The following is a 144,179-nucleotide window of genomic DNA, read 5'->3' as shown; positions in this document are numbered from 1 at the left end:
TATCCACTACGCAGTTAAAGCTAAATCTACAAAGCGCATAATAACGCTCAACCTGGGTGCAGCTTCCTTCTGCAATTTTTTCCGTAAAATTTAGTGTTTCTGACGTTTTTTGTTAGTCGGTTAACGCACTTTTAGTGATTTTCAACATAACCTTTGTATGGGAGGTGGGCGTGGTTATTATCCGATTTCCTCCATTTTTGAACTGTATATGGAAATGCCTGAAGGAAACGACTCTATGGAATTTGGTTGACATAGCTATAGTAGTTTCCGAGATATTTACAAAAACTTAGTAGGGGGCGGGGCCACGCCCACTTTTCCAAAACATTATGTCCAAATATGCCCCTCTCTAATGCGATCCGTTTATGACACTTTATTGGTTTTCGGTTTCCGCCATTTTGTGGGCGTGGCAGTGGGCCGATTTTGCCCATCTTCGAACTTAACCTTCTTATGGAGCCAAGAAATACGTGTGCCAAGTTTCATCATGATATCTCAATTTTTAATCAAGTTACAGCTTGCACGGACGGACGGACAGACGGACGGACGGACACACAGACATCCGGATTTCAACTCTACTCGTCACCCTGATCACTTTGGTATATATAACCCTATATCTGACTCTTTTAGTTTTAGGACTTACAAACAACCGTTACGTGAACAAAACTATAATACTCTCCTTAGCAACTTTGTTGCGAGAGTATAAAAATAAATATGGTTTAAAAGAACTAAAAAAACACGCTTTTAAAACATATCAAACTAAAAAGTGAAAAATAATTATTTGTGCTTTGTGACATATTTTTCATATATCGAGCATTTCACGCTATTTTCACAGTAATGCAGGAATTTTTCCTTCATTATTATTGTTAGTTTATACAAATAATTATTTTTCACTTTTTAGTTTGAAATTTTTTAAACGCGTGTTTCTTAGTTTTTTTTAAACTATATTTATTTCATTGTGAGCTTAAATTCAACACAGTCAATTACAAGACAGAACTGAATTTGAACATAAGGTCTTTGGAAATTAATAAATACATTTAGTACACTATCAAGGTTTAAACTTCAAATTACAACTTGTTTGGCACTAATTCAAAAATAATAAAATTTAGTTATATGTCCATGTTGTAATTAAAGCATTGCAGATGAACAAGTTATGGAAAGTAAGCATAAAATCAGGCAAACGGGTGGACAAACGAGGTGAGGCTTAGTGAAAAATTAATTGATGAAATTCTGCGTCGTAGACATAAAATGAAACTGTTCGGAGAATTAGGTAAACGCAACATTACGATTATAATGGATAAATTAGTGGTTTTACATGCACATTTACTAACGATCTCTTTCCATTTACTTACTACATTTGTATCTGTAAATGTTACCAGTATAAATATACCCAACAATATCACAGATTCCTGCAGATTCATGGGAAGTGCAACAAGGGACTAGTATCCAAATGCCGTTGAAGTGTTCAAAAGTATAAAGAGATTGTAGAAATAATTAATAAAATAGAAACAATTATAATTAGATAATTTGATGCTTAGATAGATAAATTATCTCAGCTGTTCCCCTGTTTATTACATCTATGTACATATATATTTTATGTCGTGTATTATTAGGAAATTGGTATTAGAATATATACTATATACACTGAGTTCAAAAAGTGTTCACGTAATGCAAATTTTGCTTTTCTCTTCTTGGCAATACTTCAAGAAACATTTTTTGCTGTTATATGGCATCGACATTCGTTTTCAAAGCCCACTTTGGTAGATTTCCATGTTTATTTAAGGTAGTAGTCTGGTAATTTATGCCTATTTTCATGACTTCTTTGGAGGGTGGTTTTTTTTAAGAAAATGAAAATGATTTATCTTGAATATTTAGAGTGCTTTTATTTACATATTGAAAATATAAAAAAAAATTTATTTGAAAAATTTTAATTATTTATTACTATTATTATTGTCACTCGAAGTTGGAGCCTCAAAAAAACTGCACGTGGGTGGCCCGGATGATTTTGGCTCTTGATGTTATCTGAAATCAAATATTCTTGATTATTCTTAATCTATAGACATGTCATTCTGGTTGGAACTACTGAAGTAAAATTTCAAGGATAAATAACAAAATGGCGGACTTTGAAAAAAAAAGTCCTTTTATTTTAGCGAAGAAAGGGTGGTGAAATAAAACGTTTGGAATGAAAAAAATTTACGTTAGTACCGACGCGAACTATAAGTGTGTAGAACAGCCTATTAAAATTTTAATCGGTTCAGTAGAAAAAAAGTTAGGACCCGGGCCGACCGGAAAAACACTGTTTTAAGAAAAACGCGTTTAAAGTTCAATACTCTAGACTACTATATAGAATATATGTACTAGACTCCGAGGCGCTCTGGGAAACTCGTTATAACTCCCGAAATAATTCGAATTTCTGTCTGAAACTCTCACAGTATATTCTCAAGACATTTTACTTTCAAATTCAGTTCCATTTTTTGAACCCAAGTTACCAGAATGAATATATACAGTTGAAAACCGTAAGCGCACGTGAACACTTTCTGAGCTGATGTGACGCAGTATGTAGCAAATTTCGTTGTTACAAAATACTTGTTAGCTTTTTTGTAGGGTTTGTAACAAAAATTAAAGGTCGAAAAATTGGTAATTTATCAAACCTAGTCAATTTTCAGACAGGACTAAAAAATTGAACCTTATTTTGCAAAAAGCTATATGTATGTTCAGACTTGCAGAGAGGGTTTCAGTTAGAGAGATTGCTCAAAAACATAAAATTTCAATTGGTGTCAGGAGCAAAATAAAAAAACAAGACAATATTAACACCCCACGCAAAAATGTAGGCAGGCCTAAAAAGCCACTCCTGAAAAAAGGACTTTATGACTGATGCAGCTAAAAACGCAGTGAAGGCTAAGAAAGTGTTATTTTCGTCTTTAGGCACTAGAGTATGCAACAATATCATACGAAATTCGTTGCACATTTTTTATGTGCGTGCAAGACCAATGATTAAAAACCGTACATGTACAGCGAAGAACAAAGCGGCTAGAATGAAATTTGCGAAAGAACACAAAACTGGACAAGCGAACAGTTCAAATTAGTAATTTGGTCTGACGAATCGAAAATTAATCGTTTTACTTCAGGAATATGCTGCGCACACTTAAATTCGGAGGTGGTTCACTTATGGTGTGGGGTTGTTTCTGTGGCGGAAAGTTAAGAAAACTGCGTCAAATTAACGTGATAATGGGGGCTACGGACTATATTAGTATTCTTAAGGATTCACTTATCCCTAGCTTCGAGATTTTTGGCCTTGAATACCGCCCGTATTACAAAATTTTTGTTGAAAAAAACGGAATTCGGGTGGTGGAGTGGCCAGCTCAGTCACCCGATATGAATCCTATTGAAAATTTATGGGCGGTGGCTGAAAAATAGATGAACTCTGGACTCAAGTTGAACGAGTTTGGAACAGCTTTTCTCCGGAAATTTTAAATAATCTAATTAACTCTATACCTGCCCGTATTAAAGCTATCATAAAAGCTAAAGGTGGCCCCACAAGTTATTAGTTACTGATCTTCAATCACCACTTTACCTCCAAGTTCAAATAATGTTCACATGCATTGTATTACTTTATATCTACTATAGCCACGAGAGATTATTAAATGAAGTGCTTGTTTATGCTAAAAAGTTTTTGATTAAATATACTTTACTTTTCGTAAAACAAAATTTAATCTGAATGTTAATTTTTCTAAATATCAGCTGCAATGCACTATTTTTTACTATACGGGAACAGTTTTTGAACTCACTGTATGTTTGTTTAGGAAGCGAAAATTAATTTAAATTAAAAACCGTATGGGGCATAAACACTTTCTTTCGTCGCAAGAAACGTCACCCCACCAACGGCAACATAAGAACGGAAAAAGGTGAAATGGGGAAGGATCGAGGCATAGAAGAGCTCATGGCCACTCCAGGAGAATGAAGAACGAACTTGGTCGGGAATATAGGGTTCAGAGTTGGGCATAAGGCAGCCTTTTTAGCTGACAAATTACTGTAGTATATTTCAACTCACTGTTTGCTATTGGGAAAGCCGCGGAGTTGATTTCTGCATACGCAGGCAACTTCAGAGTTAACATCCACGTGGGCAATCAAGCAGCAATTATGGCTATAACCTCGTTTGACATAATGTACTTTGGGAAGAAGAGCAGCAATGAAGAGTTTTGCCAGAAATAAACGACTTTACTTCTACTGAACAAAACTCCTAAAGTCATCTCTACAATACAAAAAATTTGTTAAAAGGGACTGCAAGAGCGTGATTGGAATACTCTCAGATCACAGTCTGGTGGCGGCACACGCGTGCAGTATGAGGCTAAAAGATAAAAAACTCTGCAGGAAATGTCAAGAGAAATTCATCAGGAAACAATAGAGCATATCTTTGGTCATTTGTGTATCTGACACTGAAAGAGGTGTTTCTTCGAGAAAAAGACGCAGAAAATTCTTAGGTTTTTTTGAATGTTGACGCAATTGAGATGTGAAGCTAACTATACATCATATCGTCTTATAAAGATAGTTGCATTTTAATGTTATTATACTTTTGCCATACGTTACACATTAAGTAAAATAAAGATATCCTGATGAAACTTAGCATCTGAAGTGTTAAATGGGTGAAATCGAACAATTCGCAAACTTGCTGGAATAACCCTCTTGCACCTTGTGGAGAAAATGGTTAAAAGCGAAAATTAACTGCTCTTACCTCTCATATAAGCAAAGCTATTAGAGTGTTCACTAAAGAAATGTCAAAAATAATTAAATTTTATAGTTCTACATGCGACTCGGTATGAAGTTTGAACAATAGATGCCAACTTTTATGTAAAAGATATCAACATTTCAAAGTTAAGTCAATATACTACAATTTTGAAATGAAAATGTGATTTGGCGCTGCTGAGCAAGTTAACACAATTCCATTATTTTTTCACATACATAGATGGCTTTAGTAATATGTTTCTCGTGTTGTATAAGTGCGACATATGTAATTCAATAGGGCGTATAAAGTTAAGATTTCTTACTAAAAAACCCTTTAAATAGTTTCGTGATTGCTTCATTTAGTATTGTTTGAACACATTATAAAACGGAGAGAAAACCGCGCAATAGCTTTAAAGCTTTCTTCTAAAAACCGATTGATACTATTTAAGTAAGGCTAAATATAAAGAATACTCGATATATGGGTAATAAACAAGTTAACATAAAAAACTTTCCATCTGGGAATCACAGCAAAATTTACCCAATTATGAAACGAATGATTACTGGTAATGGAAAGGTGAACAGGCGCAAACGGTGGTCAAGCCAAGATTGACTGGCAATAATTAATTGAGGAAAGAAACCATAGTTGTTAGTACGACATGATAATGTTAAATTTTTCGATTGATTACCACCGAAAAGGTTAGTAAGAGACTAGTTCTGGTAACTAAACATAGCGGTATCACTAGTTTCCTGAACTGCAGGGTACAAATCCTATAACACAGATATATACATATGTTTATTTGTGTGCAATGAACGGGCTGATACTTATAATGCAATAGTTTGCAAATGATTTTGCCGTCCGATTGGGTATTTCCTAAAGCCTATTTGAAATTATTTGGCAAATCAATGAACATGTCAGATAACCACAAAATGGTTGCAGCATTAAGAGCTAATAATAACATAAATAAATTGCATAGCTGTCGATGAACTTTCAGCAGCTTTATATACATATTTGTATTTTAAATACATTTTATATTTGTATTTTAAAACACAAATAATATTTACCTATTTGCTATGTTGGAAACAAACGTATGTACACTATTAACAGGAATTCGGACTATTAGAATAAAGGTTAATAAGGAAAGTTGTTATATTTCCATAAGAGCGCTACAATTATTTTGGGAAAATGTGTATCTACCGAAAAAATATATGGACAGCAAAACAGTTCAACACACTTACATATTTGAATCCCCAGGTTTCGCAAATAATTTAAATAACTGAAGCCACTTGATGATTACCAAATTTAGCTACTTTTTACGTTTTGCTTTATACGTAGACTGCTTGGGAATATCTAAACGAAATATAACGGTAAATATTAAAGAGGTTATCCCTGCATTCCCTTAAGGATGTATTACTCCAAGGATCATTTAAAAGATTATCTGACTATATTACATAATTTTACGCATCTGTAAATACAGCTTAATAACTCATTTTACATGAAAGGGTTAAATATTGGAATCACTGTTACATTCCATGATCAAACACTTTATACGACACGAATGTATACTATATACTATATAATGAGCTATTGGCTTGGTCGCAAATTACGACATTCAAAATTTAGGGCTGCCAAACATAATTTTCACATGGGCTTAAAATGTTTTTTATCATAGTTTTACATAATGTTACACGTAAATCACTCAACCCACCATCACTATTGTGCACACTAATTCACGGACGAAGGAGTTACTCGGCGTATGAACCAGAGGCCAGAATAACCGCAATGTGATTAGTTGTAATAATTTCAGACGAGGATGAAAGTGTAAAAAAATTCACTTTATAAAAATGGGCAACACAAACACAATGTAGGCATTTGACGCACAAGCCATGACGGCCACAAAGCTCAAGCAAAAGGCATACATTTGAGCATTTCCACTAAGTATGCCCCGTGCATGTGGTTGTATATAAAGACTACACCAATGCGAAATCTGGTGCATCATACTCTTTTCGTCACCATTTTTTCGCTTATTCTGACTTATGTTCAACGCACGAGCAGTAAAATTTTGACGTTTCTCTCCACTCCTTTCGAACGCATTGTTTCACATCTCATACATGTAAGAATCCACATACTATTACGCTATTCTGTCTAGTCAACAGTGGCTCGGATATATGGTCACCAAAAACATCTGCACTAGCCTATGGACCAATGTTCATTCGGACGCATTAGCGGCGCAGTGGGGAACGTAATCTGCAGCGCCGGCGTAACCAAAACGTTGAATGAGTTTGCACTTTTCGTCTATTCGCAATATGGGTTTATTTTATTTCTGCCGCTGTTTATCATTTTTTATTACAGCTGTAAATTTGTTTTTATGCCACGAAGTGCAGTTTTCAGGCCATCTTGGTTTACCCCTCTGTAGGAAAGAAAACAAAAAACTAGGATAAAATTTTGCAGTTGGAAGTTGTACGGATACGAACATGCACATCCACGTACACATCACTAGTTCGGACACGGGTTAATAAATAAGTGACAATTTTTATTTGCAGTCAGCGCTCAAAGGGCAATAAAAATAGCAACACAGAATTCATTGGAGTGCAATAAGTTTGTTTTTCAAAATCAGGTCTGTTCGTGAATGTAACGTGGTTTAGTAAAGATAAATAATATGCTTAAAAGAATTGCTTAATTTAACTCCATTGATTTCAATTGGATGAGTACTTACATACATGGTATATTAGTATTTAAATTTGTAACATTTCCTATCTCGATATTTGTTATTGCATAAAAAAAACTAAGGTAACACCTAAGGTCCTCGGGGAGTCAGACCTTCTATTGATTTCTAAAGTTTCACGCTGATTCTTTTTTTATTTCTTATAAAATATTTCAACAGACTTCTTTGCAACTCAAGCTCTTCCCAATCATTTCTTTAAGTTTCTCCAGTCTCTAGTCTTATTATTTATAAAACAGTACTAAAGGTCTATCGATTGTTCTTTCTGGAATGGAATTTAAATGTCACTCGATTCTGTATATGGAAAAGTACGTGTAAGGGATTTTCTATTGCTCAGATGTGATAGCTTTCAGATAATCGACTATCCGAATTCATTAATTACCATACACTATGTGCTAAGAGTTCTGTGGAATATTTGAGGTATCCTGATTTCAATACAAAATGTTAACTGTTAGGAAATTGTTATTTTACTTTAGGTTTTAGCAACATAAATTAGCAAAAAACAGCCCTACACATCCGCAAAATTACTGTAAACTATTGTTATTTCGATACATATTTTACCGTCATTTTACCAAATAAAGCAAAACTCATCTCAATGAATGTGTATCTCAATTATTGAAACCTTTCAACTTTCTTGGCCTAGCCATTTTCTAAAACATGTTATTTCTTGGAACTCAAAAAAGAAGAAAATTCAATATAAATCGACTTGATATGTCTTTAGATGCTTTTAATATTGAAACACTTGAAAATACTTTGCTGTTTCCACACAGAATACTAAATAAATGAAAAGTCTAAGCATGTAAAACTGAAATTGTTATGGAACTGGTTGTATGCCTTTCAGAACGATATGACTTCCATTTCTATACACCAACAGAGCGCAGTAGCACGAAATTGTTTTTGGCAATTGGCCGCGAGTGTGGTTTACTCGCCTATTTTCCTTTTTTCGTGTATATCCGCAGTGGAAGGTAATAAACTAAAAATGTCAAATAGTCACAACACGGCAGTACACAAAAAAAAATACATGGCAAGACAACACGCCAAACATATTCGGCACGCACGTCGTTCGCTCATGAATGTGTCCGTACTGACTTTTCGACATAGATTTACACACACACGCATATAAATTGTGATGGTCAATTTGACTGACCAGGTGTAGCCACGTGCCTAGGAACGAGCGATGTAACCACCACATTCTGAAAGTGTAGCTGACCAATTTTAATTATGGCTGCATTGGCCATTTGCCGAGACTCGCCGTCATAGCCGTTATTGTGGATTGTGTAACGTTTCTGGAAAAACGATGGCAAATAACCTGTGCATTCACAAGAGTAAATCAGGACCTCGCGTCGTTAAAACACTGCAAAATAGCGCCAGTATGATGCACAAAGAGTCGAAAACTTAACCGACACCAAGTTGGCTGGAAAAATAAATGCGAGCCAATTGTGAATGGCTTTGGTTTACAGCAAATTACATAAATTAACATTTGTAGGAGGTAGGCTGTCCAGTGTAATTGTTCATGCCACAGTTAACATTTGCAGTTGTGACCGGAGGGTGTAGACATATAATGGAGGTAACATAAAATATCAAAGGGGTTGGATAATGACCCCAGAATCACGCATATTCGCTAAGCTTTTAAAAATAGAAAGCTTATGCAACTAATGTTGCCACAAATTTTGTTTTATTGGATTAATAAGTTCGACATTCGGGTCTAACTTCCAATTCAGCTCAGTCCAAATTAACTGAAGAGTCAGTATGCCACATTCCTTCAGTGTACTTAGAAGTTTTCTTAGTAGGTAACAAAACTTTTTTTTCCAACATGTGTTTATTCAATCAGGCGGGAAACATTTCGTCATGTAGTTTGAAATTGATGTTGTTATCAAACGGAGAGCTGCAGATTTTGGTTACTAACCTTTTAAAGCTTTGTCTATTTTACTTTATACCCCCTGAAGACATCGACCACTGTTATCAAAAGAGTGCACTCACAATAGAAATTATATAAAGGTACTTATGCTGATACATACAGACATATGGGAGGGGTCTGAGCTCGTGAAAACGCGAAGGTAGTTTTTAGTCAAGGTTAACTCGGCAAATACTGTTTGGTAATATTGGACGAAGCTTGCGACTCCCTTGTCGCGTTTGTTGATTTTGATTTGTTTTACCAAGGGCAGTTTTGGCAGTACTTTTTTATAGAATTTAATAGCCTTTTTGGTAGAATGAAAGTAGTGAAATTTACACCGGCTTCTTAACGCACTGAGATATACACTATTGTCTATCTACAATATGAAGTGGTAGTATATACATACATATGTATGTGTTTATACCTGGCAGCAACAAATTACTAACATGTGAAAAATGTAGAGTGCAAAGTGATCTTAGATACGCTTCCGACCTTCGCTTTTTTCATGACATTCTTTAATAATTTTAGTAATAATTACAACATTAGGTGGTTGCATAATATTTGTATTATTTTTCAATACATATACAAACCGTAAGCTTTTACATGAACAAAATATTGAAATTATTTAAACAATTCTCCCAGCAATTCTTCGTTAATTTATTGATTGCCCATCTCTTTGATTCGTCATTCATTAGATGGCACTGACGTATACGTATACATTGTTCCAACTAACGAGTTAGCTACAGGTGGACTCCGCCTACAAGGTGCTGATAACTGCTGATAATTCTCCCTATAAATTCACAGATTCGGATCTCAGTAACAGTCGAACTGAAAAGCTCCTAAAGGGTATGTGCCCTTGGGTTGAATTTGGACTTTGTTCTTAAGAAAACTCGGTCTTTGCACTGTCGGTACTGAACGTATTGCCCCATAATGATGTGCGTCAATCCTCGCATTGGTCTCATAACAGATGTAACTTGGGGCGATGCACGGCGGTTCTAAATGGGGACTCTAAAAAAATGTTAATAATGACAATAACTTAAAAACAAGTAAAGAAGGTCTAAGTTCGAGTGCAACCGAACATTTTGTACTCTTGCAACTTGCAAGAATCAAAATCAGAGAAATATTTGAGGGTGTAAAACGAATCATATAGAATAAAGTCAGGCGGATGGTCGAAAATGCTGATATTAGTTATATAGGGGCTAGGCCAAGTTTTCGCTCAAATTTATCTATTTTAGGCTCAAAGATACACTGTTATGAGTAAATAATAGAGCATTATTATTCTCATTGGGATATATCACATATTGGCCGACGCCCTGAAGTTCGAAAATCTTTGTATTAAGTATATGGGGGCTAAAGGAAGTATTGGTTCGATTCATCCCATTTCTGACATACGGACATACTAATATAGAGGAAGGATTATCTCTTAATTTCAGTTACATATATTACACATTTTCGATCAAAAGTCAACTATAGGTACCGGGGTCTAAATATTCGGTATCTAGGGGCTTGAACAGTTTTTATTGGATTTAAACAATATTTGGTCATAAGATGACACACACTAAAGACATTATTGGTGGAAAGTTGTATCTCCTTATATTAATTGCTTCTTGATTTGTGTAATGGAAAGTAAAAGAATCAAGTGGAATTTAAAATTGTGCTATATGGGAAGTGGTAATTTTTGTTCATTTTCACACTGTGACATAATACTATAAAAAGAACGCCGGTTACCAAATTTTATCAAAATCGGTTAGCCGAGTCCCGAGACCAACAAAACCTTTCTCATATCATCTCGGTGATAAAATTTAATGTATGTGGCGAATTTAGTTATTGATTTATCGTGCTTTTAGTAGCCGTTATATTAGTCCTCTGATTTCATCTATTTTCACACTGTCGGTAGAAGTACTTATGAGATTTGTAGTCAGCAAATTTGGTTGTTGTAGCTTAAATGGTTTAGGAGATATGTATATTACACTTGCTAGAGGACGTGGCCACGCCCACTTTTTCATAAAAATTTGTCTACAGGTGCCTCTCACTACAGCTATCCTTTTTACCACATTACAGCCTTTTATCTTATTTTAGTGCTTAGTTATAGCACTTTATATATTTTCGGTTAATGGTGATTTGTGGGCGTGGCAGTGGTCCGATTACGTCCATCTACAAACTCGAACTTTTCATCGAGATATCTCAATTTTTACTTAAGTTACAGTTTGCACGGACGGACGGACGAACAGGACAGACAGACAGTCAACCGGATTTCAACTTTTCTCGTCATCCTTATCATTTATATATGTATATGTATATAATGCTATATGCCTGTCCTCCGCCAAAGATAGTACGGCTACACTCAGCATTGGTAAGCCATTGGGAGTCGGAAAAATCCAGCCGACTGGAATATAGGTAGCGATGATGTGCGTTAGAGGACTTCTAGAAGCAACCGAGGACAAGGATGTAAGCAAGTGATGGCAGCAAAAAAGCTGAAGTATGACAGCCAAGATTGTTGCGCTCGAAATGGCGGTCAAACTGATCAAGATTCTTAGCAGCATGCCAGCAGAATTGAATGGGCTAGATGGGTGATAAGCGGCAGTGTGAATGTCAAAGTTGTGGGAGAATCCTCCTACACTAAAAAGATGCGACAATAACGTGTGTAATCGTAATAGATAAGATGGAGCCATCCATCACGAATAATGGAGTCGGATTGTAGAGGCCATATCTGCGGTCTTTATAAAAGTGTTCAAGGGAAACACCGTGTTCAAGTCAAACCCTCCATCCTTGGAAAAAAGAAGAAATGTTGCCATATTGCTGATGCTCTTAAATAAGGAGTTTATAGGATCCCATTGACGTACTAGCGGCTGTCCCAAAGTCTTTAGGAGTGACGGTGGAGAAAGATCTTGAGAGCCAAGTGGACTTGGAAGTGGACTTGTCACCTTTGAACGTACCGAGCGTTGGGGACGGGTCGTCGATCAGCACATCCGTTTTTCAGGATAATATAAGTCCTACAAAAAAATCTGTAACCTATAGGAGATCAGATCTTCAAGCAGAAATATGTTCAATAAGGTCCATAGATGCGTCTCAAGAGCCGATTGGGCAATGTATTAAGTGGGACATGATAAATATAAATCTGAGATTAGAAATACCAAATGTTATTTGTTTTGAAAACAAAACCGCTATAGCGTGTTTAAAGAGCGACCCTCAATAATATCTGTGGTGCGCTCAGTACGACACAACATCAAATCACACTCAGTGCCATACTACACATAGTACCTATAGACATAGTGGTCAGGTACAACCACTATGAGGCTCAGGGAAGCTGCAGGCTCGCTAACAGTGGGCTCTAAGGGTTTTCAAGGTGTGTTTGACATCTTTATACTCCACTGTCAACTTACCCTCTTCCGTTGGATCTATGGATATCCTGTGCTTGACAAGTGCTGGCAAAACTTTATTCCACTAAAAGATCCACTAATCTAACACTTGATTCCAACAAAGTTCATCTCGCCGCCATTGCAGGTATTTTAACTGAGGTTACATATTTTGGCGGAATTATCTACACACACACATAAACACTATTAATATGAATATTGCGAGTATTTCATTCTATACCTTCTAAATTCTCTGACATGATCTTCCCATGATTACTGCTATACATACTTGAAGCATAAATACCTAAACACAAACTTGGCTTCAAATAAATTCATGTTCAGGTGACATGCATAAGTTTCTTACGAACATTTATTTAACAAGTGAGAAGGCATAGATTCGAATGCAACCGAACATTTTATATTTTACAATATAGGAAAATTAGCTTAAGACGCGAGATTTTCTGAGCTAATTCGGATCTTGTAGCTTAAATAGTTTAGGAGATATTTACATTAAATCAATTAGAGGGCCGGACCACGACCACTTTTCAACATTCTTAACCCGTTGTTACCGCGATTGCTTAGTTATGATACTTTATAGGTTTTTGTTTGATGGCGTTTTGTGGGCCCGGCAGTGGTCCGATTATGCCTTTCTGCATTACGCACCGTTTTACGTTGGCGAGAAACATATACATATACCAAGTTACGATATCTTATCTCTTCAACCTTATCATTTATATATATATAACTCGATTAGTTGTAGGTGATACAAACAACCGTTATATGAACAAAACTATTATACTTAGTAACAGCATGTTGCAAGTGTATAACAATTTAAATTAATTATTTCACACTTTTAATTGAATAAGAAATATTTGAAATGTTTTTTGCAAGCATGTTCCGAAAATATTGTACATATGTATGTGCATGCAAATTCTAGCAGTGTATACTCATATAGGTACAGTTAGTTACAATAACAAGGAAACAAGCCAATGGTTCAGCAATGACATCAACTGATTTCATTAAATATCATTGGCAATGGTACGGACATACACATTAGGTGCAGAACATTTTGAAACCTCAATTTCGGTACTCCACTGCGTATACGTAATAATAATAATAGCAGCAAAAACAACTTTGCAACCACAATAATGCAAAAACATGTTGCTAGAGAAAAAAATATGGGTTACCTTTACATACTGCAAACACATAATGCAGCAATTAGGGAAATGTTTTCTCTATTTGCTTGTGTGCTTATACATTTTAACATACTTTTAGAATTTGACAGTGGAGACTACGTAATGGTCGACTGGGCGATACCATTTCGAATGCTCAAGTGCCAATGCAGTAATGCGTTAGTACGAGCAATGTGTGTAAATTGAATATTTTTCAGCCATTACTGGATAGTAGCTGCTCTATTCGCTAGTCTTCGCAACAACAAATTCACAACAGTTTTCGTACAGTCTTTCCTCTTACAAAGACATACCATAGAAAAATAAAAAAAGTGAGTAAGAAAACATTTCATTGTGTCACTTGAATTACATATTTGTACATACGCACACATGGAGGCCCACGAGTTATACAAGTTAGCATATGTGTATATGCGTGCGAAAAATGTTAAAAAGTATGAAAATGTGACATCACTGAAGGAGATGCGATGCGCCAACGAAGGAGGTAATTTAATTTATGTTGCAGTAAAATTGAAAAGCCCCTTGGGAATGTATCCTGCCAGTTGCGCATGTACACGTATGCATATGTGTGCTCTACATATGTATACGTGCGAGGTTATACGGATTCATTCATTCATTGCGAAATACACGAGGCGGAAAGTGCAGCAATGCAGAGTCAGTGCAGACATTACGCCAATGAAAGAAGCCCAAAAGGCATAAACACAAACAAGGAAAAAGAAAATTTTATATTGGCAATTGTGCTGCAGCCAAAAACCAAAGGGGAACTGTTTCGACATTGGATGTAGCCTATTAGTTGCGGTGTACTTCAAGAGTTTTTCAAGCGGTAGTCTTGGGCTATCATATTAAAGGGCTCGGTTGCACAACTACACCTTATAGTTAAATTTCGACATTTCACCTGTTCTGCGACACTAGAGTAACAAAATAACACCGGAAAATACGGCGCTAGTAGTCCGAATATGTAAGAGTCAAGCAATTGACAACCATTACTGGGCGTGCATCCAATCATTGGAAAATAAATTGTTCAAAATAGAAAAATGCAATGAAATTGACACAGTTGTTGTTGGCGCTACAATACGCCTAAAATGGCATCAACTAACGATCTTTGAACACACAATGAGCTACACCGAAACAATGGCTTCTGACAGTTGACTGTTAGCTGCTGAATGTTCGTGCCGATTGAGAGCCATCTGCGTGGCAGCTTATCTCACAAGTCATCGAAATTAACAGAATACGGCTGCGTATACTATGTGTCGCGATATCTCATGGCGCGCTGCTGAGCAAATAAACAGAACAAATTCTCGTGTTGCATATTCCACACCTGTAGTCTTAATGCAACAAACATGCGTTTTCTATTGTTACTTAATATACATATAGTATGTATTTTACTGTGTTTCCCAAAATACATTATGAGTATGCGTACAGAAGTTATAAAATTATTTGTATAGCAGAAAACGCTACAATGTTTTGTTTCCCAAAAACACAATACGATATCGAATTTTCTGTGGAAATGAAAAATTCATATCACACTAGCTGACCCCGCAGCCGTTGTCCTGCGTGAAATTATGCGTTTTGAAATAAAAAGTATGTTAAATTTATAATTTCATTTTCTTTTTTTTTTTCAATGTAACGCAGCTTGATAAACAACATTTTTTGGTTTCTGTTCCGGTGTACAGAAAAGATGATTTTCCAACTCGTGAGCACTCCACGGCCGTGTGAAAAACATAGCATTTCCAAATTTATGCCTCACACTATGCGACTATCCTTGTGTCCTGTTGATTGTCATCTCAAATGCAATTTTCACTGGAAACGAAATACGTTTGAACTGAAATGGGAAATCGTTAGAACTCAAAGGAATTCGTAGAATCAAGCGTTTTGCCCCTTGTATTAGATAGGTGCATCACAATCAGTCGGGTTCCATTACACAGTTTCGGGGCATGATGATTGCGAAACATAATAACGATTGATCCTACTTTGAGACGCAAATGATGCGGTAGCATACCAAGCCTGTCCAAATAATTTAGAAATACCACTGGATAATTCACGCCGTCGTCTTCATTGTCAAGACGATCGAACGATTTGTATGAGCGCAAGTCTCCCGGAATTTGACTTTGAATCTTCCAGTTTAAGTCAACAACATCGGTATTTTTGGCGGCTAAGATTGCGCATGTACTTAAGGAATCGTAGTTACGATAATTTGGCCAATGTCCGAACATACATGATGAGTTCATCTTTCGTGAATTGATAAAGGGAAGATGTAATTGATATCAAAGCACCTTAAGTATCAACCTGAATTGACCCATTTCCAATTTTTAGCGAATACGATGTAAAATGTCTTCGGCAATGTCATTTTTGTTCGTATCCCATAATTGACGCGGATTTGAAGACTGATATGTTTAACGCGGAAAGTGCGCGAACTTCATTTCCATTCCAGTGATTAACATGTTCCAGCAGTTGCAATGACTCAAATTAAGTTGAACCGCGTAAATTAATCAAAAGCAACCGAAGGTAGAAGCAATCGTTGTTCTCGCAAACGGATCACTGACGAAAGTTGAGAAAAAAACTCGTCAATGTTAATTTTGTTGCTGGCGGTGTTTCCACTGGCTGTACTGTATTCTTTGGGTTGAAATACACTCTTTGGTCATTCTCCAAATTAACTGCGAGACGCACAACAGTCGAAAAACGTTCATGAATTGCAAAAGTAAATATCCCACAAAGCGCTTTATTGCAGTTCACGTATCCACCGTATCGTTCAAGACCAATAATCGACATGTTGCTTCCTTTGGTGACGTACTTACAAACGTATTTTATCGATTTCACCAAACTGCAATACTCAACATTGATATGAGTTTTGAATGTGAATTAGACAATAATGGTGAATTGTCAACTTCGATATTCACTATTCTAAATTGAATGCTGAATGTTCTGCCATTGTGGTCTGGTGAGCGACGCCGATAGGGTGGATATCCATCATTTCTAGTTTGTGTTTCCGAAAGAAAAGCACGTGGATAGGTTTTGGTGCATTTATTGTCAGACATACAAACCAAAGTGGGATTGTGGTGTCCGCAAGGCCCATGAACCATATTGGTTTTCATCACTTCGTATAATACTGGATCTTTCTCTGCATCAGGAATTTCAGCAGAAATGATTTCGTCAATTTGATCTGGTGTAACCACCATCCACCATCCAAAAAGGAATGTGTGCTTGCGGCAAACCTCTCTTTTGCAACTCAACAGAGTACATCCAGCATCTAACAGCATCATATATACCATACGTTGCTTCAAGATAAAGTCCATCAAACATCGTAGCTGTTGTTTGAAAAGTCGTGCTGTGACATCGTGACGATGTTTGGTGATTGACCGCGATCCATAATTCCGCACGTATGTCACCGCATCCTGGGAGTACTTCTTGCCTTGCCTTGCCTTGAGCTACCATACGTTGATGGCAAAAAGAACGCCTTTTCGCAATTGATAAATTTAAGGAAACACACGTAAAGTTTTCACTGAATAATTTTCAATAATTTTTCTTTTGAATAGCCGGAATAAAAAAGCAAGCGACCGAAATTGAACGATTCAAATAATTTACAAATTAAAATATTGAAAAACAAAACAAACAAAAATTGAAAAAAATTTGTACTTTTTGGAATTATCCAATTTTCCGACTTTTCTTCATGAAAAGTATAAGGTATTTTTATTTCTAAACCTTCCTTGATCCACAGCGAACAACCACTGAAAATTTAATCAAGATTGGTTCAGCCGTTCTCTTAGCGTTACTAACAAACAAACATTCATTCGTTTGTATGGGAAAAAGAAAAGGGCTGTTTTTAGGGGTTTTCCGGCAATTATTCAAATTTTTCTCTCCGTAGAAACCATCCTTGAACCTCAACGAACATTAAAAAAAAAATTATAAAATTTGGCTCAGTCGTATGAAAGTTATGAGCGTACATACAGTTTGCCGATTCATTTTTATTACATACATATGTATATAGATTAAAGTAGTTGAAGTAAACTCAATACTCGTAGAATAAAATAAGTACTTCATAATCATCATCGACTGAAAGGCATATTTGGAAATTATATTATATTATTATTATACGAATAAATTCGTTGAATTTGAAATTAAAATTGACAAAAAAATGACAAAAGCGATAAATTAAATATTCCAGACAGTAAATGTAGTAAATTCATCGAGCACCTTTACAGAAGTTGATTGCTCCATGTTTTGAAAGGTATTAATCCGGTTGTCGACGTGCAGTGACAGAGGATTCACATATGCAAAAATGATGGAACATTAATTATTTTTTTATTTATACAAAATTTGCTTTCATATCAAATATTTTGACAAAAAATGTGCAAATATATTTGAATGACGATTGTAAATTAACTAGAATATTTCCTCAGATTGCAATCACTAATCCACACATTTCTAAAAAGCTCTTCTCGCTCTACGCCATAATGTTATTTATGCCTGTAATTTTTATCTGCAGTATTGTAAATTATTCGAGTATTTCAATAAAAAATGTTGCCAGCTCTCTCAAATTTGTCTGATTTTGCATGGTTGCTGACACAATATAAAAGTTCCAGATCATCGTTTTTTCATGAAAAGAAGATAATTTTATATATAATTAAGCCATTTTGGCAATCCTCCACTGATTTCCCTCTGACATCCTGAAGAATAAAGAATATTTGTATTAGGGTATCCGTTATTTCCTTAGACAATTTTTTTAAACGCCCTTTAAATGTTAATTTTTTGTTTTATTTAGATAAATTAGATATTTTAATTTTTCTTACTAAAAACTTCTCCAACAGTGAAAATTATTTTGTCTGAAAAAAGATATTTTCATGACTGCTGATAACGTGCTACTGACGAAGCCGCTTGCACTTGTTGAGCTTAATCGAATGGTTTGACATAATTTTCTGTTTTCTAAGAAAATTTCTGACAATGCGCTTGTGAAGAGCTTTTATGGCTGCATTTGTTCAAAGCAAGTTCCTTTCTGTCGTCAACTGTAAGCGTTTGGGAAATATGATCGGTAGAGTGGTAAACAAACATTCACGAAATATTAAGATTTTTGAGAAGTTCATAAATATTACTCTTATCAGCAACTTCTAACAGTACGCAAAAAGAAAACCCAAACTACATTAGATGCCCTCTTGACAAAACGCAGAAAATTGGGAACAGAAAATAGACTGAATGATCTAACTGACATAGAATTTTATCAGTTTCTATACTCTTGGAACCAGTTGCTACAGAGTAATATTGTTTTGTTCACATAACGATTGTACGTATCTTCTTCTTCTTCTTAATTGGCGTAGACACCGCTTACGCGATTATAGCCGAGTTAACAACAGCGCGCCAGTCGTTTCTCCTTTTCGCTACGTGGCGCCAATTGGATCTCCCAAGCGTAGCCAGGTCCTTCTCCACTTGGTCCTTCCAACGGAGTGGAGGTCTTCCTCTTCCTCTGCTTTCCCCAGCGGGTACAGCGTCGAATACTTTCAGAGCTGGAGTTTTTTCGTCCATTCGGACAACATGACCTAGCCAGCGTAGCCGCTGTCTTTTAATCCGCTGAACTATGTCAATGTCGTCGTATATCTCGTACAGCTCATCGTTCCATCGAATGCGATATTCCCCGTGGCCAACGCGCAAAGGACCATAAATCTTTCGCAGAATTTGTCTCTCGAAAACTCGTAACGTCGACTCATCGGTTGCTGTCATCGCCCAAGCCTCTGCACCATATAGCAGTTCGTCGAGAGAGGACTTTACTTTTCAATTGCCTACTCAGTCCGAAGTATCACCTGTTGGCAAGAGCAATCCTGCGTTGGATTTCCAGGCTGACATTATTCCATCCTTTTACGTATCACCTAAAACTAATCGAGATGGATATATATACATATATACATGATGAGGATCACGAGAAAAGTTGAAATCCGTCCGTGCAAGCTATAACTTGAGTAAAAATCGAGATATCTTGATAAAACTCGTATATGTTCCTTAGTACTGACACGCCCAAAAATCGCCAGAAACGTAAAAATTTGCCGCCGGAATAGTATGAGAAGGCTTTATAGCGGCCAGGGTAAAATTCGACGGTAGGCGTGGCACCGCCCACTTTTTGGAGAAATCCCATATCTCGCGACTCGACTAATTGATTTCGACAAAACTTGGAACCTGGCATTATTTTCATATTCCTATGTCACTCTATGAAAATAAGTGAATCCGGACCACTTCCCATATAGCACAATTTTAAAGTCCACTTGACTTTTTTACTTTCCAGTACGCAAAAACGAAGGTATCTTTTGCATTATTCTTCTTCTTAATTGGCGTAGACACCGCTTACGCGATTATAACCGAGTTAACAACAGCGCGCCAGTCGTTTCTTCTTTTCGCTGCGTGGCGCCAATTGGATATTCCAAGCGAAGGCTGGTCCTTCTCCACTTGGTCCTTCCAACGGAGTGGAGGTCTTCCTCTTCCTCTGCTTCCCCCGGCGGGTACTGCGTCGAATACTTTCAGAGCTGGAGTGTTTTCATCCATCCGGACAACATGACCTAGCCAGCGTAGCCGCTGTCTTTTAATTCGCTGAACTATGTCAATGTCGTCATATATCTCGTACAGCTCATCGTTCCATCGGATGCGATATTCGCCGTGGCCAATGCGCAAAGGACCATAAATCTTTCGCAGAATTTTTCTCTCGAAAACTCGTAACGTCGACTCATCGGTTGCTGTCAACGCCCAAGCCTCTGCACCATATAGCAGGGCTGGAATTATGAGTGACTTATAAAGTTTGGCTTTTGTTCGTCGAGAGAGGACTTTACTTTTCAATTGCATACTCAGTCCGAAGTAGCACCTGTTGGCAAGAGGAATCCTACGTTGGATTTCCAGGCTGACATTATTGGTAGCAGAGATAAAGAGATGTCCAACTCCTCTCTCACTGGAAGTGAATGAACAATTGCTAAACGTCAAAACCTTCTGAACTTTGACAGTTGATCGAGTTCAGGAGGCCGAGCCGTTCGATACCAAACGAGGTTTCAGACAAGGCGACTCCCTATCGTGCGACTTCTTCAACCTGCTCCTGGAGAAAATAGTTCGAGCTGCAGAACTAAACAGAGAAGGTACCATCTTCTATAAGAGTGTACAGTTGCTGGCGTATGCCGACGAAATTGATATCATCGGCCTCAACACCCGCGCCGTTAGTTCTGCTTTCTCTAGGCTGGACAAGGAAGCACAGAAAATGGGTCTGGTAGTGAACGAGGGCAAAACGAAATATCTCCTGTCATCAAACAAACAGTTGTCGCAGTTGCGACTTGGCTCTCACGTCACTGTTGACAGTCATAACTCTGAAGTTGTAGATAGTTTCGTATATTTGGGAACCAGCATAAACACCACCAACCAGGCATAAAGGGATGTCCAACTTATTCCAGTGTGAGAGCCCTTCAAAATTAGCGTTTTTTTGTAACATTTTCCATTACGGCCAGATTAGACAAAATAACACTTTTTGGGCATTTAAATTAAAATACCCAACATTTAGTACGAATAAAAATTACTATGTATTGATTAATTAATATATGTATAGAGAAACTACTTTAATCTTTTTATGGTATGTTAAAACAACTGACTTTTGACATTTCAATACCCAATAAAAGGATTTAAGCTTTTTAGCTCTCAATCAATGAATGTTTTTAATAATTTCCTATTGAAAATAGTACTATGACGCTTGACATTACAAAATGTTTCGTTAAATGCATTTAAATTTCACAACTTCATTTAATTTTCGTTGCTTTACATTTTTTATAAGTGGTCCCGAACAATGCAGCAAATCCCTCCGTTTACATATTTTTTTGGTAAGATTTCAATCGCTCGTTTCCAATTGCAAAACGTCAAAACCTCCTGAACTCGATCAACTGTCAAAGTTCAGAAGGTTTTGACGTTTAGCAATTGTTCATTCACTTACAGTGAGAGAGGAGTTGTACATCTCTTTATCTCTGCTACCAATAATGTCAGCCTGGAAATCCAACGCAGGATTACTCTTGCCAACAGGTGCTACTTCGGACTGAGTATGCAATTGAAAAGTAAAGTCCTCTCTCGACGAACAAAAGCCAAACTTTATAAGTCACTCATAATTCCAGCCCTGCTATATGGTGCAGAGGCTTGGACGATGACAACAACTGATGAGTCGACGTTGCGAGTTTTCGAGAGAAAAGTTCTGCGAAAGATTTATGGTCCTTTGCGCATATCGCACTCGATGGAACGATGAGCTGTACGAGATATATGACGACATTGACATAGTTCAGCGAATTAAAAGACAGCGGCTACGCTGGCTAGGTCATGTTGTCCGAATGGACGAAAACACTCCCGCTCTGAAAGTATTCGACGCAGTACCCGCACGGGGAAGCAGAGGAAGAGGAAAACCTCCACTCCGTTGGAAGGACCAAGTGGAGTAGGACCTGGCTTCGCTTAGAATATCTAATTGGCGCCACGTAGCGAAAAGAAGAAACAACTGGCGCGCTGTTGTTAACTCGGCTATAATCGCGTAAGAAGAAGAAGTACACAAATCAAGAAGCAAATAATAATGGTTGTCAAAAAAGTCTTGCGGTATTTTCGCTAGTTGGCGCTGAAAGCGCGTAGTTCTAGTTTTATTCGTCGCATCGGGTCATGCTTTACCTTTTTGGAAAGCTCATTTCACGCGCTAATACGTGTTTCATGGATTGTCGTTTCGTTTAAGTCGTTCGTGAGTTATAGCGTCGGAAACATGGAGCAAAATAAAGAGAAAATACGGCATATTTTACAGTACTACTACGATAAAGGCAAAAATGCATCTCAAGCCGCCAATAAAATTTGTGCAGTTTATGAACCCCATACAGTTTTCATTTCCACCGCACAACGATGGTTTCAACGTTTTCGTTCTGGTGTAGAGGTGGTCGAAGATGCGCCACGCTCCGGAAGGCCTGTCGTCGAAAATTGCGATAAAATCGCTGAATTGGTCGAAAGAGACCGGCATAGTAGCAGCCGTAGCATCGGTCAAGAGCTGGGCATGAGTCAAAAATTCATTTCAATTCCAATAAAAAAAACCGCAAGACTTTTTTGACAACTCATTATAATGGCATTAAACTTTGCACGAATAATTCTTTTAGTGTATGCCACCTTATGACAAAAAATTGTTCAAATCCAACCAAAACTGTTCAAGACCCCACCCATAATTGTCTTTTGATCGAAAATGTCGGCCAATGTGTGATATATGTAACTAAGAATAAAACGTAATCCTTCCCTTATAATGGTGCATATGTCTGTATGTTAAAAATGGGTTGAATCGGATCAATACTTCCCTGAGACCCCATATACTCAATATAAAAGTTTTCGAACCACGGGCTGACTTTGTACCGCATATATCGGCCAATACGAGTTTGTGAGTTATCCCAATGAAAATAAGAGAGCGTATTTTGCTCAAAACAGTGTATCTCTGTGCATAAAATAGATACATTTGAGCGAAAATTTGGCTCAGTCCCTATATAACTAATATCAGGATTTTCGAACATCCGGCTGACTTTACTCTATTTGATTTGTTTCACACCATAAAGTATTTCCCTGGCTTTGAATCTTGCAATTTGCAAGAGTATAAAATGTTCAGACTTAGCCCTTCCTTACTTGTTTTAAATATAATTATTAAATTTAATGCCCAACCATTATTTACATGTTAAGATAGCTTCGTTTACTGTTTTTCAGTATTACGCTCTACTTTAATGGAACATACCCTAAGCTGAATATGTATATCTGTATGCCCTTTAACGTTTAGATAGATATTAATATAATTTTTACCTTCACCAATTTTTATTAATTTTGTGTACAATTTGAACATGATTTCGAAGTTAAAGGTTACCTTCCGCAATCTTATCACGTTAACATGAGATGTGTTTGTGTGGAGCACTCATATCGTTTTATTTACCATTTAGCACGAATTGAAGCGCGTTAAATATCGATATACACACTTACTATACAAATATACACTATAAAGGGTTGCTTTTGTTGTGAGACGTACGGACAGATGACCGGCATTGTGCAAAGTAAGGCAATTGTCGACGATAAGTACCTTGGACACGCTTCCTATGCTTGACCTTATTGTTCGCAATGCATTTTTAAAACGCTTACCATGCCATATGGTGCATGGCGCATGCATCAGTGCGTTTCTTTAACAGCTCGTTTGGAATTTTTACGTAACAATAACTCAACGTGCTGCAGCGTCAATTCGCCGAATCGTTCTATGCGTGGCTTTGAACCTTTGCGGCCACAAAACTCAAAAGGACACTGGCTAGAGGCTACGTAGGGCTATTATACTCGGTCTGCAAGTTATTCCTTTGCACCAACGAAACCGCAAAAGAAAAATGGAAAACCCATCCACGCAATGTGGCAAGCCACGTAGACAGCAGGGGCTATGACACGCTACTACCTCGTTGAATCGTTGTGGCCATTGCTGCAGATAAATCTCATAAAATAATCACACGTGTAACTGTAAGCGCTGTAAAATTGCAGTGAAAACCATATGACGCACGTCACACATCACGCCTCATTCCGCGCCAAGCCCCACATGATGCCTGCCGAGTTGGGCGTTCATCCTGAACTCTCGGTATTTGTGTTGCTGTTGGTGCTAAAAGGGCAGTGAGATTTTACTTAAGGCGGCCACAAATGCCACGAAAAGCTCCAACTGCCACTGATATTTGAAGCGTTATCGTTATTGTTGGTTTAGTTGGTAGCCGTTACATAGTGCTATTTTATTTCAACTTGAGGGCCTTTTACCGAAACAGTGAGCGCAGCCGAGTAAGCCTTTCTGCCAACTCTTTTTTGACTTTAGTGACCCACCATATTTACCGTGTTTATCTTTCTCCTCTGGTCGTCAGCTTCAACGCTGCATGCTGCAGGTAAATGAAAGGCAATGCGGCAGTGCCTCTGCTACCACTTTGGTGATCGGCTGTTCTGTTTCAATCTTTTGCCACTGAGGAATTGGAATTTGTTTTACACTGCGGCATTTGAGCTGGTGAGGACAACACAAGGAAACCACACGAATCCGAAACACCAAGTACAACGACTTTGTGCTTCTGTATATATATGTATTTAGATGCTGGATTTCATTTAATTGTCCATCTTCACAAGTTGATATACATATGTATGTATATATATTCATATTTAAAAGAACTATTATTAAAATGAATTTAATTACAAGTGACTGTGATAAGATCCTGATTTAACTTTTACACACATATGTATGTATATGTATGTATATATTACACATATTGATTGGTTATAACTGGTCCAGAAATATTAAGCTTGGATAAGGGTTGGGTTTATAGTCGAACATTTTCTTGGCAACCACTTCAAATTTTCGGAGATATTACGCAAAATAGGCTAATAAACTGAGTGACTCAAAGAGCAAATTTTATCATGTTACACTATATCCGTAGTAATTAGGATACATATTCGGATAATTTTGGAAATAGTGTGCAACAAGAAGAGAGGTTCAATTAGGATGTAAAAGTGGGGGAAGAAAGGCATCAATTTTGATGAGATCGTCACATTACTTAAAAAAAGCGTTTAATTAATAAATAGCATATGTTTTCGACATTTGTCTCTCTGTTTACTTCAATGCTTACTTCTTATTTTTCAAAACAAAACTGACATTACAAAGACTTCAGCTATTTTGTTTCATGTTTTTCGATTTATACTCTAGCAACATGTTGATACAGATTATAATTGTTTTGTTCGCCCAACGGTTATATGACTAAGACTAATCGATATAGATATAGGGCTATATATTATATATATTTGCATGACAAGACGAGTTGAAATCTTGAGTAAAAATTGAGATATGTATGTACGAAGTACGAGTTAGTTGATGGGCGTAATCGGACTACTGCCACGCCCACAAAACGCCATTAACCGAAAACGTAAAAAGTACCATAACTAAGCATTAAATTAATATACATATGAAACTCTAACTTGACGATCGCAGTAGGAAGGGGCAGTTGTGGGAAAAAAATTTTGGAAAAGTGGCGTGGCCCCGCCATCTAATAAGTTTACTTTATATATCTCCTAATCCCATAATGCTACAACAACCAAGTTTACCTGTTCAAGTCCGTAGGTACTCAATATGTGGATATATAATTGAAATTTGGAGAGAATAATTTGCTGTTAGTAGTATGTCTGTGCTTTACTGGCCACTGCAAGCTGAATAGGCATTTGTATAACATGGGCCTATCCTTTTGCGCTAACTGCCCACCTGAGCACCTGCTGATCGACTGCACAGCAGTCTGTAGGCGCAGGATTAATGCGCTGGGGCTAAGTGAGCCTATGTGATTTAGGAGAGGGCAGAATAGACCTAAGGTAGCGGTGCATTCCTCAACTATCATTCAATAAATCAATGCCTGTGCTTCAAATAAAGGATCGGAACATATACCTTATATAAAGAACTTCCGGGTGACTTTATAACGCATACATCTGCCAATATGTGAGTTATCTTAATAAAATTATATTTTCTTATTATGGTGCATATTTATGCTTAAAATGAATAAATCGGGTAAAAACTCGCCCTAGGCCCCTTATGTTCGGTTATGCCCAAACCGAGCTGTTCCTTACTTGTTAAAAGTGGAAATAAAAATAAAGATTTAAAAACGAAAGATTGCGAATCTTACAAAACCATTGATAATTTCATGAATCGTGGGCACAAATATGTCTAAAATAGGTATAATATCTAGAGAAACAAAACTACTTGTTCGCAAAAAATTGTCTCGACGTGCTCTAAATTCTTTCAATTTTGCATTCATTATAAATTGCATTTCACTGATCGCGTCAGAAATCGCAAATCCGCAGGAGGTTTTTATATTTCTAACTTCAGCGTCGATGGTAGCATTGACCTATTTTAGAACTAAGTTTCTTTCAACGATTGACTGAATGATTTTAAATCATATGGAGGTCATCAAAAAAAAATATCCCAACGTTGTGTGCTGCCGAATATAGCGAAACGTTTCTAAACGACACCCGAGGACAGCATTCAGTCTAGTCGACTCGAACCAAATTCAGCGTTTTGGTCGTATTTTCGCTATTCTTTTTATAGGATTGTCTGCATTTCACTACACAAATGGCGGCAAATTTAAATCTTGCGATAATTTTGGGACACCCTATATAAAATGTATCTACGTAGCTTAGATTCAACCCCGTTGTTGAAGCTTACCCATACTGGCAGCCATACCAATAAACGAATATTTTGATCTATAGAGACGATATTGTGAAACTGCTTCGCAACATTGGATCACCTTATATTCAACAAATAACAGAAGACAATTACTCTCAAAAAAACATCCAGATCAATACGACTGATTTATGACATTAATGTTATATTCACACAACATATTGTAATGGGGATAAAAGCTTTATTCATCTAGCGCTTTTTTTGTATATATGTATGTACCTATACCTCCTCGATATATTTATATAGAATTTTATGTAAATATAGTATATAGTATTCTTGTCTAGGATTTTGAAAAAATCGATTTTTTTTTTTTGCATATCTTGAAAGTTTAGACTTTCAAAAATATGAGCTTGAAGGATTTTTCAAAATTCGACTTATTTTCGGAGATACAGCCGATTTTTGAACTAGCCTAATCCCCAAATTTTTATTTTTATTATTTTTAAAAAATTCGAAATAGTCAGAAAAAGTCATCCAAAAAAACTTTTTTTCAGGCAATCGCCATTTTGTGAAAAAAAAATTCCCAATTTTCCGTAGTTCCGGCCATTGCGACATTATTCTAGATTAATAATCTTTTTTTTTTGGTTTCAGAGGACTAGGAGGGTTGAAATCATGGGTATGGTCACGTGGAAATTTTTAGAGACCCCCCACTTCGTCAGCTCATAATTTTTTAAATTTTTTACCTTTTTCAGTTTTTATTTTTTTCTGTACTCTTCTAAAATTAACAAATAACTAATAAATAAAATGGATACTAAAAATATTAATTGGCTTTTTTTACGACACTTTAAAAATTACCTGGAATTCATGCATATAAACCAGAATACCCCCTTAACTTTTGAATTAAAAAAATGGTTAATGAAGATTTGAAAGAATCGGATATGTTAATATTTTTAATCTAAACAACGTTATCGTATTTTTAATCAAAAAATATTATTTTTCGTATTATTTACTTATATTGTATATTGGAAACTTTGAATTTTCACAGACACTATTTAAAATTACCCAAAATTTCTAGGGATATTTTTTTCTATACATCATACATCATATAAAGTGGATGAAATCGAATTCGTGACTCCTTTGTATGTATACAGTTGAAAACGAGTGAAATCAGATCACAATCAGTAATAATGCTTTCAAGGAGTGGCCTGTCTCATCTAAAAATTGTCAAAATCGGACCGCAATCATACAAGTGGCTTTTACCGAAAATATAGTATTGTCAATCTTTAAGAGATTTTTTAAGAGAAATTCAATGGTTTATTTTATACTCTCGCAACATGTTGCTACAGAGATAATAATTTTGTTCACCTTTTGCCTAAAAGCAATCAACATCCATAACTAAACCCCACATTAAGGTATACAACTCAAATAGGGAATCGCAGTAGTGAGGGCCACCTATGGACTTAAGAGATTTAAAAATTGGGCGCAGCGCTATATAATCAAATATGGCAAGGACGAATCCTTGAAGCACCATACAGCATTTGGATGTTGAAAAAGGATAGTAACCACGAAATCTCTATATATAGCAGTTATGTTGAAATGGAAATGAGAGTGTAACTACAGTGATCCAAAAAAAACTTTCTCAGGGAGATGTTTTGATTTTAAAGTGACTTATCTTTTAAACTACCAAAACATTTTAGATAGAAAAAGAATCAAAATACATATAATGGAGATTCTAAAATGACTCGTTTTTACAGTTAGCATTAATTGATATTACAGCACTTTTCAAGAAAAATTAATAATTTGTATGTGCACTGACCGACCATCTGTCTTTTCGAGCGATAACTTGAATAGCATTTATGATATCTAGATATAACTTTCAGCATAAGTTCGGCATTCAGAAAAGGAATCGGTCCTCTGTCAAGTCTTCAAAACACAATTAAACGAAACCCGATAAAGTGCCTTAACTAAGACTAAAATAAGACACATAACTGTAATTTGGCGCAGAACATGGCAGTAACAAGGTTCACCTGTTGACGGAATTTTTATTTTTAAGAGGTCGTGGCCCCGCCCTAACTGATTTCATATACCTATCTTTCATGAAGGTAACTTAACTAAACTTGCTGGGACAAAGACTTTTGAACACTTTTTTTATGCTGTGAACATAGGTAAAATCAGATAATAACCATACACCCTGACCTTATAGTTATGTTGAAAACTATTAGAAGTGCGATAACTCACTAAATAAATGCACCAAAAGCATTAAATTTTATAACAAAGACTATTTAGCGTATTTAATGCCCAAAATTTTAGAAATCGGGATATAATTTTTTAAGGACCGGACTCCAAATATTTTACCGAACATATTGTTTAATCTGTGAGATCTAGTACTGATGTTCGGAAGAAAATTTCTTTGATGACAGCATGCCTTCATGCCGAAAATGAGTAAAATTAGGGTTACACTGCCGTCCTTTAGGAATTTTGGAAACTACTGGCTAATTTTAATCATGTGCATAACATTATCCCAATGCTGTAGTGTAAAAATTAGTGAAATGTAACAACAAACACGCTTGTGACTGTGTCTAAGTACTGGATTGCTTTATAGGGGTCACGAATACAAACTCGTTTCTATTTCATTTTATATTTTGACAAACATCTTAGAACATTTCCATGGAATTCAACCCTGATAGCGTGATCAGCCAACAAGGTAAGCCCGTGGCCCGTGTCAGCTGATACGACCTATCTTATGGGAGCGCAATGTAAGTGATCAGCGAAAAACGCTACTCCCTTCCGCTTTGCCGTAGTAATTATAAAAGTTGTCTTCAATATGTTTGAAATTTTCTTAAACTAACTCAAAATCAGAGTCGAATGCTATTATATATAAATATATAAACTATTTTTAATGGTTTGTTTTCAGTTTTGATATTTTATATTATGAAAAACTATAATTGAAAACTTAGATGTGTACAAAACTATATATGTATGCGTATTGAGTAATGGCAACATTGTTCAAATGCAAACAAAAAAGATGGCTGATTTCTGCATTTTTATCACGGGCTCAACTTTTGACACATTTTGCTCGCTAAGGAAGGCAACTGAGGAAGAGAATAGCGTTTTTCGCTGATCACGCTATGAGACTCAACTGGCACGGTTTCGTATAAACCTATAAATGGAATAGATATTGAATTGGAGTTTCAGCGGTAGTATCATCCATTTTCAATTTATCAATATTTTTACTATTATTGGACGGTCATTGCCTATTGTCGGGCATTATTTTTGCTCTCATATATTATGTACGCATAAATACAATAAAGCCCTAGAATTGTTATCAATGGAGTACTTAATCTTCTCTAAACAAAGAACTATTCCATTTCAATATGCCTTGGCGCACTGGTAGCTTGTGGCCAATTCACTCCGACAATGCGTCAGCAATGCTATTTGATTTATGCGATGACTTCATTGCGGTGATTTTCTCCAAATAATCGGCGAATAAGGGTAATAACAAAAACGAACAACGATAAATGTTCAAATATATAAAAAGTATTTATACATATTATATGATATAGTAGTGAACCACTATTATATACACACGTATACATACATATACATTTCAAGTTTCCTTTTATTTTCAGCATATTTATGATATAATTTTAAAAATAACATTTAATTATGGAGAACCTATGTGCATACATATATACAAAATTAAATATAAATAGGATAGAGGATGAAGTCACGTGTAGAAGTTCACGCGAGTGACGAAAGTTCTCTGATCGCCATTCACTTGGGAATGGCCAGAAACGATTTTTTTACATACTTATGACTCGAGCAGCTCACGACTTCCGGTTCTTGACCAAGTATCCTCTGGGTAGCCTAAGAACATCTATTTGAAGTCGAGCTAAAGTGAAAAGGCGAAAACATCCCCTCCGCAGGGTAGTGCGCTGGGTTTGGGACCCGCCACTTAAAAAAACCCCCAATGAAAAGGACCAACAAGCCTCGGATGAGTGACCCCCCCTTTGATGACGACCATGGCAAACGAAATAAGGACTACGCATTGAGGGCATGCACTTGGAATGTCCGGTCGCTTAATTGGGAAGGTGCCGCTACCCAGCTGGTTGATGTCCTCGTGGAAATAAAGGCTGACATCACCGCCGTCCAAGAAATGCAATGGACGGGACAAGAACAGAGATGAGTAGGTCCTTGTGGCATTTACTACAGTGGCCATATAAAGGAGCGCAAGTTTGGTGTGGGATTCGAGGTGGAAGAGAGACTCCGTCGCCGAGTACTATCATTCACTTCGGTGAATGAACGTCTAGCCACAATCCGCATCAAAGCGAGGTTCTTTAACATATCGCAGATTTGCACCCACGCCCCGACGGAAGAGAAGGACGATGTGACCAAAGATGACTTCTATGAGCGCTTGAAGCGCACTTATGAGAGCTGAACCCGCCACGATGTCAAAACCGTGCTTGGAGACTTTAACGCCATGGTGGGAAAAGAAATTCAGCCTCCACGAGGAAGCATCCCCAAATGGGTTGAGGCTGATCGACTTCGCCGAGGCCCGAAATATGGTTATCTGTAGTACTAGATTCAAGCTACCTGGCAGTCTCCGGATCGAAAAGCCACCAACCAGATTCAACCGATCATGTTGTAATAGATGGAAGACACGTCTCCAGTGTTTTAGATGTGCGTGCCTGCTCTCTGAGAGCACTCGTCAACAACTCGGTATCAGGGAACTGTTTGAAGACATTTCAAACTCCTTACGTAACGCTGCACCCGAAATCATTGGTTTTCGGAAAATGCAAAAGAACAGCTGGTACGACGAGAAGTGCCGTGTCGCTGCGGAGAGAAAACAGACTGCCTACCTCGCAACGTTACGATCGACCACAAGACGTGGGGGATGGGATAGATAACGAGAGTCGAAGAGGGAAGCGAGACGCATTCGCAGACAGAAAAAGAAAGAGGCCGAAATGCGTGAATATGAAGAGCTTGATAAGCTGGCCGACAGGGGTAATGCAAGAAAATTTTACGAAAAAATGCGGCGGCTTACAGAAGCTTTCAAGACCGGAGCATACTCTTGTAGAACCCCCAAAGGTGATCTAGTTACCGATGCCCAGAGCCTACTTAAATTATGGAGGGAACACTTATCCAGCCTGCTGAATGGCAGTGAACGTACAACGCCAGGATAAGGCGAACCCGATTCCTCGATTCGATGACGATGGAGCAGACGTTTCATTGCCCGACCATGAATAAGTTCGAATAACAATTACCCGTCTGAAGAACAACAAAGCGGCGGGGGCCAATGTATCAGCTTCTTCGTGAAATATGGTCGGACGGAAGCATGCCCAACGATTGGAATTTAAGTGTGCTATGCCCAATCCATAAAAAGGGAGATCCCACAATCTGCGCCAACTACCATGGGATAAGCCTCCTCAACATCGCGTATAAGGTTCTATCGAGCGTATTGTGTGAAAGATTAAAGCCCACCGTCAACAAACTGATTGGACCTTATCAGTGTGACTTTAGACCTGGCAAATCAACAACCGACCAGATATTCACCATGCGCCAAATCTTGTAAAAGACCCGCGAAAGGAGTATCGACCACACCACCTCTTCGTCGATTTCAAACCTGCTTTCGACAGCATGAAAAGGAGCTGCCTTTATGCCGCGATGTCTCAATTTGTGCGACTTCTTCAATCTGCTGCTGAAGAAAATAATTCGAGCTGCAGAACTTAATCGACCAGCTACAAACTTTTGTAAGAGTGGACAGCAGCTGGCGTATGCCGATGATCTTGATATCATCGGCCTCAACCCCCGCGCCGTTAGTTCTGCTTTCTTCAGACTGGCCAAGGAAGCAAAGAAAATGGATGTGGTAGTGAACGAGGGCAAGACGAAATATCTCCTGTCATCAAAAAATCATTCGTTGCACTCGCGACTTGGCTCTCACGTCACAGTTGACAGTCATAACTTTAAAGTTGTATATAGTTTCGTATATTTGGGAACCAGCATAAACACCACCAACAATGTCAGCCTGGAAATCCAACGCAGGATTGCTCTTGCCAACAGGTGCTACTTCGGACTGAGTAGGCAATTGAAAAGTAAAGTCCTCTCTCGACGAACAAAAGCCAAACTCTATAAGTCGCTCATAATTCCCGTCCTGCTATATGGTGCAGAGGCTTGGACGAGTACATCAACTGATGAGTCGACGTTGCGAGTTTTCGAGAGAAAAGTTCTACGAAAGATTTATGGTCCTTTGCGCATTGACCACGGCGAATATCGCATTCGATGGAACGATGAGCTGTACGAAATATACGACGACATTGAGATAGTTCAGCGAATTAAAAGTCAGCGGCTACTCTGGGTAGGTCATGTTGTCCGAATGGACGAAAACAATCCAGCTCTGAAAGTATTCGACGCTGTACCCGCGGGGGGGAAGCAGAGGAAGAGGAAGACCTGCACTCCGTTGGAAAGGCCAAGTGGAGAAGGACCTGGCTTCGCTTGGAATATCCAGTTGGCGCCACGTAGCGAAAAGAAGAAACGACTGGCGCGCAATTGTTAACTCGACTATAATCGCATAAGCGGTGTCTACGCCAATAAAGAAGAAGAAGAACGATAGTCTTGTCATTATAGAGCTCTATATATGATAAATGTTAGAGGCATGTCCTCGTAAGGAATGTCAACTCCGTGAGTTATCTTTGAACACTGTGCTGCCAAAATTGCAGGCAAAAATACTAACTACTGTAACGATTGTTTCATAAAAATGCTTCGTATTTAAAGTGTAAAATCATTTAACTTAGGATTTATTAAATTCTTATAAAAGTATTTATAAATATTATTGACGGCGATGGGAGTTGTACGGAATGGGGTAGATGATAGTCACAAACCGGATCGCTGAGTCATCGAAGTTTTCACAGTAGAGGGGTTGACCCGGCGCAGTGTATAGTATAAGCGAATGTTAATGTGCGGCTTGTGTAGATCGAATTGTGTGAGCTTTCCCGTTGTCCATTCCTTTTGTTGCTTGGGCGTGGTGAGCTGGGTTGCATACGAGTGTGGTGTGTTATATTGGCGTTCAGCTGTGGTGAATTAAGCTGTTTTATTAGGAGGATGGAGCAATGTGTAGAAGTTCACGCAAGTGAGGAAAGTTCTCTGATCACCATTTACTTGGGATTGGCCAGAAACGATTCTTTTACATTCAGCTCAAACAGCTCACGACTTCCGATCTTTGACCAAGCATTCTCTGGTAACCTAAGAACATCCCTTCGAAGGCGAGCTAAAAGCAGAAAATGAAACATCCCCTCAGCAGGGTTGTTCACTGGGTTTGGGACCCGACACTTAAAAAAAACCCCAATGAAAAGGACCAACAAGCCTCGGATGAGTGACCCCCCCTTTGATGACGACCATGGCAAACGAAATAAGGACTACGCATTGAGGGCATGCACTTGGAATGTCCGGTCGCTTAATTGGGAAGGTGCCGCTACCCAGCTGGTTGATGTCCTCGTGGAAATAAAGGCTGACATCCCCGCCGTCCAAGAAATGCGATGGACGTGACAAGAACTGAGACGAATAGGTCCTTGTGGCATTTACTACAGTGGCCATATAAAGGAGCGCAAGTTTGGTGTGGGATTCGTGGTGGGAGAGAGACTCCGTCGCCGAGTACTATCATTCACCCCGGTGACTGAACGTCTAGCCACAATCCGCATCAAAGCGAAGTTCTTGAACATATCGCTGATCTGCCCCTACGCCCCGACGAAAGAGAAGGTCGATGTGACCAAAGATGTCTTCTATGAGCGCTTGGAGCGCACTTATGAGACCTGCCCCCGCCACGATATCAAAATCGTGATTGACGACTTTAACGCCAGGATGGGCGAAGAAGGTATCTTTGGCACTACGGTCGGTAAATTCAGCCTCCACGATGAAGTATCCACCTCTGTGCAGCAAAAAATGCACGTCAACAAACACAAGGAAGGTTCCATGTCGAGAAGCTGCAATCGCAACAGACAGCCGAACGATTTTCTACTCGGCTTGCACTCTCTGGGAGCAATCGTTAACAACTCGGTATAAGGGAACTGTGGGACGGCGTTTCAAACTCCTTACGTACAGCTGCTACCGAAATCATTGGTTTTCGGAAAATGCAAAAGAACAGATGATACGATGAGGAGTACCGTGTCGCAGTGGAGAGAAAGCAGACTGCCTTTCTCGCAACGTTGCGATCGACCACAACACGTGCGGGATGGGATAGATACTCAGAATTAAGGAGGGAACACATCTTCAACCTGCTCAATGGCAGTGAAAGCATAACACCAGGAGATGTCGAACCCGATTCCCCAATCGATGACGATGGAGCTGACATTCTATTGCCCAACCATGAAGAAGTTCAAATAGCAAGTACTCGCTTGAAGAGAAACAAATCGGCGGAACCGATTGATTGCCGGCCGAGCTATTCAAACACGTCGGGGAAGAACTGATAAGGAGCATGCATCAGCTTCTTTGGAAAATATGGTCTTACGAAAGCATGTCCAACGATTGGAATTAAAGTGGGGTATGCCCAATCCACAATAAGGGAGACCCCACAATCTGCGCCAACTACCGTGGAAAAAGCCTCCTCAACATCGCGTATAAGGTTCTATCGAGCCTATTGTGTGAAAGATTAAAGCCCACCGTCAACAAACTGATTGGACCTTATCAGTGTGGCTTTAGGCCTGGCAAATCTACAACCGACCAGATATTCACCATGCGCCAAATTTTAGAAACGACCCATGAAAGAGAATCGACACACACCACCTCTTCGTCATTTCAAAGCTGCTTTCGACAGCACGAAAGGGAGCTGTCTTTATGCCGCGATGTCTGAATTTGGTATCCCCGCAAAACTAATACGGCTGTGTAAACTGACGTTGAGCAACACCAAAAGCTCCGTCAGGATCGGGAAGGACCTCTCCGAACCGTTCGATACCACACGAGGTTTCAGACAAGGCGAATCCCTATCGTGCAACTTCTTCAAACTGCTGCTGGAGAAAATAATTCGAGCTGCAGAACTTAATCGACGAGGTACAATCTTTTATAAAAGTGTACAGCTGCCGATAATATTGATATCAATCGCAGGATAACTCTTGCCAACAGGTGCTACTTCGGGCTGAGTAGGCAATCGAGAAGTAAAGTCCTCGACGAACAAAAACCAAACTCTATAAGTCGCTCATAATTCCCGTCCTGCTATATGGTGCAGAGGCTTGGACGATGACAACAACTGATGAGTCGACTTTGCGAGTTTTCGAGAGAAAAGTTCTGCGAAAGATTTATGGTCCTTTGCGCATTGGCAATGGCGAATATCGTATTTGATAGAACGATGAGCTGTATGAGCGAATTAGCGGCTGGCTAGATCATGCGGTCCATATAGATGAAAACACTCCAGCTCTAAAAGTATTCGACGCAATATCCACCGGGGGAAGTAAAGGAAAAGGAAGACTTCCACTCCGTTGGAAAAATCAGGTGGAATTTTCTGACCTGACTGGCGCGCTGTTATTAACTCGGGTATAATCGCATAAGCGGTGTCTACGCCAATAAAGAAAAAGATTAGGGTGCGGCAGTTTTCCCGGGAAGAGTGAGGGGAGGCTTTACTCATTTAACCAATATTCAAAGATGGAAATAGAAATAGAACCTAAACAGTAAAAACACCCTTAAGCTTCTCTTTGATGCTTACTTTCGGAGCAAGAGGTTCGCCGAAGAAATTTCTCTTGGAATACTTCAAGAAGATTCACAGTCTTTGCCGACCTTCAGGATAAGTAGCACAAGACTTGGATGGTTTAACAACGTACCAGCCTAGCTACAACATGCTGTCAAATTGCTGCAGCTTACTGTTAGCTATCTATGCGAACTGCTTCAGACTAGAGTTACCAGGTCATGACCAAAGAACCTTTTTTCTTTTGTACTAAAAGCGCTTATGAAGCTGATTGATTGGTACGTAAGGAGGCGCTGTCTCACAGCGCAACACTCTCATAATATGATGGTATGACTAGAGGAAGCCGGTTTGAAACAGGAGGAACCAAAAAATTTTACCTGGAATCTTACAACAAGATAGTTTTCAAAATCACAAACAATAATTGAATTAAAATTTGAAAAATTGCTGAATTCACAGAGAATCAATAAGAATCAAGATAGCAAACCAAATTTCAATGAATAACGACAGCTTTTTCTCCCGATAGTTTCGAGTGAGCCACTTCTAGGCAGTTGGGCCAGCGAAAGTGAAGTTACTTGCTATGACCATTTTGTAAATCGTTCTTAAAATGTTGTTGGAGCCAAAGTGAACCAAGGGAGTCACGTCGTGAGTACCCCTGGTTAAAAAAATTTAAAGCGATTGACAAGTTGACTTTAGTTGAATTTGTTAAATTTTTTTTTTTGTTTTTTTTTACAACATTGTTTTATGTAAAAATCAGTAATGTCAAATAAATGAGGATATTTTTCAGTGACGTCTACTCGAAAATATTTTCTGCAATGTTGTCCATTTTACACAAAAAAGGAAAATATTTATGGAACCTTTATAACCATCATTTTTAAATAAGATAAGGCCAATTAAAATTTGCGTAATTGTTAAATAGTAAGAAACAATCAAAATTGTACGATTTTGAGTGACATTTCATCTATTTAACTCTATAGTTATCGTTTTAGGTTTTACAGACAACCATTAGATGAACAAAACGATTATATTAATGCTTTTGATAAATCTTTTCTCTTAAGTCTCAACTAAACTAGTTTAACTGTTTCAAAATAAGCGGACAATTATTAAGTTAGTTACTGTTATTTCAAAGAACACTGTATCTAAAGAGGTGTAGGTACAATATCATGCTTCCAGAAAAAAGGTTTTTAAAATCTATTAGATTTTCAGTAATTTGAAATTGTCTATACAAAATGCTACTCTTAAAAGGAAAAACAGAAGAAATGATACTCGTATGTCTGCATATTAGAAATATATTATATTCGAACATGGCGAAAACTAAAATAGCTTTAGTAACCGCCTTGGTACCTGAGTGACGGGATAACGACATATCTGTCGTGCGCGAGTTTTGGTTCTTCGAGCGGAGGAGAAAATAAAAATGCCGACGAAGTTATTTCTGTGACATTATATTTTATTCTCTCTGTTTTTTACAAATTATTTTCTGCTTATATAACTACTAAAGTGATTATAATTTTCTTAATCTATTTCTTTGTTTTTCCATTTTCTTATTATTGGAGGAAATACAATATTTGTTAAATATAATCTTATTTTCTATTGAATGCAAACAAACATGATTGTGTGGTTTACCCGATAATGTCTGAGTTTTCCTTACAGTCAATAAGGACCAAAACATGTTTGTATGCATTTGCATTATTTTCTTTTGTTCTAGTCATGTTTACTTGCTTTTCTTTAATCTTTTATTTTGACCAATTTACAATATTTTGTTGTGTGGTGTCTGGTTGGGGTGATAGTGTTCACCAAGTGCTGAACACAATGCTCGCGACACAACATGACAGCACGACAGTGAACTGAAAACGGTGTCGTGAAGCCTACTACATGAACATTTGTAAGAAGCAGCAACAACACAATGGCCGACATGTACACAAAACAACGCAGCTGTCCATTTTGTATGTACACAATTTCGTTGTGGCCATACTAATTCTTTTCACTTCAATGAAATTTTAATATTTTGTTCAAAGTGAAATTTTTTATGCAAAAAATAAGTAAATAGGTAAATATTTTTGCTTTAAATTATCAATTGTTATTACAAATGATATAATAGAGCTATTTTATGCTTTTATTTGTAAAATAACGTCAAGTTTGTTAGAGCTGTGAATAATTTTACATTTTACATATTAGTGGCATCACCACTCTACCTCCTCTTTCTATCTTCCATTCGACTGTCAACTCTACTGTCGTCCCACTGTCGTTGGCAAATATAGGAAAATATTGGAGTTAGCGAGAACGACAACTGTCGGCCTGTCCATAAGAACGTGTGTATCTTAATATTTGACAGATGTAGTTTGCAGTCTGCCGCGAGCATTGTGGTCAGCACTCCAGTGAACTGCAACGAGTAATAAATTTTTGTTTATACTTAAGTACTGATCCGTTACTCTGTCTGATTCTGTCAGTTCAGTTCATGTACACGAAGTGAACTGTTTGTCTTCAAATCAGCGATAGAGAACAACTTTGTGTCACTAGCGATCAGCTTATACCTGATTTGTTTATGAACGTTCGTATCAGCAGAAAATACCCGAAGTGATGTAAACTCATGCTTTAATATTTGAAATGATCGACAGCGTTCGGTTTGTATATAATCCCCTAAACACTGATTTACTTTAGTGCACTTTTGTTCTATTTCAAATACATATGTTTGTTTATACTTGACACGTCGCGACGACAGAGTAAAAATAAAGCAGTGGTCGGCATTTCTTAGCACAATTGTGCAAACTAACTTCACACGTACGCTTAAGCGCTGAACACATAGAGAACGACAACTGCAAACGACATTTGTCAAATATTAAAAATACACACGTTCTTATGGACACAGGTTTTTTGACAGCTCCACGACTACACGACTGCGGGCCGACAGTTGTCGCTCTCGCTAACTTCAATATCCTCCTATTTTTGCCAACGACAGTAGGACGACAGTAGAGTTGACAGTAGAATGGAAGATAGAATGAGGAGGTAGAGTGGTAATGCCACTAATATGTAAAATGTAAAATTATTCACAGCTCTAACAAACTTGACGTTATTTTACAAATAAAAGCATTGAATAGCTCTATTATAGCTCTATTATATCATTTGTAATAACAATTGATAATTTAAAGCAAAAATATTTACCTATTTACTTATTTTTTGCATAAAAAATTTCACTTTTAACAAAATATTAAAATTTCATTGAAGTGAAAGGAATTAGTATGGCCACAACGAAATTGTGTACATGTTTTCAGTTCACTGTCGTGCTGCTGCAGTCTGTCGCGCTGTATGTGTTCAGCACTTTACGCTCTATCGTTCAGTCGTTGACGAGCCAGCAACGAATTAACATCACGTAAGACTATAGCGCAAAACCAAATATGCCCTGCGAGAAATAAAAGTCTTTTAAAGATAATAGGGAATATATCCTTAAAATACATTTTGTTAATTTTCATTAAACTATTAATTATTTAGATTGGATGCTTAATTTTAATTCCAATTTCTCACTGGGATACTTTTTTTTCGTGCTCACCAACACAGTGACAGATCCTCTCATGCCGACCACTGAAATAAAGATACTGTTTTTTTTTGTCACTCCTACGTCGCAATGTGTCGCTCTCACAGTTTGCTCTATGCTTCAACTTTAAATTACAATGATATGATATATGATTTTGCAACGATCAAAGCTAGAAAAGTGCATCTTTAAGTTCTATCACTATTTTTAAGAAAGATATAAGCCAAAAGATATAAGACAAATTCAAAGACTGAAGAGTATTCGAGTAAAAATTTATATTTTTCATTGAGTGTACAACTCTTTATCTTTTATAATAAATTAAAAAAAAAAAAACAAAAAATGTGTTGAAGTATTTTTCTGACTATTAAAAAAGAGCGAAAATCGTTTTGCCGCCCCCAAGACGTTGCGCCCGGGGCGACGGCCTCCTCCTCGAACGATGCATGTCTTCAACGATCTCCCGACCGTCTTTGAAGGCTATGTAACTAACTGAGTTTATAGCAATCAAAATAAGTTAATATAATACCAAATTTGAGTGTAAACCATTCACGATTTCGTCGAACAATGAAGTTGAACACCTTCGCTACATTTTTTTATTATCTTACAACAAGTTGCTACAGAGTAAAATAGTTTGGTTAGTTTTGTTCACCTAACGGTTGCTTGAATCACTTAAAACTAAACAAGATACATATAGGGTTATGTTTAAATGATCCAGATGACAAGACAGGTTGAAATCCGGGTGACTGTCCATCCGTCTATGCAAGCTGAAACTTGAGTAAAAATTTAGATATCTTAATGAAATGTGTAGCAAACATACTATTTCTTTGCCAAAAGGTAAAGACGACTACGTAAATGGCAACGTATAAAGTACCATCAATAAGCCGTAAATTAAGACACAGAACTTAAATTTGGTACAAGGAATCACATATAATGGTTTTGTTAAAAACTTCTAACAGTGTGATAAATCAATAACAAAATGCATCAGGGAAAATAAATGTTACATCCAAGATGACACAAAGAGCGCTTTCATAATTGGACAATGTGCGCAGCATCGCCCACTTTCAAGAGAATTACATTTCTCGTGATCTGCTCGACCGATTTCAACCAAATTCCTTTAACTCCCATGTACTTAATACATTATAAAGACTGTCAAACCTCCTGGTGACTTTATACCTCAAATAAAGGCCAATATGTGAGTTATTTATCTCAATGAAAATGAGAAATCAATTATACCTAATCAATATCCAAAGGATGGAGCCATGTGTAGAAGTTCACGCAAGTGAGGAAAGTTTTCTGAGCGCATATGACTTAAACAACTCACGACTTCCGGTCTTAGAACAAGTATCCTCTGAGAACCAAAAAAAAATCCATTTGAACGCGAGCTAAAGTGAGAAGGCGAACCATTTCTACTCAAGCTTGTGCGCTGATGTCCTCTCTAGTGAAAATGCTGATATCACCGCTGCCTAAGAAATGCGATGGGCGGGATAAGGACTGAGGCGAGTAGGTCCTGGTGGAATTTACTACAGAGGTCATATAAAGAAGTGAAATTTCCGTCAAATTGAAGTTCTTCAACATATCGCTGATATACCAGTAGTGAATTTAATTTGGTCCATCTTCTGAACACCATATTTCTTTAAAACTGTCAATCTTCTTTAAAACCATATCATTAAATATTAGATCTTTTTGATAGTGGAAGGAGAAGGCTCAGAAGTTCCGTTTTACGTGTAGTCCGTCCACATGTCGTCAGTTTTAAATGTTGTCATTTTTTAGAGCACGGATGACGAACTAAGTTGGACGTCTGAACATTGGAGTACTCTAATACCTTTTAGCAAGGGCGGCAATAAACAAAACCTTTCACTACAGATTCATTCGGTTATATGATTTCTAATAAAACACGATCCTTCCAGAGGATTAGATTCAAAGCAATTTTATATATACTTGTATGTAACTCTTACACTGACCGTCATTTTCGGCATATGGTTTGTTAGAAAAACGAAAATCATTATACATATGTAGCATATGGGAGTTATAATATACTATGTAAAACCAAAAATCTTTTGATGACAAAGCTTTTGTTTAAAAACTGGTTTAATGAACAAGTGAAGGTAACGCACTTACATACATACATATATTGCTAGACAATGCAAACTGCTATTCACATTCATTAGTAGATCTTAATAAGGACATATTTGAATTATCGTAAAAGATTCGTCCAATTCAGAAAATAACTTAAAAGAACTTTTCCTTGAAATACGTAAACGGAATTGTCCTTAACTAATGTTTCAACAAAATTCTGTTTGACGAAAAAAAGGACACAGGACTCATATCTCTATCTCTTTCTTGCTATTCTGCGTCCTAAGAACTCAACCGAAATAAAAGTGATTAAAAAGTTACTTCTAACCTTACCCCAAATGGGACTCGAACCCACAATCTTCGGCTTAGGAGGCCGACGCCTTATCCATTAGGCCACTGGGGCGAACCACATATATTGACAATATTCGCGAACTTAACCACGTCAGCGGCGCTTTGAATATTGTTTCTGTTTATGGTTCTTAACCATATTAATTCGCTCTTTTCAAACTACTTACACCAGAGAACGTACTTTACGTTCTCTGCTTACACAGCCGACATTTGTAACTTTTGCAGTAGATGTCGCGTCAATTCAAACACGTTAGGTGCATGTCCATTATATGAAAAATTATGGGAACTAACTCAGACGGGATATTAAAGCTTAGAAAAAAAAACATATTTCTATATATAGTTTAGTAACATTAATTTAATAAGACCAAAATATAAATTTAAGCCCACAGAATAAATTCTATCCCTCGGGACTCGCTGAATTTTTGGCGATATATTAGTTTAAAGCAATATGGCAACCACAAGTGTTTGATTTGACATATTTACCAAGTGTTGTCCCTTTCAAAAATTTTTTAACACAATGTTTATGCAGAATTTGTTACTGTAAATATATTTGAGTTTTATTTTTGAGCAAATTGTAATTGCTAACTAGTTTTGAAATTATTTATTTGTACCATCTTGCCTTAGAATAACATGGGATAACAGGAACAGGTAATAAATTAGAGTGAGAAAAATGTATTGGGGAAAAAATTTTGTATCTTACAGCATTACTTGTTACTTGTGTCATTAAAAGAATGGAGATGTTGTGTATAACGTGCGGTGCTTCTACCAATAAGTACAAGTGTCCAAAATGTTTAGAAGCATAGTAAGAATAAATATTTTACTCACAAATATCTCTATCTACATATGTATAAGTATTTTCTTCCGTTTTTAAATTAAAGTTGCTCGCTTCCCTGTTACAAAGAACACCAAAAAGTACTATGTCAGCGAACTCAAAAAACAGATGATAAATTCGTTGAAGATGTACGGCATAAGGAACCCACTCTGCATGAACCTTTCAGTACTGAAGACACGGTACCACGTAACAAACTGGAACTTTTAAGTAATACATTCGAAGCAACTATAATGTTTGGATTTATTAATACGAATTTTATTTATTACAATAGAGGACTGTAAACCATTAGAGAACTTGCTTTATAATTTACACCTGCGAAAATTACTTTCTGAGATAGATGTTGCTCCTAATGCTTGGAAAGCTATGAAGGCAGCAATGCAAGAACCACTTTTTTTAGAATTCGCTGATGAATGCTTGAAAATTGTTGAACCACAGAATGCACTTGATTAAGAAATATATTACCTATTACTTACATTAAAGACGTACTTAATTTAACTATTTTTTAGATTTATTCGTTATAAGTCATCATAATTCCGAATGAATTGTGGTCTTTCTTGCCAGTGTATAACGTAATCGAATAGTTCCAGAGGCGGCTCGCATTGGTCTAATTCAATAGCCAAACCAAAGTATCGTTGACGAAGTAAATGCGCGGCCGATTTTGGCTGGCGTTGACGTGTAAATATTCCTTTCTTATTACCTCCAACGCGTGTGTATGCTAAAAATGTAAATCCATTTCCACAATATATACATATATATATAATATATAAATTCAATGTTTCTCACATACTTTGTGCAGTTTTGAAATCAGCAAAATTCCATACAAATTCTCCAATAAACCACTTTTGAGATCTTAGGTTGTCGAACGCTTTGAAGTGCTTGCTGAGTAGTGAAAGCTGGTAATCCTCCGACCAAATATATGCTGGAAGCTGATGGCATTTAAAATCGAAAATTACCAAATATATTGTTCTTACTAAATTTAATTAAATTTGAGTTATCTTATTCTTAACTTACAAAATGCAATCCTTCATAAGTATCTGCCCCATACTCTGTCATTATAACAGTTTTATTGTGCATTACATGCCACAGTGTTGCTTCCTCCACTACATGTTTAGTAATCATATCCAATTGTCCAGCGTTTTGGTACCATGCGTTATATCTATTAAAACTTATTATATCCAAATATTGTCCCTATTTTCGAATCATCGTATATTACTTTGGAATCAAGTGATTAATACAAATTTTACCAATTTGTCTTTTTTTGCCTCAATATTTAAAGCGGCCGTGATGGGTCTCGTAGGATCCAATGACTTGGTATAATTTGATAGAATTCTGTAAAAAAATACAATATTATAGTAAACAAATGATGTACAACAGCAATTCAAGAAAGTAATTACTTAAAATATTTATCCGCCTGGGCATTACCGGAACGAGGTTCATTTGCAATAGACCACATAATAACGCTGGCATGATTACGATCTCGATGTATTAGTTGTTCAATCGAGAATTTATGATTTTGTAATAACAATGGTTCAAAAATGCTACAATAATAAGTACATATACATATTTTATGTTGTAGACAAAACATAATTACTGATATGTTAGTATCTTATAAATAGATTAAAATAAATACTCTGTATTAACGCCAGCACATTCATCTATGACCATAATGCCAAACTCATCAGCGAATTGCATTGATTCCTCCGAATAAGGATAATGTGAGGTACGATAAGCATTTGCTCCAATCCATTTTATCAAATTAAAATCCCTCGTCAGTAAGGCATAGTCAAATCCTTTTCCTCGTATCTAAAATCATAAAAATAAAAGAGAGAACATTTCGAATTTAGGTCTTACGTCAGAGTCCTCGTGTCTCCCGAAGCCTCGTAAATAAATCGGAGCATCGTTTAAAAGAAATGTTGAATTATTCCATTTTAATGTGCGAATGCCGACTTTCAGACGATATACATCAAGCAGAGATTCATCAACAGCATGCAAATACAATTCCATAGTATATAAATACCCGGGTTCGGGGTTCATCAAATATGGCCACCAGGGCATAACGTCTTTTATTACAATCGTGCCATTTAACGTTGTTTTAGAAACACTATGAGCCACTATTTCACCTTCTTTATTGCGCATTTGCACATGGATATAAAGAGGTTCTATTGGAGGGTCATAAACAACAGCTTTTCTTTCATTCCCATTTACGATTACTTCATAATGAACAAGCCCTATACAGCATCATTTTATTAATTAAATTGTTTAATAGTAACTACGTATGTTCATTATTTAACGCTTACCTATATGATTCTCAATCAAATCTGTTGACACCTTAATATCTTCAATGTAAACAGCAGGGGTGGTATAAAGATGAACAGTTCGGTGTATACCAGCATAATTGAAGAAATCAAATGTATACCGTTGAATCATAACCTTACCATTATCACTAAAATACTCAAAATGAAATATGTTCCAAAAGATTTAAAATAAACTTCTACTTTATATTACCTTTCTTCCTCAACTATCGTTCCCTGTGGAATTGTTGAATTTACAAGCGTATTGTCGCAAATTAAAGTTAACCTGTTTTCAGCACCAAAATTCACGTAATTAGTTATTTCCGACTCGAACGGTAAATGCCCAATAGAATGTGACATTACTTTTTCCCCATTAATCCACTAAAAACAAGTATACGAAAAATATAATAACAAAATAACAAATACTGCGGCATTTAGTGTTTAAGGTATAAAATAAAATAAAATGTTTCGATAACAAATTATGCTTTTTGGAAAACTACACCCCTATTTTATGGTAGTTAACACATTTCGATTTAATATAATAGCAGGGTATACGGTTAAATTACTTTTATAACTTACAACAATAGCTGCATAATGAACGCTTCCAAAACGTAGCCAAATGCGTTGATCCATGTTCCAGGAATGTGGTATAAAAAATTTTGTTTCGTACCACACTGTTCCAATATGATCGCGTAATTTACTATCGACACTAATATCATTATAACTTGAAGGTACTGGCATAGGGCGGGTGGGTCTCACCTTGATTCATACATGTTAAATACAAAATCAAAATTAATAGTTATCTTGTAAATTGATGTTTACCTTGTCTAAATCAGCTTTGAACCAACAATCGCGCACACCCTTCATGGGATCATTAACGTCTGATGGCAAAAATCGCCATATGCCATCCAGGGTTCGTACTTCACGCGACTCAGATTCCCGTGGATAAAGGAGACCACGAGTTGAAGCAGTATCATGCAACCACATATAATTGAAAGATTTACCTTTGTTGTCTATATTACTGCTTTTGTTTGCTGGTAAATACTGTACTTTCACATCGGTTATTCCGAGAGAATGATCGATACTTCCAAAAATTGCAAATAAAAGGTTCAGAAACCTAATGTACGTTCTCACTATAATCATGCTTACAATATTGTTTTACTAGTCAATGATTCTCAACTAATTTTTTATAAATTTAACTTCGGAGATATTCGACTTGCTTGCATCTGAATAAATCCTTTGTTCTTGCAGAATATTTCTTTTGTAAACAAATATCAGCTGATAAGCACAACATACATACATCCACACATTTAATTCCTTTTTATCATTCACTTTATTGGCAATTACGTTTTCAATTTAACATTATTCTATTCATTCCATTAAAAAATTTCGATATGAACTAGTAAATTAAGTTTATTTTACGAATCAACAAAAGTGTTTACGTTCTTGTTTTCAATTTACATGCTGTTGGCACGATTCCGATTACTTTGGCGGTCGGGTAAAAACACGAATTTCGGTATAAATGGGGTATGTACAGATAGTGGAGCTTCTAGGGAGGGGGAATATGCAAAAATAATGTTGCTGACACTTATATTTTTTAAAATATTACCGGTTAAAAATTCAAAAATTTGTATTAATAACACTTAATATTTCACATTTTTCAGTTTGTATAAGTTAACACATTAGTATGTTAGTCTGCCCACTGTAGCGTTCTTAGACCTACTCCACGCCAGCCAGTAAGCGCGGGAATAGTCCGCGTCCGTATTTTCCCATCAACTGGCAAACATCAGCGCGGTGTCAGCGATTCACCTGTTGTCTAAACAACAACAACAACAGCATCAGGTGCAGTAGTAGCAGTAATGCCAAAATTGTGCCAAGTGTAAGAAAGTCAGGCTGGGCTTTTATTTTTTAGTTTCAGTTGTAATCCAGACTTTAACAACAGCACATAATGCTGAATAAATAATTTACACTATAAAAGTTGTAATTCGGATTTTAACAACAGCACATATTGCTGAATAAATAATTCATATTATAAAAGTTTAACTTGGTTTTAATAATAAACAAACTCTAAACAACGGCACATGGTGCTGAGAAGTAATTTAAACAAAACCTGAACAACAACACATAATGCTGAGGATTAATTGGCGCCCAATACGGATAGGACCAACCCAGACGAAACCATATCAAGGAGAATTATCAGAATGATCTAAAATATTTTCACGTAAGTACTCAGTGATCGATATAATAAAAAAAGAATAAATAAAGTCTTGAATATATAAAAAAAGTATTGTAGCGCTAAATTAGTAAATTTTCTCAAGTGTAGACAAAATTTTTAAGTAGCCCATAGGGCTAAATTGTTTGTGTGTTTAAATCTTCTTCTTCTTTACTGGCGTGAAAACCGCTTACGCGGTTATAGCCGAGTTATGATTTCATCATCAGCATACGCAGGGGCTGTACACTCTTATAGAAGTTTGTACCTTCTCGGTTTAGTTCCGTAGCTCGAATTATTTTCTCCAGAAGAAGGTTGAAGAAGTCATACGAAAGAGAATCGCTTTGTCTGAAACCTCGTTAGGCATCAAACGACTCGGACAGGTCCTTCCCGACCCTGACGGAGCTTTTAGTATTCCTCAACGTCAGTTTACATACCAGTATTAGTTTTGCGTGGATACCAAATTCAAACATCGCGTCATAAAGGCAGCTTCTTTTCGTGCTATCAAATGCAGCTTTGAAATCGACGAAAAGGTGGTGTGTGTCGATTCTCCTTTCACGGGTTTTTCCAAGATTTGGCGCATGGTGAATATCTGGTCAGTTGTTGATTTTCCAGGTCTAAAGCCACACTGATAAAGCCCAATCAGTTTGTCGACGGTGGGCTTTAATATTTCACACAATACGCTCGATAGAACCTTATACGCGATGTTGTGGAGGCTTATCCCACGGTAGTTAACGCAGACTGTGGGATCTCCTTTTTTGTGGATTGGGCAGAACACATATGAATTCTACTAATCGGGAACGCTTTCGTCCGACCATATTCTACAAAGAAGCTGATGCATGCTCCTCTTCAGCTCTTCGCCGCTGTCCTTCGGCCCCCGCCGCTTTGCTGTTCTTCAGACGGGTGATTGCTATTCGAACTTCTTCATGAACGAACTTTTTCGTGCCGGGTCCCAAACCCAGCGCACAAGACTGTGTAGGGGATATTTCGCCTTCTCACCTTAGCTCTCCTTCAAACGGATGTTTTTAGGCTACCCAGAGGATACTTGGTCTAAAACCGGAAGTCGTGAGCTGCTTGAGCTATATGTAAAAGAATCGTTTCTGGCCACTCCCAAGTGAATGGCAATCAGAGAACTATCCTCACTTGCGTGAACTTCTACACATGACTCCATTTTCCATGTGTGTTTAAATAGCTATTAAAAAGAAGTGCGCTAAATAATAAATAAAATCATTGATACAATCAGGTTATAAGTGACGTTAGAATGAATGAGCAAACATTGAGGGTAATAGTGACAGCTTCCGTCACTGCAGCTACGGAAAGGACTAAGACAGAACGGACAAAGTCTCTAAAGACTTTATTAGAAGTGGAAGAATATGAAGTAGTGACTATAGATCCGACTGTTCGGTGTGATGAATCTCTTGAAATAAATGTTAATGCGTCACAGTATGACTTTGTGGAAGAAATACATTTTTTTGACGATGATGGGATTATTGGGTTAGATTTTTTTAAAGACGTTGACACAAAAATAGACTTACAAAAAGAAATCATTCACTATAAGGCTGGTGAAGAGAAAATATCTTATTATGACTGTAAAAATGTCAATAAAATAGTTGGAAATGGGAATTCTCCTAAAGAACCAGAGAATATGGAAAATATATCTTTTATATTGGAAAAACATTCAAAAGTTTTCCTTAATCAAAATGAGGCATTTAATGTGGTAGCAACCATTAGGACAGTTGATAACAAACCGATTTATTCAAAGTCATATCCTTACCCGATAGTCGCTTCAGAATTTATAAATAAGGAAATTAATGATTTACTACGAGATGGAATAATTCGTTTCTTCTTGATCTCCATATAATAATCCTTCCTTCCTTTCGGACTGAAAAATGCGTCCACAATTTTTCAAGGGACAATAGCGGTAAACTTGCGCGAGGTTTTTCAAGCCAGGAGATAAAGTTTATGTTACGACCAGTAAAAGAGTTGGCATTAAATTTACAAAAGTTTTTACGATACAAAAGGATCTAGGATCAACAGTTTTAATAGATAATAGGAAGGTTCACAAGAGTAACCTTAAATAATAATTTGTGTTTTTTTCACCTTTACAGAGTTATTTTACCACTTTTGCGTACTCAGGGATCCGACAGCAAAATTATTAATATTACAAAATCCAACTTCATACCAGTTATTGACGGAAATGTAGCAGTTAGGGATAAATACGACTACCTAACGCATCGAACGAATTTGACGAACTACCTCACCGTCTTGCGGGAAACAGAAAATATATTTCACGTTTTTCCCCAATCACACATGACTAAAGTTCTTCAGGCAGACTTTAATCAAATTTATCGATTGGTTAACTCGGTAAAAATTGCCATAGACAAGCGCGAAGCATTAATATGTTTGACACTGCGCTAAAATACATAGCCGGAACTCCTGATTTCGACGATTTTAATGAACTTAAATTTAAAACACAAGAACTTATAGAATCCAATGACCGTCAATTTTTCATAAATACTCAGTTACAACAGCAAATCGATAAATTGACTGAGACTGCTAATAAAATTATGGCTTATACAAAAAAATCCGACAATGTTGTAAATCCTATAATTTTGGACACAGATGAAATTTCAAAAATCTCAGGGATCAAAATTTTTGAAATTTCACTTTAAATGTAAGCATAAGCGATATTGTAAGTAATTCTAAGTTAATTTTCAAAATAACGATGTAATATACTTTATTGTTAAGTTTCCAAGAATACAAAAAGTATGCAGCTTAGTTAGGATTTTTCCGATGGCACACAACGACAAAATAATTTTTTGGAGACCGATAGTTTTGCGGATTGCGGCAATTCAACAATTCCTGTTAAAAAGGTTCGCTATCTGCAAGGTTCTGTCAAATAAAAACGGATTCTAATATGTGAGACAACTATTCAAAAATTATAAGGCGAAATGCAAAACCACCTACAATAACCTTGATCCAATTATCGAAGTTGACAGTGGCTTAATTATCATAAAGGACCAAACAGTCTAAGTTCGGGAAGAATAAACATAATCGGTTACAATATCCGGCACTTATTTAGTGACATTCGAGGGAAAAGTTTGCATAAATGGTACAACTTTTTCAATGAAAAAGTGAAGTCAACGCTCCGACCAGGTATTCCTTCAACGCAGTTTGTTAAATTGACCGACCATTTGTAAATTTTAAGCCTACCTTATTTAGGCAAAATTAATTTTAGGAATCTTGGACACATTGAAAACCTACAAGGAATAGTCCATAACCACTCTACCCTCTGTATGTTAGTTATACTGGGCGTTGCTATCATTGTAGGTGCAGTATTTGTATTTTGGCTACGCTGGACGAATAAACGCATAAAGTAGACAAATGACAAGAAGAAAGCGGTAGCCAAGATCATGAAAGCGGCCGCGGACGGCCTCGATTTAGAATGGGCAGTTAAAACATTAGTCTGTTGTAGCGTTCTTAGAGCTACTCCACGCCAGCCAGTAAACGCGGGAATAGTCCGTGTTAGCATTTTCCAATCAACTGGCAAACTCTTCGCTACAACATCAAATACAACATGTTCATCTAAACAACAGCATCAACAGCATGTGCAGTTAAACAACAACAACATCAGGTGCTGTAATGCCAAAATTGTGCCAAGTGTAGGGAAATCAGGCAGGGCTTCTATTTTTAAGTTTCAGTTATAATCCAGACTTTAACAACAGCACATAGTGGTGACTAAATAATTTACACTATAAAAGTTGTAATTCGGAGTTTAACAACAGCACATAGTGCTGAGAAGTAATTTAAACAAATCCTGAACAACAGCACATAATGCTAAGGATTAATTTATATTTAAATACACACTCCAAACATTGAAATAAGTTCATAGTTCACTTTTATTTTGTTATATTGAAAAGGTTAGATTGTTTACAATTATGAAGAAAACGAGCGTTGCCACATCTTAAACACCAAATATGTATGATTTTCAGCGAATTTTCTTTTCGCGGGATTCTTTTTTATATATTGACTACCAACAATTTTCAAGCTTTAATTGAGTTGTGAACCCTTTTTCCTAATACATATGTATACATATGTATAATATGTGATTTATATTTAATATACACAAATAAGTAAAACTCTATTATAATATTATAAAATGTATATCACATCGAGCGCGTTTTAAAAAAAATAACCCTGGTCGAGCCAATACCCAGGGTGACTGAATTACTTTCGCTTAGTACTCCTTTCTGCGGTGGCAGCCTTCGGTCACGCTTTAAAAAAATAACCCTGATCGAGCCAATACTCAGGGTGAATTAATTTTTAAAATCAAAACCTCCTGTACTCGATCAGCTGTCAAAGTTCAGGAGGTTTTGACGTTTATCTCTGGTATGGGTCTGTATGGCAGGTGGTGGTATTGGAAGTATATATCATATTCCAGGCACAATGAACAAATTCGTTTATATAAACATTTTACTTCAAAACATTAAACCGAGTGTTGAAAAACTGGGGATCGAAGAAGATTTTTATTTGTATCAGGACAACGATCCTAAACAAAAATCTTTTCTTGCGCAAGAATGGTTATTACATAAGTGTCCACATGTATTAAAAGTGCCACCACAATCTCCGGACTTAAATATTATTGAAAACTCATGGGCCTATCTCGATCAAAATATCCGCAAACATAGGATTTCGTCGAAAAAGGACCATTTGGATGCCTTACAGGCGGAGTGGTGCGAGCTAATTTTTATCAGAAGTAAAAATGAGTCAAAAGAATATATTTTTGAGCTGCACCGAAATGTTCTTTATTAATACTCTTAAGACTAACTTATTACACGGTTCTTAAGTCTATTTATACTAACTAGTATGTTTACTTATTACTAGTTGATAGTTTGTTTAGATACATTTGCTTTGTTTTAAGATAAGGTTGTTCTGATGCTTGCTTGTTTAGGATTGTTTGTTGTAGTGATAGTGCATTTCTATTGTTCCAACTCAAGATTATTTTGATGTTTGTTACTATTATAAAGAATACTTTCCTTAACTCCCTCAATTCCTTCCACATACACATGTAAATTGTTGGAATCGATGACCAAACGTCTAAAATTCGTAATTTCTGCGAAAGGTAGTCTAACAAATATTAACGTCTTATTTATGTTATTTTTGTATACATATGTGGCTCACTTTCATTGTGAGGTAAATTTGTGAATATCTTTAGTTTTAATTAATTTGTTTATACTCAAAATAAGCGCCTTTTGGAATGCACATTGAATTACTACATACGTATATTAATATTCAAACAATAAAATAATATAAACGTTTTTTTAATATCAGTTAGGCTTTAGTGTTAATTGTTAAGTTTCCAATAGCAACATTATGTGGCTCACTTTCACTGCGACTCACTGTATATTTTTCATAAAATGTAATTTGCATTTTTATAACATTACTTTAGGCATGGGTTTAAGACTGGATTTTCATATTTAAGGCAAACATCTTTTCTTATTATTTGATGCATACATCATTTAGTTACATTTAGACCAAGTTCCGTTTTTGCCTACAATTCATATGAATATTGGTTGCTAGCTGCTGAATGCGCCGTTTGCTCCTGTCATCAATGTCACTTATCCGACCACTACATATGGTATACGGCCGCAATTTTAAGCCATCGCTTTTCAAGCATATTTTAGCTTTACTACATTAGAACGGTACTAACAACTATTAATTAATTTAAAAAACTTTTTCAATTACATATGTATGTACAATTATTTGACAGTGGTATGTGATTTCACATAAAGGGGGACGATGCCACGCCAATCGTCCAGTTTTGACACCGGCTCTTATAAAGCTCTCTTGAATCATCCCTGCTATGAAATTCCATGCCTCTGATTTATTTAGTTATTGATTTATCGCACTTTTAGTAGTTTTTAACAAAACCATAATATGAGAGCTATCGAAATGATTTGTCTTGTCAAAATTTGAGTGATATAGCTTAAATAGTTTGTATAGTATGTATGTATGTATACATAAAACCTATTAGGAGGCGGGACCGCGACCACTGTTTAAAAATTTTCAAACCACAAGTATCATTATTGCGATTCGTTGTACCAAATAACTGTTTTGCTCTTAATTTTCGGCCTACTAATGTTTTATAGGTTTGATATTAATGACGGTTTGTGAACGCGTTTACGAACTCGTCCGTACTTTTTCGCCAGGGAACACGAGTATCAAGTTTCGTTACAATATCTCAATTTTTCCTGATCATTTATATATATACATACATATATCTCTATATACATATATGTACATATCTCGATTAGTTTTAGTTGAACAAAATTTTTACATACTATAATCTGCAGCAATACGTTGCTATAATGCTGATCACAGATAAAGAGATTCCCAACTCATCTCTCATTGGAAGTGAGAGAGCAATTGTTAAACGTCAAAACCTCCTGAACTCGGTCAGCTATCAAAGTTTCAGGACGTTTAGCAATTGGAAAAGAGGGATGACCAGATTGAAATCTTACCAAAAACCAAATACAATCAAAATTTAATAAATTTGTGGAATTTAAATGTATTTGATGAAACGTTTTGTAATGTGAAGCATCATAATAATAATTTTCTATGAAAAATGATTCTGAGCCCTTAATCTCATAATTTTCCCTATATATACTTATATATACATATATTATAATTTATTGACAATGTTATGACAAATTTTATGCAAAACAAACCTGGTGAAAAATTAAAAAAAAAAACGTTAATTACTTTTTTATTTATCAAAATTTTTTCATGATTCTAGTAGGGACGATAACCATTTACGTACTTTTTAAGAATAAATTGGGTTTTTGTGTTTCAGATGATCCAAACATGAGAAATCGTGTGCGCCAGTGAAAAAACGCATGTCATTCATCCAGCCATTTCTCCGACAGATGTCATCAAAAAATTCAAAAAATTTGTTTATACACTCCACGATATACCTCATGATATGTGAAAAAAAGTTCTATTGTAGAATAAAAATTTCTTTGAAAGAAATGTTAAAAAACAGGCCAGATTACCCTACTGACCCCTTAAACACATTTATTGATTGAAAGCTAACAAGCTTAAGTCCTTTCCTTGGGTATTGAATGGTCAAAAGTTAGTTGTTTTAACATGCCATCAAAATATTTAAATAGTTTCTCCATATTTTAAACGACCTTTATATCGTTATTTTTAATCGTAGTAAACGTTAATTTAAATCCCCAAAAGTAATTATTTTATCCGATCTGGCCATAATGGAAAATGTTATAAAAAGCGCTAATTTTGAGGCGCTCTCACACTGGAATAAGTTGGACATCCCATTATCCCTGGTATGAGTTCTTCTTTTTGCAAAGGAAATCAATGAAATTAAAATTTAGGTTATTACGCATACTACATTAAAAAATAAATATTGTTATAACTATAATTATTATTTATTTTTGACTATTCCAATAGTTTCCTATACACAAAATTAGCATATTAACATTTTTTGATTTTTAGCCCACTCGCCGGTCTGTAAACAGCCTTCCACACTTGCTAAAAATGAGTTTCGTTTCCATAGATATTGCTGGAATACACAAGTATATAGGCACAATCTTTTATTGCATTAAATTCATCGCCTGCAAACGAAAGTACAATTGGTCAGATCTTAGAATGTTTACCTTCTTAATTATAATTATACCTTCCAAAAAAGAAGTGGATGTACACTGGACTTAATGTTGGCTCTTTTATAATATTGCCTCAGCCTATCTGAACGTGAAAGTTTTACTTTTCCCGTCACGCGAGTTACGTTTTCTGTTGTCGTAACAGAAAACTGTATTTATTGAATAAAAATACCTCGATATATCGTACTAAACGGTTTGTCGTTCGGTTCTTTATTATCTTCTTTCATTCTTAAACTATACTTAGCTTAATTTACTTAGAGCCGTTGTGCTGACTCGACATTTCCCGCTGTCAACGACCCGGCATAACTTAAGTAAGCAATTTAATATTTATGTCAGTTTTTGAAAAGCTACGCCACTCCCATAGCATTTCATTTTGCTATTGCTACCGCTCTCACTTTGAAGGGGGCCGTAGCAGAGCCATAGCAGAACAATGTAAAAGTATGTGCTCTGCTCTGCCCGAAGTTTTGTTAGGTAAAAAACTATAGTTATCCACATAATCTATATACGCTGGGTTTGGGACCCGCCACGTAAAACAAACGCCCCAATGAAAAATTACAAACAGGCTCGGATGAGAGACCCCCATTTTGATAACGACCATGGAAAACGAATTAAGGACTACGATTTGAGGGCATGCACCTGGAATGTCCGGCCCCTTAATTGGGAAGGTGCCGCTGCCCAGCTGGTTGATGTCCTCGTAAATGACATCACCGCTGTCCAAGAAAAACGATGGACGGGACAAGGACTGAGGCAAGTAGGTCCTTGTGGCGTTTACTACAGTGGCCATATAAAAGAGAGACTCTGTCGCCAAGTACTGTCATTCACTCCTGTGAATGAACGTCTAGCCACAATCCACATCAAAGCGAAGTTCTTCAATATATCGCTGATTTGCACCCACGCTTCGACAGAATAGAAATACTATGTGACCAAAGATGCCTCCTATGAACGGTCGGTAAATTCAGTCTCCACGATGAAACATCCTCAAATGAGTTAAGGCTGATCGACTTCGCCGGGCCCGAAATATGGTTATCTGTAGTACTAGCATAAGAAAATTCATCAAGTCACCTGGCTGTCTCCAGATCGGAAAACCACCAACCAGATCGATCATGTTGTGATAGACGAAAATACAGTGATTTAGATGTGCGTACGCTCCGAGGTCCTAACATCGACTCGGACCATTAATTTGTTGCTGCTAAGATTCGCAAAAGAACAGCTAGTACGACGAGGAGTGCCGTGTCGCAGCGGAGAGAAAACAGACTGCCTACCTTGCAACGTTACGGTCGACCACAACACGTGCGGGATGGGATAGATACCGAGAGTTGAAGAGGGAAGCAAGACGCAGGCAAAAAATAGAGATGCCGAAATGTGTGAGTTTTTCATAGCTTAAAAAGCTCGCCGACAGTGGTAATGTTCAGAAATTCTACGAAAAGATGCGGCGACTAACAGAAGGTTTCAAGACCAGAGCATATTCTTGTAGAACCCTCAGAGGTGATCTACTGATTGATGCCCAGAATATACTAAAATTAGGTAGGGAACACTAGCCTGCTAAATAGGAATGAAAATATAACACCAGAAGAAGGCGAACCCGATTCCCCAATCGATGACTATGGAGCAGATGTTCCATTGCCCGACCATGAAGAAGTTCGAATAGCAATTACCCATCTGAAGAACAACAAAGCGGCGGGAGCCGAAGGATTGCCGGCCAAGCTATCCAAATACGCCGACGAAGATATATGATAAGAAGAATGCATCAGCTTCTTTGTAGAATATGGTCGGACGAAAGAGTTCCCGATTAGTAGAATTTATATGTGTTTTGCCCAATCTACAAAAAGGGAGACCCCACAATCGGCGCCAACTACCGTTAGATAAGCCTCGTCAATATCACATATGTATAAGGTTCTATCGAGTGTATTGATTGAAAGATTAAAATCCACCGTCAACAAACTAATTGGACCTTATTAGTGTGGCTTTAGACCTGGAAAAGCAACTACTGACCAGATATTCATCTTGGAAAATACCCGTGAAAAGAGGAGCGACACACACCAGCTCTTCATCGATTTTATACTTTGTTCAGACCGACACTTAATCACAAGATTTCGGCTGTTGAGTTGTTTATCACATTAATCTTATAAATTTAACAAAATTTCGCCGCACAACAATTACAGTTCTTAATCTCGTCTCCGAAGTAATTTGAATCGAATCTACGCGAAAACTCTCTGTGCGATTCTGATTTAGCACCACCTACTTGTCAGCATTGGAAATCTGTTACATTATCACAGTTGATTCAGAAAAGAGAAAAAAATGTAAACAAACAACTGACATAAACGAAATGAATCTGAATTCATTATTTCTATTATATGAAATACTAGCTGACCCCGCAGCCGTTGCCCTGCGTGAAATTATGTGTTTTCAAATGAAAAGAAAGTTAAATTTATCATTTAATTTTTGTTTTTTTTTTCAATGTAACGCAGCTTGATAAATAACATTTTTTGGTTTCTGTTCCGGTGCACAGAAAAGATGGGTTTCCAACTCGTGAGCACGCCACGGCCGTGTGAAAAACATAGAATTTCCAAATTTATGCCTCACACTATGCGACTATTTTTAGGTGATTGTCATCTCACATGCAATTTTCACTGGAAACGAAATACGTTTGAACTGAAATGAGAAATCGATAGAACTCAAAGGAATTCGTAGAATCAAGCATTCTGCCCCTTGTATTCGATAGGTGCGTCACAATCAGTCGGCCTCCATTACACAGTTTCGTGGCATGATGATTGCGAAACATAATAACGACCGATCCTACTTTGAGACGCAAATGATGCCGTGGCATACCAAGCCTGTCCAAATAATTTAGAAATACCACTGGATAATTCACGGCGCCGTCTTCATTGTCAAGACGATCGATCGATTTGTATGAGCGCAAGTCTCCCGGAATTTGAGTTTGAATGTTCGATAACGATAATTTGGCCAATGTCCGAACTTTTCTGATGAGTTCATCTTTCGTGAATTGACAAAGGGAAGATGGAATCGATATCGAACCACCGGAAGTATCAACCGAAATTGTACCATTTCCAATTTTTAGCGAAGGCGATGTAAAATGTCTTCGGCAATGTCATTTTTGTTCGTATCCTATAATTGACGCGGATTTGAAGGCTGATATGCCGAAATGATTACCGCGGAAAGTGTGCGAACTTCATTTTCATTCCAGTGATCAACATGCTCCAGCAATTGTAATTGCTGGCTTACTTCTCCAAAACTTGCACACACCGTACCATTCACAGTATCAATCAATAGCAACCAAAGATAGAAGCAGTCGTCGTTTTTCGGGTGGATTTTGTAAATTCGTCCTAATGCATTAGTTGAGAACACATCTGGATTTCAATCTACTGGTTGGCCTTGCTTTCTGCGCAACTATTTCTTCGACGATGCATTCCATGTATAATATCAGGGTATTTCCGAATAGAGCAACGTTCTCGTAAACGGATCACTGACGAAGGTTGAGAAAAAATCGTCAATGTTAATTTTGTTGCTGGCGGTGTTTCCACTGGCTGTACTGTATTCTTTGGATTGAAATACACATTAATATAAACACATAAATAGCATGGTTTGAATTTGGTTAACATTTTCATTAATGTTTAAAATGAAAAAAGTTGTTGTAGTGACATAACTACAATAGTTGGACATATGCTACATGCTATGGTGTTTTTTGTAGACATTATGATGTTCTTCAATATTGTTGTACATTATTTTGTTCTATCGCTAATAGTTTCGGCAGCGCATTCGACGAAAGACATTTTAAGACTCATTTTTCTACACCTTCGGTGTCATTGTTAAAATTTTACCAAGGATCCCTAATTTTTTTCAAAATGAAATGTAGCCTATGTCAAATTGGAAGAATGTAGCATTCTATTGGTGAAAGAATTTTTTAAATCGGCCCAGTACTTTTTGAGCCTATTCATCACAAACATACAAAAATAGGCACAAATCTTTCCTCTTTATAATATTAGTGTAGATATGTAGTTACAAAAAATACGGCTTTTATAACAAAATACTATATAAAAATGCTTCATTTAATAAATATTATGCGATGTGAATTCTTTAATGGCAAAAACATCTGTTTTATCATCTGTCCAAAGGCAGTGAGAACGGGCTAGATTAGTGAAACGATTAAATGTAATCTAATCACTTAAGAAGTGAGAACATAGTATTAAAGCCGCTTTTGACAGCACGAAAAGGAGATGCCTTTATGCCGTTATGTCTGAATTTGGTATCCCTGCAAAACTAATACGGCTGTGTACACTGACGTTGAGCAATATCAAAAGCTCCGTCAGAATCGGGAAGGACCTCTCTGAGCCGTTCTACTAAACGAAATTTCAGACAAGGCGACTCCCTATCGTGCGAATTCTTCAATCTACTCCTGGAGGAAATAATTCGAGCTTCAAAGCTTAATAGATAAGACACAATTTTCTATAAGAGTGTACAGTTGCCGATGATACTGATATCATTGGTGTCAACAACCGCGCCGTTAGTTCTGCTTTCTCTAGACTGGATAAGGAAGCAAAGCAAATGAGTGAACGAGGGCAAGACGAAATATCTCCCGTCATCAAACAAACAGTCGTCGTACTCACGACTTTGCTAACAGGTGAGTTTTGACAGTCATAACTTCGAAGTTGTCAATAATTTCATCTATGTATATATACAATATATTGAAACCAGTATTAACACCAACACAACGTCAACTTCGAAAGCCAACGATAAATAAATTTTGTGAATTTTGCTATTTCGGAGTGATTAGGCAATTGAAAATGAAAACCTTTGTATCTGTAATTTCCTACTGAGTTTTTAATTAAAGATTTATTATTATTATTTGTTTTTATTGTAGTCCCTGCTAACAAGAATAATATTAAAGTGGTATCTGACCATGAGTTAGAAGAAGAAGCTGATCAGGAACTTAAAACTTTAAACGGGTTTTTCTCACAACTGATTTTTCAAACTTTCCTCTATCATATTTCAAAAACGGGTTGGCCGAATGAATGAATCGCATGGAATGAACTATTATCAGTCCCCCAAATTTCAATTTTTAATAGCAAAAATAAAAAAAAAATGGATAAAAGCGGCTAATTTTTTTGTTTCACATAAGCCAATCAACCGGAATCGTGAAGGATGTGTGAGCCCATTTATTCGAGGCGGGGGTGTTTAGATCGCTGTAACTCATGTTCAAAATTTTTACCTTAAAATTATATTTATGCTGCCGAAATTCATATGTGTTAATAAATGATAAGAAACTTAAAACCTCAAAGCTCTATACATTTACTGGTCGTAGAAAAAAACTCCGAAAGATGTGTTAATAAGTGTTAAGAAACCTAAAAGCTTAAAGCTCTATCTACTGGTCGTAGAAAAAACTCCTTAAAAAACAGGACGTAACAATGAATGATCTCCTTAATGAAAGTTATTGAAAGAATTAAAAAAAAAAATAACTGAAATTGAGATAAGCTAACGTCATATATTGTTTATCACTTTTAATCTCACTGTCATGCAATTTCTTGCATTATCAAACGAGCACAAAAAAGCTTTAATTTTCTACTTGTGTGATGTGATGTCTTTCAAAAATCCATGAATCAAAGTATGCAATGTTCAAAAATAACTAATTTTAGTATTTGCCTTGGTCTTGGAGTGGTAGTGATTACATACCGCATATTTGTTTAAATTTTTTGATAAATCACAAATTAAATGAAACAAATATTATTTAGAGTGTCAAACATATTTCTCTTCAATCCCTTGTAATATAATTTTTATTTTTCTTAATTAGAAGACAGTGAACTGAATATATTAATTATAATTTAAGGCATCTGTGAATAATTTAAGTAAATATGCAAAATATGTGTATACGTATATGTGAATATATTTTTTTTGAGGTGTTCTTTAGACATGGAATTATAGTTTGACTCACTTTGAATAAATACCTTTTAAGTCTTACTGCACTGTTATAAGCTTATCATTTGATTGAAATTTAGGGCACTAATCCAATATAAATATGTGAACCTTCGTTTTCCTAAATATGGGTATTTACAATGTACAATATAAATACATTTTTTATATTTTATTAACCGTTAACATTAAGTATACCAAAGCTTAATAAATGCGTATAAAAATATTTTTTAATACAAAATCATTCATCCTTAATTGTAGTATATGAATATTTAGCCAGTCAAAAGACAAAACTTTAAATGCTTAATTGAACTTGGATTTGGAGCTGTTTTTACTACATTCACTAGCTTTTGTGTTCTTTTATATGGAATCGATTCTATAAATCAGCGGTTTCTCGTTTGCCATGCGACCCTGTAGATGTTGCATCGGTGATGTAAAGAAATAGATCTTCGGGAATTTCGCAACGGTCCAACTCGCGTCCAAGAGCAAAATAGCGCTTTCGGAGTAGATGTGCAGTTGCTTTCGGTTGACGGTTGCGCGTGAAAACACCTTTTTTATTGCCGCCTACACGTGTTATCGCTAAAATAGGATATACAATTAAAAAAACCACTGCCTAAAATAAAGGAGCATACTATACATTGTGCTGTCTTGAAGTCTGCAAAATTCCAAACAAATTCGCCGATAAACCAATCATTTTTTCTAAGTTTATCGAAGGCCTTAAAATGCTTTGAGAACAACTCGTTTTGGTATTCCTCCGACCAAATGTAAGCTGGAAGCAAGTGTAAACCTTCGATTGTATCGGCCCCATATTCTCCGATCATGACTGGTTTATTGTGTTTTTTATTCCAAGTAATCGCTTCTTCGACAACATGCGTTGTAATCATGTCCAATTTTCCAGGATTACTGTACCATCCATTGTAACGATTGAAACATATTATATCTAAATGCTTTGCCTGAAAAACAAACCATTTTACGCAAAGAACTACGATAAAGGAAGATAAGACTTACAGCTCTGTCACTGGCCGAAGGAACAGCAATGGCAGCAGTTACCGGTCTAGTACTATCAAGGGAGCGTGTAAAATTAGCCACGAACCTGTGCGGATATATACATTCATGAATATATCAGAAGCGTAAGGTGTTTACGAGCATGAGATTCTTACTGAAAATGTGAGTCAGCTTGGAATGGGCTTGTACGGGGTTCATTGGCTATAGACCACATTATTACACTCGGATGGTTTCTATCGCGGTGTATTAACTGCTCCATAGAAGATTTATGTTTGTCCAAAAGCGCTTGGTTATAGTTGCTGTAATATATTATATGAATAAAAGTTGGTACAACGAAAATAATGGTCTAGTTATGTACTCTGTATCAACGCTGGGGCATTCATCAATTATCATAAGACCATTTTCATCTGCAAATTGCATGGATTCTTCCGAGTATGGATAGTGGGACGTTCTATAAGCATTTGCTCCAATCCATTTTAACAAGTTCATGTCGCGGGTGAGTAAAGCCAAATCCAATCCTTTGCCACGTATCTAGTGATGAAAAAACAAATTGTATTTAAATTGTATAGATACATATGTACATAAAAGTGGATAGTCCGCAATATATTTAAACTATTAGCATAGCATCATCTTAAAAATTAAAAAAAGCAATCAAGAGTAAAGTTCGCAAGCAAATAAACATTAAATGCTTCTAATATCATAGCAATGTATGTTTTTAAGCTTGTTATGCACACAAACCACTTTTTCTACATATGTATGTTCATTAATTCAAGCTAAAATACAAAATTCCTTCTTTAGTATTTGAGATATGACGGGTACGGTCGAGATGGCTTTCACGACAATAGTGTTGCAAGCACTAAATTTTTTTCCGTATATCAGCAAAGTACAGCAAATTTGCAACACGATTTCTGTACTGCTAATTATTACGTAGCTCCTAACGCCAAGTGCAACATTCCCTAATATAAATGAGATATATTTAAAGAGATATATTTCTAGCTAGCCAACACTCACTTTCGAAAATTCCCAACCACACAGTAAATTTCAAGTAGATCGCTAATCTAGGTTTATAGACATTTTTTTTTTGTTCATATGATAATGATATACAGGAAATGAAACAATCTACCAAACTAAACTATTGCATTTTACTCAAATTAGCATCGACACTTCCGATTTAGCTACTTACATCTGAATCTTCATGCTTCCCGAAGCCCCGGAAATATACTGGGCGTCCATTAATGAGAAATGAAGAATTATTCCATGTAAGTGTTCGAATGCCTACTTTAAGTCGATAAACATCAAGAAGCGTGTTATCGGCAGTATACAAAAGCAATTCCATTTGGTAGAGGTAGCCGGGTTCGGGATGCATTAAATATGGCCACCAGGGCTTCACTTTCTTCACTTCAAGTGCACCATTTAAATCACCATTCGATGTACCATTGGCTACTACGACACCTTCTTTATTATATAATTGCACATGTATTTGTAGAGCACTGTCTGCTTCATTCGAGGCCGTTCCGCTAACTTTGACTTTGTAGTATACATGACCAACTGCAGATATAAACAAAGTAAACATAATAACTTAGTTTTTAGAGTAATTTAAAATATAAACAGAGTATAAAAAATAAACCTGATTTTTCGGCTAAGTTAGAAGTCACTTCAACCTCTTCAATAAAGGTTTTAGGTGTGGTATACAGATGGACGGAGCGATGTATTCCCGCGTAGTTGAAGAAGTCAAAGGTATAAGACTGAACTATAGCAACTCCTCCATCCCTTGAAAAATAAACACAATTATTTCTGGATACGATTTCGTCTGTAAACTTACTTTTTTACTTCACTGATTTTTCCCTGAGGCACTGTAGTTTGTATTAGTGCATTATCACACATAACAGTAATCCGATTTTCTTCGCCGTATTTTACGAAATTTGATACCTCTGCTTCGAATGGTAAGTGACCCATCTCGTGCTTAACAACCATTTCTCCATTAACCCACTAAAAAAATAAACTATTACTGTTCACAAAGTTCATAATTCCATATCTCTTCTGGATACATGAGATAATTACTTACCACAAAGGCTTCGTAGTGTACACTACCGAAACGTAGCCATACCCTTTGATCCTTTGCCCACGATCGGGGAACAAAAAATTTTCGATCATACCACACTGTGCCCACATGATCGCGAATAGCTTTATCTGTAGTTATATCATTGTAGCTGGCTGGCACGGGCATGGGTATAACATCCTTTACCTTACTCAAATCGTCATTAAACCATTTATCTCTCACACCTTGCGTCGGATTAGCTTCGTCAGATGTCACAAAGTTCCAAAGCCCATCTAAGGAACGTACTTCACGAGTTTCAGACTCACGTGGATAAAGCATGCCGTGTGTAGGAATAACTTCTTTATTAACAATAACTAAAGCTATTGCGAAGTGAATAAGATATCCAACGATACCCATGACCAGTAAAGAAAATGCTACAAATATAAAAAATAGTAATGTGATCATGGTTAAAGTATATAACATAATTTTAATTGAGTAATTTTAGGAGATATTGTTAATTATTCCCTTAATTGGCGCTATCACCTTCGCTAAAACCTTAGAATCACATTAAGTTAATCAAAATATTAAGGCTTAAGAATTTTAAAAATTCGCTTTTATTTGGCTTAAAATATACTTTGATATTGTAAAAACATTGTTTAGCTGGAGGCATAGTATTTTTTTTATATACATATGTACATATGTACATATATATGTATGTATATAGATATTTCGCATAATAAATAATATACTAATTATTAGACCATAATTTGATTTCTACTCCGGTTTATAATATTGAGGTGGATATTTATATTTATGTTTAATGGAGGTAAAAACAAAGAGCGTAACAAACAAACATTTTTAAGCATTATACTATCAGCATTTTCTTTATGATTAATGGAGGTATTTAGTGTTCGATTTACAAAAACAAAGAGCGTAATAAACGAACATTTTTAAGTATTATACTATCAGCATTTTCATAATTTCTATATCTGTAGCTATTTTTATCTTATCGATTATTTGAGGCGATAAAAGAGCGAAATTGAATTGATATCATTAATATACAATTTCGGTATTTTGGAAGAATTTTCTTTTGAAGTATTTTTTTAGCATTTCATTATTTTTATTGTCATTTGTCATTGTCAGATTTCAGTACATATGCTTCGAATATAAAATTCCTTATTTTATATTTGATGGAACTGTAAAGATTTGCTTTAGAATATATACATATATATGTATGTCTCTTACGTTAAAAGTATTGATTACTTACTCCATGTTTAATTGAAAATATGTATGTGATGACGAAAAAGTGATAATCATCGCGGCATAGCAGTTAAGGAAATCGGAAATTATAAATTAGAAACGTGGAAATATAAACAGAACCGCCGGTAACGAAATGCAGCAACAATAATAACAACATACATATGTAAGCGACATTTCATATAATGTCGAAGCAAACACGCATGTAAATGAGCAAACGAAAGAAAAATGAGACCAATTTAGAAAGCATTAATTTTGTTTAGAATGTTGTTTTATATCTCAAGAATGTTCACATATTAATATTTAGTGGCCTTAGTAGTACAATCAAAATTTGACGGTGAAAATTTTTTAACCAGTGGTGTATATTTCCACAATAAATGCGAGCCAATGTCATCTAGGAGTGAATGAATGACAATTATCTCATTTTTCCTTTGAGCCCCCGCGAACCAGACGGCACCAGCGCAAGACAGTATGTTTGCTGAGATCATTTCACGTATTGTTTTTAAAAGAAAACTGTCTCAAAACACCAAAAATTAATAAGAATTTAAAAAGAGAGAACTATAAATTCTACACAATTTTCTTGACAAATTTTATGAAATACGTGTCCGTATCCGGTCATTGGATAGTACTCATGTCCGATTATGGGAATTGCTTTTGTACGAAAATAATAATTAAAACGTTGCATTCATGAAATTTGTGCGTTTATGGGAGAGTAATGTCCGGCTTTGAGGACTATCCGTTATGGGGAATTCCACTGTATTTGATTACTCAACGCAGCACATCTTCTCTCATTGCGCTCTGTTCTGAAGTGCTGTACACATAGAGCGCGACAGACTGCATCTGTCAAATATTAAAATACACACGTTTTTAAGGACACTGTTATTTTAATAGCTGCACGACTACACGACAGCAGGCCGGCAGTTGTCGTTCTCGCTAACTTCAATATCCTCCTATATTTGCCAACGACAGTAGGACTCTTCTAATGGAAGATAGAGAGATGAGGTAGTGGTGATGCCACTAATATGTAAAATGTAAAATTATTCACAGCTCTAACAAACTTGAAGTTATTTTACAAATAAAAACATAAAATAGCTCTATTATATCAATTGTAATAACAATTGATAATTTAAAGCAAAAATATTTACCTATTTACTTATTTTTTGCATAAAAAATTTCACTTTGAACAAAATATTCAAATTTCATTGAAGTGAAAGGAATTAGTATGGCCACAACGAAATTGTGTACATACAAAATGGACAACTGCGTTGTTTTGTGTACATGCCGGCCATTGTGTTGTTGCTGCACAACGACTTTTTCAGTTCACTGTCGTGCTGCTGCTGCCTGTCGCGCTCTGTGTGTTCAGCACTTGACACTTTTATTTGACATTCCATTGATGAGCTTTCACAGTTGCGTGCACTCTATAATCCCAAGGGCTAGCGGCTTTTAACAGTTCGGGAACAAACTTATTTACACCCGATTGTTTATATTTATTTATGTATATTTTATAGCAACGGAGAAGACTCTTATCAGCTGTTCCTATATTGAAAGAGAAGAGCGAACGATGACGCCATTCAATGGAGCACACTTTAACTAAGTAAATAAAAACAAATATTTCATACTAAAAAAATGCAACATTTATGGGCGGTAGATCTGTTATGAGTAACGTCATTTTAAGGTAAAGAAATTACTAATTAAAAATCGACTTAACACACCGAGCATTTCATTGGTCGCGGCCAAGTAATATTGTACTATATTTAGATAACTGAAATTGGTAGGTTATAATTGGAAATAATTCCGTTTGCATATATGCATGTTGTTATTATTGTTTTTGTCAAAAAACATCGAACTATTTTAGAACAAACATGTTAATAGACGACGCACTCCCCAGCCCATAATAGGTATACTGGATTTAATCAAAAATAGCCTTTTTTGCTCTATGTAATACTTTATAACATAAAGTTTTCAACTATATGCATATTATATTGCAAATTATTACGAACACTTCACTTCACTACTTTCTGACTTGGCGTAGAAATGTGAACTAATCACATGTGAAGTCGTTTGTTATGTTTAAGATATTACCACTATACAGTTACCCGGGCAGGTGAGGTCGAGGGTGAAAAAAGCGAAACCAAAAGCTCCTCCAAAAGCTTCCGAAATAAGTTTCATTAAAATACTCACCTCAAGTTAAGTTGCTACATACAGAGAACGTATATCAGAGAACGTATATCATAAACAGAGAACGTTTATCCAGAGAACATAAAACCAGAGAACATACATAAAAACGAATGTTTTAGAATACACACGTTCTTAGGGACACAGTTATTGGGCCAGCTGCACAACTACATAACTGTGTCCATAAGAACGTGTGTATTTGACAGATGTCGCTTGCAGTCTGTCGCGCTCAATGTGTTTAGCACTTGACTCTTTGACAAAACGCAAGTTTCGGCCATTGGTTGACCATGAAAACGGAGATGCGAAAGAAGCGTGCGACACTTGTTATTATGAATGTATGTACATATGGCTCACATTTGCTTTCGTAAACATACAGACAAATGTGCCAAAGAAATAATATATGTACATATGCATGTGTCATAGAAATTCTATTGGTACAAATATGGAAATGATAACGAAATAATGCGAATATGCATATTTCATGAAGGTCATTAATTTTTTTTAAGAAATGGAAGGAATGAATGGAAGTGTTTATATGAGCACATTTAAGTTCATTTCATAATAGTCGAAATTAATATCATTTTTGAAATAATAATTTATTGAAAATTATTCTTTATTTAATTTTATAACATAAAATTTTACCATTTTTCGGAAAATAATCACGCATATGTGACAATGGTTCTTATAATACAAAATAAGCATGCATATGTCACTCAGATAATGCTATTTTACATTCTCTGGATTCTCTATGTTTTAAGTTCTCTGTTTCACCAGAGGTTTGCAGCCGGGGACTAGAAAATAGCAGAATTGAGCATTTTCGGTGTTAAATGAGAAATATAAATATGCCTACAGATTCGTTTTTTTTCTATGCGCAACCGAATCGGCATATACATATGTACACAATTTATAAGATGATCGGTATATAGTATGTATTTGGTATCAAAGAATATACTTAGTATATAAATAAATATGTATGTATGTATATTAAAATTTACCTACATACGTATGTATTTCATGATGATTCCATAAAATCATTAAAAATATATAATAGAGTAAAGTTTGTATTATTACCCAAATAATTAATATAAGTTTAAGGTAATTAGTTTTAAATTTATACATTTGCATTAACACCCCTATTCTGTACACTTGACAAATTAATGAAATATTGAAAATTAACTCAAATATTTATCAAGCGAGAAATATTTTGGTATTCTGTGACAATCTTGATAAAAGTAAAAGCTTCAATTCGCAAAGCTTTTCCCCACACGTGTGGTGAAAAAAACAATGTAAATAGAAACAGCTGATTTCTATTCAAATTATATTGTAGGGATTCTCGATTCTAACTATTTTTCTATATTTTGCGATTCTAAGAATCGATTATTCGGGGGCAAGAATCGATTCTTTCGATTCTAATCGATTTTAAATTAAAAGGACAAAAATTTATTTATAAAATCACAAGGCATAAATTGAATGAATAATTCAAATCGATTAAATAAAAAACAAAAATAGTTAAAAACAATTATATTGTTTTGTTTAAAATTAAGGTACCAAGAACATTACATGTAATTTAATTTTTTTTTTAATAATTCAAGTTGTTTAAACACGTTTAATAAAATAAGTTTTTAAATAAATTTAACATAAGTAAAAGAACAATAAGCTAATTGGCAGTTTAAGAAAGCCTTACATTTTCCGTTTATGTGATTTCTCAAGATGTTTGATTAAGCTAGACGTACTATTATTATATTTTAATTGCTTCCACATTGGTGACACTGGACATTCGACCCGTTGTTTAAATCCATTCAGCGCTCGGCGCCATTTCAATAAATTTATCGTCCAGAATTAAGAATCGCGAGTTTTCTTGTGCTCGTATGTAGTATGAATAACTTGAAACTAGTCACTTACGGGGCATCTCGACAGGATAGAATTTATAGAATACTAACTGTGAAACGTATTGCTATTGCCAAATCTGTATGTGGGCATTTGTTATCATAACATAATCTTTTTTTTTTACAAATTAGAAAGATCTTTTTTTACAAATGTAATTCTGGGAAACACTTCTCCAGCCTGCTGAATGGCAGTGAACGCACAACACCAGGAGAAGGAGAACCCGATTCCCCAATCGATGACGATGGAGCAGACGTTCCATTACCCGACCATGACGAAGTTCGAATAGCAATTGCCCGCCTGAAGAACAACGAAGCGACAGGGGCCGACGGATTGCCGGCCGAGCTATTCAAACACGGCGGCGAAGAACTGATAAGGAGCATGCATCAGCTTCTTTGTAAAATATGGTCGGACGGAAGCATGCCCAACGATTGGAATTTAAGTGTGCTATGCCCAATCCATAAAAACGGAGACCCCACAATCTACGCCAACTACCGTGGGATTAGCCTCCTCAACATCGCATATAAGGTTCCATCGAGCGTATTGTGTGAAAGATTAAAGCCCACCGTCAACAAACTGATTGGACCTTATCAGTGTGGCTTCAGACCTGGAAAATCAACAACCGACCAGATATTCACCATGCGCCAAATCTTGGAAAAGACCCGTGAAAGGAGAATCGACACACACCATCTCTTCGTCGATTTCAAAGCTGCTTTCGACAGCACGAAAAGGAGATGCCTTTATGCCGCGATGTCTGAATTTGGTATCCCCGCAAAACTAATACGGCTGTGTAAACTGACGTTGAGCAACACGAAAAGCTCCGTCAGGATCGGGAAGGACCTCTCCGAGCCGTTCAATACCAAACGAGGTTTCAGACAAGGCGACTCCCTATCGTGCGATTTCTTCAACCTGCTTCTGGAGAAAATAGTTCGAGCTGCAGAACTAAACAGAGAAGGTACCATCTTCTATAAGAGTGTACAGCTGCTGGCGTATGCCGACGATATTGATATCATCGGCCTCAACACCCGCGCCGTTAGTTCTGCTTTCTCCAAGGCTGGACAAGGAAGCACAGAAAATGGGTCTGGTAGTGAACGAGGGCAAAACGAAATATCTCCTGTCATCAAACAAACAGTCGTCGCACTCGCGACTTGGCTCTCACTTCACTGTTGACAGTCATAACTTTGAAGTTGTAGATAATTTCGTCTATTTAGGAACCAGCATTAACACCACCAATAATGTCAGCCTGGAAATCCAACGCAGGATTGCTCTTGCCAACAGGTGCTACTTCGGACTGAGTAGGCAATTGAAAAGTAAAGTCCTCTCTCGACGAACAAAAGCTAAACTCTATAAGTCGCTCATAATTCCTGGTCCTGCTATATGGTGCAGAGGAAGCTTAAGGCGATGACAGCAACCGATGAGTCGACGTTACGAGTTTTCGAGAGAAAAATTCTGCGAAAGATTTATGGTCCTTTGCGCATTGGCCACGGCGAATATCGCATTCGATGGAACGATGAGCTGTACGAGATATATGACGACATTGACATAGTTCAGCGAATTAAAAGACAGCGGCTACGCTGGCTAGGTCATGTTGTCCGGATGGATGAAAACACTCCAGCTCTGAAAGTATTCGACGCAGTACCCGCCGGGGGAGCAGAGGAAGAGGAAGACCTCCACTCCGTTGGAAGGACCAAGTGGAGAAGGACCTGGCTTCGCTTGGAATATCCAATTGGCGCCACGTAGCGAAAAGAAGAAACGACTGGCGCGCTGTTGTTAACTCGGCTATAATCGCGTAAGCGGTGTCTACGCCAATTAAGAAGAAGAAGAATTCTGGGAAAAATAAAAATACATATTTTTGGACTACTATATAATAATTGTGGTATAAATTTTATATACCAATTATGTTAATTAATAGTAAAGTCGAATGTCAAGAATTGATTGTTAATCAACTTTGACTAGTGAAGATCGATTCCGAAAACTCGATTATTTTACGAGAAAACTCGATTCTCGAGTAGAAACGGAATCGATTTTGCCATCCCTATTATATTGATAGCAATATGCGTGCAGTCAATTGCTCCTGTGGTGCTTTTTATTCCAAATTTTCTAAAAGATCTGGAATATATTTCAAATAAATTAGCTTAAATTAATGTATTAATAATACTTGCCCCGTTTTTATAAAAGTTTCTTCTTGCACAAAGGTATTCTCGCTCAAAGAAAATGGATTGCTATATTTTAAATGCCGTCCGTGATTCCTATTCTCACAATTTTCATCTTCGTTTAACAATAATAGCAAAAGTAAAATATCTTCCATTTTCACAACAAGATGCACAATAAGATATTTAATTCATAACGAGCACTGTCAAGAACATTTGACTTCTTAACAACTTATAAAGAAAAGAGCTTTTTACTTCAGATACAGATTACGAAATGCTTGATAAATTTAAAATTTTGACAAATAAGAAATATGTTGAATTTGTCACTTGCACAGAACAGGGGTGTAAGATTTTGATATCATCTTAAAAGATCTAGCGGTCGCACATGTGCTCATACAGAGAATATCAAAACATAGAGAAGGTGCAAATTGAATTCTGTATGATGTTCATTTGACGGCTAACAGAGCTGATAGAATTCTGGTAAGGAATTCACCATTTTCGCGGCTAATCAGCAGAAATGAGCACGTTCAATGGCAGAAATATACGTAAAACGACTGAATTCATGCGAGAATGAATAAAGAGAAATGCTTTGAAAAAAAATCTACAAAGTCACAAAGAGAATGTTTTTTTACATACTCTGTGTCACATATGCGTGATTATTTTGTATTATATGAACCATTGTTTTCTGAAAAATGGTAAACATTTTAATTTTTTTAAAAAATCCGGAAAAATTAAATAAAAAATAATTTTAAATAAATTATTATTTCAAAAATTATATTAATTTCGACTATTATATTATATTAATTTCGAAATATATGTACTTATCGCATTATTTCGTTATAATTTCCATGTTTGTAGCAATAGATTTCCTATGGCATATGCTTATGTATATTATTTCTTTGGCACATTTGTCTGTATGTTTACGAAAGCAAATACGAGCCACATATGTACATATGTACAAACATTCATAAGGGAATAACGAGAGCCGCACGCATGTTTTCGCATCTCCGTTGTCACGGGCAACCAAGGCCAAAGCTCACGTTTTGTCAAAGAGTCAATCTGTCGAAGCACTGACGCGACGACAAAGCGCCACAACATTGTGTTGTAGGCAGTGTTCTCATTTACTACTCCGTAGCAGCAAAATTTCTAAAATTATTGCTATGCTATCGCTACCGCTCTTTGCCGGGAGCCACAGCATAGCCTTAGCATAACAATGTAAAAGTATGTACTCTACTCTGCTCCGAGTTTTGTTAGGTAAAAAACTATAGCAGGAGCGGGAGCAAAAAATTAAATTCTGCGCTATGCTCTGGCGTAGCGGTAGCAAAAAATTGGGAGCGGTAGCACAGCAGAGCTAATGAAAATTTTCATGTGCTACAGATCCCGCATGTGTTTGTTGTTTTTTTTTATTTTTTGCTATTTTCTGTCATAATATTTGAATTAATTGAATAATTCAAACAAAAAAATGTTATGCAAATCATTTTGGCACTTGTTGCGTCAAGTGACTTTATAAATCTAAAATCAAATACTTTAAGAAATATATTAATAAAGTGAATTAGATAATAATTGAATAAATTATAAAATTTTTTTTTTATTATGTAAAATATTTACCATTTTTATATTACCAAAAACATCGTCTTTTCCAAATGTATTACAATACTCAATTACTATGAATTTTCGAAATTAATTTTAACTACATATACTTTCCCCCTTTTTATATACATTAGGGTGTTTTTTTTAATAGAACTATTATTTTTATTTAGTCCCGTCACGAAATTTCCCTGGAAATACCATAAAAAAATTCCCTGAAATTTTTAGCACTTAATATTAACATTAAGAACTGGACCAAGGCATGTAAAAATTTTCCATAGAAAATACACTACAATCCTGATTTTTTATCTTTAAATTCCTACAGATCAGAGGTATTTTATGGCATCGCTTTGACTTTAGACGCTATAGCTCTTGTCAGTTATACAAAAAAAATGCGAATTTCGTGGAAAAATGAGTTTTTTTTTCCACCTTGTTACGAAATTTTTGCCACATTCATTGTTCTAGTTTTTGTATCGTACACCCGACGAATTTAAATAAACAATCGTTTTATAGTAAAAGCAATCTTATGGTGGGTCTGATTTTCAATGGCATCACAAATTTTGATTGAATTTTCGTCGTTTCGAAGATCTCATAACCAAGACCCATCTCAGATGTTCACTAATATGACAAATGTTGCAAATGAATGGGAAGCAATTCTATGTATTACAGCTTAAAATCCTTGTAAATACTTTTAAAATATCGGAACTTTTTACCATGAGACCAATAAATATTACATTTTCTGTACTTTTCTTATGTTTTCACCTATAAAAATAGATACATACATATATGTCAACTCATAACAATAAAATTACAACAACAGTACACTACTATTTTTTACTTAAATTTAAAATCTGTCAGCGACTATTTTCTTGCTCTGTTTCTAGTAACAAAAAAAACTGGTTTCCATGACAACCAAATCCGATACAATTTTTGTTTCGTTCATCAAATTAATAATTTCTGAATTATGACAACTACTACATTTTATTTCGGTTTCAGTTCTGATTCCGACAACTATCAGCAGGAATAAAGAGATGTTAAACTTATTCCAGTGTGAGAGCGCCTCAAAATTTGCGTTTTTTATAACATTTTCCATTATGTACAGATTGAACAGAATTACAATTTTTGGGCATTTATCAACATTTAGTACGAAAAAAAATTACTAAATAGTGGTTATTTATTATATGGAGAAACTATTTCCATCTTTTTAAAGAATATTATAACAACTGACTTTTGTCCTTTCAATACCCAATAATAGGATTTAAGCTTGTTAGCTCTCAATCATTAAATGTTTTTTATCATTTTCCATTGAAAATAAAACTATGATGCTTAAAATTACAAAACGTTTCATCAAATACCTTTAAATTTCACGAATTTATTTAATTTTCATTGTTTTACATTTTTTATAGGTGGTCTTGAACGATGCAACAAATCCCTCCGTTTACATATTTTTTTGGTAAGATTTCAATCTGGCCATCGCTCGTTTCCAATTGCTAAACGTCAAAACCTCCTGAACTCGATCAACTGTCAAAGTTTAGGTCAGGGATAATGGGATGCCCAACTTATTTCAGTGTGAGAGCGCCTCAATATAAGCGTTTTTTATAGCATTTTCCATTGTGGCCACATCCAACAAAATAAGAATTTTTGGGCATTTAAATTAAAACGCCCAACGTTTATTACGATTGCAAATTATTATATATTGGACTTTTAATATATGGCGAAACCACTTAAATCTTTTTTTATGATTTTATGATATATTAAAACAACTGACTTTCGATCTTTCAATACTTAATAAGGTGAATTAAGCCTGTTAGTTGTCAATTAATGAATATTTTTAATCATTTGTAATAGAAAATGATTTCTATTATGCATCAAATTACAAAACGTTTCATGAAATATGTTTAAATTTCGCATTTTCTTTGATTTTCATTGTTTTAAATTTTTATTAACGATCTTGAACGGCGGAAACAAATTTCTCCGTTCACATATATTTTTCGTATAATTTCAATCTGGCCGTTCCAGTCATTCCAATTGCAAAACGTCAAAACCTACCCAATCCAGCCAACTGTCAAAGTTCGGTAGGTGAGCGGCTCTCACATTTCCAGTGACAGGAGAGTTGGGCATCCCATTATTCCTGGCAGGAATAAAGGGTTGTTAAACTTATTCCAGTGTGAGAGCGCCTCAAAATTAGCGTTTTTTATAACATTTTCCATTATGGCCAGATTTAACAAAATTACAATTTTTGGACATTTAAATTCAAACACCCAACATTTAGTATGAATAAAAATTACTATATAGCGGTTATTTATTATATGGAGAAACTATTTAAATCTTTTTAAAGAATATTATAACAACTGACTTTTGTCCTTTCAATACCCAATAATAGGATTTAAGCTTGTTAGGTCTCAATCATTAAATGTTTTTAATAATTTTCCATTGAAAATAAAACTATGATGCTTCAAATTACAAAACGTTTCATCAAATATCTTTAGATTTCACAAATTTATTTAATTTTCATTGTTTTACATTTTTTATAAGTGGTCTTGAACGATGCAACTAATCCCTCCGTTTACATATTTTTTTGGTAAGATTTCCAATTGCTAAACGTCAAAACCTACTGAACTCGATTAGCTGTCAAAGTTCAGTAGGTTTTGACGTTTAGCAATTGCTCTCTCACTTCCAGTGAGAGAGGAGTTAAACACCTCTTTATCTCTGACTATCAGATTCCACAACACTCCTGATAATGTAAATATTACATTTTTGTAGATTTTTAAACATTTTTTGGAGGCAAAGCTAAAAAAACTAAAAAGGGTGAAAGGAATATTATTATAATATATTAGATCTGAACGTTCTCTGAGCTGACACGGAGAGAAGTGAAGAGTGTTGTGTCCTTAGAGAAAGCTTTGATACATAGCAAGAGTTTCAAAAGGCCATAAGCATTTCCATCAGCAAAACCATTTTGAAGAAAGCATGGTCATTGAAGTATTGCTAATAAAAAATCATATACATATGTATGTAACTCCTTGGGTATTGGACAAAAATGCGTCGCTTTCGTAAATAAATATTAAAATATATCACCAGAGTTTTGAAAGTTTTGAAGCTTTATTCTCTGGCAAGCTTTTTGTTTAGTATCTTTGATATTAAAAGCCAGAAAATGATGCGGAAAAGATCAGAGACAGCGCTCAATGAAGAAAATTTATTTTTTCTGTCAAATATCGTTAAGTAGGTGTTATGATGTGGGAAAGTATGACAGCTGGTGGAGTAGGGGAATGTATTTTGAAAAAGAAAAATTTAAAGCAAAGTGCCGCGAAATCTGGTATAAGTAACGGATTTTGGTTTCAACAAGGCAACGACCTCAAACATGCAGCGGAAACTTTCAGGATGTGACTTCTTCAAATTCCTAATACAACTTTCAACACCTCTCTATTTTTAATTTTTTGATAAAAGCGTCCCCTGTCTATGTGGCATGATTAGTAATGTTAGCATCTTAGCTTATTAACAACAAGTACGAAAGGCCTAAATTCGGATGCAACCGAACATTTTATACTCTTGCAACTTCCAAGGATCAAAGGTTGGGAAACAGCTTTAAGTATAGGCAAACGTTGTTAGGAAATTGCTCAGGTTAATTTGATAAGATATTTTCAAGACATAAAACGACCTAATCGTCATAAGGCTTGTTAGAAAAACAAAATGGGAGTAATTCGTATATATGGTATAAGGCCAACCGGAATTGTGAAAATTTATAATAAAATGCTACCCGAGTTTCATTAAGGTACATAACCAATATGTTTATGTATAAAGAGTAAAGTCAGCCGAATATTTGAAAATCGTGATATTAGTTATATGGAGGCTATTGCAAGTTTTCACCGATTTCATGCATTTTAAGCACATAGATACATTGTTATTACAAAAACACTTTTCCTCTCATTTTCATGAAGATAATTAGGTAAATAGAGGCTAAGGGAAGTAGGCGAAGAGGTGGTCTGACCCTTATGACCACAACTTGGCAATGAGATCAGTTGCTTTATTCACTATTTTTAATTAGTTCATGATGAACCGAATTACGGTAATGAAAAGAAAAGATCATTGTAGGTTAGACTTACAAGTGACATTGATGTTGTTTTTCGGTTATGTTTCGTTATATTGCTGAGAACTTTTGACGTCATAAGACCAAGTCTTGTAATCAGCAATGATTTGAAATAGTGTTATAGAACTAATGAGTTTAATTTTAATAGCTTCCAAATGCAACAAAGAAATTCCTAATTCCATAGTATTCTAAGTATCAATTGAATTATGTGGGTTTTTTTCGACATAAGTGATTAGGTGGACATGTGTCTAGAAAGAGATTTTCTCATTCACATGTTAATTAAGCCATTTGTAGTGGGCCTCTGCATCAAAATGTATTAACCTTCAGGTCACTATCATCGTTTCTTAGCCATATCAATACCCCTTAGCACCTTCTATCATTGGCGCAACCCACTAGTTGCACCTTTAGCTTTATTTCAATCCTTTTCAACATAATATGCATCGCCAGATAATTGCCTCTATTGCCTAAAATTGGTCTATATGACGGACTTTATAAGGATGCTTTCCCGGTTTAGGAACAATGAAAACTTCAGTAGTTTTCCCAAGACTTGTCAGTCGGATTGATGAATTGAAAAGATAGTTGAGCTTTTTTTGAGCAACCATTTTTATGGAAACTTCTTTAATACTTCAACTCTAATTGAATCGAAACCAGGTGCTTTCTTAATTTTAAGCCTTTTGATTTAATTTTTCGTCATTAGAATATTATTCATAATTAGAACATTTGATTTTAAGGTTTTTAAAAATTTAACTGAATGAGAGATAGATATTATTTATTTAGAGTAAGAGTTATGTCACTTATTGTTGAACATTTTTTTTTAGACCTTCGTAAGATGTGGCACAGAGTGTACTACAAGTAGTTTAGTAACTGTTAGGTGTTTGTAACAACTAAAACGGGTCGGGGGTACACGTGTTTTTTGTATTGCAGAATATCAAAATGTCGTCAAGTGAAAACTTACGATAAATACTATATAAGTCAGGACAAACATTTTCTACGTGTTTCTGTGGGTCGTGCAAGCGAAAATGCTGCGTTCATTAGAGCAGAAGTACACGATTAAATTCTGTGTGAAACTAGGTCAATCTGCGACAGAGACATTTGATATGATCAGAAAAGGCCTACTCAGGTGTTGCTTTAGCAATAAGTGGTGTGTTTCGGTGGCACCAAGCCTTTTGGAACTGGCCTTCATGTGTGCAAAGTTTTGAACTTAGACCGTTTATCAAAATCTGTGATTCATGACGGAGCGCTTAAACATGCGCCAGGTGTGCGCAAATTGGAAGTTGCACCACGACAACGCCCCGGCTCACACCGCCTTTCTTGTGAACGGCTACCTAACCAAGGCCGGCATCCCAAAGCTTCCGCAGCCACTCTACAGCCCAGATGAGGCTCCCCTGACTTTTTTGTTTCCTTGCCTGAAAGGCAATCGTTTTGAGACGACAGAGGGGATCCAAGCAGCATTCACCTCGGCTCTCAAGACTATTCCGGAGAATGCCTACCGTGACGCCTTCAATGCTTGGAAATCGCGCTGGCAGCGTTGCATTCAGGCAGAAGGAGCCTATGAAAGTCTTTAAAGAATTGTACCAATTGGTTCAATAAATTTATTTAAATCGACTCAATTCTATTACTTTCCGGACAAACCCTGTATAAAAATTTCCTTTTGCCTCCTCCTATCTCAGGCCCATCTTAGTAAAAATTTAGTCCATTAAATTGCGGAAAAAGTATAGCATAATTATATTCTTGTCTGTCAAAATTATAAAAGAATCTTATTGGAACTGGAGATGGTGGTGTTTTCAAATCACAAGTAGCACAATTTTATATACATATATTTTGATAACGTTTGTTTGAATTTGCACTTCAACTTACTTATACTTATATTGCACTTAAATCGTGCTAGCTTTTAAATAATCTTAATAAGCAACCGTATGATTTAAGGCAGGCTTAGCAAACATTCTAATTGCGATATCTCTCTGCCACCACGAAACTACTGATTGTCCGATCACATTCTGCAACGAATTTTATTGACGAAGTCGAGCCAACAAATTCACCTATAAATACACAGTTACGCTTAACTACATACAAATGTATGTATGTCATGTTGGTAGGTAGATAATTGACAACATGAATTGGGAAAGCGACATACTGAATGCGAAAATATAAGTCTGGATCACATTTGAATTTTATCGGAGTCTTGGCACAGCGCGTAATTTTCGTTTTCACCTCTTTTTACCAATCTAATGTATTCTACTTCATGCAATTGAAATGCCAACTGTGTCCACCCAAGGTTCACAGTGGGAAGTTGTTAGCCGCACCTGGCCTAATTAGGAATATAATCTTTAGGTTCAGGTTTTTATTTAACTCCACCAGGTAACAATGGCGTAGATATGCCGGCTACCACTCGCACCGCTTACCGTAAATTTCAAAGCGATGGCACTCCAGTCCAATTTTCAAACGCATATCGATTGGAGTTTGTCTCTTAATTACAAACACTTGAGTAAAGAATTTTCACACTTTTTTGTAGTTTTAATAAAATTCTACATTTTGCAAGAGGTTTTTACGGCTATCGCTGATGAGCTATGTATATGCGTGTACCGCGTTCAAAGGCAGACTAATCATTTGGTTCAGTTGTGGCTTAACTGCACTTTCTCGCATGTCGTGGTTTTTCATTTAAAGTGGATGTAGTGCAGAGCCGCCAATTCTAGTATGAACTCAATCCAATCGACACTCACATTTTTATGCTGACCGTAACTTGGAGTACACAACTGCCCTAAAAATGCCTCCTCCACTGTGGTTGCCGACTGCAGCCACATGGCGGACTGAATAAATGATAAGCGATAAACAAATTACAAACACAGAGAGTAGTCTACTTTTTTTAATTGAATTAAATAAATTAATCGCATAGTTGGACCAGCATTAACTTTGAAACCAGTGGCCCCCTACATATGTCGGATATTACTTATTTAATTATATACATATACATATTTATATATACATATATTATATTAATATACATATATGTATAATTAGTTATGATTTTGTATGTGAGTGATTGAGTCTGAAAATGGGTACACTAAGGTCAACTTTAACTTCGATTTTTTTCCATACCTGCCACTATTTGAAGATCATTCCTTTTGATTAACCGACATACTACACATACATATATGTACATACATATGTAATTTCATCTACGTGGATGTTGAGACTATTGTTGATTAATTTACAGCCAAGTTCAATGTCGCTATATGTTGTATAAATTCATTTAATATATTGCCAATTCACGGGAAGTATTTGGGCTTGCTTTTGCTTCTTTCTTTTTTACATTAATTCGGTCCTTTAACAAAAAGAAACCTCTATTTTTGATATTAGCCGCAAGCTGACACCTGGGTTCGGGATTTTGCCTATTCCGTACTTACCGTCGGTATCAAACGAAATTTGTCGCAGTGGCACTGCCGACATCAGTTGTTATTTTTTGATTTGAACAGTTTTTTCATTTTCAGTTATAATTTTTCGTAAACAAAAGTCAAACGATTAAAAAAGTCTAGCTATGTATGAATAATACTATTGAACATTGATTCTAAGAAAATTTAAAATATGTATTTTAAATGAAATTTATTTTTTATTTACTACAAAATATCGAGACTGGCAACCCTATGTTATAAAAAAGCATTCAGCTGACTCGTTTCTACGGGAAAAATCCAAATATCACGGATATTTGTCGTTCAATGTGTGTGTCTTCATTTACACTGCGATCTCAAAAGATAGGTCATATCGGCTTATTCGGTCCACGGATTTGCGTCGGGCACTAACTGAAGCATAAAAAGTAAGAAAGAGGAAAGTTGTGTGTAACGGAAATAAAAACGGGTGAATACTTTCAGGCACTGCAAAACTTTATATTGCATAAGTAAGGAAAGTTTGGGTCGAACTGAACATTTTATACTCTTGCAACTTGCAGGAATCAAAGCCAGGGAAATTTCTTAAGGTGTAAAACGTCAACCAGAGGATCGGAATCCAAGCAATTCTATATATACTTATTTCTATATAGCTCATACACTGACCGACAAATTTGACATAAGATTTGTTAGAAGAACGTAAATCATTATACGTAGTACAAGTATATGGGAGTTGGAGTAGTATCGACCCGATTTTAACTATCAAATATTCATACCACACAATAACAAAATGTTTCCTGAGTTTCATTAAGATACCTCACATACAATCACCAATTATATATAAGTCGGATGTTCGAAAATACTAGTAATAGTTATATGGTGGGGGTAAGTTTTCGCTTGATTCTATCTATTTTAAGGACAAAGATAAATTGTTATGAGTAAAACATGCAATTTTCATTGAGACAACTCAAATATTGGCCGATATATCCAGCATAAAGTACCTGGAAGTTCGCATATATCTTTATTAGGTACATGGGGCTAAGGGAATTATTAGCCCGATTTAACCCATTTTTGGCATACAGACATACCATTGAGAGAGAAGGATTATTCCTGAATTTAAATTATATATCACACATTGACCGATATTTTCGGGCAAAATTCAACTATAGTGGTTCACATACTCGGTGCCTAGGGGCTTGAACAATTTCGATTGCATTTAAGAAATTTTTTACTTTAAAGGAATCATTAGTGCAAAATTTTATCGCGATATTGTTAATTACTTCTTGATTTTTATACTGGGAAGGGAAAGAATCAAATATAATTTAGAAATGTGCTATATGGGAAGTAGGCGTGGTTGTGTCCGATTTTACCCGTTTTCACACTGTCACATAGGAATATGAGGACAGAGCTACGTAATAAATTTAGTCGAAATCTATCCGAAGGGTCTCGAGATATGTGATTTCACCGAAAATTGGGCTTTTAGTAGTTTTGAACAGTACCGTTACAGGAAGAGCGACCGCTGAGCAAACAGACAGTCACTCAGATTTCAACGTTTCTCGTCATCCTGATCATTTATATGTATATGTTATGTTAGTATATACAAGTATAACCCCATATCCATCCCGCTTAGTTTTAAATGATAGGTACAAGCGTTAGGTGAACAAAACTATTGTACTCTTTAGCAACAGGAATTCAAGGTCTAGAGTAAATTTAGCCAAATTCAGATCTCAACTATATACTTGAAAAAAAAGGTCACTTAATTTCATTATAATATAGTATAAAGGAGTTCGGATAATTCAATTATCGCTTTCACGTATTTTAAGCATTACTCCTTAATCAAATGTATATCCAGTGATATACATTATGTTCACTTATTGTTCCAAAGACATCTTATACATATATTGACCGATATATACGGTATAAAGTCAATCGGAAATTTGAAATTCTTATATTAGGTAAATGGAGGCAACGCCAAATATTACCTGATTTTATTTTGGCATTACGACATGTCATGAGATTAATGAGAAACCCATATTTTCGCACAGTCAAAGAAGGTAATAAAAAGTTTTGCCTTTAGATGGAATAGTTATTATAGTTAGTATAATATGATTAAACATATTAGGGGTCATGCCCATTTTTAAAAAGTTTTCAGCTCATGCCTTTCCCCCACTATCCTCAAACTAGAAACTATAACTATATACTAGTAATTTCACTTGCGGAAGGTTTTCGTTCAACCTAATTTTGTGTGTTGAGCGATTACGCCTAAAAATCGCTGGCTCGAAATCGGATTTAGAGCCATAGTCTCTTAGGAAAAGTCGTTCAGGATGATCTGTAGAACATTTCCCGTATAAGGTATTTCCGCTTTTTTGTTCCCTGTAAATCAACTAACTAATGTACACTGATAGAATGGAGGTGGTACACAATTTCTTAATGCTCAATGGAAATCTATAGGAAAACGTTTGTAAAGGTTTGAGAAAAATCACAGTGCCTTCTTGATAAAATATAATTTTATTATTCAATGCAAGAAGTTACGAGTGAGATTGATACATCGACTATAGCGATATTCTAACATCGATACCATTTATGTGGTACATTTTAATTTCCACATCAAAGTTTACCTCAACATTCGCTAGAAATCGTTTTCATTTAATTTGTTTCTCTCGAAAGTTTCATGATATTTGAGAACAGTAAAAATACGACTTCTTTTATTCGATTTGCACTGATGAAACGGCAATCCGAAAAATCGGGTACAATTGCACAACTTTAAACAATGCTCTTAATCAATTCAAACTACTTGAATGTTGGTACGTTCAAAAATTAGTTATTGAAAATACGGGGTCAAACAAATTGAACCCTTTTCATTAATAAAATGATACATTATTTATGCTCAAGAAAACATTAACACATACATATGTATGTGCATAGCTTTGAGTATGTCACTAATTAAGTACACGAAATGCGGAGTTGAAGTTGAAGCAATTGTAATTGCAGTGAAATCAGATGTACAGATGCAGTGCCGGCTGCAATCCATAAGTACAGTGACATTTACAAATTGTGTATGTATGTATGTAACCATTTCGCAAGACAGAAGTTTGTGAATACGTATCCCTGTCCCTATAAAATATATTGATGACCATAAATTCATCAAATTGTCAGGTATGACTCTTAATTTATGTATCATAGCTGAAAGTTGTAACGATTAAAAATCAATCACAAATGAAAAATCATTTGCACAGTTAACTTATAAATGTGATTTCTTTAATAACATTAAAATTTTAATTTAAAAAAATATAACAACACACACAAATATAAGAAAAGGAATACTGGATAAAATTTAATAAAAAAGCTAAATAAAATAAAAATTAACTAAAAAATAGTTTTATTTGAAACTTTATATATAAAATTTATATATATATTTAATTTATATGTTTAACATAAAACGCAAGAGACATGTTCTACGGACGCATGCAAAACTTTTGGATAATCGGAAAGATAAGTACTATTCTTGGTATTTTACATCTCAAAACTTCTACGAACTCGTAATTTTTTTGTACTGAGGAACCCGCGTACCAAGTTTCATAAAGATATCTCAATTGTCGACTGGTGTGTTAGAATCTGCTATCTTTATCGATTGTCCAGTGAGAATTTCATAACATTTGTTATTGCGTTTTAAGTGTCAGTACGTTCGTGTTATCGGTGCGAAAATGAGCTTCGAACAAAGAGCCAACGTTAAATTTTGTTTTAAAATTGTTAAAACATTTACCGAAACGTTTCAATTGAAGAAACAAGTTTATGGCGATGATTGCCCGTAGCAGAGTGCACTAGTGGTTTCAACGTTATCTAAGTGGTCGTGAGGAATAAATGACGATTAACATGTGGGCCAATCAAAATCCGTGATCACCGGAAATTCCATCGAAACCGTGCGTGAATTCATCAAAAATCAGCCGAAATTATCATTGAAATTCATAGAAATCGATTTATCGCATTTTTACCGAACATTTGGTCTTACGCAAAGTGTTTGCACGGTTTGTTCCGCACAAATTGACTGACGACCAAAACAAAAAAAAACATTCGAAGGACGATTATTTGACCAAAAATCACATTTTAAACATTAACCACTCCCCGTAATCACCTGATATGGCACCGTGCGATTTCTTCCTTTTCGGAAAAATACATTTGCCCATGAAAGGAAAGCGTTACGCAGACGTAGAGGCCATTCAAAAGGCTTGCACCGGCATACTGGCCAACGAGCTAAAACACTCGTTCGACATGCTTATGGACCGTGCAAAAAGCTGTATTGAAGCAGAAGGAGACTATTTTGAATAAAATAAATAGATTTTGCGGAAAAAACTATTTGTTCTGTTTTTTTTAAAGTCCTATTTACTGTGGAACACACCTTGTAGAATAAAAATATAAATTGTTATACATAGAAAACAGAGAAAGAGCTTCTAAATATGGAATAGATAAAAAATATTAGTAAAAGTTAATAAAAAGTCATTAAATTTATGGCAGTTAGTTTATTTGTTTAGTTTTTGTAAGTATGATCTTATTGTAAAATTAAAATAGAAAAGTCAAAAATGGAATTTCTGATACCACTGTGCGTATGTACGTTCTATATGTTCTATAGGTTTCCACCTGCTAAAAAGGTTGTAGGCAATTAAAAGAAGTAAGGAAGGGCTAAGTTCGGGTGTCACCGAACATTTTATACTCTCGCATGATAAAGTGATAATCGAGATACTGTTATTAGCAACTTTTTTGCGAGAGAATAAAAATGATGCCCTCTGAATTACATGAAAATGTCTGAGAGATTTACCGATATTTTCGGTGAAAAATTAGGTTATGTTAGGTTAGGCACTGAGTTCTTCGTGTTCGATATCAGGGACCTTGAAAAGTTATAGTCCGATCACGACAATTTTTCCACAAGGGTTACCTCAGCTCAAATACCATATTTGTGTAAAGTTTTATTCCGCTATCATCATTGGTTCCTAATGTATATATTTAGTTTATCGGAGCTGGGAAGTATTGATCCGATTCAATCCATTTTTGACACACAGACGTACCATACCATAAGAGAAGAATTATCATTTAATTTCAGTTATATATATATGTATGTATATCACACTTTGGCCGATATTTTTTATCAAAAGTCATCTATAGGTATCGGTGTCTAAATATTCGGTACCTAGGAGCTTGAACACTTTTTTTGGGTATTTGGCCATAAGGTAATACACAAAAGACATTATTCGTGCAAAATGTTGTCCCGTTATATTAATTGCTAGAAACTGAACGATTCAAGTGGAATCTAAAATTGTGCTATATAGGAAGCAGTGGGGGGTTTTGTCGGACTTCGTCCATTTTCACAATGTGACATAAGTATGTAAAAGCTATTCATGTACTAAATTTTGTCGAAATCGGTTGGTCGGGTCCCGAGATATGAGATTTCACCAAAGAGAGAGCGTCCATCGGCTGATTTTCACACCGGTTCCCATAAAGACCTCTTATACCATTTCGGTGGTGGAATTTAATGTCTCCGGCGTATTTACGTACATATATATTATTGATTTTTACTAAAAGCGCAAAGTAGTTTTTAACAGTACCGTTAGCGGTGTTATCCTCTGATTTCATCCATTATCACTGTGTCGGTAAAAGTTCTTATAAGATTTCTACTCGGCAAATTTGGTTGTTGTATCTTTAGTGGTTTAGGAGATATGCATATTAAACTTGTTGGAGAGGCGGGGCCACGCTCACTTTCAAATAGTTTAATTAAAATCAATGCATCTAACTTTCCATCTCGAAAAATGCGCCCATAATTTTTATTAAACGGAAAAAATTAAAAATGACGACATTTATTACAAAATACGTCATTGCAATGTTTTTTTGTAATAAGATGGCTGAGCTCAGGTCACCAAGGGTGGCGAACTGTTGACGACCTAAGTTCTTAGGTTAGCTGCGAATACCCAATAAGCAGTCCCTGACCAAGAGCGACAGGAGAGGAGGGTTCGGCTTAAAAGACCTGAAGCATCCTACGAATCTCCGGTGACGAGGTGAATAGATGCCGCCTCAAAATAAGCATCCACAACCCCATAGAGGGTGGCCTCGAGGGATCACCTACCCACGAGAGGGAGGCAACATAGCGACGAGGGACGCTACAACGGAAATCGCAAGGAAAAGAAATCCCCAACTGTAAATGCTCGGCCGGGGAAACAGATGGCAGATTGCAAACCTGAGAAACACAGGTTAGCTGTAAATAACAAATACAGCCCCCGACGAAAGAGCACAGCACAGACGACAACGCAAGAAATCACGCAACGAAGTAGGACCACGATTTTGACACCCGATTTGGAAACGTTTGAACTTGGGCTGACGGCTGCGGCATTCTGTTACCTCAGTATGCAAGAGTGACGTCTTGCAGAAATGGCTTTCAGGGTAATGTCACAGGCGCCTCCGTCCCGTTAAAACTTTGGCAGGGCTTCAAGTACGTTCAATGCTACGTCGCCATTAGGTTGGCGGTACGGGCTCAGTTGATTTCAATCCTGACTAGTGCTATGGTCCTGGCTCTGAACACGAATTCCCATAAGGTTTCGTGTCAACCCCCGTGTGGCCTCCCTGCAATGCAAATATAACCACAGGGACCGAAAATGCAACTGTACAACCGAGCAAAGATAGCGGCTTGAAGCGGGGACCCTTACAAACATGAATAAAGAAAACAATGAAAAAAACACACCAGAACCAAAACAAAAAGGACGAATGGACGACGAATTAAATGACTTCAGAAGACAAAACAAAATTTTGCGTTCGCCGCCACAAATGGGAAATGAGAGGGCAATCCAAACGGTTTTCATAGAGGAAACCGCCTCATCTATGCCTGAATCAGCGGAAGCAAGCACGGAAACAAGTAATAGGACTCCGGCTATCTACCGAGGCCTACGAAATGGATACAACTCTCCAAGGCAAGAATTCATTAAGAAGATGAGAGCAGAAGAGGATGAAGCCCTTTTAAAGTGCCGCGTTACCCTGAAAAAGATGAAGTTGGCAATGCTGAGACAGAAGAATATAAGTTCCGATGTAAAAAATGGGATATCCGAGCTAGACGAACTCTTCGACATTATCGGTAGCCTGCGCCGAAACTGGATGAAGGCAGAAAAGGATACGAGACGCACGACCACAACTAGGTCCTTAGATGCATGCAACGAACACGACGATGTTTCAACGCCAGTAACAGCTCTTCCTAAACGAACGGCACCAAGTCCAATGGAACAGGAGTCAGAGAAAAGGGGGCGAGGACCCGGAAATACTGTGTGGCACGTAGTAAGAGGAAAAAAGATACAGCAAGCAAAACGACATCAAAACGAAGAGCAAACTCAAGGACAAACAGATGACAAGCTCCAGAAGCAAAAAACGGCACCCAGAACCAGAGTTCGGCCAGGAGCAGTGGTAATCAAACCTGCAGAAGGCCGCAGCTATGCCGAGGTGCTTCAAAACATACGGCAACACGTCATGACAGACCAAGGCAAAGTGGAAGTCCGGGCAATACGGAAAACAAAATCAGGTGCCCTGCTCCTAGAACTGAAGAAAGGAGAAAAACCGAGAGCAGAGCTCCGAAACGCTCTCATAAGCAAGCTTCTGTAAGCGAGCTAAAACAGAAAGCCACAATTGAGATCCGAGACCTCGACTCCTTATCCACCGCAGCAGAAATCACGACCTCCGTAAGACGTTTGCTAGAGCAAGCAAATGACGAAATCACAGTGACGACCAGCGCTCCAAATACGCGCATATGTGACGTTGACAGCCGATAGCGCAAACAGGGTACTAAACGAAGGACACATAAAAATAGGATGGATCAGCTGCAGAAGCCTATGAAGGAAGTTAAAAAATGCTACAGATGCTTCGGCTTCGGCCATTTACAATGGGAATGCAAAGGCCCCGACAGAAAAGGCCAAGGATTATGTATAAGATGTGGGAAACCCGGGCACAAGCTGAAAGACTGCAAAAACTTACCGTGCGGTTGCCTCTGCGTAGAACAGAAGTATACCCAAACAGATCACATCCCAGGGTCTCGGTAGTGTGAGTCGTATAGGGAAAAAACAAGAACACGAAGATCTTACAGTGTAACATGCACAGAAGCAAAACAGCTGACCACCTCCTGCCGCAGCTCATGCTAGAACTCGGAACCGAGTTAGCAATCATTAGCGAGCAATACAAAATAGCGCAAGATGGAACATGGCTAGAAGACACCACAGAAACAGCAGCAATATGGCTAACAGAAAGGAGTAGTTTCAAAAAAACAAATAGCGGGAGAGGAAATGGGTTTGTCTGGATGAAAAACGAAAGAATTATGATAATTAGCTGCTACCTGACACCGAGCGACAGAATTCCAAGCAAAGTTCGATACTATAGAGGATGCTGCACGACAAAGAAACCGTCACTTAATCATAGCCGGAGACTTCAACGCCAAGGCCATGGAATGGGGCACACCGACTACAAACTCAAGGGGCCGGAAAATTCTCGACATGGCGGCTAGATTAGGCCTTATCGTCGCCAATAGAGGATCCCAAACCACGTTCAGAAGACCAGGATGCAACGACACAACCCTTGATATCACGCTGGTGTCCGAAGGATTCGCAAACCAGCTGCGGGAGTGGAAAGTCTTGGAAGACTATACTGGTAGCGACCACCTATACATATCCTACCTCATAGGTCCAGAAAAAAAGAAGAGGAACACGTAAATGGAACGCTTCCAAGCTAGACTCAGGAAAGCTCCTTGCGGCCATAGATGCACAGCCAGGTTGATTGTCCAAGCAACTCTGAGCACCATTACTGAGGCATGTAAAGTAGCAATGCCCAAAATAAAAGGCGGACATCCAAAGAAAGCAATTTACTGGTGGACCAACGAAATCCGAAATCTTAGACAAACTTGTCTGTGCAAAAGGCGACGATACACAAGAGCTAGAAGAAGAGGAAGAAACGGAATAGAAGAGCATAGGGAATATAAAGCTGCGAAAAATGAGCTGAAAGACGCAATAACAAAGACAAAGAAAGATAAATGGGAAGAGCTACGTAACGATATAAACAAAATTCCGTGGGGTCTCGGATACAAGATCGTAATGAAAAAACTAGGAGCAAAACAGTCTACCCCTGAGTTAAACGCCGCAGCTATGGAGCACATCGTAAACACTCTGTTCCCAACCCATGACCTGGGAAGAGACCCACCAGAACATACACAAGAGAGCTCATGTCCGCCTTTCACCTTGGAGAAAATGAACACGGCCGCAAACACTTTAAAGACCAGAAAAGCCCCTGGGCCTGATGGGATACCAGCGGAAGTGTTAAAGCTAATCGCTATGGAACGACCGCACTTACTGCTATCCATATATAATGCATGTTTGAACGAGGGTATTTTCCCAGAAATATGGAAGAGGCAGCATCTGACCCTAATAAGCAAAGGCAAAGGAGACCCAGGAACACCATCAGCATACCGACCTTTACGCATGCTAGATACAGCAGGAACGCTATTAGAAAGACGATGCTGGAGGCCTATCAGAGCGACAACATGGCTTCAGACCAGGCAGGTCCACCATAGGAGCTGTGGAAGACGTCGTGCGCAGCGTGGAGGAAGCTCATCGAAAGAACAACTTCTCGAGGCCAATAGTCCTCCTCGCAACAATCCACATACGAAATGCATTCAATAGCGCAAAATGGGAAAATATGATCGACGCACTAGAAAGTCGCTTCAAAACGCCCCTCTACTTGATGAAAATGGTACGAAGCTATCTTAAAGACAGGAAACTACTATACGATACGAGTGATGGCCCACAAAGTAAGGAAATAACCTCTAGAGCAGCGCAGGGATCAATACTTGGACCAGATCTATGGAATGCCAGCTACGATGGAATCATAAACGTTGAAATGCTTGACGCCGTCATAACCGCGCGTAATACCGACATGGCCAGGCGTCGACTGACACAAGTTATGATACGAACACAGACATGGTTGGACTCACACGGCCTCAGCCTAGTTGCTAAAAAAACAGAACTGATCCTGTTCACTAGGAAACATATCCCGCTGGAGGTTAACATGCAAGTTCATTCAGAAACTATTAAAACGACGAAAACCCTAAAATACCTTGGAATAAGAATGGACAACAAATTGGCGTACTGGGCTCAAATCCAACATGCTGCAAAAAAGTCAGCAAATATAACCATGGCGCTATCAAGGCTCATGGCAAACATCGGAGGCCCACTTGCAAGTAGAAGGAAATAGCTTATGGACACAACACAGTCAGTGCTACTATACGGTAGCGAAATATGGGCCGATACATTAAATGTAGAACATAGACGAAAAGTGCTTGCTAAAGTGCAGAGAACAGCAGCCTTGAGAGTCGCCACGGCGTACCGCACTGTATCCGAATCCGCAGTGCTAGTGATAAGCGGCGTCATCCCAATAGACCTTCTTGCAAAGGAGAGAAGACAACTCTGGCTATGGAAGAAAGACGGAATAGAAATACACATGGCCACAAGACAACAGGCGAGAAAGCAAACTCTCGAACTCTGGCAAGATCGATGACAAGGGAGAGCAAAGGAAGATGGACCGCAAAACTGATCAAAGAAATAGAGAAGTGGCACAGTAGAAAACACGGCGAGGTAAATTACTATATAACACAGATGCTGTCCGGTCACGGGTATTTCCGAAAATACCTATACAACGTGGGAAAAGCAGAAAGCCCAGCATGTATTTACGGAGACGAACCACTAGACGATGCAAACCATACCATTTTCAAGTGCCAGCGGTGGAAAGAAGCACGGAAGACTGTACAAAACAAACTCGGAGAACTAAGTGCGGAAAATCTCTTAGAAAAAATGATATCTAGCAGTGAAAACTGGAAAATAATTGCCTCGTACGTGGAACATGTTCTACGCAGTAAGAAAAGAGACATGGACGCAGATTCCCAATAGAAGACGAGCCAAATAGCTTGATGCTGGCTACAAAATCGTAGGCATCCCTGGACGCAGGGAGAGTAGAAATAGACCTGTAATGGGTCCATCTTGGAAATCTTGCCCTGAAGTAATGCGAAAGCGGTCCCGGGGTAGGGGAAAACATTCCATGATAGAAGGGGGGAGTGTTTTAGTGGGTACACCACTCACGTAGGATGACGATCCCTATATGGTGCGAAGGCATTTAAAAAAAAAAAAATTTAAACCCTCCTTACGGCCTAAAAAAAAAATAAAAATGTTTTTTTGTAATTAATATAAACAATGTCAATTTTTAAATGTTAAAAATAGCTGTTTTATAAATCTACAGAACGGTTTAGATTAGTAAATAGATTAAATGTAATATAATCACTTCAAATGTTCGGTCGGAATATTGTCTCCCAAACATACTTACATTTACATTTGTGTTATACGGATAAGAATGGACTTTCGTTCTGAACACATTTTGTGATGTGAGTTCTGTTGAGACTGTGCGAAATAATAGGGGCACGAAATTTTACGTAATAATTTCTTTTAAAAATAGCACTAAGTAGATGAATATAATTATATATTGAACGAATAGCGAAATATTATAGTTTCATGATTCAAAATGAGCTGAGGACGGCATTATGGCGTTCAGCTTAGAGAACAAATAAAACATATTCATAAAAAGAGATTTTCGTCCCGAAAAATAGGCGAGACGTTGAAATACTTTAAGATAACGGTAGAAAACACAATAAAATACTTATCTGCTTATTGCAAAATTTTAAGAAAGTGATGTTATGTTATGCTGAAGCATACATCTTAACCGTTAAGCAATGGTTCTCAAATAACAACAATCCCTGGACATATGTACATATGTAAATCAAATTAACAATTTGAGGGAAGACATGCCAAATATAGGTTGAATCTTTGTCTCGTTGATGTCGGGTCGTCGTATGTATAATAAATGCTGAAATACTAAATAGTCAATATCAATTAAATAATCTTTAAAAAATTTATAATTAAACGCGAATTTAAACAGAAACTTAATTTTCGTAATTTATATTAAATGAGATAAGCGGTTGATATGGTTTCTTTGTTTTCCTTGTGAATAGAATTTAAGCGTATTCTTTTATTTTCAGATAGTAAGTATATTAAATATTTTCAAAATAAAAAAACTTACTCAGAAAAGCACGACTTAACCTAACAAATTAAATTTTGAATAAATTTATAAAAAAAAAATTTGAAAGTTCTAATAAAAATATATTTATTTACTTGTTTAGGTTGTGAAACTGATAATATTTATCACCACTGTCTTGCCTCGTTGTTCTAGTGCAATTATAATTAACAACAGTTAAGTCAATTTTGTGTGCTTTATTTAGATGTCAAATCAAACTAGTCGTCCTGTTATTATATTACGGCTGTTGTATATATGTATATACAGGATTTGTCCGGAAAGTAGTAGGACAAAGTCGATTTAAATAAATTAATTTAGAACCAATCGGTACAATTCTTTAAAAACTTTCAAAATAGGTTCCTTCTGCGTCGATGCCGCGCCGCCAGCGCGATTTCCAAGCATTGAAGGCGTCACGGTAGGCTTTCTCGGGAATAGTCTTGAGAGCCGAAAACGCTTGCGTTTCATCGCCCTTTTCAGGTAAGGAAACAAAAAAATTTCTGTCTTTACAAGAAAGCTGTCGTGGTGCAACTTCCAATTCGCGCACACCTTGCGCATGTTCAAGTGCTCCGACTCAATGTCATAAACCACAGATTTTTATAAATTTAACATCTGAGCAATTAAAGGAATACTTAGTCGACGATCTGAGTTTAAAACTTTCCGCACACGATGGCAGATCTCCCAACACGGTCTACATCAGCGACCTCTTCCCGGCCCTCCAAAAAGAGCCGGTCCCACCGAAAAACACTTCTTCCTAAAGCAACATCTGGGTAAGCTTTTTCTGAAATTTATCAAACGTCTCTGTCGCAGATTTACCAAGATTCACACAGAATTTAATCGTCTACCTCTGATCTAACGAGCACTGCATTCTCGGCTTGCATCACTCACAGAAACACGTCGCACGAAAATGTTTGTCTTGACTCTCCAGGTGCTCGGAGACAACTGACCAGCCGCTCGTTCGTTAGCAAGGAACGCTCCTAGTCGCGGCGGATGAAAATTAGTCCTATTACTTTCCGGACAAAGCCTGAATATAATAATATTGTTTGACTTTCTTTCACACGGTTTGTTATCAAGTGTCATTTGTCACTTAACCGTAAAATCGAATCTTAATAATCGTTTTTTGATCGACTTTAGACGGTAAAGGTTGACTTCGAAAAATCGATTAAGTAGCTTAACCGTGCGATTCTGTACTGTGATACAGTCTCAAGTTTCTAAATTTGAAATTTTAAGTTAGAGACAATTTTTGAGACTTTTTTTGAGACGATTTTGCTATTCTGTAAGTGACAGTCACAAAATCTATTACATTTCCTTATTCAGAGATGCTTTTACACTTTAACGAAAATAAATATGTCGATAACAAATATTAAACTTTCTATAACATAGTCAAAAAACCTAATTATCAATAAAAATAAAAATATATGTTCACTTTGTTTCATAATATTTACGAAGTTTATGTAAAACTGATTTATTTTTAACCTTTTCGTGTTTGAATTGCTTACAAAATATAAAAAAAAACACAATCGATTAATATCTATGATGATCTCTATTCAGTACATTCAAAATTACAGACAAGAGTTCTTTTTAGTTTTGTGACCTGCTAGTTATCAGGTCCCCAAAACGAAAGATAAAATTGGTGCTCATTGGTGATACAAACTTCGCGGCTGACTTATTATGCCCTGTACAGAGTATAAAAGAGCGTATATATGTATATAAATATATGCATACATTCGTGAATTTACACCTCGTTCTTATTTATTTCTTATTCTTTGCGTTAAACAAACAATTGTGTTCGTATTAACACTTTTGGTTTCCTCGACTCTGAAGCACGAGACTTGTGAACTGTGTATGACAAACGCAGAGAAAACAGTAGGTAATTGATTGGTGAAAATATACGCTAAACACGAGACGTTGTGAGACCTACTTTTCACAATGCCATGCGAAGGTAGAGGGACAGGGCCACCACACATTTTACTTTCCCTTATTATGAATGGCATAAGTCGCCAGTGGTTGCAATTAGTAAAGTACTAAATAATTTTTAAAAGGTTTTACAATTGAATTCCTTATGATGGTTATTTTTTTAAATAACCCTACATACGTACCTCAGTTGATTTTAAGGTCACTCACTCTCACATATTTACAGCATTGGTGAAATTGAAATTAATTGACTGAGTACTAAAGGAAACGATGTCCATTTGCACATGAATTGACAGTTACAGCACAATTGAACTTATTAAATACTCTTTTATTTTTTTTATTAATTATTGATCCTTTGTCTACACTTCTGTGTTAGTTTCACATTTCAATAGACTGTTTATACCATGACAATAATAGTTCACATCTCCAATCGTCCGCCTCCAAACATACTACTCGTACACTTACTCGCCACAAATCAACTGACCACAAGAATTCAACCGAACGATTTAGAAAGTCAGGCGTTGACGTCTTGTTAATTCATTGTACAGTGGGCAAAATTAACGATGAGAGTAGAAAACTGTCGTAAGTAGCTAGGTAAAGAAAATACCGTTTTAATAAATTTAAAACACGGTGTTTGTCTTAATTGTGCCCCAAAATTTCTGTGGTATCTTTAGAGTGCCAGTTAGCTTAATCAACTTAATTTTATAGTCATCAAAAATCAATTTGTACAAATTTTTTTAGTTTTCGTTTGTAATATCCATTGAATTAATTTTGTTTAGTGTATCGTAACGAGTTTGGGATCAGCACCGTTTTTCATCTGAAATCATATTTCATTAATACGCATACTTGTACTCTGTACATTTCAGCATGCTGTGAATCTTGTTACTTAAAATGTTTTATTTAACCTTATGCGCAGAAACCGTGAATGGATTTCAATTATATTTAGTATCATAGTATTAATTATGCCTATTTGTATAGTTCTATATTAGTTAATTATTTTTATACTCTGAACCGGGTATATAAAGTTTCCTGGAAGCTTATACACCGATCTGAAGTCCCTCAAGAAGCTGCTTTTTTGTTGGCACGGGCCAAGTCGGATGACTGTAGCATACAAGTATAGCTGTCATACAAATTGAACGACCGGAATCAAGTGCTTATAAGGAAAACTTTTACATTTGATGAGAGATATTCACCAAATTAGTGAGGAGTTACTATCTGAGGCAATGGTGCAATCTCCGAAGATATTTTTCAGATCCGATCACTGTAGCATATGACTGCTATACAAACTGAACGATCGGAATCATGTGTTTGTATGGACAACTATTTCATTAGTTGAGATATCTTCATAATATTAATATGGATTATCACCTAAGGCAATGCCACAATTTTCGAACAAATTCTGCAAGTCGGACTATTATAACATATAGGTGCCATATAAACTGAATATCAGAATCAAGTTCTTGTTAGGAATCTTTATGAAGGATATTATAGCCTCGGTGCAACCGAAGTTAAGGGTTTTATTGTTTCATGGGTGCTCGACATAGGTCTTGACCGATTTTATTCAGGGCAAGGTCTGGATTGATTGTCTTCATTAAGGCGTTAAACTTATTTCAGGAGGAGTACACCCTTCCGTGCAATTTTAATAAAATAACTAATAATTTTTTTATATGGGTGCTAAGAGAAGTATTCGCCCAATTTGATTAATTTTTGTCACTAGGACACATTCTTTTTCTTTACTGGCGTAGACACCAATTACGCTGTTATAGTCGAGATAAAAAAAGCGCGCTAGTCGTTTCTTCTTTTTCTATGTGGCGCCAATTTGAGATTCTACGCGAAGCCAGGTCATTTTCCATCTGGTCTTTCCAACGGATTGGAAGTCTTCCTCTTTCACTGTTTTTTCCATTCGGACGACATGACCTAGTCAGCGTAGCCGCTGTATTTTAATTCGCAGACCTACATACAAACATATGTAAATGCTGTCGTATATCTCATACAGCTCATAGTTCCATTGATGTTGTCATCGTCCTTGCCTCTGCACCATATAGCAGGGCGGGAATCATGAGTGACTTATAAAGAGGACTTTACTTCTCAATTGCATACTCAGTCCGAAGTAGTACCTTTTGGTAAGAGTTATTCTGCGTTGGATTTCGAGGCTGACATTATTGTTTTTGTTGATACTGGTTCAAAGATAGAAGAATTATCTACGGTATAAAGGCAGCTCCTTTTCATGCAGTCAAAAGCAGCTTTAAAATCTACGAAGAGGTGGTGTATGTCGATTCTCCTTTCACAGGTCTTTTCCAAAATTTGGCGCATGTTGATTTGCTAGGTCCAAAGCCACACTTATAAGATCTAACCAATTTGCTGACGGTGGGCTTTTATCTTTCACACAATACTCTCAATAGAATCTTTTACGCGATGTTGATGAGGGTTATCCCAAGGTAGTTGGCGCAGATTGTGGGATCCCACTTTTTGTGGATTTGGCAGAGCACACTTAAGTTCCAATCGTTGGGCATGCTTTCGTCCAACCATATTCCACATGGTCCTTATCAGTTCTTCGCCGCCGTGTTTGAATAGCTCGGCCGGCAATCCATTGGCCCCCGCTGCTTTATTGTTCTTCAAGCGGGTAATTGCTATTCGAACTTCTTCATGGTTGGGCAATGGAACGTCTGCTCCATCGTCATCGATCTGGCCACTTCCAAGTGAATGACAATTAATTCCTCACTTGCGTGAACTTCTACACATGACTCCATCCTCCACATTAGAACACATTAGTGTCAGGAAAAGATGCTCTCTGGATGTCTCTGGATAACAAGATAACATATCAACTGATATTGTCGGTAGATACTGAGGTTCACATATTCGACTGTATTAATATATAAGGATAATAATATACAGATATCTTGTCATGTAGATATTGTATAAGTAAGTGAACGTATTGTATGAAACAGATAACGTTCGAAATATTATTTAATTTTAAATAATAAAGTAACATAATAGTAAAATCGTAATACTTTCTTGGTTTGTCATCACTCGCCACAAATTATTTATTTTAAATATTTGCATTAAAACGTTTAGTACATTTTCTGCACTATATTGCGCCCAACTATTGCAGACGCGTTTCTGTTTGCGATCCCACTCTGCACTTGCAAAGCATGTCAATACGGTAATTCCTCTTCCATTGTTTATTGTATTTACTTTCTTAATTTACATTGATTTTTAATTCGCATATTAATGCAACATTTTGTTATTTTTTGAGGTGCCAAGATGAATAAAGAAATTTAGAAAACTCCAATACACATACATATATTAGAGTGATTCAAAAAAAAAAATTTTTTTTTTTCGTTTGGTACTCGAAAAAATTGGTTCCTAGACACCACTAAGAAAGCCTCTCCAAACATGAGTTTTTAATTGTAACGGGAAGGTCCTCCTACATACAGTTTTCTATTTTTTCTTATTATCAAATAGAAAAATGTATATCTCGCTTCCAACTACTTGAAATCTAAATAATTTTTTTTCATTGAGTTATAAAATTCATAAGAAATAAAAAATTTTCCCAAAAATAATCAAACTTTAACTGTTAATATCTTTTAAACGTTTGGGTTTACGAAAAAATCATAGAAGACCTTTTTTGTAGAGCATTCAATTTCCTACAAAATCTAAGGAACAATATATTTTGTTAAGTAGTTGGAAGCGAGATATAAATTTTTCTATCTTATAATACGAAAAAAAAGAAAACTGTATGTAGGAGGACCTTCCCGTTACAATTAAAAACTCATGTTTGGAGAGGCTTTCTTAGAGAGGTCTAGGAACCTAATTTTCCGAGTACCAAACGAAAAAAAAAATTTTTTTTTTTTTGAATCACTCTAACATATATATTATATATATGTATATATTTATATATGTATGTACATATGTATGTTAGCAATATATGTGATGTTTTGTTAGAGGCGCTTTCTTGCTAATTTTTGGGTTGCTAAAACCGAAAATGATATTAAAAATTTCTTAACACGCGGGATGTTTTACTAAACTTAATCAAATATGTAGCTGTACGTCATCGAATTCTTTTGAACTCAAATATCTCACAGCAGACGCAAATTTTTATACTCTCGCAACAAAGTTGCTAAGGAGAGTATTATAGTTTTGTTCACATAACGGTTGTATGTAAGTCCTAAAACTAAAAGAGTCAGATATAGGGTTATATATACCAAAGTGATCAGGGTGACGAGTAGAGTTGAAATCCGGATGTCTGTCTGTCCGTCCGTCCGTGCAAGCTGTAACTTGAGTAAAAATTGAGATATCATGATGAAACTTGGTACACGTATTTCTTGGCTCCATAAGAAGGTTAAGTTCGAAGATGGGCAAAATCGGGACACTGCCACGCCCACAAAATGGCGGAAACCGAAAACCTATAAAGTGTCATAACTAAGCCATAAATAAAGATATTAAAGTGAAATTTGGCACAAAGGATCGCATTAGGGAGGGGCATATGTAAGCGTAATTTTTTTTTGGAAAAGTGGGCGTGGCCCAGCCCCCTACTAAGTTTTTTGTACATATCTCAGAAACTACTATAGCTATGTCAACCAAACTCTACAGGGTCGTTTTCTTCAGGCATTTCCATATACAGTTCAAAAATGGAAGAAATCGGATAATAACCAGGCCCACCTCCCATACAAAGGTTATGTTGAAAATCACTAAAAGTGCGTTGACCGACTAACAAAAAACGTCAGAAACACTAAATTTTACGGAAAAATGGCAGAAGGAAGCTGCATCCAGGCTTAGGCTTTTTTTTAAACTTGAAAATGGGCGTGGCGTCGCCCACTTATGAACCAAAAACCATATCTACTTGACCGATTTCAATGAAATTCGGTATGTAATGTTTTCTTAACATCCTGATAACATGTACGAAATATGGGTGAAATCTGTTCACAACCACGCCTTCTTCCAATATAACGCTATTTTGAATTCCATCTGATGCCTTCTCTGCATAATACATCAATATACATACATTAGGAACCAATGATGACAGCGGTATAAAACTTTACACAAATACGGTATTTGAAAAATATGTAAATGAGTGATAATGAAATCTCGATTATCACTCTGTCGTGCGAGAGTATAAAATGTTCGGTGACACCCGAACTTAGCCCTTCCTTACTTGTTGATACATTAGTTTTAAAAGATAAAAACGAAATAAATATGAATACTAATGAACTGAGAGCTATTGTTACTGCAGCGATATCAGCTGCATTAAAAGCACAGAAGGAAGATTTTGATAAAAAGTTAGATGAAATGACAAAACAGTTTACTAATACTCGGACTGAAAACGTAGAATATTTTGAGAAAGTGAGAATTATTAGGAATGAGCAATGTGATGAAACCCTGGTTCTTGCAAAATCTTTACCTGAATTTGACGGCAAACCAGAACTTTATGTGTCATGGAGGCAAGCGGCGCACACAGCCTACAGATTATATGAAAGGTACGACGGAAGTACTAAACACTACCAAGCGATCGCAATAATTAGAAATATGTAAGATTAGCGGTTCTGCAGACAGTATTCTAGCTTCTTTTAGCACCGTGTTAAATTTCAAAGCCATAATAGCTGATAAGGAGCATGCATCAGCTTCTTTGTAAAATATGGTCCGACGAAAGCATGCCCAACGATTGGAATTTAAGTGTGCTATGCCCAATCCATAAAAAGGGAGACCCCACAATCTGCGCCAACTACCGTGGGATAAGCCTCCTCAACATCGCGTATAAGGTTCTATCGAGCGTATTGTGTGAAAGATTAAAGCCCACCGTCAACAAACTGATTGGACCTTATCAGTGTGGCTTCAGACCTGACAAATCAACAACCGACCAGATATTCACCATGCGCCAAATATTAGAAAAGACCAGTGAGAGGAGAATCGACACACACCACCTCTTCGTCGATTTCAAAGCTGCTTTCGACAGCACGAAAAGGAGCTGCCTTTATGCCGCGATGTCTGAATTTGGTATCCCCGCAAAACTAATACGGCTGTGTAAACTGACGTTGAGCAACACGAAAAGCTCCGTCAGGTACGGGAAGGACCTCACCGAGCCGTTCGATACCAAACGAGGTTTCAGGCAAGGCGACTGCCTATCGTATGCTCATGATATTGATATCATCGGCCTCAACACCCGCGCCGTTAGTTCGGCTTTCTCCAGACTGGATAAGGAAGCAAAGCAAATGGGTCTGGCAGTGAACGAGGGCAAGACGAAATATCTCCTGTCATCAAACAAACAGTCGTCGCACTCGCGACTTGGCTCTCACGTCACTGTTGACAGTCATAACTCTGAAGTTGTAGATAGTTTCGTATATTTGGGAACCAGCATAAACACCACCAACAATGTCAGCCTGGAAATCCAACGCAGGATAACTCTTGCCAACAGGTGGTACTTCGGACTGAGTAGGCAATTGAGAAGCAAAGTCCTCTATCGACGAACAAAAACCAAACACTTTAAATCACTCATAATTCCCGTCCTGCTATATGGTGCATAGGCCATGACGATAACAACAACTCATGAGTCGACGTTGCGAGTTTTCGAGAGAAAAGTTCTGCGAAAGGTTTATGGTCCTTAGCGCATTGGCCACGGCGAATATCTCATTCGTTGGAACGATGAGCTGTATGAGATATATGTTGACATTGACATTGATCAGCGAATTAAAAGACAGCGGCTACGCTGGCTAGGTCATGTTGCCCGAATGGACGAAAAACGACTGGCGCGCTGTTGTTAACTCGGCTATAATCGCGTAAGCGGTGTCTACGCTGAAGAAGAAGAATAGCTAGACTTGACTTCACCTATGCGGTAAACGACCAGTTTATTTGATCGAGCAGTAACTTAGTACCTTAAGTCTGACGGTTGTAAAATTTTACGATAAAGTGGAGAAAAGTTACATCAAGCCCTTTAACGAACTAAAGGGGATTGTACCATTAGCCAAACCATTTTTAGTAAAATCAATTCATGGTTCGACTAAAGCAATTAAGAAATGTACAATATATTTATTCGGAATAAATACTGACTTTTTTATTTTACCTACCCCGATAAGTTTTGATGCGATAATAGGGCTTGACTTACTGACGCAGGTTAATGCCATAGTGGATCAAAAAGATGGTGAAATTACACATGACTTTGAAAAAGAAAAGTTATTATTTACTAAATGTGGAGACATAAATATTATAGAAATTCAACACAATAACATACATCTTGAAGTGAAGGGAGAGTTTTTAAAAATGGTCGAGAAACGTTCAAATACAATTGCAGACCCAAATGAATATTTACCATATAATACAAATATCGTTGCAACCATTCGTACAAAACATGAAGGCCTATATATTCTAAGTTATACCCTTATCCATTAGGTGAAAAAATTAAATTATTGTGAAAAATTAAATAAAAGAACTTTTACGTCATGGCATTATTAGGCCCTCTAGATCTCCCTATAACAACCCAATTTGGGTAGTGGACAAAAAAGGTTTCGATGAGTTAGGTAACAAGAAGAAACGCTTGGTAGTAGATTTTCGAAAATTAAATGAAGTAACAATTGGTGATAAATATCCAATTCCCAATGCAGTGTCGATATTGTCTAACATGGGTCATTTGCAATATTTTACAACCCTTGATTTGAAATCAGGTTTTCATCAAATTAAACTGGCTGAACGAGATAGAGAGAAAACAGCATTTTCTGAAAGTAACGGGAAGTATGAGTTTTGTAGACTGCCATTTGGTTTAAAAAATGCCTCTAGCATATTCCAGAGGGCTATAGATGACGTCCTTAGGCAACAAATAGGTAAAAGCTGCTATGTCTATGTAGATGATGTGATAATATTTCAAAAACAAAAGAACAACATCTTGAAGATGTAAACTGGGTTTTAAAAAGCTTTATGATGCTAATATGAGAGTGTCATTAGAAAAGTCACATTTTTTTAAAAACAAAATCGAATACCTTGGATTTGTTGTGTCAAGAGGAGGCATTAAAACATGTCCGGATAAGGTTCATACAATGTTAAACTTCTCAGTCCTCAAAAATCTATTCAGTCTAAGGTCATTCTTAGCCCTGGCAAGCTATTATAGATGCTTCATTAAAGATTGTTAGCATAGCCAAACCTTTGACAGACATTCTAAAAGGTGAAAATGGAAGAGTCAGTGCTTATCAATCAAAGAAAGTAAATATCACACTAGATTCAATACAGTACCAAGCTTTTGATATTTTAAAACGTATCTTGATATCTGAAGATGTAATGCTCGCTTGCCCCGATTTTAAAAACCTTTTGATTTGACAATAGATGCTTCTAATTATGGCTTGGGTGCTGTTTTATCTCAAGAAGGGAGGCCAATGAATCGATGATATCTAGAACTTTGAAGGGGAAATGAACATAATTTTGCAACAAACGAGAGGGAACTTTTGGCCATAGTATGGGCATTAAAAAATCTTAGAAATTATCTCTATGGTGTAAGACACTTAAACATTTTCACAGACCACCAACCATTAACGTTTGCAGTTTGAGAAAAAAACCCAAATGCAAAAATCAAACGTTGGAAGGCAATTCTGATTGTGCAATGATCCATAGTGAACAGTCATTAACTGAAAAACCCCTAACTATTTTAGCGATTATTCAAAACCTTGTCCACACCAACGTAGTGAATGCAATCCATTGCAATCTGGATATTCTAGTCTACATCCAACACGACCTAGTAAAATTATTTCCAAATACCAGATTTAAATATGCCAAGCAATTTTTTACTCTTATATTCGATCCAAATGACCAACTTGAAATCATAATTACAGAATATAATCGTGCTCACCGCGCCGCACAAGAAAACGTAAAACAAATTTTGAACGACTAATTTTTTCCCAAACTGGAAAAAAACCAAAAGAAAAGGTAAGAAATTACAAAATCTGTGCAAAGTCAAAATATAATAGATATTATCAAAGATAGCTGGAACGACGATTCCATCGTGTTTAGGAGAAATCCTTCATATTGATATATTTTCTACAGATTCAAAATATTTTATAATTTTGATTAGACAAGTTTTCCTAATTTACAGTCGTGCAAACTTTAGCACATACTTATGTAAGTATATAGAACAATTGTAGATTCAACTCATACAACTTTTGAACATTTTTCTTAATGCTAAAGTCATTTACTGCGATAATGAGAAGTCACTAAATTCCCATACCGTCATATCTTCTTGGCAACAGTTTCGGTATCGAAATTGTTAATGCTCTTCCACTCCACAGCACATCTAACAGACAAGTAGAGCGGCTTCACAGTACATTGGTGGAGATTGCAAGATGCATGAAGTTAGAAAGGGGTATTGATGACAAACGGGATTTAATTTTATTGTAAACAATAGAATACAATAAAACGATTCACTCAGTAACTAACAAAAGACCAATAGACATACATATTTCAACCCAGAACCGACAATTCTAATGTAAGTAACGAAATATCATCACGGTTGAGACACGCACAGCAATTAGAATTAAATACCCACAACAAAGACAGAATAGAACGCATATTTAAGGCTGGTGAAAAAGTCTTAGTAAAGAGAAACACCAGACTTGGAAATAAATTAACCCCTCTTTATGAAGAGCAGATAATAGACAAAGATTTAGGAACAAGAGTTCTTATTAAAGGGAGGGTGGTTCATAAAGACAATTTGAAAGAAGTCGCATTTTTTGCTTGAATTAATAACACAAAATAATTTTTCATGTAAATATATAACGCAATGGTTATTAAAAACATACTACATTAACTGAATAATTGCTAAGAACCAGTCGGAATTTATAGTAAAAAAATACAACTGATTGTAAACTAAGCATTTCACAAAATTCCTTTTATTTTATCGATATTTTGTGCTTAAACTAATGAAGTTTGTTAAACATTTTTGAATTGTATGACTAATTTTATAGGAAATATTATAAAAATGTAACAAGCCATATTTAATCTAAAAATCAAGAATAATTTTATGAAACATCTACCGCTTACTCCAGAACGAATCCATATTTCAAAATTATTTGAACAAGTATTCCATTAAGAGATCATTCAGCATGAAGCAAACAATTTTGCACTACTACACCATTATTTTATCGCTCTACATTCTGCTTTCTTAATCACATTGAGCTGCTACTCCTTTAATAATAATTGAGATCAACTAATAGTATCTCCAGGATTGAGGACGTCCCTCATTAAGAAGGAGAGGAGTTAAGCTGCAATGGCCACCCACTAACAGATCTGTTCTCTGATACATTTTTAGTATCATGAGTACAACACTTAACAGCATCGCCAACACTTGCAGGGCAAGAGCGCGTTGATTGCTGGGAGAGTGATCACTCTGCGTGACAATGAAGAGTTGACAAATACTAGTTATCAAGAATGATAGAATACAAGATTACGACGACCGCCATTATGAAACGTCATAGTTACGTGTTGAGAAGAAGAAGAGTGAAAAACTGTCAAATGGCTTGCAAATTGTAAACAGAAAAGTAAACACTTTTGTAAATTCGCAAAATATTATTAATTCTTTCGTTTTTAATGAAAAGTTTTAGTGAAGCGATTGAATATTGTTGAGTAAAAGATTTGAATCATTTCTAAAGAAATATATCGGCCTATTGATAATAAAATTGTCTATTAAGTTGTGATTAAAATGGAGAAGACGTTTCTTGTGTTGTATATAAATATATACATATATTATAAGTTCAGATGTATCAGATGTATGAAATTATGATAAAAGAATTGTGAAATTATTAATTTAGTATTAAATATATCATTTCTTTTGCAAAATAACACCCATTTTTTGGCAACTTTTAAATCGGCCGGAAAACTGAAAAAACTCGTTTTCGATCCTTTAATTGCATAATAATTATTAAAACAAGCCACTGCACATTTCATTTTAAAAAATTAATATATTTATGCTTAGAAATTTAAATAAATACAACAGTACATTTACACTGGTTTTCTTCATTTGAACAATTTCCACACATGCTACTCTACTTATTGTGGATGTGCCTAAAACTAATTATATACATATTTTCTCGCAACAATATTCTAAACATTCCATTGAAATTTTTCCTGCAAAGACGAATGAATTAATATTATTTTGGGAGTTTCAAAAAGTGTTTGCTTTTCTGTTTACAATTTGTATGCATTTCTATGCTTGTTCGTCTCAACGCATAAGTGTGACGTCACGAAATTGTTGCACAATGTATTTGTTTTTGTAAGAATTGTCAAGAGCTAAACCGAAAAAAACTAACTGTAAACTAGTGTCGTAATCTTGTATTCTATCATTCTTGGTAGTTATTGAATTAATTCGACTGTCAATAATAATTGCTGAATGAACTACAACAATGGAGAGAGAGAAGCGGTAATCTATACGTACTGGATTTTGTTCTGATTAGATTTTGGCTGCAAGCGGAAGAGCGGCTAAGACAAATAAAGTTGAACGTAAAAAAGGTCCACCACGCGTGCAAAATTCAAACAGTTCCTGAAAACTTTTTGTTGATGAATAATAAATCTCAAATGTGTTTATTTTATAAATATAAAGGAATTTTTATTTTCTTCTAATTTTGAGCCGAAATATACAACGAATACACAAAATTTACAAAAATCTGACTCTTTTTGACCAAATATACCAACGTTTTTCCTTGTTATATTCCCTAATTCAAAGTAATACTATGATGTTCTTATAATTTAAAAATCTTCTGCTGATAGTAACATAATGTTCAACAAGCAGACAGATTGAGTGGAGATCGAATAACGGTAGTTTTTTGTGTTTGCTTCTTGAAAAACATCATTTATTGTTCTCATTAGTAATCAAAGTTTTGACGTGTAAATTGCTTTCAGACTAAAAGCAGATACATCATTTCACTTAAAAAAAGTAATAATTGGCTCTCGGCAAAAACGATTAATAAAATTTATTGGTGTTTGAAATTCGTCGCGTCCGTTACCGTAAACCTTAAATATTAAATAAAGTCGGAGAAATTGCACAAAATTAAAATTTTATTGATGGCAAAAACGGCAAAAGAAACAAGAAAAGCAATAACGTGTGTGTATGAAGTATAGAGAGAAAATGAAAGAAAACGTCGAGAAATGGCAGGAATACAAGAAGAAAGAAGTAAAACGAAAGTAAGAGTACCGAAAAAGATTATCGCAAAAAATGAAAAGTGATAGCAATTTATTAGAAAAGAAGAAAGAAAAGGACCGTGTTAGGCAGCAAGTTTTGCGGCAAAAAAAGAGCATAAATAATATTGACAATTTGAATTGCGAAATTTACAGCTGTAAACAAACGATGGGAAAAGCAATTAAAAAAGTTGAGGCTGCGCTACCTAAAAACCTGAATAGAACAAGTAAGGAAGGGCTAAGTTCGAGTGTCACCGAACATTTTATACTCTCGCATGATAAAGTGATAATCGAGATTTCATTATCTGTCATTTACATATTTTTCAAATACCGTATTTGTGTAAAGTTTTATTCCGCTATCATCATTGGTTCCTAATGTTTATACTCGTATTATACAAAGAAGGCATCAGATGGAATTCAAAATAGCTTTATATTGGAAGAAGGCGTGGTTGTGAACCGATTTCAGCCATATTTCGTACATGTCATCAGGGTGTTAAGAAAACATTATATACCGAATTTCATTGAAATCGGCCTAGTAGTTCCTGAGATATGGTTTTTGGTCCATAAGTGGGCGTTGCCACGCCCATTTTCAATTTTTAAAAAAAGCTTGGGTGCAGCTTTCTTCTGCTATTTCTTTCGTAAAATTTAGTGTTTCTGACGTTTTTCGTTAGTCGGTTAACGCACTTTTAGTGATTTTCAACATAACCTTTGTATGGGAGGTGGGCGTGGTTATTATCCGATTTCTTCCATTTTTGAACTGTATATGGAAATGCCTGAAGAAAACGACCCTGTAGAGTTTGGTTGACATAGCTATAGTAGTTTCCGAGATATGTACAAAAAACTTAGTAGGGGGCTGGGCCACGCCCACTTTTCCAAAAAAAAATTACGTTACATATGCCCCTCCCTAATGCGATCCTTTGTGCAAAATTTCACTTTAATATCTTTATTTACGGCTTAGTTATGACACTTTATAGGTTTTCGGTTTCCGCCATTTTGTGGGCGTGGCAGTGTGCCGATTTTTCCCATCTTCGAACTTAACCTTCTTATGGAGCCAAGAAATACGTGTACCAAGTTTCATAATGATATCTCAATTTTTACTCAAGTTACAGCTTGCACGGACGGACGGACGGACAGACGGACAGACATCCGGATTTCGACTCTACTCGTCACCCTGATCACTTTGGTATATATAACCCTATATCTGACTCTTTTAGTTTTAGGACTTACAAACAACCGTTATGTGAACAAAACTATAATACTCTCCTTAGCAACTTTGTTGCGAGAGTATAATAAGTGAGTATGTTTTATTAATAAGTGTAAGTATCTTTCCACCTAAAATAAATACATTTGAGCGGGCTTAGCCCCTATATAACCAATATCAGGATTTTCGAACATCCGGCTGACTTTACTCTATATGATTGGTTTTACACCTTAAAGTATTTCCCTCGGTTTGATTCTTGCAAGTTGCAAGATTACAAAATGTTCGGTTGCACCCGAACTTAGCCCTTTCTTACTTGTTTTTGGTTAAAATAGTTTTAGTTTAATAGTTTTTATTCTGTTAATACTCACATTTTTACCAAAATTAATAAAAATCTTTAAATAAATTACCTTAACCCTTCACGCAAGTGTGGAAAGTTCTCTGATCGCCATTCACTCAAGAGTGGCCCTCCACAGTGTTGGGCGCTGTGTTGCGAACCGCCACGTAAAAAACGCCCTCAATGAACACTAAAAAACAGCGACGGATAAGAAACCCCCCTTTTGAAGACGGCCATGCAAAAGAATTAAAGTTTACGATTTGAAGCCATGCACCTGCAATGTCCAGTCCCTTAATTGGGAAGATGCCGCTGCTCAGCTGGTTGATGTTCTCGTAAAAATAAAGCCTGACATCACAATCGTCCAAGAAATGCGATGACGAGATAAGGACTGAGGCGAGTAGGTCTTTGTTGCATTTACTACGGTTGACATATAAAGGAACGCAAATTTGGTGTGGGATGGACGTCTAGAAAAAATCCACATCAAAGCGAAGTTCTTTAACATATCGCTGCTTTGCGCCACATTCCGACGGAAGAGAAGGACGATGTGACTAAAGATGCCTTCTATGAGAGCTTCGAGCGCACCTATGCGAGCTACTACGGCTGCAATGTCAAATATCGTCAGGGAGGGCAAAGAAGGAATATTTAACACAACGGTTAGTAAATTCAGCCTCTGTGATGAAACATGCCAAAATGGGTTGAGGCTGATCGACTGCGCCGGGACCGAAATATGGTCATCTGTAGTACTAGATTCCAGCACAGAAAAATTCAGCAAGCTACCTAGCTCTCTCCCAATCGGAAAAAATGACGTCAACAAACACAAGGAAGGTTCGACGTCGAGAAGCTGCAATCACAACAGACAGCCGAACGATTCTCTACTCGACTTGCACGCCTGCTTTCTGAGAGCACCCGTCAACAACTCGGTATAAGGGAACTGTGGGACGACTTTTCAAGCTCCTTACGTACAGCTGCAACCGGAAGCATTGGTTTTGGGAAAATGCAAAAGAACAGCTGGTACGACGAGGAGTGTCGTGTCGCAGCGGAGAGAAAACAGACTGCATACCTCGCAACGTTTCAATCGACGACAACACATGCGGGATGGGATAGATATATAGAAGAGAGAAGCGAGTCGCATTTGAAGACAGAAGAAGAGAGAGGCCAAAATACGTGACTATGAAGAGCTTGACAAGTTGGCTGACAGATATATAGATACCGAGAGTTGAAGAGGGAGACGCATTTGCAGTCTAAAACAGAGAGATGCCGAAATATGTGAGTACGAAGAGCTTGACAAGCTGGCTGACAGGGGTAAGGCTAAACAATTCTTCGAAAAAATGCGGCGACTAACAGAAGTTTTAAAACTGGAGCATACTTTTGTAGAACCACCAGAAGTGATCTAGTGACTGATGCCCAGCGCATTCTAAAATGATAGAGGGAACACTTCTACAGAATGCTGAATGATAGTGAAAGTATAACACCAGGAAAAGATGACGCAGATTCCTCAATCAATGACGATGGAGCAGACGTTCCATTGCCCAACCATGAAGAAGTTCGAAAAGCAATTACCCGTCTGAGAACAACGAAATGGCGGGGACCAATGAATTGCCAGCCGAGATATTCAAACAAGTCGGAAAGGAACTGATAAGGAGCATCTAAGGAGCTTCTTTGTATAATATGGCCCGGCGAAAGTATGTCCAATGATTGCAATTTAAATGTGTTTTGCCCATCTGCAAAAAGGGAGAATATGCGCCAACAACCGTGGGATAACTCTCATCAACATCGCGTATAAGGTTCTATCGAGCGTATTGTGTGAAAGATTAAAGCCCACCGTCAACAAACTGATTGGACCTTATCAGTGTGGCTTTAGACTTGGCAAATCAACAACTGACCAGATGTTCACCCTGCGCTAAATCTTGGAAAAACCCGAGGCCAGAGAATCGACACGCACCACCTCTTCATCAATTTGAAAGCTTCTTGTGACAATATGAAAAGGTGCTGCCTTTATACCTCGATGTCTGAGTATGGTATCCCCGCAAACCTAATACGGGTGAGTAAACTGACTCTCAGCAATATCAAAAGCTCCGTCCGCATCGGAAAGAACCAAACGAGGTTTCTGACAAGGTGACTCCCTTTCGAGTGACTTCTTCAACCCACGTCTGAAGAAAATAAATCGAGCTGTAGAACTAAACAGAGAAGGTACCATCTTCTATAAGAGTGTACAACTGCTGGCGTATGCCGATGATATTGATATCATTTCCCCGAATGGATAAGGCAGCGGAGAAAATGGGTCTGGTAGTGAACGAGGGCAAGACGAAATATCTCCTGTCATCAAACAAACAGTGATCGCACTAGCGACTAGGCACCCACGTCACTGTTGACAGTCATGTCTTGGAAGTCGCAGATAATTTCGTCTATCTTGGAACCGGCATCAACGCCAACAAAAAACTCCATAAGTCACTCATTATTCGTGTCCTGCTATATGGTGCAGAGGCATGAACGATGACAACATCTGATGAGTCGACGTTACGAGTTTTCGAGAGAAAGATTGGGCGAAAGATTTATGGTTTTTTACGCGTTGGCCACGGCAAATATCGTATTCAATGGAACATAAGCTGTGTGAGATATACGACGACATTGACCCAGTTCAGCGAATTAAAATACTACGCTGGCTAGGTCATGTCGTGCGAATGGACGAAAACACGCCAGCTCTGAAAGTTTTCGACGTAGTACCGCCGGGGGAAGCAAAGGAAGAGGAAGACCTCCACTCCGTTGGAGGGACCAGATAGAGAAAGACCTGGCTGCACTTGTTATCCAGAATTGGCGCCGAAAAATCAATATAATTAATTTTTAAATTGTACGTACATATTTACATAATAGATCGAAAAATCAATATCATTCATATTAACGTACTAAATCACAAATATAAACAAGTAAGGAAGGGCTAAGTTCATGTATAATTGACCATTTTATACTGTTGCAACTACCAAGAATCAAAGCCCGGTAAATTCTTTCAGGTGCCGACAAAAAAATTTATTTTAAAATAAAAACATGTTGCTTTTAAACGTTTATTACTTGATGAAAATTACTAAATTTAATATATGAATTTAATGTGGACAACGACAACTCAAGGATCTTAATTCCTTATATTAAGTGTGTAGAGAAACACCGAACTCGTGTGCACAGTCAAACACTTATATATAATAATACAAAACTTTATTGTGAATATAAGAAAAATGTTACACTTATTCAACTTTACTGGGTGTTCTCAAATATTTCGTTTATGTTGCTCACTCGCTGACGGTTGCTCGTTGACTGTGTCTTTGGTTGCTGCCACTTGCTTTATTTTATTTGACACTTGATGCGCAACAGAGTTGCCATCGTTACAGTCGGCTTTCCTGACCCAATGTGGCGCCCTCGCCCATGGTGCTCTCATCTTCGTTGTCTATGTCGTCTGGATCATCTGGTGGTAACATGCACCAAGTTTTAAGTTGATCTGATGCAAATACGGCTTTGTATTGACCTTGTGTTCGTTCGGCATGAGGTAAGCCTTCAATTACATAACGATCATTTGGCAGGACTTTGGTGATGATGAACGGTCCTCTGAAACGTGGTTCTAATTTACGTGATGTACCGGAGCTTATTATAGTGTACAACCTGTGGTTTTATTCGGGATAGTATTAATGCTCCATTGAATTTGACGTAATTTGTTGTCCCATCGTCTTTCGTCATCAGTAGAAGGTAATAGCATGGATAGGATAACGCGGTTAGCTCGTTCAACGTGTCCGTTAGCGCGTGGCGTCCACACTGCGTTGAGAATATGTTTGTCGTTGTTTTCATTGCAAAATTTTTGGAACGCTTTTGAAGTGAAGGCCATTCCTCGGTCGGATATGATACTTTCAGGCATTCCCAGATTGCTCGTGATCTCTAGCAATACCGGAATTACATGGCTTCTTGCGGTACTCTTGACTGCTCGTAGGATTGTGAATTTGGTAAATGAATCTACCAACACATGCTCGTTGCGTTTTGAACTTTTTGGGAACGGACCCAAATGATCAATGTGTATTGTCGTGAACGGTATTGGCTTAACGTTGTCGTAGTGATATCGACCCTCACGTCGTCCGCCAGGGGTTTTATTTAAAGCACAACCCACACATGAGTTATGTAGCTCTTTACGTAATTGCACATTCGAGGAAACCAGAAGAGATTGAGAATTCGTTTCATTGTTTTGTCAACGCTCATATGACCTGCCTTATCGTGGCATTCGTGCAGTATTTGGAACCTTAATTGCTTTGGAACAACCCATAGTAGTTTGTTGTCGTGTTTTCGATATAGGCGTCCCAGTTCAACAACGTAGTCGGGATATTCTGGCTTCACCTCATTCTGTATTTCGTTAACGATGTTTCTTATTTTCTCGTCTTGTAGCTGAACACTAAACAACCAATCTGCCTGGTCGATAATCATCTTGGAAATTTTGAGATCAGCGGCATCTACATATTTCGTGTGCATCTTCATAAGGTGCACGGCTCAACGCATCGACATGGGCCATACGAGCTCCTGGTCGATGTTGAAGTTCAATGTCGAATTCTTGGATTCTCAACCACCATCGGGCAATGCGTGGTATAAGCTCTCGCTTTTCCATCGTTGTTCGTAAAGCGTTGCAATCGGTAATAACTTTGATCTTCTTTCCGTATACGTAGTATTTGAATCTTTCCAATGATTCCACAATCGCTAATGCTTCGAGTTCATAGCTATGGAAACGTTTTTCGTTGTCTGTAGTAGAGCGACTAAAATATGAGATCGGGTGCAGTTGTCCATTCTCGACTTGCAACAAAACGCTTGCAAGGCCGATAGAGCTTGCGTCTGTATGTAGTTCGTGTTCGGCTTCGATGCGGTAGTTGAACATGGTTGGTTTCGATGATAATGCGGTTTTGAGTTCGTTGAATGCTGACTCTTGCTGTAGTCCCCATGCGAATGCGGTGTTGTTGCGTAGCAATTTGCGTAATGCTTCAGAAATAATGGAATAACCAGCGACGAATTTTCGGAAGTAGCCACTGAGACCTAAGAATTTTCGTACTTCAGTGACATTTCTCGGCTGTGGAAAATTTACGATAGCGTTGGTTTTGACGTTGCCCGGACTCATGCCTTCAGGAGTTAGCTGATGTCCCAAATATGTTATTGTTTGCGTGAACAACTCACATTTTTTAACGTTCAATGTGAATCCACAAGTGCGTAGTACTTGGAGTATACGATAAAGCTTTGTATACATTTTGTCAAAAGAATTGCTGCCAATTAGGATGTCATCCATATAATGCAGCATGTCGCCCGTCTCCACTCGTCTTTGGATTTCTGCCATGAGTCTATTAAACACAGCTGGTGCATTCTTTAGACCAAACGGCATGCGTTTGAACTCATATAGGCCGTCCGTTGTGATAAAAGCAGTGTATTTCCTACTATCGGGAGCCATTTTGATCTGATAGTACCCACTATTCAAATCGAGTGACGATAAGTATCGGAAACGTTTCGCTTCGTGTAGCCGTTCTTCAATATTCGGGACTGGAAAATTCTCTTTCTTTGTCATTTTATTAATTCGTCGGTAATCGATACATAACCGATCACTTCAATTCTGCTTCTTGACTAAGACCACGGGACTTGCGTATTCGGATGTCGATTTCGTGATAATATCACGCTCAAGTACTTCTTCAATCATCTTGTTGACAATATCACGCTTCGGTTCTGGGATACGATAAGGCGCTTGAAATATGGTGCGATTGCTCTCAAGTTCGATGCTAGCTTGAACTACGTCAGTTTTGCCAATATCTTTCAGCCCACTGGAGAAAACATCGGCATAGCTTGCCAGAAGACTTTTTATCTTATTTCGTTCTGCTTCATTGCTGAAATTGGACATTAATTTGGAAAAATTGCTCTCAGTTAGTACCGTTGTCTGTACTGCTCGTCTTCTTCCGAATATTGTGCGACCATTTTCAATTTTCAGCGTAGTGTTTGCATTGATGATAACATCTTGACCTATTAAAACGTCTTGTTCTAGTAACTCGTCATCAGCGATATATGCTTGCGTCTCGATGTTGATTCCGTCGATGGTGATGTCTATGGCAATAGCCTCCGTGAACGTACGCACCCCTCCGGAAATGCTTTTTACTTGTAAGCATCATTTTACGGCTTTATCGTCGATGCGTTTGGCTAATGACCTACGAATGATGCTGCATTGGCTGCCGGTGTCGATGAATGCGATATACGGTTGCGCTTTTATGTACACTAATTTCTTGAAACATTCGTAAAGGTTGGTTGCACCAAGTCGTCGTAACGCTACTGTCATCTTCTCACAATTTTCTCCGTTTGGATGAACTTTGTTACCTGTTCTACAGCGGTGTCGTTTCTGCGGCAATGGACATTTGTTGGAGAAATGTCCAGGTGCGTTGCAATTGTAGCATTTCAATTGTGCTTTGAATTCACCATTTTGTTTCGTTGACTCAGCATATTTTTCGTTATTGTTGTCTCGCTTACTTGGTTGATGTACTTGTGGCTCACTTAGCCCTCCGCGATTAATGAAATAGTCCTCGATGGCGTCTCTCATCTGCTTCATTGTTGTAAACTTCATTGCTGCAATGCTTTGTTGGAGTTCTCTATGTTTTAACCCATCTCTTGCATAACGTATAATGGCTGCCTCACTCAGTTTGTAACGTATACCTAGTGCCGCCACTCGAAAACAATATTCTTTTACGATTTCTTTTGGCTTCCTCGTTGCATTGGCCATCACGAAATGAATTTCTGCCTCGTCTCGATCTGAACCAAATTCGTGTCGTAACGCATCAGCAAAATTTTCCCAAGTTGTGTGTAATGTGGGTGATGCATCCAACCACATACGTGCAACTCCTTTTAAACGTGTGTAAATAGCTCACAATAAAAATTTCTCGTCCCATCTATATGCTTCCACTACTCGATCGACTCTATCAATAAATTGCTCTACCGTAATGCTTGCGTTATTCGTTGGATCAAATTCCGGCAGGGTATTTGCAATTTCTTTAACTGACGCGTGTCGCATATTCCCGTTCGTTGAAATATTCCCATTCGCAGAAATATCACCGTTGCTTTGAATGCGTGTTGCAACGTTGTTGTTAGTTGCCACCGTGCTGTCGTCGTTCGTTGAAATAGCGTCAGTAGCGTGACTCTGAACGCCTGCGCCGCCGTTGACTGCGACTGCGCTATCGTTGCTATTTGCGTTTTGTACCGTTTGTACCTCTTTTATGCTAACTGTACCAGTCCCGTTGTTTTGCGCTTGTAGCAGCTGCGCCATCATCTCGCGTAACTGCTTCATCTCCTGCTGCAGTTGTGCCACCGTTGACATCTCGGATGACTCCTCCGTAACGTTGATCTCTTGGATGTCCACCTCGTCGGACTCCTCATATGCGCTAAGACGTTGCAACAACGGATCTCGCGTGCCAGTTGTCGCTAATTTCCTTTCCCGTAGCAACCTCTTTAGTTGTTCCACCTTCAGATCACTGATCTTCACCATCGTATCGTTTTTTACGTATCGTGTATATATATCTGCCGGTGCCTATAGCCCTTCACCAACGCACATACATATACTTACTATGTTTGTAGACGTGTATGGGTTTATCATCCCACTTCTGAACTGTAGAGAAACACCGAACTCGTGTGCACAGTCAAACACTTATATATAATAATACAAAACTTTATTGTGAATATAAGAAAAATGTTACACTTATTCAACTTTACTGGGTGTTCTCAAATATTTCGTTTATGTTGCTCACTCGCTGACGGTTGCTCGTTGACTGTGTCTTTGGTTGCTGCCACTTGCTTTATTTTATTTGACACTTGATGGGCAACAGAGTTGCCATCGCTTACAAGTGTATGAGGTTCAGGTCCAAGGTATAGACCACTTTCATTCTAATTCAGCGCTAATTACGCATTGTGACCAATCTGCACGGTTTAAATACAGGCGGAAAGACGGAAATCATTATGTGGGGTGTATTGACTGCAGAGAAAGGGCTGCATTCATTTTGACATTGCTCGAGAACATAATTTAAGAAATATTTACATATATAAAAAATAAATCTAATATATAAAATTCTCGTGTCCCGGTGTACGTTATTGAACTCCTCTGAAACCGCTCGACCGATTTTCGTGAATCTTAGCGTGCATATCGGCTAGGGTGGAGAATCGGTCAACATCTATTTTTCATCCTCCTAAATGTTAAAGGGAAATTGGAAATTGGAAAATTCCCAAAAAGTAACATTTTTCCATAAAAATTTTAAATTTTTGTTTGTTTTGTTTTTCAAAATTTTTGTTTGTCAAATATTTGAATCACTCAATTTCAGTCGCACGCTTTTTTTATTTTGGCTGTTCAAAAGGAAATTATTGAAAATTATTCAGTGAAAACGTTATGTTTCACATAAAGTTATCAATTACAGATTGAAATTTCTTACGAAGCCACGAAGAGGTCGCGCTAATATCGGTCGGCGTTCCGTTTGCCATCAACGTATGGCAGCCCAAGACACATGAACGACTCTACTCCCAGGAATTATGGAACGAGGTCAATCAGGAAGCGATCGTCACGATGTCACAGCACGACTTTTCAAACAACAGCAGCGATGTTTGATGGACTTTATCTTGAAGCAACATATGGTACATATGTTTGTATATATGGTGCTGTTAGATGCTGGATGTATTCTGTTGAGTAGCAAAGAAAAGTTATCCGCACGCACACATTCTTCTTTGGATGGTGGTTACACCAGATCAAACTGATGAACTCATTTCTGCGGAAATTCCTGATGCAGAGAAAGATACAGTACCAAATGATGAAAACCAATATGGTTCATGGACCTTGCGGAAGCGCTTTGTAGGGTATTTACTTTTGCAATTCATGAACGTTTTCCGACTGTTGTGCGTCTCGCAGTTAATTTGGAGAGTGTATTTCAACCCAGAGAATACAGTACAGCCAGTGGAAACACCGCCAGCAACAAAATTAACATTGACGAGTTTTTTCGCAACTTTCGTCAGTGACCCGTTTGCGAGAACCTTTCTCTATTCGGAAATACCTTGAATGCATCGTCAAAGAAATAGTTGCGCAGAAAGCAATTCCGCAATTCCAACCAGTAGATTAACATCCAGGTGTTTTATCAACTAATTTACATAATCCACCCGATAAACGACGATTGTTTCTACTTTAGGTTGCTATTGATTAATGTACGCGGTTCAACTTTATTTGAGTCATTGCGTACTGTGAATGGTACGGTGTGTGCAAATTTTGGAGAAGTAAGCCAGCAATTACAATTTCTGGAACATGTTAATCACTGGAATGAAAATGAAGTACGCACACTTTTCGCTATAAACATTTAGACAAATCAGCCTTCAAATCCGCGTCTAAAAATTGGAAATGGATCAATTTCGGTGGTTCGATATTAACTCCCTCTCTCGTTTATTAATTCACGAAAGATGAACTCATCACGAATGTTCGGACATTGGCCAAATTATCGTAAGTATGATTCCTTTAGTGCACGCGCAATGTTAGCTGCCAAAAATACCGATGTTGTTGACTTAAACTGGAAGATTTAAAGTCAAATTCCTGGAGACTTGCGCTCATACAAATCGATCGATCGTCTTGACAATGAGACGAAGCCGCGAATTATCAAGTCGAATTTCTAAGTGCTTTGGAGAGGCTTGGTATGACACCGCATTATTTGCGTCTCAAAGTTGGATCTGTCGTTATTATGTTTCGCAATCTTCAAGCACCGAAACTGTGTAATGCAACCCGACTGATTGTAACGTAGCATCTTATAGAATAGGGCAGAATGCTTGACTCTACGAATTCCTCTGAGCTCCAACGATTTGCCTTTTCAATTCAAAGAGTTCTGCAATTTTCCATATCAGTTCCAACGCATTCCGTTTCAAGTGCAAATTGCATTTGAGATGAGAATCAATAGGACACAAGGATAGTCGCTAGAAGTGGGTGGCATAAATTTGGAAATGCTATGTTTTTAACAAGGACGGATATACGTGGCGTGCTCACGAGTTGGAAAACCATCTGCTCTGTAGATTTACGCACCGAAACAGAAACCAAAAAATATTGTTTATCAATCTTAATAATATTTAGAATAATCGAAAATAAAAGATTTTCAACACAATATAAATTCAACTTTCTTTTCATTTCAAAACACATAATTTCAGGCAGGACAACGGCTGTCGGGTCAGCTAGTAAATATATACGAATTACGCAGGAATTCGATTTACCAAGATTTCCATTTATCGAGGCGCAATAAAGAAAAACTCGTAAAAGCGTGGATTTAATTTTACACGCACTTACTAAAAAAAAAATAATAGCACTGGTCAACAAATTTGTAATTTTTTTTTTCACATGAAAATTTATATCAAATTTTGAATATACTAGGGCCACCAAATAATAATATATCAATAAAAAGAAGTACACACCATGTTTTATTGTGATATCAAAACATATATTTTCGTAAAAAGTGCAAAATTCAGCCACATTTACAGAATTATTTCCTAATATCTAATAGATACTTATGATTTTCTTGAATATTTGGCTTCCGGTAGGTCCCTTTTAAGTCTCCAAGAATAGTCTGCTAGCACTCCATTTCCCTTGATAACGTTTCTCCATTAAGGAAATGTCTTGATGGAACCTCTCAGTAAGATTTTATTTCATCGTCACGACGTCGAAAATAAGAAATCTTTGTACCACGAGAAAGTGAATTCCAGTCGTTTAATCTAGACCCCAAACTCCCAGCCTGTTTTTGAGACAAATTTAAATCACGTACTAAATCGTTTAAATCCCGTTGTGTCAATAAGTGCGGTTCTTTTGAAGTTGAATGTTCATAACTTGAGTCACTATCTTCAGATACCGTATTTTGCTGACTGAGAACAAATTCCGGACTAGAATTCTCACTTTTTGATCGATTTGGAGGCATCGGCACAGGCAGTTCGGCACTACGTAGGATGAGTCTCTTGACCGAAGACAAGTTTGGATACTGGATAGTGTGTTTGGATTTGGTAGTAATACTTTTTGTTTGAGTCAAACAAAAATAACAATCACTTACATGACCCTTTGGTTCCGTCCAAATCATTGGTATAGCAAATGACAAATGTCTAGGTTCTTGTTTAGCCCAACCTAAAAGGAGCCTCACACACGTTACACAACATTTATGTGGAACCCAGGATTTGTCTTGATTCCTCACAGGAAAACCAAAATAGTCTAAATAGCACTGTTCAATTAGTGATGTGAAATTTCGACGCTGAGATATAAAAATTAATACTCTACCACATAACAAAAATTGCCCGGGTTGTTCAAACACTTTCGTGGCATATTTATGATCTAACTAATGTAAATAAAATGTAATTTAGCAAACACAATAGTTACACAGTCGACTAAATGCAGTTATGTAAACAAAGCAACGTAGATGAGGTCAGAAATGAATATGTAGTTGTCACAAGAAAACTGGATGTGATAGAAACTAAACTGTTATATATTTTTAATGAGGGTACACCAACATAAATAAAAATCATAACAAAGTTCATGTGACAAAAACAGTGTTTACCAGTGTAAATAAAAAAAACTCCGGTTCAGAAGGAACCAGGGAATCAGTGCATTTTTCACGAAAATCAGGAAATTTTTACGAACATCAGTTAATCATTGCCGAAGGTCAAAATCAGGGAATTCCCTGACAAATCAGGGAATAGGGTAACCTTATATATTATACATCATGTTTACATTTCTAACGAAACTGCTTCTAATATGTCGTTACTTGTCAACATAGCAAACGTCCTTAAAATATCGAAATTTAGAGAGTTTTCAGAAATAGTTGCCCAAAGATGTTCAATGGGCTATCCTCCAATTAATCAACATTTAATATTTTACTGAAACCGCAAGCACGGAAGCAGTTTTGCATGCTCAATGTGCTAATCTTTTTCCACGCAATTTATATAGTTGTTAATATTGTGCAATTAAACTTTTTTGTTATCAATGCTGTTAATAACCATTTCCTTGTGGTATAATGATTTAAAACCCTTGGTAATATCCATGTCAAGGGGTTGCAGTGTTGGTGTCAAAACTCATTTTTCAGATGGCTAAGATGAGAGTAAATATTATGCGCCGTACAATTGTCTATGAATAACAGAACGGAATAACACGGAATCATTTATGTAGATAGTACTTGCAGTCATTCGTTAAATTTTGTTGTTGTTTCGGCTGAACAAGGTTTACAAAAGACGTTTTCTTCAGTTCAGTTGATTGCCCATCAACATCGTGTGACCGTTAGATCTCGCCAGTTACCATTCAGGATGCTCGAACGAGTCATAGAAAATTGGACTTAATGGATGGACCATCTGAGACGTAGCCGCGACAAACATTTTAAGGAGATAATCTTCCATTTTTCTTCCATATAAATGCCAAAGAAAAATTTTCTAATGATAATAAACATTCCCCATTAAATTTGAAGTTTTTACCTTTTGTTTTCTTTAAAAAAGTAGGGAACCTCGAATTGGATCATCCGTTATGTCGATAATTTTTTTAAAGCACCTTGGTTTTGCGGACCCCCGTTTAGCAGATGCTTATCGGTGCCATCACAGTAAACAATAGGAGACTTTTAATCTTTCAGGCGATAGGTTCGATCTGGCAAACACTTGCAAAAGTGCGATAAATTTTATATTAGATATAGTGGCTAAAGGAAGCATTGGCTCAATTCAACCGGTCGAGCAGGTTTCGAGACATGTGATTTCACCTAAATGATGGCGATGCCCGCCCACTGTCCAATTTTGATTTCTACAGATGCGTTATAGAGCTCTCTCATACTGTCGGTAAAGGTTCTTATAGGATTAATCTTGAAATAATTTTGTTTGAGATTTTAATCCACGGATGCCCTTTGCTACTGCGATCCTCTGTGCCAAGTAACAGTTCTATATCTTAATTTAGTGCTTAGTTATAGCACTTTATAGGTGTCCTTTAATAGCGTTTTGTAGATCGTTATTACTTTTTTGCCAAGGAACATATATACCAAGATTCATATCTCAATTTTTACTCAAGTTACAGCTTGCACGGAAAGGCGGACTGACGGGCACACGGATTTGAATTCCCTATATGGATTATTTATATCTAGGTCTATCTCAATAAGTTTTGGATGATACATAAAACTGATAGGTGAACAAAACTACTCCACTCTGTAACAAATTATTTACATTTTAATTCTTTGTTTTTGCTTCCATATATTTTTTTGTTTAATTCGGTGGTGGCTCCGTTTAATGGCTTTTTTAAGTTCTTTTCAAAGTTTACTGAGCCGTATGACTGGAAAAAACGAAAAAATAATAAAATTTATTAAAAACACTTTTCTTTAGCGTTTACGTTCATTTACCTCGCAAAATGTCTTCACTGATTGAGAGTTTATCTGAGGCTTGTTTCTCTCCTCTTCCATTCTAATTAAAGGACTCGAGGAGCATACGAATATGTTTTTGAAAGCGGTCTTAATAAGTTATCTACGAAATAAAAATATGTAAGAACATAATCGCATAAGCGGTGTCTACGCCAATTAAGAAGAAGAAGTACATATTAGTAATTTATAAGATATTGATAAAATTAATAATGTTTTTACCATAGCCTGCGTGAATTTGAGTAAAGTTTGTCTTCCACCTCCAGATATCTCTCAACCATTTGAATAGGTTACTACCTTATCGAGAATGTCATCTTTAGTCTCATAATCGGGCACACCCATCGTTCTTCTTCTTATTAATTGGCGTAGACACCGCTTACGCGATTATTGCCGAGTTAACAACAGCGCGCCAGTCGTTTCTTCTTTTCGCTACGTGGCGCCAATTGGATATTCCAAGCGTAGCCAGGTCCTTGGTCCTTCCAACGGAGTGGAGGACTTCCTCTTCCTCTGCTTCCCCTGGCAGGTACGGCGTCGAATACTTTCAGAGCTGGAGTGTTTTCGTCCGTTCGGACAACATGACCTAGCCAGCGTAGCCGCTGTCTTTTAATTCGCTGAACTATGTCAATGTCGTCATATACCTCATACTGCTCATCGTTCCATCGAATGCGATATTCGCCGTGGCCAACGCGCAAAGGACAGTAAATCTTTCGCAGAACCTTTCTCTCGAAAACTTGCAACGTCAACTCATCAGTTGTTGTGATCGTCCAAGCCTCTGCACCATACAGCAGAACGGGAATTATGAGCGACTTATAGAGTTTGGTTTTTGTTCGTCGAGGGAGGACTTTGCTTCTCAATTGCCTACTCAGTCCGAAGTAGCACCTGTTGGCAAGAGTTTTCCTGCGTTGGATTTCCAGGCTGACATTGTTGATACTTACGGAGCCGCTGTATGTTGGGAAACAGCCACGACAGTATTGGGGCGTCAAAAGCTCCTCTCAATACAATGTTTTATTATGTCTGCTTGCTTGCCTGTATGTCGCACCGTCTTAACGGATGCAATGCAGGTGCTATTAGGAGCTCCCCCGCTTGATATGATTGTTATACAGCGAGCTGTTGTATTCAGGCTAAGGAGGGGTTTGAGGGTGTCATTGCTCCAGAATGATTGGATTTCTGACAATGATGCAGAGAAGGTGGGATATCTAGGAAGCAAGAGGCTTCTAGATGAAATAGTTACAAATAAGTCGCAAAACTGTTGGAACAATAGCAGTAACAGTCGAGTAACTTATCAATACATCCAGGATGTCAGGTTTGTGGAAGGAAACCCTGACTTCAGATTCTGTCTGAATCGCCCAAATGTGTGTGTGGAGCACAATGTACTCAGATATCCGGAGTTTTAGGGGAATGGGGATCAGTTATGTAAATTGATGGCTAGACGTGAGCGGTGTGATCTCCACTGGCTGGAATGCCGAACTGCTGGGGACGTTTGAAAGGTTTGCGCGTGAGTTATTAAGGCGGCGAAGACAATTAGCTGAAACGTTAGGTTAGGTTAGGTTAGGTAAGGGGGATTGTGGGTGCATGGGATGGGAGTATGGGTTCTAACCCCTGGTTACCAGTCCAGAGCAGTATGGAAGCTTAACTGGTAGTAGTTTCAGATACGAAGTCTGACCGGAGACTTAATTCTGGTACCACGGGGAGCAGGAGCCCTTGGAGTTCGCTCCAACCTGCTCATGCGGACTGGCCCCTCGGGGAGTATCGTAGTGGTTGTGGTTTATACCCAAATGCGGGCAGAGTGTTTGATCACTCAATGTGGAGTTGCATTGCAACCGGGTGCCGGACCCAAAGTACGGCAGAGGTTTTAGATTGGCCTCGAACCTTACCAAGGTGGTTAGTGTGCCCATTCCACTCTGCCAATTGGTACTGAAAATGCTTGGTATTTTCAGGGCGCTGATCAACGCATTTCCTTTGCTTCCTTATCCAGTCTGGAGAAAGCAGAACTAACGGCGCGGCTGTTGAGGTCGAACAATATCATCGGCATACGCCAGCAGTTGTACACTCTTATAAAAGATTGTACCTGTTCGATTAAGTTCTGCAGCTCGAATTATTTTCTCCAGCAACAGGTTGAATAAGTCGCACGATAGGGAGTCGCCTTGTCTGAAACCTCGTTTGGTATCGAACGGCTCGGAGAGTTCCTTCTCGATCCTGACGGAGCTTTTGGTAATCCTCAACGTCAGTTTACACAGCCGTATTAGTTTTGCGGGGATACCAAATTTAGACATCGCGGCATAGAGGCAGCTCATTTTCGCGCTGTCGAAAGCAGCTTTGAAATCGACGAAGAGGTGGTGTGTGTCGAATCTCCTTTCATGGGTCGTTTTCAAGTTTCGCGCATGGTGAATATCTTGTCGGTTGATGCTTATCCCACGGTAGTTGGCGTAGATTGTGGGGTCTCCCTTTTTGTGGATTGGGCAGAGCACACTTAAGTTCCAATCGTTGGACATGCTTTCGTCCGACCATATTTTGCAAAGAAGCAAAATCCTTATCAGTTCTTCGCCAACGTGTTTGAATAGCTTGGCCGGTAATCCATCGGCTGCCGCTGCTTTGTTGTTCTTCAGGCGGGTATTTGCTTTTTCATGGTCGGGCAATGGAACGTCTGCTCCATCGTCATCGATTGGGGAATCGAGTTCTCCTGGCGTTGTGCGTTCACTGCCATTCAGCAGGCTGGAAAAGTGTTCCCTCCATAATTTAAGTATGCTCTGGGCATCGGTCACTAGATCACCTTTGGTGGTTCTACACTGGTAAGCTCCGGTCTTGAAATCTTCAGTTAGCCGCCGCATCTTTTCGTAGAATTTCGAGCATTACCCCTGTCGGCCAGCTTATCAAGCTCTTCATACTCACGCATTTCGGCCTCATTCTTTTTCTGTCTGCAAAAGCGTCTCGGTTCCATCTTTCACTCTCAGTATCTATCCCATCCCGTACGTATTGTTGTCGATCGTAACGTTGCGAGGTAGGCAGCCTGTTTTCTCTCCGCTGCAGCACGACACTCCTCGTCGTACCAGCTGTTCTTTTGCATTTTTCGAAATGCCGTCCCACAGTTCCCTTATACCTAGTTGTTGACGAGTGCTCTCAGAGAGCAGCAGTGCAAGTCGAGTAGAAAATCGTTCGGCTATCGGTTGTGATTGCAGCTTCTCGACGTCGAACCTTCCTTGTGTTTGTTGGCGTGCGTTTTTTGCTGCACAGAGGCTTCTGTGAATCTTGTCTGCAACAAGATAGTGGTCCGAGTCGATGTTAGGACCTCGGAGCGTACGCACATCCAAAACACTGGAGACGTGTCTTCCGTCTATCACAACATGATCGATCTGGTTGGTGGCTTTTCGATCCGGAGATAGCAGGGTAGCTTGATGAAGCGCTCATAGAAGGCATCTTTGGTCACATCGTCCTTCTCTTCCGTCGGAGCGTGGGCGCAATTCAGCGACAAGTTGAAGAACTTCTCTTTGATGCGGATTGTGGCTCTGAGTGAATGACAGTACACGGCGACGGATTCTCTCTCCCACCACGAATCCCACACCGAACTTGCGCTCTTTTATATGGCCACTGTAGTAAATGCCATAAGGCTCGCTTCAGTCCTTGTCCCGTCCAATGCATTTCGTGGACTGCGGTGATGTCATTTTCACGATGATATCAACCAGCTGGACAGCGGCACCTTCCCAATTAAGCGACCGGACATTCCCGGTACATGTCCTCAAATCGTAATCCTTATTTCGTTTGCCATGGTCGTTATCAAAAGGGGGGTCACTCATCCGAGGCTTGTTGCTTCTTTTCATTGGGGGTGTTTTTTTTACGTGGCGGGTCCCAAACCCAGCGCACAACCCTATGTAGGGGATGTTTGGCCTTCTCACTTTAGCTCGCCTTCAAACGGATGTTCTTAGGCTACCCAGTGGATACTTGGTCAAAGACCGGAAGTCGTGAGCTGCTTGAGCCGTATGTAACAGAATCGTTTCTGGCCACTCCCAAGTGAATGGCGATCAGAGAACTTTCCTCACTTACGTGAACTTCTACACATGACCCCATCCTCCAAGCGATCGATCAGTCTTTTTAATATGCACCTTGCATCTCTAACATGAGAATTTCGAAATAGCATTTCCGATTAATCTTTAGACTGTTCAAATAAAAATACACTTTTATATTTATAATTGTACTATCTGACCCCGCAGGCGTTATCATGCGGGAAATTATGCAAAACACATACATAATATGAAAAGAAAGTTGAAATTATATTGTGTTGAAAATCATTTACTTTCAATTTTTCTAGATTTTTATTAATGTAGCGCAGCTTGATAACCAACATTTTTTGGTTTCTGTTCCGGTACGTAAATGTACAGAGAAGATGGCTTTCCAACTTCTTAACACGCCACATATATCTGGCTGTGTGAAAAACATAGCATTTCCTGATTTATGCCACACTCTTCTAGCGACTATCCTTGTGCCCTTTTGATTGCCATCGCAAATGCAATTTTCCCTAGAAACTGAATACGTTTGAACTGAAATGGCAAATCGTTGGTACTCAAAGAAATTCGTAAAATCAAACGTTCTGCCCCCTTGTGTTCGATAGCTGCGTCACAATCGGTCGGGTTCCATTATACAGTTTCGGTGCATGAAGATTGCGAAACATAATAACGACAGATCCAACTTTGAGACTCAAATGATGCGACAAGCTTCTTCAAAGAACTTAGAAATTCCACTGGATGGGCAATCGATCGATTTGTATGAGCGCAAACCTCCCGGAATTTGACTTTGAATCTTCCAGTTTAATTAATTCACTCAAGTAATCGTAGTTGGCCAATGTTGAAGTGAATTGACAAAAGGCAGGTAGAATTGATATCAAACCACTGGATGTATCAACCGAAATTTTCCCATTTCCAACTCTTAGCGATTACGATGTAAAATGTTTTCGGCAATGTCATTTTTCTTCGTATCCTATAATCGACCCGGATTATTAGGCTGATATGTCGAAAAGATCATCGCGAAAAGTGCGCGAACTTCAGTGGCATGCGAGGTAGCTATCGCATCGTCCATCGTTTGATTTCAGTGTTTGCAAACGTATTGATCGATTTCACCAAACTGTAATACTCGACATTGATATGAGTTTTGAATGTGAATTAGACAATAATGGCGAATATGGTACGATCCATGTGTTGTCAACTTCTATATTCACTATTCTAAATTGAATGCTGAATGTCGTCTGATGAGCGACGCCGATACAGTGGGATATCCATCATTTCCAGTTTAGGTTTCCGAAAGAAAACCACGCCTATAGTGCTTCGTGCATTTATTGTTAGACATACAAACCGAAGTGGGATTGTGGTGTCCGCAAGGTCCATGAACCATATCGGTTTTCAACACTTCGTAAAACTCTGGATCTATCTCAGGATCAGGAATTTCCGCAGAAATGATTTCATCAATTTGATCAGGTGTAACCACCATCGAAAGAAAATGTGTGCGTGCGGCAAACCTCTTTTTTGCCACTCAACAGAGTACATCCAGCATCTAACAGCACCATATATACGTTGCTTCAAGATAAAGTCCATCAAACATCGTAGCTGTTGTTTGAAAAGTCGTGCTGTGACATCGTGACGATCGCTTGCTAATTAACCGCGATCCATAATTCCGCACGTATGTCATCGCATTCTGCGAGTACTTGTGCATGTGCTTTGAGCTGCAAATATATGTTGATGGTAGGGTTAACGCCGACCGATATTAGGGCGACCTCTTCGTGGCATTGTAACAAATTGCAATCTGTAATTGATCACTTTGTATGAAACACACATAAAGTTTTTACAGAATAAGTTTCAATAATTTACCTTTTGAATAGGCGAAATAAAGAAAACAAACGACTGAAATTGAACGATTCAAATAATTTACAAATTAACTAAATACGACAGAGTCATTAAGTTGTACAACCGCGATGGTATGAGAGGGCTCTATCGAAGCCGGTGTGAAAATTTGGCGATAGGCGTGACACCGCCCACTTTTTGGTGAAATGCCATATCTTGGGACGCCACCAACTATTTCGACAAAATTTAGTACGTGGCATCCTTCTTACATTCTTATTCTACTTTCCATATAGCACATTTTTAAATTTAACTTGATTCGCTCAGTTTTCACAAATTAAGAAACAATTAATATAACGGGATAAAACTCTGCACGAATAATTTCTTTAGTATGTGCCACCTTATGGCTAAAAATTGTTTAAGTATAATAAAAACCGCTCAAGCCCTGGTACCGAATATTTAGAATCTGGTACCCATAGTTGACTTTTGATCCAAAATGTCGGTCAATGTGTGATAAACATACATGTATGTAACAGAAATTAAGGGATAATCCTTCTCTTATAATAGCATGTCTGTATGTCAAAAATTGGTCGAATCGGACCAAATCTTCCATTAGCCCCCATATACCTAAGAGAACATTTCTCGAACTTCTGGTTTACTTTATACCGCATATATCAGCCTATATCTGAGTTATCCCAATGAAAATAAGAGAGCATGATTTATTTATAACAGTGTATCTTTGTGTCTAAAATATATAAATTTGAGTTTTAAATTTGAGAATTTTAAAGTATTTCCCTGGTTTTGATTCCTGAAAGTTGCAAGAGTATAAAATGTTCGGTTGCACCCGAACTTAACCCTTCCTTACTTTTTAAGGTATTATTTCATTTCACATTTTTACTTTCAATCATCAGCACCAATTATTATTTATATATGGCTTTGTCAATAAAACTTTGGTCGATTTGGGGCAGTTTTCCCCAACATTTTCATCAGCTTAAAGTAAATTAAAACCAATGTCCATTTCAATAATTTTTCGAATTTCTACAACCAATAAATGAATTAAATAATTTTAATTTTTGGTTTAAAAATGTTCAACTGTTTAATTATCTATCAAATATTAAACTGAAATGGTTTCTTTCTCACAAAACTTTTAGCCTGCATGATATATTTTTAGATTACATAATTAAAAATTAGTTTAACAATTAGGGACAGTTATAGCCGGTTAAATCTTATCACATAATTATATTCGTTCGCCTATTCGTTCTGCAACGGGACCAGTTAAGAAATAATTGGTAACTTTTTACATAAGCCAAATATTTGAGTACTGTAGAAAAGAATACATTTAAATAACTTGTATGTAGTTATTCCGTGGATAACGCCGTTCTTCATCTAACCGAGGTGGTATATGAAAATTTATCTAAGTATATTCCTTAATGTACATATAATACGGCACGATTCCGATTAATTTGGCGGGGAGGTAAAAAAAACGAGTTTCTGTATAAATGGGATATGTGCGGATAGGGGAGCTTCTCCAGAGGAGGAATATGCAAAAATAGTGTAAAATAACTTACATTTTTTAAAATATTCCCGATTAAAATTTCACAAATTTGCACTAATAACACATGGTATTCCTCTATGTTTCACTAAATTTTTTCATGTTTTTCACTCTGTATGTTTAAATATACACTCTAAACATTGAAATAAGTTCACATTTCACTTTTATTTTGTAATATTTTACCTAAATTTATTAATTTAAAAATCACTTAGCACACTCATCGTTGCAAGGGTTAGATTATTTACAATTATGAGGAAAACGAGCGTTGCCACATCTTAAACACCAATTAAGTAGAATTTTTAACGATTTTTCTTTGCTTTTTTTTTGCGTGATTCTTTTTTCTATATTAACTATAATAAAAAATACTTTCCAACATTTTTCAAGTTATAATTGAGTTGTGAACACTTTTTCCATATACATATATATGTATAGTATATGTATAATATGTGATTTATATTTAATATACACAAATAAGTAAAAATCGAAGATAATATTGTAAAATTTATATCATATCGGGGTGACTGAAGTACTTTCGCGTAGTACTCCTTTCTGCGTTGGCGTTAAATTTGGGTTATCATGCACTCATATTAAAATAAAATTTGAGTTTTCGTTATAAAATTGGTTTAATATTGGTATGATTATTATGATACGTTGTTTTGTGTTTTAGGTGACAATATACATACATATATAATATTATTATATAATATTGCTATATAATATTATTATATAATATTATTATACATATAATATTATAATATAATGTTACTTATTTGTTTATTAAATTAAAAAAAAAAACAAGTAAGGAAGGGCTAAGTTCGGGTGTCACCGAACATTTTATACTCTCGCATGATAAAGTGATAATCGAGATTTCATTATACGTCATTTATATATTTTTCAAATACCGTATTTTTGTAAAGTTTTATTCCGCTATCATCATTGGTTCCTAATGTATACATATATTATACAGAGAAGGCATCAGATGGAATTCGAAATAGCGTTATATTGGAAGAAGGCGTGGTTGTGAACCGATTTCACCCATATTTCGTACATGTCATCAGAGTGTTAAGAAAATATTATATACCGAATTTCATTGAAATCGCTTGAGTAGTTTCTGAGATATGGTTTTTGGTCCATAAGTGGGCGAGGCCACGCCCATTTTCAATTTTTAAAAAAAGCCTGGGTGCAGCTTTCTTCTGCCATTTCTTCTGTAAAATTTAGTGTTTCTGACGTTTTTTGTTAGTCGGTTAACGCACTTTTAGTGATTTTCAACATAACCTTTGTATGGGAGGTGGGCGTGGTTATTATCCGATTTCTTCCATTTTTGAACTGTATATAGAAAAGACTGAAGAAAACGACTCTGTAGAGTTTGGTTGACATAGCTATAGTAGTTTCCGAGATATGTACAAAAAACTTAGTAGGGGGCTGGGCCACGCCCACTTTTCCAAAAAAAATTACGTTACATATGCCCCTCCCTAATGCGATCCTTTGTGCAAAATTTCACTTTAATATCTTTATTTATGGCTTAGTTATGACACTTTATAGGTTTTCGGTTTCCGCCATTTTGTGGGCGTGGCAGTGTGCCGATTTTTCCCATCTTCGAACTTAACCTTCTTATGGAGCCAAGGAATACGTGTACCAAGTTTCATCATGATATCTGAATTTTTACTCAAGTTACAGCTTGCACGGACGGACGGACAGACGGACGGACAGACGGACGGACGGACAGACAGACATCCGGATTTCGACTCTACTCGTCACCCTGATGACTTTGGTATATATAACCCTATATCTGACTCTTTTAGTTTTAGGACTTACAAACAACCGTTATGTGAACAAAACTATAATACTCTCCTTAGAAACATTGTTGCGAGAGTATAAAAACCTAATAATACCCATATGCATCAATAGAGGAATTTCAGCGAATTGCCTTGTTATCTTATGGCAGCGCTCCATTTCGTCGTAATTGTTAGCACATAAATATTGTTTATTACGAGTGAAAAATGTAATCTTTAAAATAAAGATTTCTTAGGTAAAAAAAACATGCAAAAAGTGTAAAATATGAATTTACTTAAATGTTTATAGTTTAATTTAATTAATTTGAAGTGAAAAATGTGCGTAGTGTGTAAAACGTGGTGAAATAGCTTTTTGAAATGTTCGAATTTTGGGAATTTTCGAGCTTTAAAGTCGAATATCTCGAAAACTAAGCGTTTGCGGTACCTTCAGATCGCGGCGCCAAAGAAATCGGAAGTGTGCCTATAATACATTACAATACTACTTACCAGACAACAAAAGGACAACTTTCCATCGGTATTTCAAAAACATTTATGAAGGTTATATACTTATTTATGATTTAATTCGCGCCTTTGAATAAAGTGACATATTCACAACCTCACACTTTCCATTTCTAGCAGAATACAGACGTATTTTATTCGTAAGTGCATAGTATGTTGAAAACAAACCACAATTCATTATATTCATATACATATTATATTACATGTTATATACTCCTTTGGCAAATGCCATCACCACTAACACACATAAAAGGAACTCGCGTGGAAAGTATAGGGTCGACTCCATAACTGCATATTGCGACTTAGTTTATTTTTACGGGTGTCCTGTTTTCCTTTCACCCAGAAGTGGCATGGATTCGTTGCCTAATTTGTTTTTTAGTATGTTGTAAATCAGTTTAAGCAAAAATCAAACACATAAAATATGTATTTGTGAAAAATACAAAGTGAACGACGAACGAATAAGAATTCGTCAAATACAGCGAGTTACTCCGTGTCGTGTATGTACGCTTACAAAACTCGGGCACAACTGAGCGCTGTCCGCCTGAATAAAAGCGTCACCCATTGCCGTATCCTCGCTGAAAACACGGTTGGTTGAATGACTCATTATTAAAAAAAAATCGAATGTAATTTTTACACTCTTGCAACACGTTGGTACAGAGTATAATAATAGAGTTACATAGAGGGTTATATATACATACATATAGTATATACTTATGTATAAATGATCAGGATGACAAGACGAGACGTCCGTCTGTCAGTGCAAATAATTATTTGAGTAAAAATAAAGATATCTTAAAGAAACTTTTGTTGCAAAAAGTGGAGGATGAGTTTCTAGATGGGAGTAATCGGACCACTGCTATGCTTACAAAACGTCATTAAACTAAGAAAAACATTGAAGCGATAATAATTAACTTCGCCCAAGATAAATCACTTGAAAATCTCTTTTTAACATTGTAATGGATGTAATTGGATGATAACTCCGCCCACTCCTATATAATCGATCTGTTAAAAACTACTAAAAGACCAATAAGTCAATAAATAAATGTGTCATAAACAAAATATATGTAACTTTTTTATCGAAAATATATATCAAACTGTGATATATGTTATACTTACTCAAAGATAATACTTAGCTAATAATAATATGCACGTGTTCCAATAATGGGTTGAATTGTATCAATAATTCCCTTACTCCCGATATATTCAATAGAAAAATTTGCGAGCTTTCGGCTAAATTTATACTGCATATATTGGCCAATATGCGAGTTATGTTATTGAAATCGAGCATGATTTTCTAATAACGATGCGTCTTTTACCCAAAATTAAGAGAATTGGGCTTTTAAGTCATCCAGTTGTCATTATTCCGCATATAGTGTTGATGGTATGTGAGGAGATAAAAGTGGTTCAATACTATCCCTATCTCCCATATTCCTACAATAAGATTTTCGATCTTCCGGTTGGCTTTATATTGTATTTATCGGTCAATACGCAAAGTAACAAAATTAATAGAATAATAATAAACTAGGTGAGTACAATATCTTCAGTGTAAACTAATAATATTTAAAATGTTGAATGTGGTATTTTTTTTTTTTTTTGCTAACACCTACATATGCATAGGTATTTCGCCGGTTTTGATCCTTGCAAGTTGCTTGAGTATAAAATGTTCGGTGACACCCAAAGTACATCTTCCTTATTTGTTTGTTTTTGTTGTTGTTGTGGAAGTAGTACTCAGTGTATTTTCATTGTTACTCAATGCTCTCTCGGCTTGACAACATTTCGGCTTTTATGTTTATAAGTTCGCGATTACATGAGGCAAATTTAGTTGCTAATTCTCGGGCGATTCTCTTTTGCTGTCGTCCATTACCTTCACACGAGCAACTTGTGTTGCGCAACTCTGCTCGAGTTTTTTTCTCATTTTCTTTCACTTTACTTTAACCCATTGTCGTTTCTTTTTCCTTATAGGTATTTGGGCCACTCTATCACATATATTAATCACCTCTGTCAATTAAGAAATACATTTTATTTATTAAAACAAAGATATATCACCTTTTTACTATCGTCTGAATCAATTTGTATGGCTTCCTCCATACATTTCACAATATCTTTAATTAATTCGATTTTTTCATCATACTCCATTTTCTAAAATATTTATATTATATTATGTATATTTGTATACATATTAGCAAATTAATTACCAAAAGATGAAATTAAATTTTTTATATATATTCAAAATATTAATTTCAAAAAAAGATACGCAAATGCAACTATGTACTACGAAAGAAAGAACACGAATGCCGAAAAACGTCGCAGCAACCTGTTACGAATAAGAACACAAAGCGAGTTGCTGAGCACTGGAAACTCGGCGCGATTCCCCTCTCCTCGTCGCCCCCTCGCCATTAAACCAAGAGTTGCCGCAACAAAAGTTGCCTCGTGTAATTGGGCTCTAAAGAAAGACATGAATGAATCGGAATTGCTTAGCAAAGAGCTTAGCCAAGCACGCAGCGATGTGATTTGCTACTCGTTTGCACGCTACACTTTTATTTGTCGGTGTGAGTTGCCAGTTTCCTTAACGTGAAACTTCGCTTTTCCCTCGCACTTTAGATCCTTCTTGAACTTGCTTTATGCATACTACATCTGAAGGTACATGTTTTCCGCTCATACACATGTAAGTACATAACATGAATTTATTTGAGTGTTCAATTCCCCGACCTTCCATAACACAGGAATCAGGAAACACACCTTTTTCGATAACACAGACTTCGGAGAAAGTTTGTATATTAAAACTGAGAAAATGTTTATTATGTCAACTATTGATTTATTTAACACTAGTATACCTAATTAATTTTTGCCAATGTCACATATTATATAATAGTGTTACTCATTTATTGCAAACTTCGCAGAATGGCAATGTCGCAAAACAGCTGTTAATTTTTACGTGCAATATATTTTGTTATAAAATTGCAATTATCTGTCGTGAATAACAATCACAAAATGTATGATATTTAAACATAATATTGCATTATTTAATTACTTTAAAATTAAATGATTAAGTATTTACTAGCATACGAGTAGTAAAAACTAATAGAAAAAACAATCATTTTTACGGATAAATTAGGAGCAGCTGACTTGTTGCAATATTATTGAGTTAAAACACAATTTTATATTCCACTAGCTTATTTTACTTTACAATGAATAATTCTTTGAAACAAAGATTTGCACAATTAGTGCTGCTAACATTTGGCGACACTTATTTACTGAGCTCTGGTTGCGCAGAGTTTGGGTGAATCTGCTAAGCAGGCAAGCATTGCGCGAGTTAAGGAATGTATTCCTTATAATAGTAACAAACATCAAAACAACCTTTTGTTTCAGTAAACAGAATGCAGAAACAACCTTGAGTTGGAACAATTGAAATGCACTATCACTACAACAAACAATCCTAAACAAACAAGTATCAAAATAACATTGAGTTTGAATACCACAACAACCTTATCTTAAAACAAAGCAAATTTTTTTAAGCAAAGAATATATGTATGTATAACCTAAATAAATAATACAATCGGTATTTAAACAAACTGTCAACTAGTAAGAAATAAACATACTAGTTAGTATAAATAGAAGTAAGAAACATCCCAGCGGGATAATGGTTCACCGCTTACATTTTTCTTTGAAGAATACTTCGAAGAAAATTCGATGTAGAATTCTTCGATACCTGGTAATGCATAAAAGTAAGCTATGCGGAACCTCGCTTACATTTTTCTTGAATAATACTTCGAAAAAATTCTATGTAGAATTCTTCGATACCAGGTAATGCATAAAAGTAAGCTATGCGGAACTTCGCTTACATTTTTCTTGAAGAATACTTCGAAGAAAATTCTATGTAGAATTCTTCGATACCAGGTAATGCATAAAAGTAAGCTATACGGCTAAATTCTACTGTGTTCATATTTACAAATCAAGTAAGTACATGAAAAACGACAAATACAAATTGATGGAATAAAATTTATAAGTAAAGTTGGTCGTGATCAGGTGAGCTACTATTTTAATTACAAATTTTGTTTATTTTTTTGTGTTTAAACTTAGAATAAAAAATAAAAGAATGTTCTCAAAAAGACATATGAGAAGACTTATTAAAAATGAAGAAAGTGAATTTTACGGAATGGCTGAAAATGATTCTGAAGAGGATGCGGTGAATTGTAGTGAATTTTACGAAATGGCTGAAGATGATTCTAAAGAACTGTGACAAATTAATTGAAAAATTGAAAATGTGGACTGCGCGTCATAAAGTCACAAGGAACTGCTTCGATGATTTGTTAAAAATATTGCAGTCGGAGAATATTTCTGTACCAACATCTTCGAAAGGAATTTTACGGCAAGCGACCTGCAGATTGAGAACTGTTGCGCCAGGAAATTATTTGCACATAGGCCTAGAAAAGCAACTAAGGAGTATCGCGATAACGTTGAGTGACGTTGATAAATTTGAAATCGATATCGGTATTGACGGCTTACCTTTGTACAAAAGCTCAAATGTAAGCTTGTGGCCTATATTGGCAAAATTGCATCCAAAAAGAAATACGAAGGTGATGTTGATTGGTGTTTTTGAAGGCAAACAGAAACCGGCAGACGTGAATAACTATTTACACGATTTTGCTTATGAGCTAAAAACTTTAACGCGATACGGAATGGAAGTCAATGGCAGAAGAATCAATGTGAAAGTGCGATGCTTTATTTGCGATGCCCCAGCAAGAGCATTTATCTGCCAAACAGTAGGTCACAACTCTTTTCAAGGATGCAGCAAGTGCACACAAGTGGGTAAAAAAATAAACCATTCAATAACTTACAGTACATTGACGGAAAATCTTCGAACTGACGATGACTTTGCTGCATGAAATAGCGTGGGCCATCAGAAAAAAATGGAAAAATCGTGTCTCGAAGAAATAGGTGTGGGAATGGTCTCCGCTTTTCCTGTTGAACCAATGCACCTTTTAGATCTTGGAATTGTAAGAAAGGTGCCAAAATGTCTAATTAATGGTCCGAATGTAGGATATCAGTTGACAAAGCAACAGAAAAATATGCTGTCGAAAACTTTGATTTCGTACATACCTTACACACCCAATGAATTTGCTCGAAAACCACGAAGCTTAGATGAAATTGCAAGATGGAAAGCAATAGAGTTCCGACAGTTTGTACTTTACACGGGAATGGTTGCTTTGAAAGACATTGTATCTGACAGTATTTATTATCATTTTTCTTTGTTGCACTGTGCATATGCACTGCTTTCGTCACAAAAAACCTATGAAAACAATTTAGAAGAAATAAAGCAAATGCTTAAGAAGAAAAAGTAAGTTACAATGTACATTCAGTGCTGCATTTGGTGGATTCCGTTAAATCGTGCGGTTTTCTGAATTCATTCTCAGCATATGCATTCGAAAATTTTTTGCAAACCCTAAAGCGGTTCGTTAAAAGACCCCGAGAAACATTACAACAAATAAATAACAGATACCAATACGAAAACGTGTTTACAAAAGACAGATATGTGGGTCCAAAAGTCAATAGATGTGGGAAGGTTATTCGATTTTATGGAAATGACTTTAATATCAGCGATAAATTACCGGATAATTTTTGCTACGTTAAACCGGGAGTGGCAATACAAATTATAAGATTATCAAAGAAAGATGATGATGTTTATATGCATGGAAAAGTTTTGAAAAACTGCTGCAATCTATTTACGGAACCATTGAAAACGATGATAGATTTGGGCGTTTTCATAGCTGACATTGACACCGAAGAAGCGGAGCAAATCTATGATGTCCAACTTATTTTATACAAATTAATGTGTCTGCCTAACAATAATCAATTTGTATTTCTACCGATTATTCACAGCAAGGACCTATAAGATGAGTTACCACGGGCTGAAGTCTTTTAGCGTGAAATCGGTGGCGGAAAATTACAAAAACGAAAGTAAGTTCTTTTAATACGAAAAGTAGATATTTCACAACGTTATATGTTTAATTTATGTTTTCAGATTCTTGTCCATGCAAAATCGCCAGTCTGGAAAAAAAAATTGATGAAATGCAACAACATATAGAGAAATTGACGAAACAAGTTGACACCACAAATGAATTAACCACCGTGCAGTCAGCAAATAATTCCCTCATAAATGCAATGAGTTGCAGACGCAAATCTACTAATAAATTTCCATTAAAAACTGATGAAGCATTAAAAGAACTTGACAAAGAATTGAAAGGTAACAAGGAAAAATATGTGAGTTTATTTAAAAATACTACACTTCAGTGTCACATTTTAATTCAAAAATCAACATTTTTTTTATTGCAGATGCCTATAATACAAGACCTGCTAGGTCACAATGCAATTGAAAAATCACTGCACAAAATTATAGCAGTTGAATTGTTGCTGTAATACAATTACTTTGGTGTGAAGGGTAAACAATCTTTGAAGGAATTTACGCACTTTAATGCGTTACTATTTGGTAAGTTTTTCGTATTTTTAACATTGAAGGACATAGCTTCAAATTTATAAACATACTCTTTCAACTTTTTTTGTAGAATGTGTGAAAGTTGAAGGTTTCACCGAGTCGGAGTATATACACCAAATTCAAAAAAGTATCAAACTCGCCAAAGGCCGTTTCTTCAAGTCTCGTTGCTTGGATAAAAAACGAAAAGAGACTCAGCTACAAAATTAAAAGCAGCATACCAATTCGAACAAAAAGGAACGAGAAAGGATCTCGCGCACCTTTTTTCGTTACGACGTCGTTCGACCAACATCTCCGCTTTCGCAGCATCCCGGTTCTTTCCGCTAGTTACCCGCCTGTATATATATTTAACGTTTTTTAAAACCTGCTGTTTTCAACCTTTGATCATTTTATATATACTATATATAATATGTATTTAACGTTTTTAAACTATTTCAATTTGTAATAATTCAGTTCAGTTAAACACATTTTGTTATAACAATTTTTAAGTGCGTTTCGCAAAAAATAAAACCTTTATAACGATTGTATCGAATTTAACTGTGGCATGGTGGAATTCTTTGTTAACTATGGCATCAAAGAATTCTTCGTTAATTGTGGCATCGAAGAATTCTCCGTTAACTGTGGCATCAAAGAATTCTTCGTTAACTGTGACATCGAAGAATTCTCCGTTAACTATTGCATCGAAGAATTCATCGTTAACTGTGGCATCGAAGAACTCTTCGTTTACTTTGGCATCGAAGAATTCTTCGTTAACTATGGCATAGAAGAATTCTTCGTTAACTATGGCATCGAAGAATTCTTTGTTAACTATGGCATCGAAGAATTCTTTGTTAACTATGGCATCGAAGAATTCTTCGTTAACTATGGCATCGAAGAATTCATCGTTAACTGTGGCATCGAAGAATTCTTCGTTTACTTTGGCATCGAAGAATTCTTCGTTAACTATGGCATCGAAGAATTCATCGTTAACTGTGGCATCGAAGAACTCTATGGTAAGCGAAAGGGGTGATCTGTTACTTTTCGTAGGACATCGCCGTGTTAATTTTCATCGGTCGGAGTAAGCGATACAATCATGCTACATCGTTTACCTTGCTCGCTTACCAATGTCTACCATATCCCGCTGGGATGTAATAAATTAGTCTTAAGAGTATAAATAAAGAGTACACATTTCGGTGCAGCTCAAAATACATATATTCTTTTGACACATTTTTACTTAATGTAAAAATTAACTCGCGCACTATTATTTTGCTTTGCGTATTTGTTAAGTGCTTCCATATGAGACTCAGAACTTTCCATTTTGCTGGTGCGTCGTCAATTAATGTAACATTTGATGAGCCGCACCTGAAGATGCTTTAATGATGAAAGCATCGTTAAAAATTCTTTATGAAATATTCCGATTGGGCATACAGGCTTATTATATGTATATGTATGTATATACTTTTGTGACAAAAAAGTAATACAAACAAATAAGGAAGACTAAGTTCGGGTGTCACCGAACATTTTATACTCTCGCATGATAAAGTGATAATCGAGATTTCATTATCCGTCATTTACATATTTTTTTTTTATTTTGCTGTAAAATTAATTAGATTAGTAGTTCCTGAGATATGGTTTTTGGTCCATAAGTGGGCGGCGCCACACCCATTTTCAATTTAAAAAAAAAGCCTGGGTGCAGCTTCCTTCTGCCATTTCTTGAACCATATATACCATACCAAAAGTGATCAGGGTGACGAGTAGAGTTGAAATCCGGATGTCTGTCTGTCCGTCCGTCCGTCTGTCCGTCCGTGCAAGCTCTAACTTGAGTAAAAATTGAGATATCATGATGAAACTTGGTACGCGTATTCCTTGGCTCCATAAGAAGGTTAAGTTCGAAGATGGACAAAATCGGCCCACTGCCACGCCCACAAAATGGCGGAAACCGAAAACCTATAAAGTGTCATAACTAAGCCATAAATAAAGATATTAAAGTGAAATTTGGCACAAAGAATCGCATTAGGGAGGGGCATATTTGGACGCAATTGTTTTGGAAAAGTGGGCGTGGCCCCGCCCCCTACTAAGTTTTTTGTACATATCTCGGAAACTACTACAGCTATGGCAACCAAACTCTATAGAGTCGTTTCCTTCAGGCATTTCCATATACAGTTCAAAAATGAAATCGGATAATAACCACGCCCACCTCCCATACAAAGGTTATGTTGAAAATCACTAAAAGTGCGTTAACCGACTAACAAAAAACGTTAGAAACACTAAATTTTACGGAAAAAATGGCAGAAGGAAGTTGCACCCAGGATTTTTTTAAAAATTGAAAATGGGTGTGGCGTCGCCCACTTATGGACCAAAAACCATATCTCAGGAACTACTCAACCGATTTCAATGAAATTGGGTATATAATATTTTCTTAACACCCTGATGATGTGTACGAAATATGGGTGAAAATGGTTCACAACCACGCCTTCTTCCAATATAACGCTATTTTGAATTCCATCTGATGCCTTCTCTGTATAATACATATATACATTAGGAAATGAAAATACAATTCAATACTCAAAGTACACAAATTGTCTAATCTAATTAATTTTACAGCAAAATAAAAAAATATATAAATGACGGATAATGAAATCTCGATTATCACTTTATCATGCAAGAGTATAAAATGTTCGGTGACACCCGAACTTAACCCTTCCTTACTTGTTTATTCTTGTCAATACTACTTACTATTAACAGGCCAGACGGATGTTCAAAAATCTTGATACTAGTTATATGGGAGTACGTCAAGCTTTCGGACAATTTTATTTATTTTCGGCAAAAAGATACATTGTTATGAGTAAAACACGCTCTATCATTTTCATTTAGATAACTCACATATTGGCTCATATATGTTGGAAGTTCGAAAATCCTTATATTACGATTATGGGGACTCAGGGAAATACATTCAGAGATCCATTATCAGTCAAAAGTCATCTATGGATACTAGGGTCAACACATTCGTTTCCTAACGGCTTGAACAGTTTTGGTTGGATTTGGACAATTTTCGTCATAAGGTGACATACTCTGAAGACATTATTCGATCACTTGAAACTGAAAGAATTAAATGAAATTTAAAATAGTGCTATATGGGGAGCCTGATTGTAGTTCAATTTCCCACATTTTTGCACTGGGATTTATAAGTGTGAAAAAATGCCATTGACTAATTTGGTGAAATTTGTCTCTGTCATTGGTTTATGGCACTTTTATTAGTTTTTAACAGTTCCGTTATATCCAGAGCGGACGAGGTTCTCATTCGATTTCATCTATTTTTACAGTATCGATAGGAGTGCTAAGGATTTTTTTTGTTAGAAAATTTGGTTATTGTCTCTTGATACTTAGATTCTACTAAGTATCTTAGTATCTTAGAATTTTGTGCTTCGATTAATTGCGTAATGATAATAGAGTTTTTACACTTATCAAATATGTAAGTGCATCGCAATAATTTCCTACGTTAGTGTATATCCTGACTGCTGATGCCGTTATCATTCTTACTTTTTGTTTTTACTCCTTAAAATTGTATTCTAACGAACTTTGATTGGACAAAGAAATAGCACACATTTGGTTATTTGGGGGAGAAGTATTTACTAATAATTGGCACTCGCGGAAAAAATACATTGTTTAACTATAGGTGTTGAATAAAATTAAGATATTTATAAAATGGATAGAAATTCCCATTGTATTCTAAGAAATAGGAAAATGATTTTTGATTTACACAAAAAAGAGCAAGCATCCAATTTGCCAAAATTATGAATTGTTCGAGGAATAAGAAGCCACGCATTTTGATAAAAGGCATCCTAATTTCCTGAAAAATAAAAAAATCCACAAGGCTCCTGCACTTAAAACAATAGAATATGCTAATAGAGCGATCAACAGAAAATGCAATAAGGAGCATTTTCGGTGTACGGCGTTAGACCATTGGTTAGAATAGATGGTAAAATGAATCAATTTTCATAACCCAAAAATACTATGAAACCATTCGTGTTCGAATCGAAGCCTATGAATTTGATTTTTGTCTATGTCAATAATCCAAAACTCGAAGCTAAAAATGTGGAGACTTGGCTTAGGGGAGAAAGTGTTGACGTTCTGATGAAAAATTCATTGAAAATTTATGGAACGATGTTAAGATGCAGATTGCTAAGAAACCATTCAAAACTTCTGAAAACTTTAAACTGGAATCGAGGTGGTATTGTACGTAATTCTACAAAGTAGGGACAGAAGTGGAGAGTTTGCCCAGAAGATGCCAAGCTTATGAGCAATAACACTGAAAACATTTCTATTAGAGAATTAAAATATACATATGTAGCATTTGTGCAAAAGCAATGAGAGATAACCACATCGTCGTGTAGTGAAAGAGGAGAAATAGTTACCTTTTTTCCGAGGCTAGAACAAACGTTTTTATGTCTGATAACCAGTTAACTTTTACCCGTCTTGTAGGGTAGTGTTTCAATAGTTTTTAACAACGTTTAAAGAGTTACTTGAAACATGAAGATTATCATATTAAATTTAGTAATCTTCATTGTTTTAATATCATGGTGGAAAAATTTCAAATCGATCATGGTGGAAAAATTTCAAATCGATCTTATATCAAATCCTACTAATTTGAAAAACATCTTGTATGTATATCGTAGACGTGCGGGTGACATTCTTTGCCACTTCTTCAGAAGTTTTGGTTCACGGGTGCACTCTCTACTGCGACCGATCCCCTGTGCTAATTTACAGTTTTATGCCTTAATTTAGTGCTTAGTTATGGCCTTTTATAGGTTTACGGTTAAAGTCGTTTTGTGGGCATGGCAGTACTCTGAAATTATTTTTATACTAAGATTTCATCAAGATATCTCAATTATTAACAGAAACAGATATTCTTTGAGTTTTTTAAGGTACCTCACATACCATCAATAATAACTACGATGTACTACTATAATTGGAATTAAATAGAAAACACATTTTTTAGTATTTTTATTGTAATTATTTTATGCCTCTTACTACTGCGGTTTCCTGTGCCAAATTACAGTTTTGTACCTTAATTTAGTGATTAGTCAGACATTTTATAAGTAAACAGGACTTTAAAAACAAAAGCAGAACAAATGGTTTTTTTCGGCAAAATCAATTTATTGATTTCAAAACAGTCTCCTTCTGCTTCAATACATTTTTTTACTCGGTCCAAAAGCATGTCGAACGAATGTTTTAGCTCGTTGGCCGGTTTGGCCGGTATGGCCGCCAGTATGTCGGCGCAAGCCTTTTAAATGACCTCTACGTCTGCATAACGATAACATATTTGTTTTAAAATGAATAAACTTTGTGGTTTTTTTCTATCCATTTCAAGATATACATATATATTTAACATTAAATATAAATAGCATATCAAAATATTTTTTTTTTTGCACAAATAAAAAAATGAATGCTAAGCTTAAAAAAGTTTACGTACACCAATGGTTATTTATGTATATAAATCGAATGTAATTACAATAGTTTTAGCGGTTTTGTTGCTATTATTGTCACTAGACGTCGACGTATGCTCCCCACTCGATTTCTAGTTTTATTTCCGGATATTTTGACCCACTAAGTCGATGATCCAGTTTTTTGGCCCTATTTTGAAGAAATTCGATGTTTTGGAATACAGTTTTCCAAAAAGTAGCAGGTATTTTGAATGGGATTAATGCTAGTGATTGCGGGACCTGTTCTTCATACTCTTGGGTATGTGAGACAGAGACATTTCTTTATGTTCTCTGTGTGAGAGAG

General features: G+C 36.6%; 4 protein-coding genes, 1 long non-coding RNA gene and 1 other non-coding gene across 12 annotated transcripts; 3 read left to right on the top strand and 3 right to left on the bottom strand.

The window, feature by feature from the left end:
* Positions 1 to 42,622: 42,622 nt before the first annotated feature.
* Positions 42,623 to 42,695, bottom strand: Trnar-ccu. Its single transcript has one exon. It is a non-coding gene; the product is annotated as a tRNA-Arg (tRNA).
* A 447-nt stretch (positions 42,696 to 43,142) lies between these two features.
* LOC120770994 (zinc finger HIT domain-containing protein 3) lies at positions 43,143 to 43,951 on the top strand. 2 transcript variants are annotated; one of them, XM_040098740.1, is made up of 5 exons: positions 43,143 to 43,180; positions 43,265 to 43,288; positions 43,371 to 43,442; positions 43,519 to 43,679; positions 43,744 to 43,951. In XM_040098740.1, the coding sequence occupies exons 1-5, from the start codon at positions 43,158 to 43,160 to the stop codon at positions 43,920 to 43,922; spliced, it is 459 nt and encodes a 152-aa protein (XP_039954674.1). In that variant the 5' UTR covers positions 43,143 to 43,157; the 3' UTR covers positions 43,923 to 43,951. The 2 variants fall into 2 exon arrangements, with proteins under 2 accessions (XP_039954674.1, XP_039954675.1); XM_040098741.1 differs by lacking the exon at positions 43,143 to 43,180 and having other exon boundaries at positions 43,187 to 43,288; positions 43,343 to 43,442.
* Positions 43,952 to 43,958: 7 nt separating this feature from the next.
* Positions 43,959 to 47,088, bottom strand: LOC120770993 (beta-glucuronidase-like). The gene is made up of 11 exons (XM_040098739.1): positions 46,586 to 47,088; positions 46,343 to 46,522; positions 45,978 to 46,144; positions 45,770 to 45,915; positions 45,324 to 45,700; positions 45,103 to 45,275; positions 44,867 to 45,010; positions 44,717 to 44,801; positions 44,484 to 44,660; positions 44,260 to 44,398; positions 43,959 to 44,187 (listed from the first exon to the last, which is right to left on the bottom strand). Exons 1-11 carry the CDS (start codon positions 46,904 to 46,906, stop codon positions 43,988 to 43,990), a joined length of 2,109 nt encoding a protein of 702 aa, XP_039954673.1. The 5' UTR covers positions 46,907 to 47,088; the 3' UTR covers positions 43,959 to 43,987.
* LOC120770995 lies at positions 44,103 to 44,452 on the top strand. The gene is made up of 2 exons (XR_005704946.1): positions 44,103 to 44,195; positions 44,269 to 44,452. It is a non-coding gene; the product is annotated as an uncharacterized LOC120770995 (long non-coding RNA).
* A 14,439-nt stretch (positions 47,089 to 61,527) lies between the features above and the next one.
* On the bottom strand, positions 61,528 to 132,436 carry LOC120770914 (beta-glucuronidase). 6 transcript variants are annotated; one of them, XM_040098604.1, is made up of 10 exons: positions 131,912 to 132,436; positions 64,644 to 65,050; positions 64,401 to 64,567; positions 64,206 to 64,348; positions 63,762 to 64,126; positions 62,937 to 63,109; positions 62,734 to 62,877; positions 62,582 to 62,666; positions 62,211 to 62,526; positions 61,528 to 62,152 (listed from the first exon to the last, which is right to left on the bottom strand). In XM_040098604.1, the coding sequence occupies exons 1-10, from the start codon at positions 131,952 to 131,954 to the stop codon at positions 61,950 to 61,952; spliced, it is 2,046 nt and encodes a 681-aa protein (XP_039954538.1). In that variant the 5' UTR covers positions 131,955 to 132,436; the 3' UTR covers positions 61,528 to 61,949. The 6 variants fall into 6 exon arrangements, with proteins under 6 accessions (XP_039954538.1, XP_039954540.1, XP_039954542.1 ...); XM_040098606.1 differs by lacking the exon at positions 131,912 to 132,436 and adding an exon at positions 95,356 to 95,607; XM_040098608.1 differs by lacking the exon at positions 131,912 to 132,436 and adding an exon at positions 67,736 to 67,899 and having other exon boundaries at positions 64,644 to 64,996.
* A 5,375-nt stretch (positions 132,437 to 137,811) lies between these two features.
* LOC120770705 lies at positions 137,812 to 138,340 on the top strand. The gene is made up of 3 exons (XM_040098285.1): positions 137,812 to 137,881; positions 137,946 to 138,184; positions 138,257 to 138,340. The coding sequence occupies exons 1-3, from the start codon at positions 137,818 to 137,820 to the stop codon at positions 138,338 to 138,340; spliced, it is 387 nt and encodes a 128-aa protein (XP_039954219.1). The 5' UTR covers positions 137,812 to 137,817.
* The last annotated feature ends 5,839 nt before the right edge of the window (positions 138,341 to 144,179 follow it).

The sequence above is a fragment of the Bactrocera tryoni genome, chromosome 3, assembly GCF_016617805.1.
Source record: "Bactrocera tryoni isolate S06 chromosome 3, CSIRO_BtryS06_freeze2, whole genome shotgun sequence".
Taxonomy (NCBI): Eukaryota; Metazoa; Arthropoda; class Insecta; order Diptera; family Tephritidae; genus Bactrocera; species Bactrocera tryoni.
This window is presented reverse-complemented; position numbering and strand designations above follow the sequence as displayed.

Coding starts and splice junctions, on each gene's coding strand:
- LOC120770914 (XM_040098604.1), bottom strand. CDS start 131,954: ATGTTTTTGAAATACCGATGGAAAGTTGTCCTTTTGTTGTCTG. Junction 64,568..64,643: donor TACACTACGAAGCCTTTGTG/GTAAGTAATTAT, acceptor TTATTTTTTTAG/TGGGTTAATGGAGAAATGGT. Junction 62,667..62,733: donor CAAGCTGACTCACATTTTCA/GTAAGAATCTCA, acceptor ATATCCGCACAG/GTTCGTGGCTAATTTTACAC.
- LOC120770993 (XM_040098739.1), bottom strand. CDS start 46,906: ATGATTATAGTGAGAACGTACATTAGGTTTCTGAACCTTTTATTTGCA. Junction 45,701..45,769: donor TTTGATTGAGAATCATATAG/GTAAGCGTTAAA, acceptor GATGCTGTATAG/GGCTTGTTCATTATGAAGTA. Junction 44,802..44,866: donor CAGGCGGATAAATATTTTAA/GTAATTACTTTC, acceptor ATTTTTTTACAG/AATTCTATCAAATTATACCA.
- LOC120770994 (XM_040098740.1), top strand. CDS start 43,158: ATGTTTATGCAGAATTTGTTACT. Junction 43,181..43,264: donor TTTATGCAGAATTTGTTACT/GTAAATATATTT, acceptor ATCTTGCCTTAG/AATAACATGGGATAACAGGA. Junction 43,289..43,370: donor ACATGGGATAACAGGAACAG/GTAATAAATTAG, acceptor TGTCATTAAAAG/AATGGAGATGTTGTGTATAA.
- LOC120770705 (XM_040098285.1), top strand. CDS start 137,818: ATGAGTTACCACGGGCTGAAGTCTTTTAGCGTGAAATCGGTGGCGGAA. Junction 137,882..137,945: donor GGAAAATTACAAAAACGAAA/GTAAGTTCTTTT, acceptor TTATGTTTTCAG/ATTCTTGTCCATGCAAAATC. Junction 138,185..138,256: donor AAGGTAACAAGGAAAAATAT/GTGAGTTTATTT, acceptor TTTTTATTGCAG/ATGCCTATAATACAAGACCT.